At 33.0% G+C, this 144,179-nt stretch overlaps 2 protein-coding genes across 2 annotated transcripts; both read right to left on the bottom strand.

Moving 5' to 3' along the window:
• Positions 1 to 48,317: 48,317 nt before the first annotated feature.
• Positions 48,318 to 99,646, bottom strand: LOC142236017 (uncharacterized). The gene is made up of 7 exons (XM_075307268.1): positions 99,537 to 99,646; positions 95,620 to 95,708; positions 80,175 to 85,590; positions 79,833 to 80,115; positions 61,556 to 61,638; positions 58,587 to 58,803; positions 48,318 to 48,413 (listed from the first exon to the last, which is right to left on the bottom strand). The coding sequence occupies exons 1-7, from the start codon at positions 99,644 to 99,646 to the stop codon at positions 48,318 to 48,320; spliced, it is 6,294 nt and encodes a 2,097-aa protein (XP_075163383.1).
• A 1,831-nt stretch (positions 99,647 to 101,477) lies between these two features.
• LOC142236016 (uncharacterized) lies at positions 101,478 to 113,954 on the bottom strand. The gene is made up of 3 exons (XM_075307267.1): positions 111,481 to 113,954; positions 101,642 to 101,783; positions 101,478 to 101,579 (listed from the first exon to the last, which is right to left on the bottom strand). The coding sequence occupies exons 1-3, from the start codon at positions 113,952 to 113,954 to the stop codon at positions 101,478 to 101,480; spliced, it is 2,718 nt and encodes a 905-aa protein (XP_075163382.1).
• Positions 113,955 to 144,179: the final 30,225 nt, after the last annotated feature.

The raw sequence follows: 144,179 nt of genomic DNA, 5'->3' as shown, positions 1-144,179 counted from the left end.
CAACTTGTCTAGTTTATAATTCTCTTAAATTTTAGTTCATATATAACATTGTATTTTTGTTCATTTTTACAACACCATAAGATTTATATACCCCTACCAAGTTAAAAAGTCAGTATTATTTTTGTTTACTTGCTTATTTTTTTTTGGGAAACCTGATAATAAAAATTGGTCTCTTTAAAATGTCGACGACTAAACTATTTTTAAATCAATCATTCCACAGTACAGAGAAATTAAATAATTAAAGGAACAAAAAACTATTTTACTATTATGAACATTTGCATACATTAATTTAATTTATTTATTTTCATATGTAACTAAGCCTTACAAAGGCCTTATACAGTTACTTAAATCAACATTTTAAATACTACTCAAAACACTTCTCTTATTTCTAACATTAATATACTAACAATAACACAACAACAACATTAAAATTAAACTTTATTTAAGCAAAAGTACTTTATTATAAAAACTTATGATGAAAGTTCTTAATACAATGTTTTTTTGTGTGAATAAAAATTATGACCACGTGGAACAAAGAGTAGTTCATTTAAATTTATCCTTTTTTATTCATCGTAGGTAATTTTTTCAAATATCTTGCTGTAAAAAATGGAAGCAATAATATTTTTTTAATTCTTTATTTTAGCTTGTAATTTCCATATTTGGGGGTATTTTATCAAATGGTATAAGGAATTCAACTTTTCCTTGGAAAACGTATATCATACAATTTGTACCTGAAACAATTAGCGAAGTAATGAAGTATTCTATATAAACTCATAAAACTGTGTTAGGTTAGGTTAGGTGGCAGCCCGATGTATCAGGCTCACTTAGACTATTCAGTCCATTGTGATACCACATTGGTGAACTTCTCACTTATCACTGAGTGCTGCCCGATTCCATGTTAAGCTCAATGACAAGGGACCTCCTTTTTATAGCCGAGTCCGAACGGCGTTCCACATTGCAATGAAACCACTTAGAGAAGCTTTGAAACCCTCAGTAATGTCACCAGCATTACTGAGGTGGGATAATCCACCGGTGAAAAACTTTTTGGTGTTCGGTCGAAGCAGGAATTGAACTCACGACCTTGTGCATGCAAGGCAAGGATGGGCTTCAAAATAAAGTTTATGGTTAAATTTAATAGTTTTTCCGGGTTGTTATAATTCGCTACCTTAATGTACAATGATCTGGTGTAATATTGATTGATTGAATTGACTGAAAATTTGAAATAAATAAGATAAAAAATAATATTATTCATTTAGATTTCTGCTTCAATCACGAAGTTAATTGATCCAATTTCAAATTAAATTGATATTAGTATTTTTTTTTTTTTTGATTGATTTGATTTGTTTCAATAAACAAACTTGTTGATTCAATTAAATTTTTAATTTTAGATTTTTAAGAATTCAATTAAAATTTTAATTGGAAAAGTTTTGGTGATATTTTTTAGTGTGCAGTGGTCTAGCACACACAACTAGGTTTTAAGTTTATTTATATATTTTATTCCATTCTATAATCTCCGATATCGAGCTTAACTATTTTTCACCGAAAAAATATGTTGAACAACAAAGGAATTTGTGTCGTTTTCGAGCTTACACAATATATTTACTTTACATTATATATTATAAGTAAAGATCCATAAAATACGAGGACAGTTCGGAAACTTCTTAGCCTAGCACAAAAAAACGCGGTATAAACAGAAAAAAGTTAAGTGTTTTGGAAACTTCCATCTTTGTTATGAACACATGTTAAATTTTGTTTCGATCTGGCAACTCCTTCATATAGAAGCAGGTGTTCAAAAAAGACGCATCCGAAATTTTTTACAATGGAATAACTAAAAATGCGTGCTGTCATTAAATATTTACAAAAAAAGGTTTATCGGGACAAGAAATTCATAATGATATGGTTAATGTGTTAGGTGAAAGTGCTCCTTCATATGCAACAGTAAAAAATTGAAGATGAACCACGTAGTGGACGTCCAAAAACAGCAACAACAACAGAAATGGTAGCCAAAGTCCATGATATGGTATTAAATGATCGACGAATAAAAGTGCGTGAAATTGGTAATATCATGGGCATCTCAAATGATCGAGTCCATTTAATTTTGCATGAAGAACTACAGATGAAAAAGCTTTCTGCAAGATGGGTGCCGCATTTGTTAACAGTCGATCAAAAAACGCATAAGAATGAAGATTTCTCAAGATTGTTTGGATCGTTTTAAGCGAAACAAAATGGATTTTAAGCGTCGTTTCATAACTGTTGATGAGACATGGATCCACCCCTATACTCCAGAGACAAAAGAACAATCCAAACAATGGACTGAAGCTGGAGGAAGTGCCCTAAAGAAGGCAAAAACAATTCAATCGGCTGGTAAGGTTATGGCAACGGTTTTTTGGGACTTCAAAGGTATTTTATTGATTGACTATCTGCAAAAGGGTAAAACAACACAGAAAAAAATATCACCAAAATATTTCCAATTAAAAAGTTAATTGAAGTTGAAAATGTTTTCAATTAATAAATTAATTGATACAATTAACTTTTTAATCATGATAGAAACATTAAGTTAATTAAGTCAATGATTGAAAATTTTAAAATTTTTAATTAAAAAATTAATTGATACAATTAACTTTTTAATCAAATTCAGAAGACTAATTCAGTTAAAAAAAGTGCTGATTTTTTTTTTTAATTTTTAATTAAAAATGTATTTCAAACAATCATTTGTTAATCCAAATAAAAACTCTAAGTCAATTCAGAAAGTAATTAAAAATAGTTACCTTTTTTAATTAATAAATTAATTGAGTTTTGCAATCAACATCAATTAAATTTTTAATTGAATCAATTAAAAAATTAATTGAAATTTGCTGAAAAAATCAATTAATTTTTTACTCAAGAATTTTTTCTATGCCCAATTAAAACTGTGATTGATACTATCATTTTCATGATTGAACATTTCAATTAAAAAATTAATTGGATCAATTAATTTGGTGATTGAATAAGAAAAAAATTTTTGTGTGAATAAATTCAGAGTACTATTGCAACCTTTTGGATCAATTAAATGTTTCCAATTTGTTTGCACTACAAATGAGCTAAATTAAGCATAATGGAATGTGAATATATATGGAAAGAATATTGATTCCCATGGGAATTGAAAATTAAATCACCCCTTAAATAAGCTTTGCATTCGACCCAGGTGAAATGACCATCCAAACAAAAGGTCTATGTGATAACAACTGCTATAGGAACCAGTGATTCAATAAAAAGCAAACAATTAAGAAATATTCTTCCTATCAAATTGCCGACAGATATCATCAAAATACAAACTTAAGAAACGCAATCAGTCAGCTATATAAACAAACTGACCATTGCTTAGTACTTATCTGGACATTTAAATGTGCCACTGAAGAAATGAATTTGTCCATATTTGTTTTTCATAATTTTGCTTTTGGGGTACAAAAACGTGGGAATATATCCAATATTGAGGATTCATATGGAAATCTACTGTGGCTAAAGGCAAAATAAAAAATAAAATAATGTGTAATTTGAAATAGCGAATGCAACAACGACTCCATATTTCTGAATGCGCATGGACAACAAAGAAGTGCACACCAAATGTTGTCCGCATTTGGGAGGTGTTAAGGTATGAGAGGTTAATTTTAGTGTGTTAATATAGCAAACGCCTCACGACAGTTGTCCACATATGTTATGAGAGGTGTCCGGTTTTCAGAATGTCCAAGTTTGGCCCACAGTAAATACCAATGATGTTCTTTTGGAGGTATTGATCATTTACTTAGCTTACCCATGCTTTTATCAATTGATAAACAATCCAACAATTTATTAAATTTTATTTATATCTGCAGTTTTCTACAGAAGTGCCCACTCGCTACGTTGTACTTTGGTTCATTCAAATGAAAAATTACTTAAGTACTGCGTAATATTTTAAATGATTATCGAGCCACCGTTTTCCATTATTTATTATTGAAATTAATACGAATAACCCGCGAGAGTATCTAACGATTGACAAGCGTGTGATTGTGAGGCAAAATGCTACGGAACTGTTGAATCTTGAGCTGACTCACTAGCTATTGAATGCGAATGGTGAGCTTAGTTTCAATATCCATGCGTGTATGACTGATGGATCCACCACCACATATGGTCGGCATTGAACCACCATGGTTAGATGATATCCCCTGAAGAGCAATGCTATTCTTCAGTGGGTATTTGTTTATGGTGTTGATAATAAAATATCAGCAAATATTTAATTTCAGAGATTTGTGTTTATCTCTACTCTTCCACCCCCTCCCCCCACCACAACCCTTCTTCATAGATGAATAGTTGACTATTGCTCACAATAGCAAATGTTGATAGTTGTGGCAATTTTCAATATGTATTTGCCGCAATTCGGTATTTCCTTTATATATTTTTGCATGTTTGATAAAATGTTCTTATATCAAACCAAACAAAATAGTACTTAATCCAATTTTTTTTTAAATGGGACATTTTCCGTATAGACTAAAATGTACAACATGTAAATTAACAATGGCTTAGCATCCTCTAATGGGGATATTTGATTACATTACCCACATTGATCATATTCTACGCCTTAAAGACTTTATATGGGAATTATAATTTCAGTTTTTCATCCTATAAGAGATTCAAAGAGAAGAACCGATTACTTTTAATGAAACGAAAAATTGCAGTTGTTTGAAGTTAGATATACATCCAGTACCACCATCAGAAAAATGCTGCATATTTCTGTGATTGTTTACCTTGAGACAACGATGTATGCAGTGTTAAAAATTTAGTCCCATTTTTTAAATTGTTGCTTGTTTCTTGAGTATAAATATCCATCATTAACTATCGATCATTGTTGTCATTGGTTTTGCCTTTTGGAATGTAAATTGTTTTTTCAAATATCGATGGATCGATCGATAGATTTTTACAAAGCCTGAATGAATTGTCTGCTTCGTCAGTCTGTCACGAAATGAAATTCTAGGGTACGAATGATAATCCGCATCGTAAAATGTGCTGTGGTGCGTGCACCTACGCATATTTCTTTTATCGCAAATTACAGATCGCTCTGATGATGCTGTGGCTTTAGTGGTGGTGCTTTTTACGGTTCCGGCCGCAATTTTCAAAAGTCAGTAGTTTGTTAAGTTTCATGTAAATCTTGTTGCATACCTGTCTGTCCGTCTGCATGCCTGTTCCAGTTCGATCAGCCTGTCGCTGGATTTGTTCAGCGTTCTACTCTGGCGTTCTGTGTGGCTGGCAATGTTTGCTCTCTAAATGTCCAATTTGTGTTTTATGCTGTTCAGTCGATGTTGGCAATCAATCTCAATTGACTTGTGATCTTGAAATGTCAACCGAAAAGGAACAGTTGACAAAAAAGTACAAACATGTGAGTATGAATTGAGCACACTGGCTGATACAAACATGTGAGAGTTATGGAATGACGTGCTTTTTGGAATATGCAAAACAGAGGCAGTATTTGGAAAATGTCTAACAATTTTGTTGATTACTAAACGAATATTTTTGACAGGAAATTTTTCCTTTGGCTTTGCATTGAACTCTAAGCACAACCTAACAGGATGTGTTACAACGAAATTTACCAAGAAATCATGCACCATCGAATACCTTCTATTTATACAAATAGGAAGATATTAGAAATAATAATAAAATAATCATATTAGTTCCAAAGTTTAATGGCATTTGTTTTTGAGCAAAAAAAAAAAAAAAACAGAAAATACTTTATACCCATTTCGTTAAGATCGGACAATAATTTCTACCACTAGCTTGCACATAACAAATGGATAGACAGGCGGTAGTCAGAAGTGGTAAAGTGCCGCAATATTTCACTATATTTTCGTTCCGTCTTTCTCGGGAATTAAATTCTCTTTACATTATTGTATATAAAATAGTGAAAATCGATCATAGCAGTGAATATTCCATGGTAAGAATTAAAATCAGTTGTTTAAACCTATTTTCTGTGCTATCGAGCATCATTATGTTCCTACATCCATTAGGAGACGACTTCAATTGATTTTTTTTTTGTTATGCAAATCAAATAGTTAGCCAATCCACGCCGATGTAAGCGCAGTGTTCCGTTGTAGAAGTTATGAGTCAGTCCTAAACTTTTCAACAGTTTCCTCTATTAGAAATTAAGTTGTAATTGGCCGGGATCCCAGAATATTTGACATAAAGTCCCTCCACATAATTTCTATTTTCGACGCAAAAAGTTCAATTATGAAAACGCTGGAGCCACCAATGAATCTAATTTTTAGACATACACTGTTAGAAAAATATGTTTTTCATATGTTCCGATATAAACAAAATGTGTTTCGGGCACAATTTTTAAACACAATATATTTAAGTGCAAAAATGTAATGTTCCTAAACTAGCATTAAATGTTTGGGACAAATATATTAATATGTTAGAATATATTATGTTTGGGACAAGAATGTTTCATCAAAATAATAAGTGTGAATGTAAACGAAGATAACACAGCGAGAGAATCAAAAGAGAGCAATTTTTTGAAACTGTACGTTATTTCGGAAAACTGTTTTACGTGTTCATTTGTTTTGGCTATGCACTTGGCATGTGAATAAGGCTTCGCCAAATATTGGATATGCTTAAGTCTAAATTGCGTATTCGGAGTAAAGAGAATAGATATTCGGAACCAGGAGAATAGACATATAAAAAAAAACAACATGTGTTTTTGCCTTGAGAGCAGCAATTGAGCAAATTCTTTCAAGCATATAATATTTTTGAGTTCAAAATGCTTCCAAACATATAATAAACAAACATACCAATGTTTCGGCAATATCCAGTAATATATGTGCTTCCTGCAAAATATGTTTGGAACATATGTTAAAGAAGCGATTTTGAGGGATTTGAGGGTGTAATGCTGAGGAATTGTTCTAAAATTTTGCGTAAATGAACAAAGGCAAAACTTCTTGATACTCCAAGTTTTAGGTTACGTATAGGGGCAGCCCGTTATTTCAGGCTTACTTAGCTTCATTATTGAATATCTACACCCTCAAAAAAAAAATCGCTTCTCTAACATATGTTCCAAACATATTTTGCAGGAAGCACATATATTATTGGATACTGCCGAAACATTAATATGTTTGTTTTATGTGAACATATTATATGTTTGGAAGCATTTTGAGCCCAAAAATACTATATGCTTTGAAGAATTTTCCCCACAGAAGATTGTGCTCATTCCCACACACAATTTTCACTTCCACGAAATTTTTTAGTTCTTGGCACCTTTTTCTGTAATACAAATAATTTTGAAGAAATTATTCAATAAATTTTTTAAATTGTTTAAATTTTACCTTTCGCCTGGACGGAGAATCGAACCGAGGACCACACAGTTTGTAAGCCAATACACTATCCACAGGGCTACGTAGCTGTTATAGTCACCAGTAGACAATTATCGTTATAAGTTACATTTATATAGCATAGTTTGCAGATTTACAGTCAGAAAAGAACACTGCTTGATATAAACGAAATGGACTGAGCTTTTGGATAAAATATTATTTTTTATTGCAAAAATAACAATTTTGTAACAAAAAACTGATTTTGGTATAAAAGTTTGAAATTTTGGAAGGAATTCAAAAACTCTAACAAAAGAAGAACGTGGAGTCGAGTATAAACATACATAAATAATTTTATAATATACACATAAATTTATTTAGGCGTGAAAAGTTTTTTTACTAGCATTTAACACAATTTTAAATGCATTTTAAACTTATCGTGTTTTGTACTTAATTTAATTTTTACCTTTAAGGCCGGTATTAAGTTGACATTATCGCTCTAAAATGACCTTTCATTCATTTTTTATGAAGATCCCTTTGTAATTTTTGTATATTTTCCACCGTTTTGTTAATATCCTTTGCCTGAATATTTTGACTTACTTCTCGTACGTTCCGATTTCTTTTAACGAACCAAGAAAAAAATTGTGCCCATAATGTCAAAATGATAAACAAAACACATGTCCACACATACATAAAATGCTGTTCTCAAGGCGAAAACACATGCTGCTTTTTTTTCAAATGTCTATTCTCTTGGTTCCGAATGTATATTCTCTTTACTCCGAATACTCTTCTAATATTCAACTTAAATAATATTTAGACTTAAACATATCAAATTTCGGGCCTTATCATAAAACAGTTTTCCGAAACAACATACAAGCGGTTTCACAGAAATTGCTCTCTTTTGATTCTCTCGCTGTGTTATGTTTCCATCTCTATTTCTTTCTCTATTTATACTCCCTCTCTCATCTCTGTCGCAATCTGAATAAAATATCATAACATATATACGTTTACTCGAAATTTGTAAATTTATATATGTTTAAATTCACACATATTATTTTTATGAAACATTCATGCCCCAAACATAATATATTCTAACATATTAACGTATGTGTCCCAAACATTTAGTGTTAGTTGAGGAACATTACATGTTTGCACTTAAATATATTGTGCCCGACACACATTTTGTTTATATCGGAACATATGAAAAACATATTTTTATAACAGTGTAGTGTTGAAACTTTTTGCATATCCCACCTGAAACAACAAAATCGTCTTTTATCCACCAATATTTCTAGTAGTCACACATATTATGGATGCATATGTACCAATTCAATTTGTTTTCGTAATTAATCCAATTATTTACTAAAAAAGAGTCTTGTAAAACTCCATACATTTTTATGCAATGACATCAAGTGGTGTCCAATTTAAATAATTACAATTTTGTAAGCAAACCACAATAATTTTCTTAAACAAATAATATGAGATGAAAAAAAAAATGTTTCAACACGAAATAAAGGAAACAACAACAACAACTAATCAAGATTTAATGTGTTAACTCCGAAATCAATTTTGGCAAACGTAAATTTACGTAAAATGTAAATTGATAGAAAATCGTTGGAGACTCGAATAAAATCGAAATAAAACTAAAATTAAAGTCACGCTTCCATGGTGTAGAAGTTGTAAGCTTTCATTCCCGATGACTTCGGAAACTGTTTGTCTGCATGTCCCCTTGTCCAACATCAACAGCATCTCCAGGAGATCCAAATGAGTGGAGTGAAGCTATACAGCAGCAGTAGAAACCACAACAATAATTGTGCACTTGTTAAAATCGTGGCGTGGTGGTGCTACGCTATAGAAAACAATTTAAGTTGGAAAATTTAAAAAGTTGTAGCAACACAATGTAAATGTCTAAATGATTTTCATTTGTACAGGACATTTAAAACAACAGCAGCAGCAGCAGTAGCAGAGACTGTCCCATCAGCACTACAAAATAAGGAGACAACCAAATATTGCGAAACCAATCTAAGCAAACCAAATCTACAGATATACAACTTAACATACGGAGACATCGGGACATACGTACATGTGTACACATAGAAAAAAATTTCATGTTCTGAATAATTTATATATATGGTAAGCGATATTTTACACCCAATGAACACGGACGAAAGAAACGAGTTTTCCATATACTCGCAACTGAAAAGTCTTTAACGATTCCTTCACAACGAATTTTAGGATTATCCGATTAAACAATATACATTATATATGTGAAAATCAGAGTGGAGCGTAGACAAATTTGTACATACCGTCATTATAATGTCAATCTTAGGCTCACTTTGACTATTCAGTCCGTTTTGATACCACAAGTGGTATGTTCGGCTCAATGACAGCCCGAACTCCACAAAGTGATTATTCCCTCTCAGTAAGACTGTTGATGTTTCACAACTTCTCCAAGTAGTATCAACGTACTGTGAAACGACTTACGGACTTGGTATTATATATACGTTAAATATTTTCAGTGTACAAAATTGTTAGTGGTTTAGTGTTTTATTATAGTGACTTAGAAAACGTTGAACATCATGCTAGAGGAAGTTATCCAAATTAAAGCCAGAAAAAAACAAAACGGTGGCAATATTTAACACGAGCTCGGAATTACAAATGATGTCAAGTTGTATTGTATATTTAGCTATTGAAAAATTGTCGCTTCAGTTGATTGGATTTCCTGTTTAATATTTGCATAGAAATTATCTTTGAAGGCCTTTCACTTGTTCGTAAACGCTTTCGTGTGATGCTCAACGTTAAAATAAATTTTGAATGCTGCAAGGATTCTGAACTATATAAATTAGAAGATACTTTTGAGAAGTATTTGTGGGGAGAAAAGTTCTTAAATGAACATGGAATAGTTAAATGAGCTAGCACATGCAGTGGTCACCTATGAATCTGTTTTATAAGTGAAAAAATGTCACACTATGGTACAGTTTAACACTTTTTCCATTTTCTCTAAGAAAGTCGATGAACTTATTATTCTTGTATGGTGGCTGAGTGACCGACTTAAAAGTCTGAAAACCAACATGCAAACAGCTAAGATGTGATGTTGATTTAGACAAACAAACACAGAGATGAAACAATTCTCACCAAAAAAAAAAAAAAAAAACAAAATCGCCAACACCAATGGTGGTCCCCGAGATCATTTTGAGATTGGCCCATAAAGAAAACAACAAACAAATTACGGTTTGTTGGAGCACAAGGGGAAAATCTTTAAACAAAACACAAAATCTGCAACATTTGTTCACATGATGCTGGCAGATTTCACAAAAGGATTTCATAGATTCATTTCTGGGCATAGATGTACAATTGTTTTATGTTTGTAGCAAAAACGCCTTAAAAAGAGCGAATGCTGCTTCAAATGCAAATCGCTTTGTCTTAATGTTATACAATGCTATACTGCCTTCGCTGCAGCAAAGGAAACAAATGGCCCCTGCGGTCGTTGGCGGATGAACAGTGAGCGCGTCTAGATTGCAACCCATTGAGAATGGTAATGGACACATGTGCTGGTGGGAAAAAATTATTCAGCCAAAAATTATGGCAACGCCAAATAATATCAATACAATACCTTGCACAGTTGTTCTATTTAATTCCAAGTTGGCATAGAAGTAACTAAAATATACATTATATTTGCCAGCTCTTTAAGTAGTAGCCATAGTCTTAACTTTCCTATGTGGTATGATGGACTCCTCAGTCTCTTGTCTGAGACCACCGATACGGAACTTCTAATGGAGACGCGGAGATGGAATATAGCTCCACTAAATTCTTCTTTCAAAGCAATAGGGTTTGCACATCTATATAATACCAAATTTTGTTTAACATAAACTGTGCAACAGTTCATCCGAAATTGATAATCTCTCTAACACAATTTGGGAGTAACCGATTAGCTTTAACTTTCAAAGAAAGTTCTGTTTGTTTCATCATTACATAATTAGATTTTTGTGTAACTTTGCACTTTCTAAACGTATGGTTTTAATTTTTAATTTTCTCAAAAAACAACCAGCCTTATCTTTTATATAAATATAAAATACATTCACGGTTAGAAATTAAAATTTTTTCTCACCATTTATTTAGTCAGAAAAAGCTGGCTAAAGGATGGACTTTATATTGGATATTAAATAAATACCTAAAGTACAACCAAAAATTATCGCAATAGGGCATCGAAAAATATTAAAATATGTTGGAGAAACAATCAAAATTCGCATCTATAGTCTGCACAATGCCTATCGTCCTCGTCATCGTAGTTAAACAACGCGAGCTTCATCTTCGTCATCTGCATTTTCATTGAATTGCAAGACAACAATTGTGGACAGGGTATAGTAAGCAAATGCAAGTACCCAGAAAAATTTGAAATCACTGCAAAAGATCATAAAACCCACCGTATGCACTTAGTTGTAAAATCCAGGAAAATACATGAAAATCATCATAAAAGAATATTGATCGCTATCACTGAATTGCATTTATATGCATTTCTGTTGAGTTTTTACATTTTTTTAGATGAAAATATTGGTGAGGTTGTTTTTTTGTGATTGTGCACAGTGGGGTATGTTTATCCTTTAACAATAACTTCCACTTATTTTTTCGGGAGTGTATACAGTGTTTGTTTTAATGAAAATTTTAATTGCATTTGAAAATTTACCCAATTAAAAAATTAATTAATTGAATTATTCACAAAAATCAATGTATATAGAACATTCATCATACGTTTTTACAATAAAGTACTTGTGCTTACAGAAATGGGGATTTTAGTGTTTTGAAGACTTTTTTTATTGAAAAGAGTTTTGTTGTTCCTTTAATTTTCAAACATCTCCACACGGATAAAAAAGACTGTTTTTCATATGTTTGGCTATAAACATTATATGTTTGGAACATAAATTTTTAAACACAATATTTTTGAGTGCAAGCATATAATGTTCATAAACTAGCATAACATGTTTGGGATATATATGTTAATATGTTTGTAAATATAATATGCTTGGATGCAAACATATATTAATTTAGAAATAGCCTATAAACATATATGTGTTTAGTAGCTTGGAGCGCTATTTAACAGGGAGCGATATCGAATTAAGTTGGTGGTTGTTGCTTGTTATTACAAAATTAACATTTTATTTTTCCTTGGGCAATTGATCAGCTACTTCTTTGATCCTTACAAACTGTGTGGTCCGCTGTTCGAATCCCCGTCCGGCAAAAGGTAAAATTAAAATAAAAAAATCATAAAATTGAATAATTTCTTCTACAATGTTTGTATTACAGAAAAAGGTGCTAAGAACTAAAAAATCTCGTGGAAGTGAGAAAGATGTCGGGGAATATAATATTGGGCAGAAACAAAATTTTGAGCATTCAGGTCGAAAACCTATGTTGTTAGCACCTATATTACCTGTTTATTTTCATAATTCATTATGATTGTAAATATATAAATAAATAAAATTTTGAGCACAATATTGTTTGGGAGAAAGTTTTTTAAGCATATAATATTTTTGGGTGCAAAATGATTCCAAACATATTATATGTTCACATAATAACATATTGTTTTTTGGAAGACAACATTATTGAATTTGGATGCAAAAATACAAAATGTTTGGAACTTAGACTACCCAAACATATATTGTTTAGACCAATATGCTTTCAAACATATTATATATTGGAAGAGATCAAACATATAAATGTTTGGGCAATACCCAAAAATGTATATGCTTGAAGCAAAATATGTTTGGGAGTATATGTTACAGAAGCGATTTTTTGTGAGGGTGCACTTTGTGGAAAGCTACCCAAACATACTACCCAAACATATATTGTTTAGACCAACATGCTTTCAAACATATTATATATTGGAAGAGATCAAACATATAAATGTTTGGGCAATACCCAAAAATGTATATGCTTGAAGCAAAATATGTTTGGGAGTATATGTTACAGAAGCGATTTTTTGTGAGGGTGCACTTTGTGGAAAACTGTAAATAATTATAAAATTGTCGAGTTTCCCAAAAAAGGTTAAGTTGACTAAATAATGTAGACCTTTTAACTGGGTAGGATCATGGTGACGTAAAATACATTTAAAGGGTCAAATCGAGGTCAATTTTAGTTTTGTTTACAACAATGTAGCACATTTTGCAATGGAAAAGGGATCACCGTTTTTTCAGGATAGATATCGCTTAGTAGCAATCATTTTTGCTGCACTCAAAAAAAAGTTTACTTGGATCCAAAGATCTTGTCCTACCTTTAAGGATTTTGGTATTGATTCCGAGCCAAAGATGCGGGTTCTTTAAAATAAAGAAATTTTTGTGCGACCTGTCTGTCTTTAAATTTAGGACCAATAAAATTACAATTAGGAAACAGATCGCATTTATCAAATTTTCATTCTCTTTTCGCGGTTTATTAATAAATGTACTTACACCCAGAAAAAAGTGACCACTTCTTTTAGTTAAAATTAGCTCATTGTGAAGAAATTCGAACTTCGTATAGCGCCAAAGACATTTTTTATTGTTTGAACGATGTGATTTTCATAAAAATTAGGTAGAATGCAGTCCATATATTAATTAACATGTTTTTATGTACCACTATACTACAGAATGGAAAAATTTAACTGAATTGAATTCATATATGGAATGATTTTATTGAACTTTTTTCATTAATTTGGACAAATCTTACATATTTGTTGTAAACCTTTTACATCAAAATTAGTTTAAATACAATTCCGTTTTTAAATACAATTTTATTTATTTATATAGACAATTTTTTCTTCAATAGAAGACAGGTTTTATTAATATATTAAATATATTTATTAAGAATCCACAGCATCGAAATATTATTTTATTATTCCACTATTTCCAATTTGCATGTAATGTTATCAACTGTAAAACGTATTTTTTTTCTTCTTCTTGTGCCTTTCACTTTTAATAAGTTGCTGCCTAACGATTTTGTCCCCATTTGACAATTTCAATCCCTACAAATATAAAAAATATAAACCAATTTTTTCACGAATGAATGTCACCTGATGAATGAAGGGGTTGTTATTCTATTGGTGTTTTCTTTCTTTGTACGCCATCACGAACATTGATAGACTTATTGTTTGTTAGTTATGTTTAATAATTTTCAAAAAAAAAAAAAAAAGAAAATTGTTCTCACTAATTTAAAATAACACATATTTTATATATTTTATTTGTTCTTTATTATATTATTTTCCTATATTATTTTTTAACAATCTCTCCGTATACCATAACAACGCGATTCCAACTAAAAAACAACCCACGTGCAAACATATCGATTACACAGATGCCAGATATCGATTCCAGGTAGACAAAAGAGATATAGGAAAATGTCCTATTTTCTAACAAGCGTGTCTCCTTAAGTTTTAAAAGGATTGAATACTTCTTAGTAGGAATGAACTAAAATATATTTCTATACCAAGTGTTATTCGTATGTATGATAAGCTTGCTATAATAAAGGAAGTCAGGATTATCATTTTATAAGAAATTTTACTAAATTTGAGGAAACTTGGTTTTAGTACGGTTTTTGTTTATTTTTACGAATGCTTTGTTATCAGTGAATAAAATTTTCTTGTTCAGTAGTAAATTCTTATACCCAGCGGAGAAAACAGTATTAGTAAAATGAGATGCCTTATTCTAGTTAATGAACTATACCTAACTGCTTTCAGTTTAGGATTTTTGTTTACTGGAACAAGTAAATTTTATTATTTCACACAAAAATTTAACTTAATGGAAATAAAATGGCTAAACTAAATTGATGAACATTTTTTCCTTTAGTTTCGAAGACACTTTTTTCTGGGTGCACGTACAAACAAATGCCAGTTTAAAAATCCAAATAATAACAGATACTTCGAATTAAAAAATGTTTTCTTAATTCCAAAAAACAAAACTTTAAACCAAATACGCTAAATCCTCAAGATAAGTCTTACCGATTTTATCTTAAATCTAAAGTTTCAATATTTCAGTTAATTTAAGGAAAAATTCTTTAAATAAAACATCTGTTTCTTTACTTTAAGGAAAATTAGCCTTAGTTCAAAGACATGCGACTTTAACGGAGGGACGTAATTTAACAAAATTTGTGTCCTAAATTTAATGAAAAAACTATTTGAAGCAAAGATTATAAACTTTATTTTAATTAAAATTTCATTATTTTAAAGAAATTTGTCCTTAATGTTTTGTAAATTTCGCATCCTAAAATTTAGGTACCATAATCTTTAATATCACGTAAATATTTTTTTTCAGTGTGGTTACAATACATGTTCTCACACCCCTATGAACAAATATATACAAACGAATTGACATCATCGACATACATATTTTATCGCCAAGATTTTACTTTAGAATCCATTGTTCACCCCATAGTGGGCATTGTTCAACGTAACATCGACAACATCATCATCACTTTTATCGTGAACATCATAAATTCCCCTACGTTGTATGCAATTCCCCACTAAATTTTTGGAAACTATTGCAATTGGTTGGTTCAAGATGATATGACCGACGACGACAAAGTGTACCATCGCTTAAGAGACCTCTGATTATTTCATTTTGATGGTGTTGTTGCAATTGTTGTTTGTTTGTTTTTGGGATGAAGATTACCAGTGTGGATTACAATAATTTAACATCATCATAATAAAACAATCAACGCATATAGAACGACCAACTACACAAAGCCGCGTGCTAAATGCAGATGTATCTAAAATAAGGAATACTTTGAGGCTGTTGTAACTTAACAACAATACGAGGTGCCGTAAATCAGCCTAAAATGAAATAAAATTTGCACTGAAACCCTGAAGTTTCAAAAACATTCTTGTGGAGAAATGGCTCAATACTCAAGGGTCATAAATTAAACTATAACTCAAGACAAACTTGTATTCCTCTGAAATAATTGTGTTTTGCAAAAAGGGAGATATTTCAAATAGGGTGATAAATGAAACTACACTTTTCGCCGCAAACATTCTACATGATCACGGGAAAAGGCACATAGTTTATGTGGTCATATAATTAAATCATATCTTACAATTTAAAATCTTTTTCACGTCTGAGAACCATTTTCCTATATAGCTCCACAAATACATATTACATTGTCTTAAATACTCAAATTATTGGTAGGGTTTAATACTATTCTCCATTTCCGTTTTATACACTTCACTACACGCACAGAAAAAACATGTTTGGACATGGTTGCCGCATCCATTTAATGCTTATATAGAGCATGTAATTGTCGCGAAAACCATATATTTTGTCTTTGTAAAAATAATTTTCGAGCGGAGAAAAGTATATGTTGGCAATAAGCATTTTAATGGTTCCCAAATGCCGCAAACATGTTCTATTATTTACATGATAGAATTTGAGACCATTATATGGTCGGGAAAATCATGTACCTGACCATTTAATTTTTGCAGAGAGAAAAGTATTTTTATAGGTTACGTATAGACATGTCTAGAAGCATTACATGGCCATAAAGACCATGTGTATTGTTTTCGTGACCATTTAATTTTTTTGCAGCGAAAATAATTTTATAAAAACATTGAGCAGATACACACGATTTTCAATTTGCGCGTCAGTCGTGTGTTGATTGTTTCTTGGAATGGACGGAGAATACGGAATTACTGTGTTTTGTGTTAATTGATTTACTCGGAAGTGGCACGTGGTTTTATGTGAACACAAAAAAGGAAATTGTAATTGAAAAAAATGTACCTGTTTTTTGTTCTGCATTTGGACATATGGTATAATTTATTTTTATTTGCAGTTAGATGATGTCTGCATTGGTACATTTGATGGGCACGAAGTAAATTTTGAATGATTACTTATTTCTTCCCTGCGTGTATATAAATTTCGATAGATACAAACTCTACATTTTCTTCGTCAGGGTACTATTCTAAGGTAACATGGCGATATCAATCTGTCTATTGTAATTATGCTCAATATATAAGCAACTAAATTAAAATGTTACAAAAAAATAAAAATTCGGATTTTGTCTGTAAAGTGATGGAATATAGCCCCCATATATTTTTTTGATTCTCTTGCAATTTGGAAAATAGTATTTTCTTTGACCCTCAAAACATGTCCCCCAAAAATGTTAACATTGGTAGTTTTTCTGAATTTGGTTTAATTAAGGTAAAGGTATTTTAGATTTAGAAGTATATGTAACGAACGACGATAGATATTTTACATAGCTAATACACTGTTAGAAAAATATGTTTTTCATATGTTCCGATATAAACAAAATGTGTTTCGGGCACGATTTTAAACCACAATATATTTAAGTGCGAACATGTAATTTTCCTAAACTAACACTAAATGTTTGGGACATCTATGTTAATATGTTAGAATATATTATGTTTGGGGCATGAATGTTTCATAAAAATCATATGTGTGAATACAAACATATATAAATTTACAAATTTCAACTAAACATACATATGTTGTGATATTTTATTCAAAGCGACAGTGAGAGTATAGAGAGAAATAGAGATGGAAACCGGGAGAGTTGACGAAAGATATCAATATAACACAGCAAAAGAGTCAAAAGAGAACAATTTCTGTGAAACCGCTTGTATGTTGTTTCGGAAAACTGCTTTATGATAAGGCCAAAAATTTGATATGTTTAAGTCTAAATATTATTTAATTTGAATAAAGAGAATATACATTCTGAACCAAGAGAATAGACATTTGAAAAACAAACAGCTTATGTTTTCGCCTTGAGAGCAGCATTTTATGTATGTGTGGACATGTGTTTTGTTTATCATTTTGGCATTATGGGCACAATTTTTTTCTTGGTTCGTTAAAAGAAATCAGGGGTCTTCATAAAAATAACGAAAGGGCACTATACTCTTTTTAGAGTTGGGACGGTAAAATGAAATAAGGAGGAAATAGTGAAAAATTACACAGTAAAATGTAAAAAAACAAAGTTTAGTTTCTCTTTATTAAAAAGTAGTCCACGAGGAGTTGACGGACACCATCAAAAATATAAAAGCGGGCATTAAGTTCGACTTTTACAGCTAAAACAATTTAAAAAGTTTATTTTCTTCAAATGAATTATTAAAGAAAAATAAAAGGAATTTTAGAGCGATGGTGTTAAATGCTAGTAAAAAACTGTTCACTCCTAAATAAATTTATGTTTATATTATAAAATTATGTATGTGTGTTTATACTCGACTCCACGTTCTTCTTTTGTTAGTTTTTGAATTCCTTCCAAATTTTAAAGTTTTGTACAAAAACAGTTTTTTATTACAAGATTGTTATTTTTGCAATAAAAAATAATATTTTATCCAAAAATCATTCAATTTCCTTTATATCAAGCACTGTTACTGACTATAAATCTTTAATAACGCACATTTCGATGTTTCATTTAAAAAAATTAATATAGTATAAATATAAATGTGTAAAAAAAAAAAAACAAAAACTAAAAAAAATGTTCGGTCGGAGCAGGGATTGAACCCACGACCCTTTGCATGCAAGGCAGACATGCTAACCACTGCTCCACGTGGCAAACAAATGTATGTTTCTGTTAAATAATGTTATGTTTGCATGGGCTCGTGGGCGCTGCAAACTATGCTATATAAATGTAACTTAAAACGATAATTATCTACTGGTGACTATAACAGCTACGTAGCCCAGTGGATAGTGTGTTGGCTTACAAACTGTATGGTCCTCGGTTCGATTCTCCGTGCAGGCGAAAGGTAAAATTTAAAAAATTTATAAAAGTGAATAATTTCTTCAACATTATTTGTATTACAGAGAAAGGTTCCAATAACTAAAAAATTTCGTGGAAGTGAAAATTACGAGTATGTTAGGGAATGAGCACAATCGTGTTTGGGAAAAATTCTTCCAAGCATATAATATTTTTGGGCTCAAAATGCTTCCAAACATATAATATGTTCACATAAAACAAACATATTAATGTTTCGGCAGTATGCAATAATATATGTGCTTCCTGCAAAATATGTTTGGAACATATGTTAAAGAAGCGATTTTTTTTGAGGGAGTACTGATATATGAATCGGATTATTTGATTGATTTGTTAATGCAAACCATAAATCAACAACTAAAAACATAATGGATGGTTCTTGAATCCCATGTATCTTCTGTCATAGGTTCCGCATGAACCACGCAATCTGGAAAGTATTCTAGAACCGTATGGAACTGGGTTCCAATTTGTTACCTTAATCGCATCATAATGTTTTCCGCAGCAAGTGGTTGTATATGGAATGTCCGGCACCGAACTTTCAATGGTAATAGGTTAAGTTTGTAATTTAGATATCGTTTCCACTATGTAAACTCATAAATCGAAGCGTACTTAATATGTATATGAAATTTATTTCTTCAATATTAAAGCAACCATTTCCTTTCTGGTTGAGTCGTGCCTCGTCAATGAATGATTCCATTTGAAGAATGATATGACGATGTTGGGCGCCAGGATCCTTTACATTTCTTTGTTCTTTAACACGAGCTTTTAAAAACCAATTGCTGGTTTTGTGGCCGAATCATTGAGTCCGTCCATCCTAGTCTTGGAACTCCAGAGAACCAGAAGATTTGCACGTATCTGAATATCTTTATATTGCTTTATTGTTGTTAATGTTTGCAGTACGAGGTCTCCAGTTGGTTTTCTTTGCTCCCTCAATCGATTTCCTCCTGCCAAAGCTGTCGCTTTGCTTCATAGGATCTACGGCGATGAGGATAATGATGAAGATGGTTGGCGGTGATGATGCCACGTATGATGATGATACTGCCACGTTAAATTGAGAGGTCAATTGTTGTAGAGTTTGTTGTTTTTGTTTGTGTTTGGTGGCGCTGTGGCATGTGGTATTATCGCATACAAATTTGTTTGAACCAAAAAGCTTATCCTTCGCCAAGGAAAATCGAATTTCTTATTTTATTATTTTTTCAACGTGTTGTATTGTTTTTGTTGGCGTACTTGCTTGCAAACGTTCTGATGTGTAGTTAGAATGCTTGAATGAACGCCAGTCTATCTCTTTGTCTGTCCGTCTGTATGCTAGGCCTTTTTCTGTTGTGGCATCAAAATTTGTTTGTTTTTGTGCGAGCGCCAAAGTAATTGATGTGCTCGCCTGACCTGTGGGAGTTTTTAAATCACAGATTATCTTCATCAGACAATTGTTGGCTTTTGTATTCTACAGATACGCCTCTATTCCATGTGGCCACAACCACATATACATATGCACGTATGACGAACTTCCAAGGTTGTGATCCTTACGAATAAAAATGGTTGTGTTTTTTTTTTGTTTGATCTGCCAAAGGTTTTCTCTTTTAAACGCTGTTCATGATTATATGCGTGAGCGATTAAATGTTTCCTTATTGTCCCCACATGTACTACACCCGCAACAGGGACATCTGAACTCTGAAATACCATCCTCATGCGTAAATTTAATTTATTTTATATTTCATGCAGATGTTTATTCGATAATATTTAATCTCCATTGATTGTAATCTCTAAATGTATGGCATTGATTAAAGTGAGAATATAAACTTTTTCATCATTGTTAATTGTTGGTTGCTATGTATGTATATGGCTAACGAATGTACGAAATACGAAAATTTTCTATTACTAAGACACAAATTCATCAACTTCATAATGAACTTTATTCTCTTAACAGGGCTGTGGAGCCGGAGTCGGAGTCGTAAAAATTTTGCTCGACTCCGACTCCGGCTAAACCAAATTTTTTAAAACACTTCACATTTTTGTAACTAAGCAAGTTGTTACGCAAATTAGTTTCCATTGCGTTATTCATTCGATCAATGTACAGCATGATTGTAAATGAAAATCAACTTCCAATTACGGCCATTTTTTATGTTTCCTAGAATGTTAGACTAGCGGATGAGCTGGATCGATCCATTTTAATGGCCATATCAATTTATTTGAAATATTTCAAACATTCGGAATTATTTTTTTATATTTTATTTTAAGGCCATATACATATGCGGAATAGTGAGAGCAAAGGTTGTTTTTTACAGAAAATTTTGTCAAAATTTTATTTCTATAAAAAGTTTTGTCAAAATTTTATTTCTATAAAAAGTTTTGTCAAAATTTTATTTCTATAGCAATTTTTGTCAAAATTTTATTTCTAAAAAAAATTTATTCAAAATTTTATTACTATAGAAATATTTTTTTCTATAGCAAATTTAGTCAAAATTTTATTTCTATAGAAAATTGAGTCAAAATATTGTTTCTATAGAATAGTTTGCAAAAATTTATTTTCATAGAAAATTTTGCAAAATTTTGTTTGTTACACAAATTTTTTTTCAAAATTTTATTTCTATTGATAATTTTATTTCTATAAAAATTTAAGTCAAAATTTTATTTCTATAGAAAATTTTGCCAAAATTTTATAGTAATACATTTTTTTATTAGAAAATTTTGTCAAAATTTTATTTCTATAGAAAATTTTGCCAAAATTTTATAGTAATAGATTTTTTTATTAGAAAATTTGGTCAAAATTTTATTTCTATAGAAAATTTTGTCAAAATTTTATTTCTATAGAAAATTTAGTCAAAATTTTGTTTCTGTAGAATATTTTGCAGAATTTTATTTACTACGCAAAAATTTTTCTAAAATTGTATTTGATAATTTTTTCAAAATTTTATTTCGATAAGAAAAAATTGTCAAATTTTATTTGTATAGTAAATTTTTTCAAAATTGTTTTTTCTTACTGATGCTCACTGATACTCACTGCTATAAAAAATGTATTCAAAATTGTATTACTATTGAAATTTTTTTTCTATATAAAATTTAGTCAACATTTTATTTCTATAGAAAATTTAGTCAAAATTTGTTTCTATAGAATATTTTGCAAAATTTTATTTCTATAGAAAATTTTGCAAAATTTTGTTTGCTACACAATTTTTTAATTGTATTTCTATTGATAATTTTTTCAAACTTTTATTTCTATAAAAAAAAATTTGCCAAATTTTATTTCAATAAAAATTTTATTCAAAATTTTATTTCTATATATTTGGTCAAAATTTGATTTCTATAGAAAATTTTGCCAAAATTATATTTCTATAGAAAATTTAGTCAAAATTTTGTTTCTGTAGAAAATTTTGCAAAATTTTATTTCTATATAAAATTTTGCAAAATTTTATTTACTAGACAAACATTTTTCCAGAATTGTATGCTCACTGATACTCGCTAAGTCGAAAACTTGTAGAAATGACCCAAATTTTCAAATTTTTCAATGAATGAATCATAAATGCATTTTTGCGAAATTGTCTAAACAATTATAAATATTTCCCAAATATTGCCCGAGATTTTGTAGAAGTCTGATTTGAGATTTTATCAAAATGTAGATCTAAATACAAAGTTGTGCAGACTATATTATAATCGGCCCGCCCGACTTTAGACTTGCCTTGCATTTTTATTTTTTGTTAAAATTGTGTTACGTCCCATAACGTTAGATTTAAATTTTAAGTACATAGATTTTGTAGAAGTATATACAATTTTGTCTAAATCGATTCAGATTCAAATTCATGCATATGGGAGTATAAACCTTTATATAGCTCGCAACAAATTTAAAGGATTTGAGATAGTATCAATAATTTTGGTCCACAAATACATATACTGTTGGTATCTTCTCATATTATGATGGGTATTTATAACATTATTTTATTTATTAAACATTGCCCTAAATTTGAAATATAGAGTTAAATTGGCATCTAATGTGAAACTAAGACCTTTTTTTGCACACATAAATAAATACGATACTTTATATCGATCCACTTACGGTACCCCCACAATAGAACTACAAATTAATGGTTTTAAAATGAGATTAAGTTTTATTACCCGGAGTCGACTCCGAAGTCGGAGTCGAGCTGATGAAAAATGCTGGAGTCGGAGTCGAGCAAAATTGGCTCGACTCCACAGCCCTGTCTCTTAATAGAGTATAGATAATAATGTTTTTTTGGTTCAAAAAAATATTTTTGTTAAACAAGACGAGTAGACCTTAGGAAATATAATGGGAATAAAAAAATGGCTTTTCAAAATTTAGAAAAGTCGACCTTTTAAGAATTTGAATAATTCGAAGTTTCACTATATGATGAGTTCTCAGCCTAAAAAGTTCTATACCATAAATGTATCATTTGACTCGATTTTCAAAAAATCAAAAATCGACCAGTTGACTTTGAAGATTACAGAAATTTAGATAAAGACAATTTTCAAAACGTAATCGACACAGTGGTAGGTGTTTCTGTGGTGAAAATACAGTTTTCGATATCTGAATAAAACTACGACAATAAAAAGAAACAAAATATATAGGTGAGGTGTAGGGTGTTAAAATAACCGGTTGGTTTTTAGTCGGTTTATGGGAAAATCAAAATTTTTTGGAAACTGTTTTTTTATTATATTATTTTTTAACAATCCCTCCGTATACAATAATAACGCGATTTCAACTAAAAACAACAACCCAACATATCGATTACATCGATGTCAGGTATCGATTACAGGTAGATAAAAGAAATATAGGAAAATTTCCTATATTCTAACAAGTGTGTATCCTTAAGTTTTAAAAGGATTGAATACTTCTTAGTACGAAAAATATTTTTCTATGCCAAGTGTTATTCGTATGTATGATAAGCTTTCTGTAATAAAGGAAGTCAGAATTATTATTTTATAAGAAATTTTACTAAATTTGAGAAAACTTGATTTTAGTTCATATTTCGTTTATTTTTACGAATGCTTTGTTATCAGTGAATAAAATTTTCTTGTTCAGTAGTAAATTCTTATACCCAGCGGAGAAAACAGTATTAGTGAAATTCCATGCCTTATTCTAGTTAATGAACTATTCCTAACTGCTTTCAGTTTAGGATTTTTTTTTTTTACTGAAGCAAGTAAATTTTATTATTTGAAACAATGTAACTTAATGGAAATAAATTGGCTAAACTAAATTAATGAACATTTCTTCCTTTAGTTTCGAAGGCACTTTTTTCTGGCTGTAGTGAGGTGGCATCCGTTACATTATTGCAGCTGCCTGCATACTAAACCAAAATAATTTGAAATCGTACATGTACAAATACCTTATTATTACGGATAATAATTACATGTCAGAGTAGCCCATTTTATGACATATAACAGATCATGGTAGAAGACATATGGTATCATTCATGTTTTTGATTTAATAATCAATAAATTAACTAAAAGACTTATCGGATAAGCTTGTAATCTATTAACACCTACACAGACAAAAATACCACCAAAATATTTGCAAGTGATAGTTGTTTAAGGTTGGAGATGAAATCAATCAATCTAATTGATACAAATTAAAAAATAAAGTCATTTAATAAAATGATAATTGTTTGGTGTTTTTAATTAAAATACTAATTATCACAATTAATTTTTTTATTAAAAAAGTATTTCCAATTTAAAATATAAGAGTAAAATTTGCTCAGAAATAATAACATAACATAAAATTACAAGAAAATTATACATCTAAATGTGAAAAATAAATCTTTACATTGTATCAATGAAAACGTGAATTGGAAATAAAGTAAAAAAGCAAATAAATAAATGATAAATTTTGGATCAAAAGCAACCACATTTTTAATTTAGTTTCTTTTGAAGATTAATTGATAGACGCTAAGAAATCATTTAAAAAATTAATTAATTTTCTATAAATGTTTTGCTTATTATAATTACCTTTGTGATTGATACTATCATTTTTGTGATTGAAGCAATTCCAGATAAAACGTAATACTATCATTGAAACTTTTTTGGGTACAACTGAACCTGGTGACTACTTGAATAGTATTATCTGTCCTTAAGGTAAAAAATCTTTTGAGCTCTTGCCGTTTTAGGTTTGGGACAGGTTTTTGTGAAAGATAAATCTCTGTTTGAAAGGAGAAATTTATGAGACTTTCTTACTGATGCCAATACTGCTGTTGCTTATGTTCACACATAATAAGATTTATGAAAATAACTATCATTTATTATTCATAATTTTATTTCGCCCACACATGTTTTCGTGGTAATTTATTCCGTTGTTGTGCTTTCAGTGGTATATTATTGATGATGATTGGTTTATTTGGCTGTATATATACAACAGAGTGGATTTGAATATAAATACTAATAAAACATTTTTTCATGATAAAACTAATTAAAGTAGTAGAAATTCAGAATATGGGGTATGATTAAGTTAGGTTAGATATAGTGATAGCCCGTTATTTCAGGCTCACTTACACTATTCAGCCCATTCTGATACCACAGTGGTGAACTTCACTCTGAACATTCAGTTCTGATATAGTTCATAATAAATTTATCAGTTTATAATAAATTTACAGAAAAAAAAATAATTTCCGTGACCTTCTTCTTTGATAATTCAAACTATGAAATAAAAGAAAGAGGCAATTAATGTAAAATGAATAAAAAGTGTTTTTGGAGCGAATCCTAATACGCTTTCCAATCAAGTTGAAGTAATGTTGTTGAGCTCGCTTCAACACCATGGTTATGACTTCAGTTCAAAAGAAAATCTCTGATCGTTTTACATAAAAATTCGTATTATCAGTGAAGAAAACTTATTTACTATTATTATTTTTCGATATTATGTTATTGAGCATTATGCTGTATGGTTACATGAAATTTTTCTGTGTGTTTTTTCGACTTGTTCATGATCTCGAATTAAAATCTTTTGGTTCAGAATAAAATTGTACTGCCGTACTGTGTTAAGCAAACTACTTAAACATCATAATTAAGTTTAAAAATTAATTTTAAAGTGTAATATTCATTGTTGAAAATATTGTTACTAATATTACCAACCTTCAAATCAATGTCCATTAATTAAAAAGTGAATTTTAAATAAGTTTTTATTAAAATTGTGTGTTTAGCTTTTCAGTATGTATATCAGTTCTTGCAGAGTTGATTACATTGTAGTAAATTATTAACATTATAATAACAATTACATATTTTTATGCTCTGAATAATCGTATAATTATCGAACGTCATTATTTGCATTTTTGATGTAGATAGAAAGTCAGCACACTAGGGTTGTTCGTAAAAATAGTTGGTCTTCCAGGTATGAATGAATATCAAAAACGGGCTATCAATGACGATTACTTTGAATGGAATAAATGATTAAAGCATTCTATATTATTATACGTTTTTGTTTTGTGCAAATTTTATTAAAACTTGATACAATGCAACAATTGAAAAAATTAATTTTCTTTAAATTGAATTATTAAAGGAAAGTAACCTTGAAAAATGGCAGATAATGCGAACATAATACCGGCCTAATGGGCTGAACTGGTGGAAATAGATTATACTGTGGTGTCCCTAGTCTTTAGCGCATTGGCAGTCAACAATCAAGCAACTACAGATTGTCAATCTATAATATTTCTTCTTATTCTTAAAATTTCAGACTATATATATGCAAAGAAGAGAAAAACAGTAGGATGTCTATCCTAATATATGGGATCTTGTGATTGAAGCACTAAATCGTTAATTATCCACCCTTATTGGCATATCTTGGCTCAGGTTGCTCTTATGAAACACTTGTCATAGTTAACATGAAATATTGCATCCAAGAAAATTGTTTCAAAAGAGAACAACAACGGAATAATATTCACATTTTAATTGCTATCCATTGTCATTATTTTAAGTGAAATTCCTTATGGGTAGAAGCTATAACGCCACAATAGCCAAGTCTACATACATTTATCAGTGATATAATTGATATGTTTCGATTTTAATATTTTTTACACATGATCTTTATTTTGCTCGTTGAGAGCCAATAAAATTTAAGCATGTAATAAATTAAATTGGAACGTTTCAACAGCAAATCAATAGCCACAGCAACTGTGTTTCAAGAATTTGTGTTTTTTATTCCTATGAAATATTGTCAATTGGTACATGGCAAATATTTTTTTTTTATTTTTTACGAAACCATAGCCAATCGGATTTTCTCTCTTGTCCGGACAGAAGTACCTTTTAAAACCATAATCACTCTTTAAAGGCATTGTTGTACTAATTAGTACTAAATTTACCCCAAGCGAAAATTTCTTAACAAACAATTTCATTTCGCAACAAAGTAATATTTTGTTGTGTGTAATGTTTTTGTGTGATAGCAATTATAGTTTTTAATATTAGTTGCACGTTTTAATGCTATTCATTGTTTTTTTTTTATTTATTTTTTTTCTTCTTCTTAAATGTTTCTCACAACCAAAGAAGAGTATGAAAAAAAAAACAACAACAAAAAAGAAACGCAAAAAATAAGTCAAATAATAAAGCAGAGAAATAAATGCCCCCTTAGACATTCTATTTACCATACAAATCGTTACAATTGATTGTCATATTGTGGAAGACTAAATGTTTGATATAAAATAAAATTGCACTGCTATTCCATAGCAATTGAAAAAGAACGTTGACAAAAAAAAAAAACAAATACGAAACAATATGGTAAAAATAACTACGACATCGTCGTGTAGATAGATAAATCAAGGGAACCACGTATTTGACACGCTTTTTGAGTTCCATGAAAACGGCTTCCAGGCGAGCAAGAGACAAGTGCAAAAGTGCACTTCAATTGCATACAGAGCGATAGACATCACACTGTTCACATGTTCGTTCATACTCGGAGATTCCAATCGAATTCGAAACAAGGAAACAACAGTGACACCAGTGATGTGATTCAAATACAAACTATTCGATTGTTACTCAAATACAAAAAAATTCTAAAATATGCCTTTGGAAGCATTTTGAGGAATTTAATCGAAGTCGATAGACATTAATGCATGGGCTCATACAAAAGTTTTAGATAATATATGGATGTGACCTAATCCTAAACACCATTTTGAAGACTGAAAAAAATCAACAAAACAACACAGAAGAATGTACGCTAATACGCCCGAGAAAAAAACGCTCCACGTGGTGTGGGCTCCTTCTTAGAGTAAATTATAGTATACACATTGCTTTATATTGCCTCTTTATTTTTATTTTGCGAGAACAAAAAACATACATCTATATAAAAGAAAAACAAGTAAATAAAGTCTAAAGTCGGGCGGGGCCGACTATATTATACCCATCACCATTATGTAGACTAAAATTTGTGTTACCATCTCAACTCCTTCAAATTTGTTGAGAGTTGTTATCAAGGTTTATATTCCCATATAAAATATGTATATCTGAAACGATTTGGAGACAATTTGTAGTACTCCTACAAAATCGCTAGAATTAAAAATTAAATCGGCTAACACCCTGTGATGAAAGCTAGAGCAATTTTGATACAATTGTACAAAAGAACATATATGGTTTATCAGGAGATACATACGTATTCGGGATATAGGACAATTTGAGTAATATTTACAATTTTTGCTACTCAGCAGTGGCGATTTTACGTAAATGGGAGAATAATGTTGGCCTCCGTGGTCATATATGTCGGGCGAATCGGGCGAAAAATATATAAGAGCTATATCTAAATCTGAACCGATTTCAACCAAATTTGGCCCACTTAATGATACTATTAAACGTATTCCTTGTTTGAAAAATTTTAAAGAAATTAGGGCAAAACTCTGGCTTTGGAAGACATATAAGTGCAAATCGGACGAAAGATATATATGGCAGCTATATCAAAATCTGAACCGATTTGAATCAAATACTTGTTATGCAAAATTTGAAGCGCAAAACTCTGGCTTTTGAGGCCATATAGGTGCAAATCGGACCGATTTTTTTAAAAATCAATAGCGATTGTCTTTGAGTCAATGTAAAACTCTGTGTCAAATTTGAGGACGATCGGACTTAAACTGCGAGCTGTACTTTGCACACAAAATTACATATACAGACAGACGGACAGGCGGATATCGCTAAATCGACTCTGAATTTAATTCTAAGACGATCGGTATACTAAACAATGGGTCTCAGACTTTTCCTTTTTGGCGTTACATACAAATGCACAAACTTATTATACCCTGTACCACAGTAGTGGTGAAGGGTATAATAAATATATTAAACAAATAGTAGTAAAAAATACATCATCAAAATAAGTCTTAGCCTATATTTGAAGCGTTTTGATCTTAAATCTAAAGTTTCAATATTTCAGTTAATTTAAGGACAATTTCTTTAAATCAAAAATGTGTTTCTTTATTTTAAGGAAAATTAGCATTAGTTCAAGGACATGCGACTTTAACGGAGGGACGAAAATTTACAAAATTTGCGTCCTAAATTTAATGAAGAAAAAATTTGAAGGAAAGATGATAAACTTTATTTTAATTAAAATTTAATTATTTTAAAGGAATTTGTCCTTAATATTTTGTAAATTTCGTATCCTAAAATTTAGGCTGCGTGATCTTTGATATCGCGTAAATATTTTTTTCAGTGTATGTTATGCTAGTTCATACAGTAGTTGTACTCATAGTTCATCCCAAAATTGCATCCCATATCAGGCATTGACACATACCAAGTTGTGTTAGATATTCATGCAAAATAGATCCCAGCAAAAAATGGAGCACTATTTTAGCAGGATTGTAAGGGAGAGAGGAAGTACCAACTGCTTACAAAACAATCGAATTAGCGCTTCTACATAGCGCTGATATAATTGCTCATTTTAATAGGAATATTGCTCAGAAGTGCTATATAATCTTGAGTATAGAATTGTTGGCGTGAACGAAAGCAGCACTAACTTTCATGCATATATACTGCATGAATTGGTTGCAATAACGTAAACGAATGATCATAAACTAATTTGATTACTCGTTTACGTTATTGCCACCGATTCATGCAGTGTGGATGCATTGCCTACTTTTTACACCAAAAAGCGCAACTAAACTCTTACTGCTGAAGTATTTTTCGCTGGGATATTACTCTACGAGTATATGAGAAATAAATGGACAAAACGAAAACAAATTAATTAAGGAAATCTAAAGTCGGGCGATGCCCTTCACCACTTTGTGGACCAAAACTTTTGATTTCACCTCAAATTTGTTGGAAGCTATAAATACATACATATCTTTAAATCTAGTAAAAAATTGGGAAATATTTTACAAGATTATGGGCTACATCTCGCCAAGATGCATGTGTTTTATATAACTGAAGCGATTTCACCCAATCTTGGTACACTTGATGCAAAATTTGAAGCAAATCAAAATAAATCCATATCGGACGAAAGATATATGGGAGCAATATTTAAATCTGAACCGATTTTTGGCAAATTCGGCATACATAGTTAGAATGTTAATTTTACTACTTCTGCAAAATTGTACGTTAATCGGTGTAAATCGGGCGAAATATATATGTAGAGTTTGTGAACAGAACGACTTGCAATTATGGTGATATGATTGCAACTAAATTCTTCCCCTCCCGTCCACTGAATGAAAGCAATGCCAAAAAAACAACAAAAACATTTAGTGCGAATATCTAACGAGATTTTGTTTTGGGATCTGGTTTTGCAAAGAATTTATTCACAGCAGTCAAGCAGACTTTTAATGCATTAATTTGTCCTATGCTTCCACATTTCATTGCAATAGAATACTTTTTGATAGTATTGGACGATGACCGTATGAATTTAATAAAATCACAAAAAATTCAAACAAAAAGTATTTAAATTGTAGAAAAATACGTTTATGTAATTACTTTCTTAAATTTTTATATTTTACAAACATTTTAATGACAAACTGTATATATGGCAGCTATATATAAGTCTGAACCGATTTAAATCAAATTTGGCACAGTGACGAGATTATCAAATGCACTCCTTGTCCAAAATTTGAAGCAAATAAATATGAAACTCTGTGATAATATAAGTGCATATCGGGCGAATTGGACGATTTTGCAAATTTTACGATTCGGATATATGAAATTTGTAGAACCGTTGACCAGGTCGGTGATAAATATATATGGCAACTATACCTAAATCTGAACCATTTTTTTCAAAATTAACATCGATTGTCTTTAAGCCGAACCCCATGCCAAATTTGAGGAAGATCGGACTTAAAATATGGCACAGTTTTACTTTGAAGACGGAAAGCCATCGCTAAATCGACTCAAAATCTAATTATAAGACGATCGGTCTTAAAAAGATGCTTCTTGGATACAAATTTTTAGAGTAGTACATTGTAATTCTTTAAATTGGCCCTGTAAAGGCTTTGAATTGCTTAAATAAATGGAAATAAATAAATAAAAAATTCACAAACTTATTATACCCTGTACCATAGAAGTGGTAAAAAACTAGCGAAATAAACGAAAATATCATCGCCATGTTGACAATAATTCTATAACTTCTCTAGTCTCTATGTTAGGTTATCAGGCTCACTTAGACTATTCAGTCCATTGTGATACCACATTGGTCTCTAGAATTTCAAGAAGAATTTGTTGTTTTAACAGTTGGTAGCAAAAGCGTTACATTTTTGATTAACCCTAGACAGTCATTATTCGTCAAAATGACGACACGTACACACAAAAAAAAATTCACGAAAATTTTTCCAATTAAATTTTTAATTGAGTTTTAAAAAATATTCAATTAAAAATTTCATTGATTCAACAAATTTTTTAATTGAAACAAAAAATCAATCACAAAAATAATAGTATCAATTAATTTTTTAATTGGATCAATTAACTTTTTAATTGACCTTCAATTAATTTTTTAATTGATACTATCATTTCTGTGATTGAAGACATTTCAATTAAAAATTAATTGGATCAATTAATTTCGTGATTGAATCAGAAAAAAAAATTTTTTGTGTAATTTCATTTTCGATTTAAAATGCATTTTAGTCTATTGAGAAATGGTAAATTTAAGTTTGTTCGTTCGTTCATTGAACATGATATTGATAAGAACTACATAGTTGTCATCTAAGATGTTATGATCGTAATGAAAATAATTTTCAAAACAACGAATAAATACGTGCTTGATTTCCCCAACAAAATTCTATCATTTAAACAATAAAACAGGTATGACGAATTTGAGACCCTTTTCATGCGTATTTTTTCCCGGCCAGGTAACTTTTTTCGAAGGACAAAATACAGGGTGTTGGCAACAATTACATTCTCTATATAACCAATAAGTGGCTGAGGAAAACATGTCCTAAATTGATTTTTTCTGTGCGTAAAGGTAGATCATATCCAAATCGCTCCGTCCAATTGTAGATAATTCATAATTTGAAGACACTTCATTTGGTGGGGGTAATATGCATTAAATTTATCGTAGTTGGAGCTAAGTAGCAGAAGTCCAGCCAAAGGGATTTTTTGAATAATTACTGCTTATGCTTTAAAATGTTTACAAAAACACAGGCTTACCGAAAAATGCTGGACAACAAATTTTATAATGACTTCATTTTTTAACAATGTGATTAGTTAAGACTAGCTCTGATATATTACAATTCGATAAGGCAGTAGCAACAACGAATGAGATTGATTAGCCAACTTTGCCATCATCGTAGCGAGTAAAACGGTAGCTATGTTTGCGATAATCAAGTGAAACGCGAGTGGACTATAGATAAATTAATTTTATTAATTATATTAAAAGCTTTCGGGATTGGAGCATAAAGTCTCTGTCCAATATGGCAACAAGGGAAAACTGATTAATTACTTACTTAATTGGTCCCACTCTGTGCTTGTATTAATATCTGAAAAGCAAATATTTATAATACCAAGCAAAAATACATGTGTCCAAATGAAAAAAAAACAGTACGTATCTATAGAAAAGGTATAATACAAAAAATAAGGAAGCTTGCATGCAATTGTATTGTATTTCTAAATAAATATTATAAGATCAGTTGTACAACCAATAATATTGTCAGGTTGAGAGAATGAAGCCGACCCATTTTTTCGGCGGCTTAATTTTTGACTCCGGTGGCGCCGACTTGACGTTTAAGCCGTTATAAATTTGTCTATTTGTTACAATCTATTTTAAATTTCATTCAAATTTTCTGAGCTAAATTATTATAACAATTTGATAGTGATCGATTGTAGATGGCAAGTTATTTGTTTATTATTTGTTTGTTTTCTACATAACCTTTACACCCTCAAAAAAAATCGCTTCTTTAACATATGTTCCAAACATATTTTGCAGGAAGCACATATATTATTGGATACTGCCGAAACATTAATATGTTTGTTTTATGTGAACATATTATATGTTTGGAAGCATTTTGAGCCCAAAAATATTATATGCTTGGAAGAATTTTCCCCAAAGACGATTGTGCTCATACCCTAACATACTCGCAATTTTCACTTCCACGAAATATTTTAGTTCTTGGCACCTTTTTCTGTAATACAAATAATGTTGAAGAAATTATTCACTTTTATAATTTTTTTAAATTTTACCTTTCGCCTGCACGGAGAATCGAACCGAGGACCATACACACACACTATCCACTGGGCTACGTAGCTGTTATAGTCACCAGTAGATAATTATCGTTATAAGTTACATTTATATAGCATAGTTTGCAGCGCCCACGAGCCCATGCAAACATAACATTATTTAACAGAAACATACATTTGTTTGCCACGTGGAGCAGTGGTTAGCATGTCTGCCTTGCATGCAAAGGGTCGTGGGTTCAATCCCTGCTCCGACCGAACACTTTTTTTTTAATTTACACATTTATATTTATACTATATTAAATTTTTATAATGAAACTTTGAAATGTGGGTTATTAAAGATTTATAGTCAGTAACAGTGCTTGATATAAACGTAATTGACTGATTTTTGGATAAAATATTATTTTTTATTGCAAAAATAACAATTTTGTAACAAAAAACTGTTTTTGGTACAAAACTTTAAAATTTGGAAAGAATTCAAAAACTAACAAAAGAAGAACGTGGAGTCGAGTATAAACATACATAAATAATTTTATAATATAAACATAAATTTATTTAGGCGTGAACAGTTTTTTACTAGCATTGAACACCATCGCTCTAAAATGCCTCTTATTTTTCTTTAATAATTTATTTTAAAGAAAATAAACTTTTTCAATTGTTTTAGCTGCAAAACTCGAACTTAATGCCCGCTTTTATATTTGAAGGTGTCCGTCAACTCCTCGTGTACTACTTATTAATAAAGAGGAACTAAACTTTGTTTTTATAGATTTTACTGTGTAATTTTTCACTATTTCCTCCTTATTTCATTTTACTGTCCCAACTCTAAAAAGAGTATAGTACCCTTTCGTTATTTTTATGAAGACCCCTGATTTCTTTTAACGAACCAAGAAAAAAAATTGTGCCCACAGTGCCAAAATGATAAACAAAACACATGTCCACACATACATAAAATGCTGCTCTCAGGCGAAAACATATGCTGGTTGGTTTTCAAATGTCTATTCTCTTGGCTCCGAATGTCTATTCTCTTTATTCAAATTAAATAATATTTAGACTTAAGCATATCAAATTTTTGGCCTTATCAAAAAACAGTTTTCCGAAACAACATACAAGCGGTTTCACAGAAATTTTTCTCTTTTGATTCTTTCGCTTTGTAATGTTGATATCTTTCGTCAACTCTCTCGGTTTCCATCTCTATTTCTTTCTCTATACTCTCTCTATCGCTTTGAATAAAATATCACAACATATGTATGTTTAGTCGAAATTTGTAAATTTATATATGTTTGCATTCACACATATGATTTTTATGAACATTCATGCCCCAAACATAATTTATTCTAACATATTAACATAGATGTCCCAAACATTTAGTGTTAGTTTAGGAACATCACATGTTTGCACTTAAATATATTGTGTTTTAAAATTTTGCCCGAAACACATTTTGTTTATATCGGAACATATGAAAAACATATTTTTCTAACAGTGTAGATATGTCGAATACCACAAACTTAGACCTCTCCAGTCCAGACACTCTCTAGTCCGTACTATTAAGTAGTGCGGACAACTCAATTTTTCTGACACTTTTTAATAATGCTAACAAAAGGTGAATAAGAAGAAATGCCAATTTGAGTGTTGTTCATCGGATCTTATAAAGCAAAGTAAGCTACTTTCATAGAAAAACTGCTGACAAAGACAAATTTTATTTTTTAAATTTAAATTGTGAAGAGATTTAAAATGCTTTAAAAATACGCGGTGAATAATTATTAAGTTCCACCTCAGTATTGCTGGTGACACTGCAATGTGGAACGCCGTTCGGACTCGGCTATAAAAAGGAGGTCCCTTGTCATTGATCTTAACATGGGATCGTGCAGCACTCAGTGATAAGAGAGAAGTTCACCAATGTGGTATCACAATGGACTGAATAGTCTAAGTGAGCCTGATACATCGGGCTGCCAATTTACCTAACCTAACCTATTATTAAGTCATCTTTCAGTTGGCGATGACTTGAAAATTGTCATGTCAAGAAAACGGGTCTTAATACATCCAAAATCACATAGTTATATTATTTATTTATATTTTTTGTAATTGTTTCAAAAAGGTTTTTAATATAAATATGAAAGTGGTTTTGATCAAGTGTTATTTGATTTGAAAAAGTTTCATTTTATTTAAACTGGTTTCATTTAATTTGAAAGAGGATTCATTTGATTTGAAAAAGATTTAATTTGAAGTTAAAATGCAATATATATCGATCCATAGATGTTACTTCTAGAACATCTGAAATGCACAATTTTCATCCATTTGGCAACTGAAATTTGAATGTATTTAATCCACAATAGTTCCTTTAATCCCAAGAATTACCATTGTCGAATTTTCGTCCGTTTGCATGGTTACGTTAACAAGGACCCCTAATTTAATATCAATGTTGGTTTAAAAAATTCCGTTTATTCTATAGCAGTTATATTGTTTCTCAGAAGATATGCCTCATGGCTTAAAACAAAAACGGTGCCAGCAACAGTTCAAGTATGGCATCCACATTAGCTTGCTACACATACTCATAACACTTCGTTCTGCCCCAATGAAATCCATAGAGTGTTACAAATATTTATGTTAAAATGACGTTTATTATAACGAGCAGCAGTTTGCGTTTTCCTTCGGTGACATTTATGCTAGCAACACGTAGTTATTTTCGTGATTTGCGAGTCTCTCCTTTGAATATATGCCTAATTTTTTATTCGAGAGCATTTTTTCTTCTTGCGTCTTTCTCTCTTGTTGTATGGCAGGGCATTTGAATGTTGTCGCTATTTTCATGTCGGAGGACAAGAGAGACTATTTTGACATTGTGATTAGGAGGAAAAATCTGCCTGAATGGGAAAAAGGGGTAATAAATTTGTTTGCGCAAAAGCGCATTGTTAGGATTTATAAAGACAACAATTAATTGCCGTTAAATAATGATATTTATTTGCATTTATTTTTCGTACGAGCACCTATATTTCAAGATTAAATTACACCCACGCCTTATTGTAGGTAAGGTGGCATTTTGGTTATTTAAAATGTATGCAATTTATAAATAAATTCATTGAAAATACCAAAGATATTTTGGAAAAGAGGACTAGGAGGCAGAATGGAACCTGAGCGAGTACAAGTGAAGTGCGAAATAATGGAGGTCGGCTTGTTTGTGGTGCATTGTCATTGTCAATGGCTTGATGTGGGTGCGGATTGTTTTCTTTATGAAAATGAAATACTCAAAGGAACTGTAATTGGGTTATTTAATAATACAACAACAATCATATTTCCATCATGAAACAAAATTAACTCCCCTAGCTTTTTCATATCATTAAAAATATATCGATATTTTTAGCGAAATAGATCAATTTCTACGTTTTTGAGATTCCGATATTCGGAATCTCAAATAGAAGAATTTATTTTTCTTATAAAGAAAAAGATTTGCGATTCCGAATATCGGAATATACCCCGATATCTCTCAGTAATGCAAATTAGTATATTGCTCGCAAACCTTGTATTCACACAGTAGGCTGGTCCAAGTAGCCGCAAAAGTTCTTGAGATGAATCTTAAAATTTAAATTGTATGGGGTACATATCTCAAGATATCGGTGCTTTTGTTCTCACACATTTTGTGTAAAATACAATTGCGACAAATGCTGATTTATGTAAAATACTTAGAAGCTTAACGCATTAAAACTTGGTCTTAACAAACAAAAAACAACTGCAATGCCAACAACTGGAAAGTTATTTACTTAATGTGTTAAAAGAAACTATGCTTTGTCTCGCCTACTAACATATCAATGTTCGGAAGAAGCCAAATTGCCATCAACCGTCATTACCATGACCACTAGAAAAACACCATGTTTCTGTCTTAAGTCTTTCGATTCGCAAGGCCGAATTGAGTACTTCAAGAAACTGCAATTTCCATTAATTATAATTATGGGTTGCAAGAGTCATTTCAAAATTCTGTCCAATTAATTGAAGTATGACATCGCTAAGCATGAAAATTGATGAAACACTACCGCCACAGGATATAATGAAGAAAAGTTAGGTGATCCAGCAAAAATAATCTAATGAATATATCTACGAAGCAATTTTAAAAGCATTTCCTTCCAAGAATAAAATTTTTAACCTAAATAAAGACATTACTCCATCAGTTTCTAGTTTTAAGAGTCCACGAAAAAATCAAGTAGAAATTTAACAATACTCGTATATTCAGACTGAATATAATGATAGACTGAACCATATTTAAGGGTCTGTACTCCGGCCAAAGCTATCACATTTGCTTTTGGATTTTATGGCATTTTAATTTCCCCAATTCCCATTAAAAATAATTTAATTAAAAAATTATGGCTCCTTAAATGTTCACAATACAAGGCTTTTTCAAATTTTTATGTAGTTGTTGTATTCAAATTCCAATCTGAACGGGCCAACAACTAAGCAAAGAATAATGAAATAATATGTGAGAAAAACTTCCATATTGTATTAACTGTTAAAATAGTTTTTGAGATATAAACATTAAGTTTATATTTATATTTTATTTGATTTGTGAACATATCAAAATGTATATTGATCGATAGCATTAACGATATTGACAATAACACAAGCTATAAAAAGACACATAAATACTTGCTAAACAAAAAAGCTTTTGAAAAAGTCGTAGATTAACGAAATATCAGTGAGTGATTCCATTTCTACGATCACAGTAATAACAAAAATCTAGACTGTAAACTGTTTAATATACCTAAATAAAACATAAAGTTGTGCACATTAAACTTCGAGTTTTCAAAGCCCGTTTTCAAAAATTCCAAGAATCGAAATGTTCACTTTTACAAACTTCTAAAAACCAAACTTTGCAAATATAGTCGAAAGATTATAGCTAATTTTTACACAACTAGAAATAGTCTCAAAGTCATAGCTTAAAGATGTCGGAAGTACTGAAGTTTTTATGTAACAATATCGATTTTTATTTTGACTAAGGTTTATGATGACAAAGTTTTTCCAATATCAACAACAAATATCAAACAGAAGACAATTAAGGAGTATTTGTTACAATTTCATAAGCCTTACTTATATTTACCTTATGTGTTTATTTATTTGAAAATTACAATGGACTACCCCGATCCCTTAGGGTTTAGTTAAAACTTTTTGAAATCAAATACTTTTATCAGCTCCAATACATTCTTAAAGTTAAGTCCTATTATTGTATATTCACTTAATCCTAAAGCACAGTATTTGGCTAAACTTCCTGTATGCATACACAAAGCTCTTCTTAAAACAAGCATTTGTCATGGAAAAAAGTGGTCAATACTGGTTTTAAGTCATCTGAAAGGGAGAGAGAAAAATTGGAAATTGGAAATTGGAAAACTTTTTTTTGGGCATTTAACAGCCGCAAGTTGGGGGCAGCTTAAAGTCACCATCGCCATGCATTACACAACTTTTACTTTCTTCCAAGCCTGAAAAGGAGGACGGCTTACATATATTCATTGGCGTTAGTCAATTGGAATAGCCAAGAGCGTTTGGTGCACCGTTTTCTTTTCCAATACAAATTTGATCAATGATATATCGTGGTTTATAATAAATTACTAATGCTTATGGCTACGGTGGATGTATTCGCTTATATTTGGCCAAAAAATAGATCCTTAAAATATTAAGTACTTGCAGTTCGCTAGCGACCAACACTAGTCTAGTGGCTACAAACACACGAGATTTTGAAATAATAGTAATGTTTTTTTTTTGTTAAGCATATTTGAAAAAAAAAAACAGTAGCTCTGTGCCGTTTAAAAGTGTACTCATCTCAAAAACTTTGAATTGCTAATAAATCTATGACAAGCTTAAATCAAAGCTTTTGAGTTTGCAAATACAGGCAATAAATATTGATATGAGATTACCTGAAGAAAATACAACTATTGAGATTTGAGATTTCCACAAAGCGCTAATGCCCTGTTGTACTTTTTAACTGCAGTTCACGAAATTACATCCTCTCATAGAAGACAAAATGAACTAAAAGTAAAGAAAAATCATTGGCGTCAAATCATGACCATTTTAGATCATTGTTAAAATTTTGGGGAATCGTACGAAAATGTTCTTGATTCGTGTTTTAGCATTGGACTATGTGTACGGCCATTGAACTTTACATCCACAAAGAAAGAAAAATTTCATTGGGATGTGGAAAATTTCGAAAAAATAATAAAATTTAACAACTAGCAAACAATTGTGCAGTGCAGTTGCACTTTGTCAGTCAATTAGTGCTTCTTGGAGAACCCTTGAAACACTTCGAAATGTTACCTGCACTACCGAGAGCAGATAAACCACCATTGAAAAATTTGTTTACACACGGACGAAAAAGACTGGTTTTCATATGTTTGGGTGTAAAAAGTATATGTTTGGAACTCAAATTTTTAACACAATATTTTTAAGTGCAAGCATACAATGTTCATATACTAGCATAACATGTTTGGGGCATATATGTTAATATGTTACAACATATTATGTTTGGGACATAAAATGTTTGTAAATATAATATGCTTGGATGCAAATATATACTAATTTAGAAATAGCCTATAAACATATATGTGTTTAGAAAGAGAGACCTAGAGAGTATGCTCCAAGTAAAATAATGGAAGTAACCAATTGGCGCCTTAAAAATATATATACATAAAAAAATTTCATTAAGTTTTGTTTTTCTACCATTGTATGTCTAAGGTGAAACATAATATGTTTGAACAATACAAACAATATTTTGTGTGAACCAATCCCGCAAATATATATGCTTGAAGCAAAATGAGGGTGTATTCTGACGAAACTGTTGTTGTACCCATGACCCTCTCTCATGAAATTGTATCCAATGGATCTTGCTAAAAATTAAGACGAATTTAATTATATTTGATATTTCATTGTTACCACGCCCTTTAGATAATGCCTATAATCGTAAACTGAATGGATATCAATATCCAATATACCAACAACTTCCACTCCACAACGAACAATCCAACGACCAATTTTGGTAATGTTACATAAAGAAAGATATTCATAATCCGGTTCGAACAATTGGTATCTTATTTGTCATAAATTAATGTCACAAACATTATGACTCTATCAGAAGCTGCTCAATTGTGCACACATCCAAAATCCATCGCCAATATCCAAACTGGACAAGAACAAAAGTGTGTTTACTGTTTAATGGGAGTACTTGTACAGCTCTACACTACAATAGTCAACTACGATTGAGTGGATGGTGGAATATATGCGTTCATTTTAGTAAAAAAAAATGTTGTATTACTCAGTACAGAAAACTGGAAGTTGCAAAGTCCGTTGTAAAATTAATGTTAGAACTAACTTACTTTTATTGCAGTTTTGTTTTTAAATTTTTAAAATTTCCCCATCCCAAAAGAAATTATCTTCATTCCAAGTATGTCTCAAAAATGTTATGAACTAAACGTGGGTATATATTTCAATGACCATACAATTATGTTTAATGAAATACTAAAAAAAATACTAAAAATTAACTAGAGCGTAATGATATGGCGCTAATGATTTTTTTCTTTATTTTTAGTTCAGTTTTGCTTTTACCAAAAAGACGACTTTCTTAAATGTTAGATAAAGATTTAAAAGTGTTAGCAAACACTTGTTATCGGAGGAATAGTTTTGAAGAATTCTTAAAAATTTAGGTAGATTTTACAAAATTTTAAATAAACTATATTACGTAGATGTCACTCCGATTTGAAAAAAATACCAATATTTTTCAAGAAAATTGATTAGACATAATTATTTTTTTTTCACTTCTTAAAGAAAGTTTCGTAGGTTGAAGGAAATAATTGTCAAAATGCCTTTAGTACCATACGAAGTTCATCACGAATGCATTATTGGTAAAATGTAAAAATTTTAAGAAATTTTGATCTATCTTGCAGGAGACACGAATTCTTTAAATCTTTATGCTTTATTTGTGAATCATTTCCTTCTTTTTTTAGTTCATTTAACTAAAAAAAACCTAACGGAAACTTTCTCAAAACATAATAATTTCATGAACTAAAATAGAATTAAATTGAATTTAGTGTCTATAGGATTCACTTTTTTGAGTGAGTTAGCATCACAATTATTTGAGTTGAGCAACAAAGGCTCAGTGTGCTCAGGAGTTCTTGTGTAAAGCATTAAATTGTATAAAAGAATATTGATTAATTAAGGATTTTTTTTTATTTTTTTTTATACACACAAAAAATTATCACCAACATTTTTTCAATTAAACACTTAATTGAATTTGGCAACGGATTCAATTAATATGTTAATTGATTCAATTAATTATTTAATCAAATCTGAATAAAAACCAATTTAAAAAAATGATTGACATTTGTTACGTTTCCAATTAAATTATTAATTTATTCAATCAATTTGGAAATAATTTTCAATTACAAACATGATTGAAAATTTTTCCGTTTCCAATTACACATGTGATTGATCCAATTGAAATTTAATAATTTTGAGCTATGGAAAGAGCAAAAAGAGAACAAGAGAATGCGTATTTATTCAACAACGTATTGTGGGGAGATCAGTCTGTGGAAGTAACTTGTAGCGAACGGTTGGGTTTTTATTTTTCGCGTAAATTGAAATACATGATTGGCGACATTTTGTCTGCTGCGTGCGAAATGTGTGCATAAATGCATTGAACGCAACAACAAATCATAGCAAAGGGTTGAAGTAAATAAAGTGTGCAACAACAAATGACCACGTTGTAAAGGTTTGAAAAAATATAAGAATGAGATCCATCGGCGAATTTTTATACGATATAAAAATTCAAATAGACTTAGATTTAACGAAGACGAATGAAGTTTCTGACCAGACCTAGATTTTACACCCCATGTACTAAAATGGTTCCATGAATATTTTGAATAATACAGTCTTTGTTTTTGTTGTTAAATGCTTAATATATTTACTGTTAGTTTTGAATATCGTAACACACATTTGTTACATATCGCTTGATAAATCATTGCTGCAACATATTGAAGTGAAAATGGAGCATTGGTTGCATGAAACTAGATTCAGCATGTGACTAGATCCAAACGTGGACTTCATATCTTTGAAGAAAGATTTGGTCACAAAGAAAAAAATGCATTTATGAAAGACTACAGAGATACTATTAATCAATTTGCAATTTTTCAAAATTAATTCAGTAAACGGGTATTAATACTATAGCCGTTTACATGATCATTTAAAAAATTGATTCATGGAAAGCCAAAAAGTCTTCCAAAGATAAAGCATCGAGGTGGCGTTATGATAATAAAACATTTAAGTTGTTTCCCTCTAAAATTTAGTCAAATACATTAACAATCACATATCAATACTACCTTCCATAAAGGCACTGCATCGAAACACACACACACACATACACATGTACGTATATGTATGTTGTATAGACACATAAACATATCTACATATGTATAAATTACCACAAAGTGTGGCGTTAACGCAAATAAATCAATTGAATTTTTGTATCTTTGTCTGTCTGTCCGTCTGTCTGCACATGGCCCACTGTCTATAGCTCAACAATTAGTAAAGTTATTACTCAACATTTCTAGCCTCGGGGGAAATTTTCAACCTGAAATCGAAGCACAATACTTACGAAGCTAACCAAGTCCATATGGCATAGAATCAAACTATTGCAAATTTCCTTCCACTCGTCCCACACCTATCATAGCGCTTACATTTGCTATATCCCATGCAATTGGTGAATTGAGCTTGTAACATCCAATATGCCAAGACAATCGTTCGTCGACGATTACCCGTGGAAATTCCAAAAGCTCGCTTTTGACTCGCTCATATGTGGCGAATAGCGGGCGGCTGGTATTGTTTTTGTTTTTTGCCAAAAGCATAACACACTGCCCACAAATGGGCCTTTCTATGTGGACTCCATATGGCTACACGGCTGTCGTCGTCTTAGCCACGTTCATTAAAGAAAATATTATGTTAAATATTTTGACCAAAACCTCCAACGACTCACTGAAGGCGACAAAGACGAGGTGCATGCAGAAGACGTGGAAAAGCGACAGCGACGACATTCGACTTAAATTGAAAACCAAAAAAGGAGTTTTACCGGATTTTTCACAGTCATCGCATTGCAACGCCACAAACAGCACAGAAGTATTTATGAAAATATTTAATATTTTCAAAACGATACCATATTAAAAGAGAATTACACGAAACGTGATTTGAATGAAATATGTGCACTTTACCACGGCAGCATTTTTAATGGCTGGAAAACCAAACATTCGCAACCGGCAATGAAAAATTTATGCTTTTCTAATATTGAATGCGAGTTAATGTTTGTTGGCGATTATGTTTGTGGTCGAAATTGAAACTGTTATCACAGGAGCTCCATTGTAATTTGCAAACTTGAAATTAAGGTGCTATGTTCGAACAGGCCAAAGTAGGCCTCATCACGGTTCCTGAATGTTTAGCGTGATCTAAGATAATCATTCCCTAAGAAAACCTATAAGATATATTTAAGTCCTTTCACACTGAAAAAAAAGCATGCCCGGTTCCAAAGATTTTGTCTTAACTTTAAAAAATTTGGTATTGATTCCGAGTCAAAGAAGCGGAGAATACAAGTAAGGATACTTTTAAGACCCAATTCTCTTTTAAATTTGGGTTTTGTGTACTTGCTTCTACACACAAAAAAAAATTTTTTGATTTCAATCACGAAAATCGCGGATTCAATCATTTTTTTAATTGAAATGTCTTCAATCACGAAAATGATAGTATCAATCACCCATTTTGATTGAAAACCAACACGATTTTCAATTAAAAATTTAATTGACTTTTGTAACGGAATCAATTAATTGTGTGATTGAATCAATTAAAAACGTGATTGATTTTTAACATAAAATTCAATCACAGTTTTAATTGAATCAATTAAAATTTTAATCAATTTCGCGACAAAAATCAATCAACTATTTGATTCATTCAATTAAATAATTAATTGAAATTGGCTATAAATTTCAATCAAAAATTTTATATATTGCGCCCCCAAAATCATATTTAGTTTTATTTGAAATAAAAGAAAATGTGTGTTCCTTATAAAATATATTTAATATTTTATTATTTTTTGAATTATGCAATAGACAAATAAATTTGGTTCTTGTCATTTGTGTTTTGTTCTAACATAACTTTCACATACAATTACTATCAATAACAACTATAGGGTGAAAAAATAGACTATATAAATCATTATCTTCCTTATCATAATAACCATGTCAGCATGTTCCTTCTAATATGTAAATGCGCCTAGATTTCCAATAAATCAGCAGCCTGTAAGCTAAATTAGTTTTTCTGAAAGTAAACAGTATAATTCGAATTTAATTTTGTTCAATTAAAAGTTAATTTTGCTAAAACTTACCTGCATAGAATATCAAGTTAAATTCTTAGTTCCAGGTTGCAGATTTATAATCTTCTTTTGTAGTTGTAGTCTTCTAGCATAAAAAGGTGTATTAAGGAGCTCGGTAATAATTAATTAATTTTAGTTCAATTCCTTTCCAAAATTTCCACACATTGAAATCGTCTATTAAAACTTGAACCAATCAAAGACAAAAATAATGGCAAAACAATGAAATATTTGGTATTATGTTTATGGTACTTTATTATTTTCGGATATTTTTCATATTTTTAAATTCAAAAGAAAGAACTTTTTTACCATTACATAATTCAGCTCATTAGTTTATATATCAGATATACTGCTCTCTACTTGGGTTCAAATTGAAAAAGGCAGGTAAAACAAAAATACAATTTAATGCCAACGCTACTTCGCAACTTCAAGACCCAACAACAACAAGACCCAACAAACCCATACCGCTCTTGGTTTTAAGAAAACTAGGAGTGAAACAATTACAATTTTAAAAGATCAATATGGTACCCACCTTTTGATTGCTAACATATTCGTACATTCTTATATATTTGATAAAATGATGGAGTTGATTGATTGACCAATTTCACGAAATAAAATTGCTCACTAAAATAAATGAATAAAAAATATATTATTTTAGTTTGTTTAATGTAAACAGGCTTCAATAGAAAACGGTATTCACATTTCACAATGCCTTACCTTCAATAAACGTAGATTGTTTTCCATTTTTACAATACCACAAAACACAAACACAGGTAATTTCTAATGCGTTCTCGCGTTCTCTCATATATTTTTTCAAACATTTACCACGTGACCATTTGTTGTTGCACACTTTATTTATTTCAACCCTTTGCTATGATTTGTTGTTGCGTTGAAAATATTTATGCACACATTTTGGATGCAACAGACAGAATGTCCCCAATCATGTTTTTCAATTTACGCGAAAAACAAAAACCCAACCGTTCGTTACGAGTTACTTCCACAGACTGATCTCTCCATCACACATTTTTTTATAAATACCCATTCTCTTGTTCTCTTTTCGCTCTTTCGCTCTTTCCATTGCTCAAAATTATTCAATTTCAATCACAAAGGTGATTGGATCAATCACATGTGTAATTGGAAACGGAAAATTTTTCAATCACGTTTGTAATTGAAAATTATTTCCGAATTGATTAACAAATTGATTGAATCAATTAATATTTTAATTGGAAACGTAACAAATATCAATCATTTTTTTAATTGGTTTTTATTCGGATTTGATTAAATAATTAATTGAATCAATTAACATATTAATTGAATCCGTTTCCAAATTCAGTTAAATGTTTAATTGAAAAAAATTTGGTGATAATTTTTTGTGTGTAGGAAGCAAATTTTAATTTTTCGCTTTCTCAGCTTATTTTCTTCATATGCTATCAAAGTCCATTAAAAACGAGTTAAGGACAACTTTATTTTCCAAATTAAGACTCGACATCCAGTAGAAATTATGCTATGTTTCAAGTAAAGAACATCTTTAAAATAAAGTTTTGAAAAACATGTCCTAAATGTGAACGATTTTTTGCTTTATAGTCAAGACGCAAAAAGGCAACAAATTTAAAGACAAATTCATTAAATTTAAATAATTTTTCTGAATTATTAAAGTCAAGTTGACCTTAGCCCAAACATTTTTTCTTTCATGTTATGATATCCATTTTTAAGTTAAATCACTTAATTATAAGGACATTACGACTTCATTGAAAAGTTTATCGACTTTTGGACAAGGAAAAAAACTTTATATTAGAGAAATGCGTCTTCTATGCTAAGCAAAATTTGCATTCGTATTTTAAAGACATGAAATCTTTGACTTCACGACAATATTTTTTTCAGTGCAGGTTTTACTGTGAAATACACCTCCAATGTTCACTTATGCTTTTCGCATATAGCACGATACTCACAGCGGAGGAACTTGATTCTTCCATCGCTTTCGCATTGTTACAATGGAATGAACGAAAGTGTTACACTTCTTCTTCACTGATGGTCTTTCCGTCTGAATCATAGCATTATACAAAGCTAATTCTAATTCATTACGTTGTGAGGTATCCAAAGGCCAAAAGCAAAATATTGCACTAGCTCTTAGAATCGAAAACATCATTAGTTATTGTGGTTGTTCGTTTTGCAGATTCACTTAGACTAACAACAAACTCTATATCTCAGTTTAGATGGCGTTACATTTTCCTTACGTCTACCCCTACAAGATTTTCGCAAATCCATCCCATTGCACTATGGGCGAAATAGTTATTGTGGTTGTTCGTTTTGCAGATTCACTTAGACTAACAACAAACTCTATATCTCAGTTTAGATGGCGTTACATTTTCCTTACGTCTACCCCTACAAGATTTTCGCAAATCCATCCCATTGCACTATGGGCGAAATAGTTATTGTGGTTGTTCGTTTTGCAGATTCACTTAGACTAACAACAAACTCTATATCTCAGTTTAGATGGCGTTACATTTTCCTTACGTCTACCCCTACAAGATTTTCGCAAATCCATCCCATTGCACTATGGGCGAAATCACGATTTTAGCGGCAAAAAATACTTCCCACCGAGTTAGCTTCACAAAATTTGGTGAGTAGATTTGTATTTATAAAAAAATAGATTTTAGAAAAAATGGGCGGGCCACGCCCCCTTTTTAGAGTAATTGCTATAAATACCTCGAAAAATTGTGTTATTTGTTTTTGCATCATTCAGCAAAGTTGTACGTCTTGACTAGGCAAACAAAAATGCTGAATATATTAAGTCGGAAAAATTTCATGGCCCAAAACGCGAAAAATATTTGAAAAATTAAAAGTTTTCACCGATTTTTTCAGGTTTTCCTACTGTAGCTCATGAACTATTGAAAATTTTACCAAACAATCAAGTTAAGATATGTAGACTATATATTTATTAACAACTTTCTAGATCACACTAAGTTCATACGATTACCCCTTAACAATTTTTTGCAATTTTAGTTGTTTTTTTGTAATCCAAGCCTTTTACTACGTTTAGTGACTTTCCGAGTAAATTGATGTTTTTTTTGTTTTTTTTTTTTTTTTTTTTAATTATGGTATGTGTGTAGGTTCTTGTAAACAAGAAATATATGAGCCAGAGCTATCTATAGCTCAGAGATGTATATGAAGTATATCGTGCACTCTTGAATCCTTACGAACGGTACCTGCTCGATCTTTTTTCAACACTTGTTTCGGGCCTCAGATTAATTTTCTGCAAGGAAATCTATGGTAACTACTGAATCCTTGTTTCTTTGAGATAAATATACTAATATTTTGTATATTGTGGCAGACATCGGGAACCATTCCTATTTTGTGAAAAATATTTCACTATTTTTAATGCAATGACGACGAGACTTTTGAGTACCATTTTCAAATTCCGAGGAGAAAGCAATTAAGGTTGGCTGTAAATGTTTTAAAAACCAATACTAATACCAGTAAAAAATGCTAAAAGGTCCTTGCCGGATAATGCTCTTCTCTCTTTCGTGCGAGGAATGGTTTCCATGCCATTTTATTTCGGCTTTTCGAAATGAAGACCGAAAACTTTTTCTTTTAATTTTGAGTTTTTTTGCTGCCAAGTCTACGCATGCAAATGACTTATTCATATCTCAAACCGTCAGAATTCAATATGTAATTTCTATAACATAATTCGAATCATTTCTCTTATTTGCCAACAAAAACTCAAAGATTTCAAAATTTTTAAACCTGAGTGTTTCTGAAAAAAAAAAACTCTCATTCATTCATTAGCAGTCAAATGCAACTGGAGATTTCCACAAACAATCACATGTAAAAATTTCCCATGACACTTCAAAACATTTTTAGTTTTACTCCACGAAAAACGATAAAACTCTTCAAAATTTCACAAAAAAGTACACACCATCAAAATAACTACGAAATACAAACATTTAGCGAATTCTATTTTTATATAGTTAAAATACTCTCCTTGAGTATTAGAACTCATACTTACATAAATATTTTTTTATAAAAATATTTATCTAAAAACAGTTTTTAATTTTAAGAAAATTGCGCTGCTTTACTCTTATTACCACCTATTAAAAGTTTCGTCAATATTAACGGCTGTTTATGCATAAACAGGGTTGCCAACAGTAACAATTTATTTCGAGTTTCTACAATCAATATGTTAGTTAGTAAACCCCATCTAAAAAATATTAAAAATCTAAAGTTGAAAATTTTACTTTTTGCCGCTAAAATCGCGATTTCAGCCATAGTGCATTGTAACAATCTACTCACGAAAACTGTTAGCCTCATTGACATGTCATGGTTCCTCATGACAAAGCAACATCCCAGTTTAGCTAACACATCTTTCATCTCATTGATAAATTTGCTGCGTAACCTGTTTTCTCGGGATTCTGGAGGTCCCCTATCACAGCATTCATTGAAAACAGAGAAATTACCAATACCAGGGGCTAATACTTCAAAATGAGTCTAAATTAACGGCTTTCCTCATTTAAAACCTGCTCAACCCAATATAGCACTCAGCTCAAAGTCCACTCAACGCATACCTTAAAGCAAATACGTTACTGAGAAAAGATGTTGCCCTTGTGTTATACAAGTTTTACTTTAAGTTATTGCTAACCATTGCTCCACAGTGGTCAAGTAAATGTAAGTTTCTGCTAAATAAAGTTTATTTACATCGGCTCCTGGGCACCCAAAACCCCACTATATAACTGTTTGTGTAGTTTGTGCAGTGATGGCTATAGCGATAATTCTCTATTGATGACAATAACAGCTACGGAGCCCAGTGGAGGTGTGTTGGCTTGCAAACTTTATGGTGGGTTAAAATAAAAAAAAAAAAACAAGTAAGAAAAGTCTAAAGTCGGGCGGGGCCGACTATATCATACCCTGCACCACTTTGTAGATCTAAATTTTCGATACCATATCACATTCGTCAAATGTGCTGGGGGCTATATATAAAGGTTTTTCCCAAATACATACATTTAAATATCACTCGATCTGGACAGAATTTGATAGACTTTTACAAAATTTAAAAATTTACTCAAAAAATTACTCAAAATTTAAGTTGGCTAATGCACTAGGGTGGAACACAATTTTAGTCAAAATAATACCCTGTTCCACAGTGTGGCGCAGGGTATAAAAATATGGGAAACATTTAAATCTGAAGCAGTTTTAAGGAAACTTCGCAAAAGTTTATTTATGATTTATCGCTCGATATATATATATATATATATATATATATATATATATATATATATATATATATATATATATATATATATATATATATATATATATATATATATATATATATATATATATATATATATATATATATATATATATATATATATATATATATATATATAATATAAGAAGTTCTGCCAAGCCGAAATTATTTTGAAAAATGTGACTTGGAGCTTATGGGTTACTTATTGTTCTAAAGATGAAATCGTACATCAGCCTTATTTTGTGTTGTGATTACTAATTACAGCCGCCATGTAAGATTTTGTATAAAAATAAAGTATATACACTATTTTAGATATATTATAGATGCCAATTTTGTAACACAGGTTGCAATACACAAAATGTTTTCCTATATTCATTGTATTATGGTTGTTCCACTTCATAAAGTTTATACATTAACCGAAAATCAAAAACATAACGATGCATTTATTTGGATGTTAATATAGGAACTTAATTTCACATATTTCACTGAAATGAAGATCTGTCTTGTCGTTGGCAAATCTGACTTTCTTTTTAAATTTAAGTTTAAGGATGAACATTGTAGAACCGAAAATTTTAAATTATACTCGTAACTAACACGAACCTGAAAATCTTTTTTATTCCTTGACCAAAAATGTAGAAGTCATACATAAAATTATAAAAATAGAAATGTCATTGAATATATGAATCTCTACATAATATATTGTTTAAGAAATATTTGTTTTTTGCAAATATGCATTTTTTATACTTTATGTAGGGAGTGTTTACAAAATGTGCTTTTTTGACTACGTTAAATATATGGTGCGCTTGACAAATATGTTGATATTAGGTATAATGTATTGCATAGTATTGGATTAATGTGTGTCCTTTGATGTTTTGCTGAATTTTATGATAGATAAAGGTTGATGTAATAAAACTATACAAACTGAATGTTTAATTTTTATAAGCAACTAGCGTAAACCGGCCCTCTTCGCTGCGCCTTCTGAAGCGTATTTGTAGGAGCATTTTGAAAATATTTGAATTCTTTCAAACAAATTGGACTACTTGCTTTTTCGTTAATAGATAGAAATACGGCGGATATGCAGATGTAAAACAGTCCGTCTTAAAAAATGTTGGGGAGAGGGTGTCCCCTTTCCACTAAATAATGTTCTGTATTCAAGTAGTTGGACAAACTTCTATATTTCTTGTGAATTTGAAGTGTGGTTTGTCAAGGAAAGGTATCCTTCTCCTCAACATACCGGAAAATTAAGAACTATATTATAACAACAAACAAAGAATTAGTGTTTCCCGTCCCATAAATCGGAATGACCAAAAGTAGTAAAAAAATTTACCACATTAACATTTGTTAAAATGTTGGACATGAAGAACATGCCTTTCCCGAACATATACCGGAAAATGATGCACCCTCTACGTTGGCTGCTAATTTCATGTAAATTTAAGTTCTTTTTTCTAAAAAGAAGTCTGGCAGAAGCCTGTGCAAAAATCATAAAATTATATACCGAGTTTCCATTTACGGACAACCCTCTACTTTAAATTTTTAAAAATTCGGACAAATGGGAACCCTCTCCCCACCTTCACTCCACTATCACTTACCTTATATTAATTTCTCAAACTACCCAACGGTCCCTATAAATTCTATCGAAGTAAATCGACAAAGTTTATTTCACTATTCCCCTTCTCCAAAAAGATATCGAAAAATTATGTACTAATTTAAAAATCATGTATTAATTTAATCACCTGCTCCCAGGTTCCCTGTAAATTTCAAGTAGACCGGAGAAGTTTAAATTTTGCTCTGTTGTTTTAAAGGGACGTCACTTTCACCGATACAATATCGACAAACACCGAAGTGAATAGCACCCTTAAACTTCCCTGAAAATTCCAAGAAAATCTAGAAACTTTCCTTCAAGTATAGGGCAAGGTTCCCTTCCCGTCCAAATACCTAAATGATTTCATAACCTTCCCTCACTGCCTTTGTAAATTTCAAGAAAACTTGAGAATTTTTGTTTTTTTTCAGTTTTATAGGAGGTCCTCCTCCCCGACAAAATATCGAAAAGTAATGTAGCGTGGATAAACGTCCCAGAAAATTTCAAGCAAATTATAAACCCTATTTTCATAAAGCAAGGCAAGGGGCGGCCCCTCATTCGTCCAAATATCACAAAATGAGCTATCCAATATTAACTTCATAACATCTCCCCACGTCCTCTGTAAATTTCAAGTAACTTGGAAAAGTTTAATTGTTTCTCTGTATGTACTTGAGAGAAGCGGATGTCTCCCTATGCCCTTTTATTTTCCCCCGACCAAATATTAAATGTCATAAACTCACCCATTTTTTCCGTAAAATTTCAGTCGGAGGACTTTAGTTTTGTTTTCACTGTACTTTAAAAAAGTCGGGCAAAGGGGTGGTCCCCCTCCCCGACCAAATATCGCAAAATAAAGTAGCCGTTCTTTGTCTAAATGCCCCCTTCAACCTTCCCTGAAAATGTCAAGCAAATCGGATAATTTTGTTTGTTTAAAAAAAGCAAGAAGGAGGTTTCCCTCCCCGTCCACATATGAGCACATCAGGTACCCCATATTAAATTCATAATCTCACCACATGTTCTCTGTAAATCTCAGATAATTTAGAGAACTTTATTTTTTTTTTTTACTGTACTTTAAAAAAGTCCGTCAAAGGGGACCAATATATTTATCGCGACCAAATATCGATAAATAAATGTAAATTTCAAGCAAATCGGTCAACTTTGGTCCAATTTTCAAACAGCCGGACAAAGGGGAGGTCCCCCTCCGCGGCCAGGTGTCAAAAAATGAGATACCCTATTTGCACCACATGAGCACCCCCTCACGGTCTCTGAAAGTTTAAAGTAAATCGGTTCAGCCGTTTCCGAGCTTACCCGGAACAGACAAACATACTTTGAATTTTATATATATATAGATATAAAATGTAATAACATTTTGTTCTTTGCATTCTCCAATTTAATGAACTATTTTGTATGCGTGTTAGGGCGAAAAAAATCTAAAAGAAAACACATGTGTTTCATTTAATGTATAAAGTTTTTCGAATATATTATTTACAGGTACATATTTTCGTAGTCTCGGAAGGAGTGTATATTTCATTTATAATATAAAATATTTCATATATATTATGTATGCATTAATAAGCATTAAAACACTGTATTTTTTTTTTAATTTATGACAATTGTACAAGTTATGAATTTCATCCTTGGAACATTTTTCTAAACACTATGAATTGAGCCCTAAAAGTTCTTTCAATGCAGTGCTTCAAATTACTCAATATTAAAACCAGACAAGATTATTTCAGTTCTCGTCCCAGTTTTTAGAGAAATTTTCTTTACTCATTCGAAAAATCATTGTCAATAAGCTATGCCCATCTGTTGTCATAATAAATTCTCGTGAATAATCAATTTTCAATAGGTTTTTGTCTTAAGTCTTTTAGAAGCGAAATCCGTTTGCCTCATTTATCGATAACACCAAAACATGTATTGAAAATTATATGTTTCTGGCAAAGGAGGAGAATTCCATGCAAATGGCTACAGATTATGGTAGATTTACAGTGAGCTGTGAAATAAATGAACTGTGCATGTTAAGTAAGCATTAATTTTATGTTATATCCATTTGTATTGGCATTTTTCCTATTTCCTCGCTTCGCTTTAAACATTTTGATAGTTTCAAGATTTTATTTGTTACTTATATGTACACATATATTTATTTGAATTTTCAAACCATTTCGAAAAACTCAACATATTTGTGGCACATTGGCCAAAGAGAAACAAAACCATAATAATTGGCAATTAGAAATACAAGGTGTAAAGCAGTGAAACATTTTGTTTTTTTTTTTCTATTTGCAAGTAACTCTTAATGTCAAAAATCCCCTCGAGTTCTATTTTAAATTGAAATTAGTAACCAGAAAAAAAAATATTTTTGAGTTTTGAGCGAGGTCTTATTATTGCTTTGGAAAATGTGTTTTAATATTTGATTTGAGTTATTTAAATTGGAATTAGCTTAGAGGGTTTCTAGCCAAGGTCTTTTCTCAGTGGCCAAAACCAATGTTCAAAAGTACTTTTGTAAAATATGTCTACGTTTTGCAGCAAAAACCAAAGACTTCTTGATCATGATTAAATGATATTATTCGTTAGCAGTTGTTAGAGAAAAATATTTTGAGTGTTAAAAATTGACAGTCAATCACTTGGTGGGAGATATAATTGGCCTTTTAAAGGTTAAACTAATTTAAGGTTAACTTCTCAAAACTATGCACATTTGGTCCTGGCATGTGCCATGGTTAAAATTCTCAATAGTGCTATTGTTGTCTCGACCAAGCCACAGGAAGATGTCGATTAAACTTCAAAATCAAGTATCCATCATCTTCAGGGCCAAAGTCAAAAGACAGTTGATAAATACCATGCAGCAATACTTGCACGCTTTGCGACATCCTACGCATGCTATCCTGATACAACAACCCATAATCATAATCATCCCATTGTTGTTGACTCTTTTCAAAATGTTTTCAGACATCATCTCATTGCTTGTGAATTTGGATTTATTTTGGTTATTTGTTTGCCTGTTGAATTGAGTATTAAACATAAAGCCAACTGAAATGCCTAAAGTTGGCCATGTACCCTACAGAAAGCCTTATGTTTAACGATTTTAAAACCTTGTCATAGAGGTTGTTGTAAGTTTATGCATTTGTATGTAAATCCCAGAAGAACCTACACCTACATCGTATATCTTTCTACTTCAAAGTAAAACACGTACACACAAAAAAATTGTTTTCTGATTCAATCACGAAATTAATTGATCCAATTAATTTTCTAATTGAAATGTCTTCAATCACAGAAATGATGGTATCAATTAAAAAATTAATTGATACTATTAATTTTGTGATTAATTTTTGTTTCAATTAAAAAGATTTTTGATTCAATTAAATTTTTAATTGAATATTTTTTAAAAATCAATTAAAATTTTAATTGGAAAATTTTTCGTGAAATTTTTTTCTGTGTACTTTAAATCCGATCGATGCCTTACATCACAAATCCTATTGGTTTTAGAAGAATTGGGTTAAGATATAGATGTCGCTGCCATAAACATATAGCTTTCACTCATCTGTCCACAAAGCATGAAGTAATATTTTAAATAATAAAGTGTAATCGTCATGTATCAGTTAAATTGGTTTAGATAGCGGACATAGCTGCCATGCCTTGTTATAAGTAAATCTGAACCAATATTTTTTTCATTTAGTTCATAAGATCAATTAATAAGTTTATATTATTATAAATACCGTTTTTGTTGTGAAAACTTTCAAATTATAAATTCAAATTTATTTCATAGTTTCAAGTACGATAGACTCAAATTGTGTCTTAAATGTATCCTTACTTGAATTCCCCGCTTTTTTGGCTCGGACTTAATACCAAATTTAAATATTTCACAGTACGAACATTGTTTACCAAATTTTTTTGCTATTTTGCACAAATAACAATCGGCTGTCCTGCAAATCTCCATCTAATATAGAGCTATTGATTTGCTCAACCCAACCACAGAACTAAGTTGATATGTTTTTTTGTATTGTCACCGGCTTTGGCTCATGCTGGCAAATCTGATGTTAGCTTTTGCGTTTCTTTTTGTTGCTGATATCAGATATCTTAGTTCTCTGTAAGAGTGAGTAACCCTGTGCCATTCAATCATATTCTGTTTGAAGGAAGTGTACGAATCACATTGAGTGAGTGAACAACATGAAATGACTGCTGTTCTTGGTGATATCGATGTCGCCGTTGTTTGTTCTCGTATTGTGATACCTCTCACACGTGCTCAATTGCCAAGAGTATAAATCATTTTTTTATGGTATGTTTTTTTTGCAGAAGTTTCTGTCTAAGCATGACTAACAATACACACTAAAAAAAAAGCAAATTTTGGTATTGATTCCGAGCAAAAGAAGCAGAGAATACAAATAAGGATACTTTTAAATTTGGGTTTTGTGTACTTGCTTCTAGGAAGCAAGCTTTAACTTTTCGCTTTTTTAGCCTTTTTTTCTTCATATGCTATCAAAGTCCTTTAAAAACGAGTTAACGACAACATTATTTTCCAAATTAAGTTTCGACTTCCAGTAGAAATTATGCTATGTTTTAAGTAAAAACGTAAAGTGTTAAAAAACATGTCCTATATTTGAACGATTTTTTGCTTTGTATTCAAGATGCAAAAACACAACAAATTTAAAGACAATTTCATTAAATTTAAAGAATTTTTTCTAAATTTTTAAAGTCAAGTTGACCTTAGCCCCAACATTTTTTCTTTCATGTTATGATACCCATTTTTTTTGTGAAATCACTTAATTATAAGGACAATACGACTTCATTGAAAAGTTTATCGACTTTTCGACAAGGAAAAAAACTTTATATTAGAGAAATGCGTCTTCTATGCTATGCAAAAATTGTATTCGTGAGGTCAAAGATTTCATGTCTTTAAAATACATGAAATCTTTGACCTCACGATAATATTTCTTTCAGTGCACTTGAAAAATAATTATTACATTATACGTCCGTCGGTCCCTCTATATAATGTTGACAATATTGATGGTCTTATCCGATCTACATAAAAGTCTACCAAATACATTATAACACCACAGATTTCCACCTTCTCATAAGGATTAATTCCGAGCCAAAGATGGGGTTTCCTTAAATTAAGGATAATTTTTAGGGAGCTATCTAGCTTTAAATCTATGTTCTATAAAATTCAAATTGGCATAAAGATCTCATATATCGAATTGTCATATTTTTAATATATTAAGAAGTGTTTATATAAATAGATCTCAGTTAAAAATCCAAATTATAACAAATACTTCAAAATGGAAAATGTTTTCTTTATTAAAAAAATAATAATAAAAATAAAATAAAATAAACCAAAGTTGTAAAATCATAAAAAAGAGAACAGTTGTAATCTTAAATCATAATATTCAAAGTATAAAGGAAATTTTGCCTTCCTTCACAGACATAAGACTTTAACTGAGGAATGTAAATTTCCATGGTTCATGTCCTTAATTTATAAAAAGATTAAAAACTTTGTCCTTAAGATTGTGTAAATTGCATGTCCTAAAATTTAGGCTGCATGTAGTTTAGAGAAGCTTTGAAGTTGTATAAATGTCACTAGAATCACCGAGTGGAAATAAGTGATCGCTGTAAAACTTTTAGATGTTCCCCGGAAAGTGAGCCAGAATCCATGATTTTCTGTAGTAAACGTGGACATTATTATACTTTTCCATGTAGAACATTTTGTTACTAGTAAACAATTGTAGCTATTTGATGCCTTAAAAATATATGCTTATCATGAGCTGTTGCGACATATCTGTTGCGTGAGAGTGAATGATTTGGAATTTCCTAAATAATTCGAGATAGTGCTACTTCATATTAAAACCATATACAATTTACTTGCCTTTTTTGGGAAAGATTTTTTTAATTTTAAGAGTTAGAAATTTTATTATCATTTCATAAAAGTGCAGTAGTATTTCTCTAAGTGCAGTTTTTGGTCTGATCACAATCAGCATCACGCACGCGTGTTGCGTAGTTTTTTTTTATGTCCATAAGTATTTTTCCCCCATCTTTGTTGGGGGTTTATGTCGTTAGCAAATGTTATGCAGCTCACACTGTTGTATATTCCGGTACCGAAATATGGAGCAAGTGCGTTACAACTTCATTAACATAACGCAATAAATACGCAATATTTTCTTTCCATTGTTAAGATATAGCAGATAAACAAAACTGTGTTTTCTCCTTTCATACCAATATTCATCTATGACATGTGCCAGCTATGTCGTTCATTGCTAAGACAGAGCAGTTATGTTATTGCGGTGAACAAATTCTTTATTCCTTTTATATGGACATTTTTATAAGTTGAAGAATTACTCAGAGCATTTGAAATTCTTCTCAAGTTACTCATGGCCAGTTTGATTCATTTATAAACTTTTTATTTTTGATAGGCAATCAGCTGGTAAAATGGATCTTCATTTTTTGGTATTTGCGATAAAAACTAATTTGACTAGAGTTTCATATTAGGATTTTCAACTACCGGTGATTCATACAGACAACATTGTCTACACGATTGTAGTGACAATTACGTTGGAAGATATGCGTTCACTCCGGCATGTAGTATATATTATTGTTCCCTAGACGTCATGCCAAGAAAAGAGGTCACTGCCTGCGTTCTTAATATCCATCGCTTGGGATTGATCTTGCAGGCATCAAGCATGATCACTTCCAAGTGTGTGAGTTCTCAGTTTTTATTTCATTTTCATTGATGTGTTGGTGGACTTTATAATTCGAATTGAATGCTACAATTTAGCCTCAAAGTCCAAAACCACAAAAGCTAAAACTAACAGTAACAACAATGGCAAAAACTGTTGAGAGTATAAAAGGTTTGCTGATGTTAAACCATAATTTATCTTTGCGATAATGACAATGGCGCCACAGTTTCAGAACCGATATACAAACATTTCCAAACGAACGCGAATTTATTTGTACTTCTATTCGAAAATGTTTAGCCATTAGGGAACCTCCTGACCTGATACAAATGAAATTGGATGGTAAACTATAACTGAAACAAATACTATCGTAAATACACACAAAAAATGAAATATGAATTTATACATAAATGTGTACATTTTTATAAATTTATGGACTTTTCCATAAAAAATGTGTATACCTACATAATATATTGTTTTCGTGAATACTTGTTATGAAATTATGAATTTTTTAATAACATATAGGGACGGTTTCATAAAATTAATGAAACTTTACTTAATATATCAAAAATACTGGTTTTCTCTTAGCGTGAGAGAGCCACAACATAGAGTTACTCTCATGTGTATACAATACAAGCATATAATACGAGACAAAAAAACGAAACATAACGTTTTGAGGGCAACACGTGTGTTTGAGTTTTTCAGTACAGTTTGAGTCTCCATCGCGATTCCAAGGTTATTTATTGCCGTAAAAAAAATGACGAAAAAACAATATTAATTAGAAGCGCTGGTGCTTATGTTTATAAATAATATAAAATATTATAATTATTAATTATATGCGGGTTTTAATAAATGGGATCATACATTTTGACCAATTATGCAGGCATTTAGAATCAGAAATCTAAATGAAAAGTTACATGTTGTGCATGACGGTTTTATTATATATTATGTATAAGTTCATATTTTTCAATGACAAAAATATGTACACTTTATTTATAATATTAAAAATTCCATTCATATTATGTATACATTCGTAGTCAATGAAAACCTGTATTTTTATTTTATGAATTGTTTTCATATAATTTATGCATCCCGTGTTTGGAAAATTTTTGTGAATACTATTCATAAAATAAATGTATTATTTTTTGTGTGTATCATCCTAGAATTTTGTACAAAATTGTTGTTTGTATTAAACCTATCTAATAAAAAAAATAGATGTTTTGTATAAGAATAGTGGCACACGGGCTTTGCTAGGAATGAAATAAACTCTATTTATAAATTGAATGAATGATATTAAAATTAAAAAAGTTTTGAAAAATGTCCTGAGGCACCCTAAGGATTTTCAGTTAAGTTTGTATTGTTGTTTCGTTGTATATAACAACGAATATAACACCACCATCACCAACAACAGCCAACAACACATTGGACAAAACATGCACCCGCACATGCGGGCCGTACATGAAAGAAGTCATGAATGAATGCATTATTGACGGAAAGAACGAATAGACTGACGGACTGACTGACTGACTAAATTAAGCAACGAATATTATATACGAGAATGTACTTGAATTTATTGGCCAAGTTTTGGTAAAAAAAAAATATTTCTGTTCTGCTCTTGGTAGAATATTTTTTCTGTTTGCCAAGACTTGATGTCTTTTAATGGCAGTGCGGATTTTGTTTTTTGGCTTATGGGCTTTTTGTCCATTTGTTTGGACGATGGAAAAAACATAAGAAAATAAATTAAATGTTTTGAAAATAATGTCGGGTCCATAACAAATCATTGTGAAGGCCTCTAGGGTAGAGAACTTGGTAAGCATAGATTACAGCGTTAGCCATCGAGAATATCACGAAGAGATCACAAAAATGTTTGTGTAATTATTCACCATTTTTTTATTAATTTAAAAATAAATTATAACTATTTAACCCTACATCAAAGTGGCACATACCAATTCTGATGAACTTAGAAAAAAAACGATAGTGCACTGTCACTTCAATAGTTTTGACAATATTTGTAATCACAACTTTCGAAAGTAGTGTGGTACATTATAAATCAGATTTTCGGATGTAAGAAAGTATCTTATCCAAATTTTCTTTATCCATGTCATCACGGACAAAAATGTTTTGGTATACAAATATGTTTTGGTATACAAATACTATGTTTGCCACTCACATTTTTTTGTTTTGGTATAAAAATATGTTTTGGTATACAAATACTATGTTTGCAACTCACATTTTTAGCACATCAGTTTTAAGTGCACGCATATGCACACGACAAAAATTTAAACTGAACTCAAAAAAAAAGTGAACTCTCTATTTCAATAAAGCCAATTTAACTTTATTTTAGTTCATGCAATTATTATGTTTGGAGAAAATCATTAGGGTAAAGACAAAACTTTGGAGCCGGGCAAAACTTTTTTTTAGTATACAATGTGAAATGTAGAATATAATGGAACCCATATATAATATAATAATATTATCATTTTTATTAAATTATTGCAATAAGAATATAAAGTTCATTAAGAGCCAATATGAAGACGTTCTTTATATTTTTATATAAGCTTTACAGATAATTCTTAAAAAGTGGGATTACGAATTTTGAATAAATATTCGATTTTGCTTACCCTAGCTAACAACACTGTCTGGATATTAAACTGCTTCGTTAAGATTTTTGAGTTATTAATGGTGGTCTACACCATAGCCAAGCGATTAAAATGTATGTACATGAACTTCGCTGGGGCCAAACTCATCGCTGTCTTTATCTGTTATTACTCAATATGGATTTATTTTTATCTGCAACTACAACTTCTTTCGACAGCAATTAGTGTCTATCCATGATGGGTTATATTTCAACACAAGCCACTGTATTCCTCCCACACTAGCCATAAGTTCTTCTACCATTCTCACGATATGACGCATGCGCACAATTCTCGGTGTTAATGCAAATTAGACAATTTAAGCAAAAACGATGTCAAATAATAAAACATAATTAGTAACTTTGCCGTTCCATGCTGTGTTGTAGAGTGCACTTGAACATCATGTTGGTCGTATTCGATACCACACGATTCTATTGTCCCATGTCAATACTACGCATACATGCCGGCCCACTATCGCATTAGCTTTTCCAGTGTAGTAAGTTCACACTTGTTCTGCCAATGATTGTGCTCATGTAAACGCCAATACGCGCCAAACTAAAGAGGAAATCAGTTTCAGTATTTTGCAATAATCATTTGTATTAGGTGGTGTGGCAGCAGTGAAGATGACGATGGTGATGGGGGGAGTGATGTTTGTGGTGGTCGGCGGCAATTCCAACAACGGCTGTATTGTACTATTCGTAATGTAGTTGAGCAACAGCTCGAACAACGACGGAGGTTAACAAAATTTTGCAATAAACTAATTCATGTGAAAGAATCATTTTCATTTGGTCCATAAAATTGGGATAAACTTGACTTGAAAATCAATCATGCAGTTTTAATTTACTTAGTGTGAAATTGAATTGTATCACATTAGCAGAAAATATCACCCCACCCGAGAAGCGTCTTTGGATTTAGCTTAGTCATAGATCAAATATTTTTTTGCTGCTCTGAAGCTGGTGTCTAAAGCCCAATTCTGCACAGGTGTAAATGGTGTTGCTGTCGTAATTCCTCAAACTCTTCTTGTAACCATTTGTTTATATATCCGAAGTAATGTGGGACGATTCTACATCAACTGCCTGCATTGGGCCACCTAACTGTCGTCGTTAGTTATGAATTTGACTAAATTTGGTATGGACGTATGGAAGTCGTATACATTTTGAGTTTTGTTTTTACCCTGCCGTTGCGCACGTCATCAGCATCATCAGCACTAGTGTTTGTACTTAGTCTTACTATTTCAGTAAATGTTTTTACACCCACTCAAGGCAACTTCAACCAACTGTTTCCCATGTATATATGAATATGTTTGACTAAAATAAAACTGTGTTTTATGTAGTTTCGAGGGGGGTTGGGGTATGTTTTTCTTATAGCTAGAGGTCTAATTGCAATCATACCCAAAATTAATTGCCAAGCATTTAGCAATTGAGAAACCTTTTAATAAACGAACATGTAGGCCCTGAAACATATGTTTCCTATATGAATAGTAATATGAAGAGAAGAACCTTAGTCAAAATTGTGCCCTTCATTAAAACTGTGTAGAGGGATGACCAATAAGTTTAGCATCCATAAAGAGTGTTCGAACTTCCTGTCTGCTTGTTTGTTTCGTTAAGAAATTATGCAATGCATATTGGTGGTTTATAAGCGCAGTCCGAAAGAGATTCATGACAATCGACGAAGTTTGACTGTCATCCTGATCATATGTATCGAATTAGCCATGGTCGGAAAACGGTACTTCGATATGTTACAAATAGAATGAGAATATATTATACCACCCCCATCCTACGGTACAAATAGTGAATATCTTATTAAATTCAACAATACATCTTAGGTGATTCCACTTTTTATCTTCGTCCCATCATGGCCAGTATTATTTTAATTACCTCAAACATATTCATGATATAATACATAAACATTCAATATTATCCATAAGCGTTTTTCCCAATGGGGCCGATAAAATCCAATGGTTTCTTATCTGATTACAACTACGTCCCTATGTGGACAGTTAAGGCTGTCGTCCTGTACAATGGGATCTTTTTTTTTTGAGTTGCTTGTTTTTCCATCCACATATATCTAGTCATAGCCACAATTTCAATGTTTTATAAATCGAATGTCGTTCCTTCAATTTCATTTGGTTTTATTTCAACTCACTAACAATTGCTTTTAATCTAACATTAAGGCTATCAGCAGTTAAGGATCTCACAATTACTTTTAAGTTCACCATTCAAACTGGCGAAGAAAATTAAAAGAGACATGTCTTGTAAACTTGCACAAGTGAGACGGACGTTTCCACCCGCGTTCGAGCAGAATATACAACACCAACAATAGTTGCCATTTTCCTAGTTGTCTCATTATGGCAAAGAAAAAGTTTCGATTATTACAATTCAAGAGTAGTCCCAGCGTGAGTATAAAGGGCCTTTAAGTATTTTTGTATGTGATAAAAAATACTCTTACTGTTTTTAAGTATGTATACAAGGTATAATGTTCAATGACCGTACACATATGTTCAATACACGCAAAGAAAAAAAACGTTTGGAAAACGTGTACCGAAAACGTTTTTCTTTTGTTATAGTTTTTTGAAGTGCTTCGAAACCAACAACACAGTCCATTTCGTTTATATCAAACACTGTTCTTTTCTGACTTTAGGTTTTTAATAAGACACATTTTACAGTTCATAGTAAAAATTTAATATAGTAGAATGTAATGTTGAACATTTTTTCGGAATCTTCTGACCATATCGGGAATATATTTAAAAAAAAAAAAACTTTGGTCGAAGCAGGAATCGAACCCACGACCCTTGGCATGCAAGTCGGACGTAGCAACCACTGCTCCACGGTGCCCAACTAAATGTATTTTTCTGTTAAATAAACTTTGTTTAATCGGGTCGTGGGCGCCGCAAGCTATGCTATATAAATATAACTTATATGGATAATTGTCTATTGATGACAATAACGGCTACATAGCTCAGTGGATAGTGTGTTGGCTTACAAATTGCATGGTCCGCGGTTCGATTCTCCGTCCAGGCGAAAGGTAAAAAAAATCTAAAAATTTATAAAATCGTATAATTTCTTCTACATTGTTTGTATTACAGAAAAAGGTGCTAAGAAATAAAAAACTTCGTGGAAGTGAGAAAAATGTGAGGGAAAATGCAATTAGCCAGAAAAAAAATTTTTTGAGTTGGTCTTTATGAAATTGTTTTTACATCCTGGAAAAGAATAAACGTTTATCACAAAAAGTATATACTTTTCTTCCAAATACACTTCCTTTCAACGAAAAGCAAATGAGAAACGAACTTTGTTTGTCTAAAATTTCGTTTGGGAGGAAAGAATTATTTTTTTGCGTGTATGCACTAAAAGGAAGAAAAGAAAAATTAATTGACTTCAGTTAAATAGTGCCAAGTGTGAGAACATTTTCCTTGTTCTAATAATTTTTTACTTACTTTGATGACATAATGAAATGAGAAAAAAAGGTTGTATACACTGAAAAAAATATTTACGTTATATTAAAGATTAAAAATTTTAACGACGAATTTCTTTAAAATAATTAAATTTTAATTGAAATAAAGTTTATAATCTTTGCTTCAAATTTTTTTTTCGTTAAAATTTTTGTAAATTTGTGTCCCTCGTTAAAGTCTTTGAACGAAGGCTAAGTTTCCACAAAGTAAAGAAACACTTTTTTGATTTAAAGAATTGTCCTTAAATTAACTGAAATATTGAAATTTTAGATTTAAGATAAAAACGCTTCAAATATAGGCTAAGACTTATTGTAAGGATTTAGCGTCTTTGGTTTAAAGTTTTTTTTTAGAATTAAGAAAACATTTTTTACTTTGAAGTATCCGTTATAATTTGGATTTTTAAACTGGCATTGGTTTGTACGTGAGTACTTTTATTAATAAACCGCGAAAAGAGAATGAAAATTTGATAAATGAGATCTGTACCCTAATTTTAATTTTATTGGTCCTAGATTTAAAGCCAGAGAGGTCGCTAAAAAAATTCTTTATCTTCTTTGGCATCTTTGGCTCGGAATCAATACCAAAATCCTTAAACGAAGGTCAAAAACTTGGGATCCAAGTAAACTTTTTTTGAGTGTACAAATGATGGGCACAATTGTACTGAATTAGAAAATAGTTCATATTTTCCAATTGTACTGAATTAGAAAATAGTTCATATTTTCCTAATGAAAATGAAATGAGTAAAGTTTCCATAAATTGTTTCTGTTCTGAGATTCATATAGTGGTAAAGACAATTTAACAATTTTATACTCCAATGTTTTCATTCCAAATATGACATTTTCTTAACCAACACATTTTCTTGGTGCAACGTCTCCAAGTGGTTTCATCGGAATGTGAAAAGGCGCTCGGACTCGGCTATAAAAAGGAGGTTCCTTGTCATTGAGCTAAACATGGAATCGGATAAGAGAAATGCTCACCACTGTGGTATCACAATGGTCTGAATAGTCTAAGTGAGCCTAATATACCTATCATAATCTAAGGGATCAATTCTAACGGCACACACATAATTTAGAGTTGATTTGAGTCACCAAACTCAGCGAAGGAACATAATCATCTCAAAAAGAGCTCGAAAAGGCTCCGTAGCTCTAGGCTCAGCACTTTTTAAAAAAGTTCTGTTCTGTTCAGGGATCCGGAGCGGAGCGGAGCAAGCCCTTTTTTAGCCGGAGCGGGAGCGGCATTTCTAAAATCCGGAGCGGAGCGGAAGCGGTTTCCAAATGAAAAACCGCTCCGCTCCGAATAAAATATTACTTGAATGAAATGTGTAACTTTGAAATTACACTGTGTAGGTAATTTCAAATTTAGCTAGTACTTAGCGTAGTGTGAGCAAACGTTTAAAATGTACGATATGTATTTTTGTACGTACGTACATTGGGGAAAACACAACGTGTTTTTTTAGTAATTGTTTTCAAAAACGGCAAATGTCAAAATATATCTCTAGTACACGGATGAAAAAGACTGTTTTTCATATGTTTGGCTATAAACATTATATGTTTGGAACACAAATTTTTAAACACAATATTTTTGAGTGCAAGCATATAATGTTCATAAACTAGCATAACATGTTTGGGACATATATGTTAATATGTTAGAACCTATTATGTTTGGGACATAAAATGTTTGTAAATATAATATGCTTGGATGCAAACATATATTAATTTAGAAATAGCCTATAAACATATATGTGTTTAGTAGCTTGGAGCGCTATTTAACAGGGAGCGATATTGAATTAAGTTGGTGGTTGTTGCTTGTTATTACAAAATTAACATTTTATTTTTCCTTGGGCAATTGATCAGCTACTTCTTTGATCCTTACAAACTGTGTGGTCCGCTGTTCGAATCCCCGTCCGGCAAAAGGTAAAATTAAAATAAAAAAAAATCATACAATTGAATAATTTCTTCTACAATGTTTGTATTACAGAAAAAGGTGCTAAGATCTAAAAAAAAAAAACTCGTGGATGTGGGGGAATATACAATTGGGCAGGAACAAAATTTTGAGCATTCAGGTCGAAAACCTATGTTGTTAGCACCTATATTACCTGTTTATTTTCATAATTCATTATGATTGTAAATATATAAATAAATAAATAAATAAAATTTTGAGCACAATATTGTTTGGGAGATTTTTTTAAGCATATAATATTTTTGGGTGCAAAATGCTTCCAAACATATTATATGTTCACATAATAACATATTGTTTTTTGGAAGACAACATTATTGAATTTGGATGCAAAAATACAAAATGTTTGGAACTTAGACTACCCAAACATATATTGTTTAGACCAATATGCTTTCAAACATATTATATATTGGAAGAGATCAAACATATAAATGTTTGGGCAATACCCAAAAATGTATATGCTTGAAGCAAAATATGTTTGGGAGTATATGTTACAGAAGCGATTTTTTGTGAGTGTGTATGTGTTGTAAAAGTAACAACAGTACTTTCGATCAATTTCATCCCGTATTACTACAAAGATGGTTGTAATGAACGTCAAATAAATGCAATTAAACGATCTTATTTATATTTAATTTTTTAGTTTTCTACACTGAAAAAAATATTGTCGTGAAGTCAAAGATTCCATGTCCTTAGAATAAGAATGCAAATTTTGCTTAACATGGAAGACGTATTTCTCTAAAATAAAGTTTTTTTCTTGTCCAAAAGGCAATAAATTTTTGAATGAAGTTGTACTGTCCTTATAATTAAGTGATTTTACTTAAAAATGTGTATCATAACATGAAAGAGGTAAGGTCAACGTGACTTTAATAATTAAGAAAAATTCTTTAAAATTAATAAAATTGTCTTTAAATTTGTTTCCTTTTTGCATCTCAAAAAATCGTTAAAAAATAAGACATGTTTTTCAACACTTTATTTTAAAGACGGCTCGGAATTAATACCCAAACTGTTAAACTAAAGACAAATTCTTTGGAACCGGGCATGCTTTTTTTCAGTGTAAGGACATTCATATTTGCTTTACTATTGTACTATATCCTAGCATTCTCTTATTTCTGATATTAGTTCTCGAAAATTGAATTAAAATTATGGATAGTTTCAATTTTGGTTGAAAAATGTGCGCATATACATTTATTATACAATAAAGGGGAAAAAAGCGAAATTAGGTAACACGAGATCTGAGTAAGAATATTCGTAGGTATACCACGGACTGATGTCGATGGAGGTTGTTGCAAACATAAACATACACACACACATTACAAATATAACAAAACCTCTTCTCTACGTCTGTTGCAAAACAAAAAAAAACTTTCGGAGAGTAGTTACTTCTACTCTGTGTATAGACTTTCAATTCCAATCAGCGTTGCCGTTTTGGTCCGATCGGACCAAAATTGGTCCAAAAGATTTCTAATTTTTAAATTTGGTCCGATGGTCAGACCAAACAGAATTTGGTCCATTTTGGTCCATTTTCATAAATTTGGTTTCTATCACATATTAAATAGTTGATGGTGCACCGCAAAGAATATTGTCGGGAGGCCAAATACTTCACACGCTTCAAATACTAATTTTGCTTAGAATAGAAGACGTATTTCTCTGAAAAAAAGTTTTTCCTTGTCTAAAAGTCTCTAAACTTTTCAATGAAGTCTGTTTATCCTTATAGCGAAATGATTCGACATAAAAATGTGTATCCTAACATGAATGCAAATTTCGTTTTAATGAAGTCAAAATGGATTTAATATTTCTGAAAAACCCTTCAAAATTAATAAAATGTTTCAACACATTGTTTTAAAGTCATTATACCCTAAACCACATAGTTGTTAGGGTATAATAAGTTTGATCTGCCAAAAAATGTGCCTACAAGAAATATTGATTTTAGACCCCATAAAATATATACCGATCGACTAAGAATCACCTCCTGAGTCGATCTAGCGCTTGGTGTCCGTCTGTCCATCCGTCCGTCTGTCCATGTATTTGTTGTTCACAGGATTTCGGTCGCAATTATTAACCGATTTTGATGAAATTTGGTACAGGGAGTTTTTTTGGGCACAAGGACGAACGTTATTGAATTTGGAAGAAATCGGATCAAATTTAGATATAGCTCCCATATATATGTATTGCCCGATTTCGACAAATGGGGTCACGTTGCACTTTTTTACTAACCGATCGTCGTCAAATTTAGCACAAAATAATCTTCTGTATCATCCTTTAAGTCTGAAAATTTCATCGAAATCTGTTAAGATTTAGATATAGGTCCCATATATATGTATCGCCCGATTTTGCCAAATTAGTTCATAAAACCCTTATTTATCAACCGATCTTACTCAAAGTTGGCGAAATGTAATCTTCTATAGCTCTAACTAGTATATGTGCAAAAAATCATCGAAATCGGTTCAGATTTAGCTATAGCTCCCATATATGTACCGCCCGATTTTTCTAAATAAAATAAAACTCAATTGAACAAATAATACAATGTTTGTACTATAATTTTCTCGAAGAGGAGCGGAGCGGAGCGATTTTTTTTTCTCGGAGCGGAGCGGTTTTTTTTTCTCCGGAGCGAAAAAAAATGGACCGCTCCGGATCCCTGGTTCTGTTTGTCATGCTCTCGGAGCCCTACGAAGAAAGTACAGAAACGAATGAGCAGCACTGATAAATAGGTACTTTTTTAGCTAATTTAAATAAAAATCTCTTGCTGACAAAGCTCTTACATAGGTGATAGAAAAATATGTAGTAGTGTATGTGACACAAAATGGTATTGGTGATGCCATATGAAATGAAATAAATTGTAATACCTGAATTTATTTACTAATTGTGTTCGTACAAAATTTGTGTGCACCCCTTTATAAACTAAACCACATTGGTAAACCACTATCTCGAAACAAGTTATCCTCTTGAAATTAGATTCTATGTGGACTAACTTGCAATTTATGAGACAAGGATAAAAAATAAGAATATACTTCTGCATCGGCACTTTTTTTTTTTCATGCGGATGTTAGAGGTTACTTCAAATTATGTCCCAATATAGAGTCCATAATACTACCTTACCTAATCAAGTAGTTAAACTCTTTATGTAGGCGCCCCTTATCAAAAAAGAACCACCTGTATTCCGACCTTGATGGTTTCACATACTACAAAGAGAATGTTACTCAAAAATTGCATTGACATGTTGCAGCTAGTCTCCAGTTACAATGCAACCAACAAAAATGGCAAAATGGAAGATATTAATCAAAAATAAAACTCTTCAGCAACCAAGTCTATGGAAAGAAAAAATGGGGAAACCCCATTACATTTCCCCCATTACAATGGCTTGAGAATTTTTCACTATATCTACACCAACGATATGTTAGCTTCGGGGATATGAGACATACCAGCGATACTCCTCTAAGCATCCAACAAAAACTAAGACTTAGATGGGACTAAATGTGCCAATGATCCTGCTGTATTAGCTACAATACTTTAATATTTTCCTTTAAAGGAATTCTCCCATCAATGTAAGCTACTTTCAAAGTAATTCTTGATTTTTGGCCCATTTCGGTGAACTCATTGTTATAAACATTACATTATTGGCCGTCTGATTTCAAATGTTGATGATATTGAAAGGAACCTCCTCCACCTCAAAATATTGTATTTGGGAGACAAGTGCAATTAATGTGCCATGCTCTTTTTCTGGCGACATCAGTTTGCAATGGATATTGGCTGTATTGCTAAGCGGTTTAGCTTGAAAGAATTATTGTTATTTAATTAAAGATTCCAAAATGATGATAATCTCAATCACCTACCCCTCCCTCCAAGTGTTGGGTGTAGATTGCATTGCGGATGACTTTGAAAGAATTCTTAGTCCAAGATCAAATCAATGCATATGATCGATCAAAGATGTAAATGTAACTCTTAAACGCTACAGCCCACACAAACTGGCCAGAGACGCTAATTGAATCTAAGCCATTTGGAATAGTTGTGAGGTAAAGTGAACCCCCAAGTCAAGTCGATGTGGTTCACTTTGATATGTAACGGATAAATCTATGGAATATCTGCTCTCAACAATGGAAATTATTTCTGGGGCCACAATTAAATGCTCGTTCAAAACTCACAGAGCAGAAACATTGAATTATCAGCTTAATTTGTTGACTCTGGCCATTGTTTCTCAATTGGTTTCGTCGATTTTCCGGGTAATTATAAATGATCAAGTGCAACAGGCCGCAGTCGAAGCGATTTTGCCATGCGAGTGTCTTTCATTTCCCATTTGCATGTTGCGGAATGTGTTAAATTAATTAATTGTTTTTGCCGAATAAGGCTACATACCGACAGTCTGCGGAGATAATCACATAAAACATTTCAAATGAATAATTGTCTCTTTGACGCTATTCGTTTGGTCATGGAAATTTAACAGAAACTTGAAATATAACAGTTACACATTTTCCCTTTTGGTTGAAGTAAAGTTGTTATAAACACTTGACTTACCATGATGGATATCATTCGATTGATATTTGTGTCTATATAATGTCATGTGTAGTCTAAGTTCCAAACATTTTGTATTTTTGCATCCAAATTCAATAATGTTGTCTTCTAAAAAACAATATGTTATTATGTGAACATATAATATGCTTGGAAGCATTTTGCGCCTAAAAATATTATATGCTTAAAAAAAAATTCTCCCAAACAATATTGTGCTCAAAATTTTATTTATTTATATATTTATTTACAATCATAATGAATTATGAAAATAAACAGATAATATAGGTGCTAACAACATAGGTTTTCGACCTGAATGCTCAAAATTTTGTTTCTGCCTAATTGTATATTCCCCCACATCTTTCTCACTTCCAAGAGATTTTTTAGTTCTTAGCACCTTTTTCTGTAATACAAACATTGTAGAAGAAATTATTCAATTTTATGATTTTTATTTTATTTTAATTTTACCTTTTGCCGGATGGGGATTCGAACAGCGGACCACACAGTTTGTAAGGATCAAAGAAGGTTAGGTTAGGTTAGGTTATCAAAGAAGTAGCTGATCAATTGCCCAAGGAAAAATAAAATGTTAATTTTGTAATAACAAGCAACCACCAACTTAATTCAATATCGCTCCCTGTTAAATAGCGCTCCAAGCTACTAAACACATATATGTTTATAGCGCTCCAAGCTACTAAACACATATATGTTTATAGGCTATTTCTAAATTAATATATGTTTGCATCCAAGCATATTATATTTACAAACATTTTATGTCCCAAACATAATATGTTCTAACATATTAACATATATGTCCCAAACATGTTATGCTAGTTTATGAACATTATATGCTTGCACTCAAAAATATTGTGTTTAAAAATTTGTGTTCCAAACATATAATGTTTATAGCCAAACATATGAAAAACAGTCTTTTTCATCCGTGTATGCACTCTAGCAATGGGAGAGAGACAGTCTGTTCTTCCAATCGGCCATTTAATTCAAATACTACTGTTATTTTACTCTGAAATCCAAAAAATGGTTTACACCACATTTTCGGCTGGCATGGTAGTCCTCGCTTTCATTCACGTCACGTAAGCTTTTCAGCTACATCCCATTGTTTAGAATTTGCCTTGGTCTACAATAAATACACGATAGTTTCACGTTAGCACAATGAGTACACGCAGCACCTATAACTTCGAACATCTCGTGAAATTCCTACAGTTCTAACTATTTCGTGCAAATTAACTATACACTACCTTCCAATATTCTTTGTTGTTATTGCATGGTTTACCTTCGAAAAACAAGATCCTATCTGATTCAAATTTAGAGGGTAGCCGCTTTCGAGAATGTACAATACGTTCAATGCTCTTGATAAATCCACGCATGAACGAGTCTTCTTTTTTTCTTCTCGGAATTCAGCCAGTTTATTTAGCGGAAACGCTTTACTTATTTTCCAGATGTCTGCTGAGTTGAGTGAATTAGAGAAAACATTGCGGAAAGTTAATTCCAATTCTAATTGAAAGTGTTTTTAAATTCGGATGTAACAATTTGTAGTTCAAGAACTTCCATACAATACATTAATTATTTTTCAATTCAATCAATTATTATATTATATATTAGGTAAATACTATTTTTACTATTGTATAAATTATATTGTGTAGAAATCCCGATTCAAGTTCATTTTTAGAGCAAGACGGTTGCAGTTAATCTGCAAAGAACATATTCCTTGTGGTGCTGGAACAACAATATATATTTTCAAGATGCAAATGTCCCTTCATTACGCGATTGATCATTTGGTGTCCCCTTTTCAACAGGGTTGCTAGAATTGTTTCACCAAAAACCGCTAGATTTTCCCAAAAAATAGTTAAAAGTGCAAAAAAGAAAAAAAAATAGCTAAAAAAACATTAAATATTTTTGTACTAGACTTATAAGATCGTTATGGGCCTTTCTAAATAAGCGTTCATCTTTGGATGTAAACAAGACTGACTCTAACATTTGCTTGTCCAATTTGGCGCAATTTCGCTAAAACACACTTGAAAAACGCCAAATCGTCCAAACTCAATGCATGAAAATAATTAACAACAAATATTACGAACTTCTTTAAGCGATTTAAACACAAGTATTTTACAAAAGTTTAGGGTTTTGTTTATCAATTGATAAGATAATGTAAGGAAATCTCAGAAATATATAAATTGAAGAGTGAACCCACCGGAAATGTTGGCTTGTTTTAGAAAATTTATGTTAGACATGAGCTTTGTAAGGAGAAAGTCCATAATCGAAATATCCGAGAACAGCAACATTTCAATAAAAAAAACAAGTAAGGAAAGTCTAAAGTCGGGCGGGGCCGACCATATTATACCCTGCACCACTTTGTAGATCTAAATTTTCGAATGTGCGTGAAGATAAATTGTAAATTGTAAATAGCTAAGACACAAACCAGACAGATTTAGCGGCGCACCGAATGGGTTAATTGAGTTATGCTAAAGCGACCAAAAAATGGTTATATTTATTTTGACTAATTTTAACCAATAATAAATTAAATAACCGACAAATTTGATACCATAATAAAGGTCTCGGAGTGCACTTTCAGAATATAAGGTAACATGGATAAAAGACACAATAACGATTGAGATATTGCAGAAATAAAACCGCACTAATAGATCATTATTTTTTATAAATTCAGGCCACTGTGCAAAACTGCCCATGATATTTTGATACCAGGAGAAAGGGCGTGACGTGTACTTTCTGGCTATATGGTCGCTATATTCGAAACCAATCCAGAAATTTGTGTTTTATGCAATTTAAAGGAAAAATACTAACTTGGATGTATTAATATAAGGAAAAATGTCCCACTGTGCAAAACTGCCCAGGATATTTTGGTATCGCGAGAAAGGGCATGACATGTACTTTATGGATAAAAGATTTCTATACTCGAAATCAATCCAGAAAATTGTGTTTTATCCAAGTTAATAGGAAATTACGAACTATGATAGAAATATAAAGAAAACTGGCCCACTGTGCCAAACTGCCCAGGATATTTTGGTATCAGGAGAAAGGCCGTGACATGTACTTTACGGCTAAAAGGATTTTATATCCAATACCAATCCAAAAATGTGTGTTTTGTCCAATTTTATGCAAAAATGCAAACTACGTTCGAAATATAAAGAAAAATATCCCACTGTGCAAAATTGCCCAGGATATTTTGGTATCAAAAGAAAGGACGTGACGTGTACTTTCTGGCTATATGGTCGCTATATTCGAAACCAATCCAGAAATTTGTGTTTTATGCAATTTAAAGGAAAAATACTAACTTGGATGTATTAATATAAGGAAAAATGTCCCACTGTGCAAAACTGCCCAGGATATTTTGGTATCAGAAGAAAGGCGTGACGTGTACTTTTTGGCTATATGGTCGCTCTATTCGAAACCAATCCAGAAATTTGTATTTTATGCAATTTAAAGGAAGAATACTAACTTGGATGTATTAATATAAGGAAAAATGTCCCACTGTGCAAAACTGCCCAGGATATTTTGGAATCGGGAGAAAGGGCGTGACATGTACTTTATGGATAAAAGATATCTATATTCGAAATCAATCCAGAAAATTGTGTTTTATCCAAGTTAATAGGAAATTACGAACTATGAGAGAAATATAAAGAAAACTGGCCCACTGTGCCAAACTGCCCAGGATATTTTGGTATCAGGAGAAAGGGCGTGACACGTACTTTACGGCTATATGGTCGCTATATTCGAAACCAATCCAGAAATTTGTGTTTTATGCAATTTAAAGGAAACATACTAACTTGGATGTATTAATATAAGGAAAAATGTCCCACTGTGCACAACTGCCCAGGATATTTTGGTATCGGGAGAAAGGGCGTGACATGTACTTTATGGATAAAAGATTTCTATATTCGAAATCAATCCAGAAAATTGTGTTTTATCCAAGTTAATAGGAAATTACGAAATATGATAGAAATATAAAGAAAACTGGCCCACTGTGCCAAACTGCCCAGGATATTTTGGTACCAGGAGAAAGGGCGTGACATGTACTTTACGGCTAAAAGGTTTTTATATCCAATACCAATGCAGAAATGTGTGCTTTGTCCAATTTTATGCAAACATGCAAACTACGTTCGAAATATAAAGAAAAATATCCCACTGTGCAAAACTGCCCAGGATATTTTGGTATCAGAAGAAAGGACGTGACGTGTACTTTCTGTTTATATGGTCGCTATATTCGAAACCAATCCAGAAATTTGTGTTTTATGCAATTTAAAGGAAAAATACTAACTTGGATGTATTAATATAAGGAAAAATGTCCCACTGTGCAAAACTGGCCAGGATATTTTGGTATCAGAGGAAAGGGCGTGACGTGTACTTTCTGGCTATATGGTCGCTATATTCGAAACCAATCCAGAAATTTTTGTTTTATGCAATTTAAAGGAAAAATACTAACTTGGATGTATTAATATAAGGAAAAATGTCCCACTGTGCAAAACTGCCCAGGATATTTTGGAATCGGGAGAAAGGGCGTAACATGTACTTTATGGATAAAAGATTTCTATATTCGAAATCAATCCAGAAAATTGTGTTTTGTCCAAGTTAATAGGAAATTACGAACTATGATAGAAATATAAAGAAAACTGGCCCACTGTGCCAAACTGCCCAGGATATTTTGGTATCAAGAGAAAGGGCGTGACATGTACTTTATGGCTAAAAGGATTTTATATCCAATACCTATCCAAAAATGTGTGTTTTGTCCAATTTTATGCAAAAATGCAAACTACGTTCGAAATATAAAGAAAAATATCCCACTGTGCAAAACTGCCCAGGATATTTTGGTATCAGAAGAAAGGGCGTGACGTGTACTTTCTGGCTATATGGTCGCTATATTCGAAACCAATCCAGAAATGTGTGTTTTATGCAATTTAAAGGAAAAATACTAACTTGGATGTATTAATATAAGGAAAAATGTCCCACTGTGCAAAACTGCCCAGGATATTTTGGTATCAGAAGAAAGGGCGTGACATGTACTTTACGGCTATATGGTTGCTATATTCGAAACCAATCCAGAAATTTGTGTTTTATGCAATTTAAAGGAAACATACTAACTTGGATGTATTAATATAAGGAAAAATGTCCCACTGTGCAAAACTGCCCAGGATATTTTGGTATCAGGAGAAATGGCGTGACATGTTCTTTACGGCTATATGGTCGCTATATTCGAAACCAATCCAGAAATTTGTGTTTTATGCAATTTAAAGGAAACATACTAACTTGGATGTATTAATATAAGGAAAAATGTCCCACTGTGCAAAACTGCCCAGGATATTTTGGTATCGGGAGAAAGGGCGTGACATGTACTTTATGGATAAAAGATTTCTATATTCGAAATCAATCCAGAAAATTGTGTTTTATCCAAGTTAATAGGAAATTACGAACTATGATAGAAATATAAAGAAAACTGGCCCACTGTGCCAAACTGCCCAGGATATTTTGGTATCAGGAGAAAGGGCGTGACATGTACTTTACGGCTAAAAGGATTTTATATCCAATACCAATCCAAAAATGTGTGGTTTGTCCAATTTTATGCAAAAATGCAAACTACGTTCGAAATATAAAGAAAAATATCCCACTGTGCAAAACTGCCCAGGATATTTTGGTATCAGAAGAAAGGGCGTGACGTGTACTTTCTGGCTATAGGGTCGCTATATTCGAAACCAATCCAGAAATTTGTGTGTTATGCAATTTAAAGGAAAAATACTAACTTGGATGTATTAATATAAGGAAAAATGTCCCACTGTGCAAAACTGCCCAGGATATTTTGGAATCGGGAGAAAGGGCGTGACATGTACTTTATGGATAAAAGATATCTATATTCGAAATCAATCCAGAAAATTGTGTTTTATCCAAGTTAATAGGAAATTACGAACTATGATAGAAATATAAAGAAAACTGGCCCACTGTGCCAAACTGCCCAGGATATTTTGGTATCAGGAGAAAGGGCGTGACATGTACTGCCCAGGATATTTTGGTATCAGAAGAAAGGACGTGACGTGTACTTTCTGGCTATATGGTCGCTATATTCGAAACCAATCCAGAAATTTGTGTTTTATGCAATTTAAAGGAAGAATACTAACTTGGATGTATTAATATAAGGAAAAATGTCCCACTGTGCAAAACTGCCCAGGATATTTTGGAATCGGGAGAAAGGGCGTGACATGTACTTTATGGATAAAAGATATCTATATTCGAAATCAATCCAGAAAATTGTGTTTTATCCAAGTTAATAGGAAATTACGAACTATGATAGAAATATAAAGAAAACTGGCCCACTGTGCCAAACTGCCCAGGATATTTTGGTATCAGGAGAAAGGGCGTGACATGTACTTTACGGCTATATGGCCGCTATATTCGAAACCAATCCAGAAATTTGTGTTTTATGCAATTTAAAGGAAACATACTAACTTGGATGTATTAATATAAGGAAAAATATCCCACTGTGCACAACTGCCCAGGATATTTTGGTATCGGGAGAAAGGGCGTGACATGTACTTTATGGATAAAAGATTTCTATATTCGAAATCAATCCAGAAAATTGTGTTTTATCCAAGTTAATAGGAAATTACGAACTATGATAGAAATATAAAGAAAACTGGCCCACTGTGCCAAACTGCCCAGGATATTTTGGTATCAGGAGAAAGGGCGTGACATGGACTTTACGGCTAAGTGGTTTTTATATCCAATACCAATCCAGAAATGTGTGCTTTGTCCAATTTTATGCAAAAATGCAAACTACGTTCGAAATATAAAGAAAAATATCCCACTGTGCAAAACTGCCCAGGATATTTTGGTATCAGAAGAAAGGACGTGACGTGTACTTTCTGGCTATATGGTCGCTATATTCGAAACCAATCCAGAAATTTGTGTTTTATGCAATTTAAAGGAAAAATACTAACTTGGATGTATTAATATAAGGAAAAATGTCCCACTGTGCAAAACTGCCCAGGATATTTTGGTATCAGAAGAAAGGACGTGACGTGTACTTTCTGGCTATATGGTCGCTATATTCGAAACCAATCCAGAAATTTGTGTTTTATGCAATTTAAAGGAAAAATACTAACTTGGATGTATTAATATAAGGAAAAATGTCCCACTGTGCAAAACTGCCCAGGATATTTTGGTATCAGAAGAAAGGGCGTGACATGTACTTTACGGCTATATGGTCGCTATATTCGAAACCAATCCAGAAATTTGTGTTTTATGCAATTTAAAGGAAACATACTAACTTGGATGTATTAATATAAGGTGTTCGCCGATTGCGAAAAAATATGTAAATATAGAGAAAAATAAAAACACGATAGTTTAATATTTTCAATATATAACAAGAGCAGAAGGTTTTATTAAGGTGTTTTCTATTATAATTAATGGTAAACAATATTACCTATAATTTCCAACGATATGGATAAATTTGCAACCGCACCAATTGGCTTATCGATAACAAGAAAAAAACAATGACAAGAAAGATGCTCTCAACCAAGATGGCGGAAGGTGGGGGCTTTTGACAAGACAAAATAATGTTCGAATTATGACATTTCTACTCTGCCAGGGATGCACCAAAAAGTAGTATACAAAATTTTAACGATCACTATTAAACCAAATTAAACTTTCTTCTAACTTAAACATTGCCGGCCGCCTTGCAACATCAAGGTATGTTGTAATTAAACTAAACTTAAAATACAATATTAGGCTAAGTGCAGTGCAAGTGAGTTTCTTTCAGTTCATTTATAAAAAATTCAATTTATTCGTTATTTATCTTTTCAACTTCAACTTAAGACTAGATTACAAAAAAAAACTAACAAAAATAGGTACGTAAGGTCAGAAGGGGACCTGGTAGAACCCAAAAGGGGGGCTCTCGCGACAAAGTAGCGATGGGTCAAAAGGGGACCCGGTAGAACCCCAAAAAAGGGGGCTCTCGCGAATAGAGAAACAATAAAACGATGGCCAAAAGGGGGCCGTTAGAACCCAAAAGGGGGGCTCTCGCGCATTTACCCTAGCAGTTACACAACCCGGACAGAACCCAACCAAAAATTGTATAATGAACCACCGGGAGACCGGGCGACGTATACACCCTATGTGTTATGATTCGCCCATACACCTCAGGACCAAAAACGATCGCAACCCGTCCCACTCGGTAAAATTGCGGATCTGCCAAAGGTAATCCCAAAAAGGATTCCTTGATCCGTTCTGGCACGGCTTCGGCGGGGGTCAACACACGACCTAGATCGTGCACACGAGCAGTAAACGTCAGTCGCTGCTCTGGATCATAAGCGGACGATACTGTCAACCGGCAAAATTGGACCCCCTCAATATTTGTAACCGGTAGCCCTAAGTTCTCGACCATAGAGCGACAGATTTGGCTTTGGCGCGCGCAGTTGTCGATTACTGCACGGACCGGAACGGACACACCATGGGGGGACACGCGGACTACGAGGCTGGGCGCCAGAGTAACGACATTCTGCAGAGGCAGAACTCCGACGCCGCCAAAATCGGAATATGACCGTGCCACAGCAAGATCGGACGGACGATTCGTATGGCTCCCACTACGAATCCGCTGAGCAGACCTCGAGCTCCCATGTTCAATTCGAGGCGCCGCAGCGTGTAACAAAACATTGTGGTCCCCGGAGCAACTGGGGCACCTACGCCGGCTAGGACAATCCTTCGACTGGTGGGTCTGTGCTAGACATCTGTAGCAATAGCGATGTCGTACCACCATACGTATCCTCTTCTCAATCGAAAGAGAGAGGAACTTCCGACACCGCCGCAATGCGTGACGACCTCCACAAACCCTGCAAACCAATTGAGCAGGAGTTCGACCAACATCAGTAGCCCCTACTACAGCAGGCGCCACCACGGGCTCATCCACAACTACCGGAGGTGGACTCTCACTTTCTTGGGGCAATAGCTGAACCTCCGGAATGGCAGACGACGGTATCGCCATCGGCTCCTCCAACAATGCCCGTTCGACCGCCGACATATCAAGGGGGCACGCAGTATCATCATCCGATTGATCCATAATAACCTCGAAATTTTCCAAGTCGTCAGCGAAGCACGAGGTATTTTCCATGATACTGCGAGAAAATATACGAATTACAAAGAGTTCGCCGAAGTGTCGGTCAATGAGACCAACTTAGCTATAGGTCGTCTTACAACGCCATTCTCCGTACGTATATCCGCGACCCGAATGTGACCATCTACGCCCGGGTGAACCGACACGACTCGACCTAATTTCCAAGAAGTTGGTGGAAGCTGTTCATGACGAATAACGACTAGGTCATTTACCATAACATCGCGCTGAGGAAATTTCCACTTATATCTCATATGCAGATTCTTCAAATATTCCTCTTTCCAACGTACACAAAACTGTTGTGCAAGAGCCTGTACCTTACGAAACCGATTCACCAACGAAAGAGGCTGTTCGGTTATAACTGGCTCAGCAGGGGCGAGTAGAGGGGCACCTATAAGAAAATGACCTGGTGTCAAAGCGTCAAGCTCCTGCGGGTTATCCGATTGGGGACAAAGAGGCCTTGAATTCAAACAAGCCTCAATACGAGCCAACACCGTCGAAAACTCTTCAAACGTGAAACGAATATTCCCTACTTGCCTTCTGAAATGCAACTTAAAACTCTTCACCCCAGCTTCCCAAAGGCCTCCCCTATGAGGCGCACCAGTTGGGATAAATCGCCACGATAGGCCCTGGTGTGCAAACTTAGAGGACACGACATCACTGCTTCCCCTAATTACATCCCGGAAATTTCGTTCAAGCTCACGCGACGCACCGACAAAATTTGTCCCATTGTCCGAGAAAATGGTCGCAGGACAACCCCGACGAGCAACAAACCTATGAAATGCCGCAAGAAAGCCGGCAGTCGACAAGTCGGAAACCGCTTCCAAATGAATCGCCCTAGTAGCAAAACACACGAAAACGCACACATAACCTTTAGTTATGCGACAATAACGTCCGGTGAACGACTTCACCTCAAAGGGGCCTGCATAATCTACGCCAGACGTAGTAAAAGGTCTGTCGAGAACAGTTCTTTCCGGAGGAAGAGGAGCCATCACCTGACTACAAACCCGTTTCCTCTCCAAAAGACATGGTTTACACCTATGTATAACCGAACGAATAAGATTTCTCACCCGAGGTATCCAGTACTCTATACGAAGAATACGCAACATCAACATATTTCCTCCATGAATGGAAATCAAATGAACAAATTCCACCAAAAGCTTCGTGAATCGACAGCTATAGGGCAAAATTATAGGGTGCCGCTCCGAATATGAAAGAATAGGCGAGCGGCTCAAACGACCATGCATCCGCATTACACCCATCTCATCTAGGAACGGGTTCAAAGAAACAAGTGAACTGCCAGTACCTAACGAAGACCTATCCATCAAGTCCTTATATTCATTACCATAATTCATTTTTTGAGCAAGCACTATCAAGCGACTTTTAGTTGCCCTAATCTCAGACGATGATAAACTGTGATCCGCATAGCTACAATCACGCCTATGAGCGGGATGCGTCCGATAAAAGAATCTCATAACATATGAGATAACACGCAGCGCTCTATCCAGAGAAGAAAATCTATCGAGAACATCCTCGTATGAATTAACGAAAGAAGCATGTGCCTTCACAGACCGAATTTCTACGTCGGTGTCAAAAGAGGAAGTGTCACGAACCGGCCATTCCGATTGACTACACGATAGCCACTGAGGCCCATGCCACCAAAGTCGAGAGGCGGCCAAATCCGAAGGGGACACACCGCGGCTGCCAAGATCAGCAGGATTATCCTCCGACCTCACATGATACCAATTCGTACCACCGACGTTCTCCTGAATGCGACATACCCTATTCGCGACAAATGTTGTCCAAGCCGAAGGCGTTTTCTTTAACCAGGCCAGTACAATAGTCGAATCCGTCCAACAATAAATTCGACCAAAATCAATACCGATTTCTCGAATGACCGTTCTTTCGAGTTCGGACGCTAAAACAGCGACGCAAAGCTCCAAACGAGGCAAAGAAACCGATTTCAACGGAGCAACTTTCGTCTTGCACGATAGCAAATTAACGACAATCTCGCCATTTGGGGCCAAAACTCGAATATATACTACCCCCGCGTATGCCTTAACCAAGGCATCTGAAAATACGTGAAGCTCGGCCGAAGTGCACGGTGTGTAACGAATCCACCGAGGAATATTTATCGAATTGACATCCGGATAACTATCTACAAATTTTTCCCACTCGGATGCCGTTGCCGAAGGCAGTATTTCATCCCAGCCGACGCGATCAAGCCAAACCTTCTGCATGATAATCTTTGCCACAATTATCACTGGACCTAACCAACCGACAGGGTCGAATAATTTCGCGATAGCCGACAACACTTCCCGTTTAGTGTATCCACACCTTTTTGCTATAGGCTCGACCGCGAAGTAGAATGCATCCAATTGAGCATTCCATCTCACACCCAATGGTTTCGAATTGCTAGCCTCGACAAATGCCAGCAATTGAGCATCAACCAAATATTCCGGCGGTAGTGAATCTAAAATTTCTCTATAATTCGATGTCCATTTCCGCAGTTCAAATTTAGCCGTCGCAAGCGCCGCGATTAATTGATCCCGAGCCATTATCGCAGTTTCAAGGTCATGAGTTCCGGTCAAAACGTCATCAACGTACATACATTTACGTAATATATCGGCCGCGAGTGGAAACTCCTCCTCAGTGTCTTCAGATAACTGTAACAGTGTCCGTATCGCGAGATATGGTGCACAGTTTACACCGAAGGTCACCGTTTGTAGTTCATAGTCCTGGACTGTCCTTGTCGGAGAATCCCTAAAAACAATTCTCTGCAACGGAGCATGAGAAGAGTCCACTCGAATCTGCCTATACATCTGTGTAATATCGCAGTTGAACACGTATTTAAATAGTCGCCATCGCACAATAAGAAGGACTAAGTCCTGCTGCAAAGTGGGACCTACGTGAAGGATATCGTTAAGACTATTCCCGTTGGACGTTTTATTAGACGCATTAAATACGACGCGAAGTTTGGAAGTCTTCTTCTCGAGGTTAATGACAGGATGATGTGGAAGATAACACGAAAGTGTATCACTTGCAGAAATGGCGGATACTGGCCTCATGTGATCCAAATGCAAATATTCTTTAACAACACTATCAAAAACTGATTTCACGTCCGGCCTTTTCAATAATGACGATTCATTACGATAAAATTGACTCAAAGCAGTTGTTCGGGACTCACCCAAATATCCACGAGGACCGATCTCTTCCTTTAGCGGAAGTGTAACTATATATCTACCTTCCGAATCTCTGCGCGTTGTCCGAACGTAATTTTCCTCACAGAACTTATCGGAGGGGGACAAAACCCCTTTACGTGGTGTTTCCTCCAACTCCCAAAACCTTAAAAGCGTTCTATCTAAATTTTCCTCTTCATCAACCGCTATAGTCGTAGTAAATGTTTGAATTTGCGATGTAGAAATCGGACCCGTTACTAGCCAGCCGAAAACACTGTTCTGTGCTATCAATGATTGAGCCGCAATCTGCCGGCAACCTTCTAATAGTATTCTCGGGTACAAGTCAGCGCCTAGTAGAATATCGACCGGTCTCGACACGAAAAGATTCGGATCAGCTAAGCGAATATCCGGAATCTGAGACAAAACTTCCTGCGACACCGTAAAGGAAGGTAAATTCCCGGATATAGATTGGAGCACTATAGCCATAGTTTCCAACAAAACCGACGCGTTGAGTGGAGATCCGATTTTCAAATTACACATTTTACTCGATTTGGCCGAAATTGCGCTATTTACCCCCGAAATTGTAACATTAGCCGCGTGAACCGGTAGTTTCACCCGATTTCGAAAGCGTTCCGTCAGAAACGAAGATTCTGAAGCGGGGTCAATCAAAGCGCGTGCCGGATATGAAACCCCATCGTGCATGATATTAATCATCGCAGTTCCCAAAAGCACGGCCCTATTTTGCGTCGTATGAAATGCCTGGCGAGGTAGGCACGCCGACGAGGTAGAAGGTTGCGGCTGATCAACCGAAGGCATAGTTCTCGGTTGAAAACTAGCCGCTGAACTCGACAAGGTGTTGGTCGAACCCGTCGCCGAAGTCGCGCTATTAGACGGCGTAGAATCGCGATGCAATAGCGAATGATGTCTCGAATTACATTTTGCACACGAATATTGTCTTGGACAATCCTTCATCTCATGACCTTTCATTAAGCAATTCAAGCACAACCGGTTACGTTTTATCACTATGTAACGTTCCGATACCGAGAGTTTACCAAATTTAACGCAAGCCGAAAGTCTATGATTATGTTTAGGACAAATAACGCACTTAGATTCCGACGAAGCACGCGACGATTTAGAAGAAGACGCATTGGCACAATGCGCTTTTACCTTCTTTTCTTGAGAACGCTTCGAAGACGTGTCTTCCCGCAAATCATGCAAACACATCAACGTACGAACCCTTTCGGACAAAAAAGCGTCTAAATCCGCCCACGACGAAAGGGCTGATTTGTCCCTAACACTTTGCTCCCAAAGAGTCTGTGTGAGCCGCGGCAAACGTTGAAGGCAAATAAAAACGAGTATCTGGTCCCAATTATCGGTCGAAACTTCGTACGTATTCAATGCCGAAAGACAGCCATTGATTCCACGTTGAATCGATTTCAAACCCGCACTTGTCTCTACCGATACTGCCGAAATTGCAAAGAGAGACTTAAGTTGATTGTGAACTAGAACCCGCTTATTGTCGTATGCATCAACGAGGGCCTTCCACGCGAGGGCAAAACTTCGATGTGTCAGCGGAAACTTCGAGACAATTTCCCTAGCTTCGCCACTGGTCTTCCGCACAAGATGACACAAACGCTCGACGTCCGTTAATCTTGAATTGTTAACATAAACTGCTTGAAACAAATCCCGGAATGTAGGCCAGTCTAGAAAATTGCCCTCAAATACATCCGTATCGCACGGTGGCAACGCCAAATTGTGAACCATATCACAAAGTGGAGGGCCACTAACGGCCACTTCGCCCCTAAACCCGGCGTTGCCATTAGGCAGCGACTGCCCATCCCGATCAGCCGGTATCGAAGAAGTCGCGTTATTAGCAAAAATCGCTTCGGATCCTTGATTCGATTTATGAGACCCGATACTCCGTCTCGATGCTGCATCGGCCGAAGACGCAGACGAAGTGATCGATGATCTACGTGACCGACGAAACTGGCCCAATTTTCGATTTATCGCGGACAAACAATTCATATAAGCCTGATGGGACGCGTCATATTTCCCGTCCACCGATTCAATATCGCTCGTTTGCGTTGTTCCGGCACCCTGTAAACTAGCCACGCATTCCTCAAAGCAATCCTGAACCTTTGTCCACAACTTCCCCAATTCCTCACTTCGAATCTCGAGGCTATAGACGTCTAACTCCTCATCTTTCATGGCATTAAAATGGGCGTGGAATTTAATAAGAGCGTCCGAAACGCGAATAAAGCGATCAAAAGGAGATACAGACATTATAACTTTACGTTCAACTACCAAATTGAAGAATGTAACCAAATACGAAATTACAATATAGCCAAGAAGCAACGGCCAATAAAATTACCAAACTCAGACAAGGTTCCGTTCAATAAAAAATAGCAAAATACGCAAAAGTAACTCAAATTCCGACCAAAACGAAAAAACACAATTTTCACTATCAAAATAAATCAATCCGTATCAAATATCAAAACGCACTTTATCTCGAGTTATAAAGATTAATTCGAGTCCAAAACTCGCGAAAATCCGACAAAAGATCAAACGTTCCCAAAAACCGAAAATACTGAATGTAGGGTGCACAAAATATTACCCCCGAACGCTTGACACAAGAAAAATTATAATAATAATAATAATAAACAAAGGTATAAATAAATCAATAATAATAAATACCTGTCAAATAAATATTCAAAATTTACCAAATATTTCAATGATCGAATAATTTCTCTCAGTGTGAGAGCGTAAAAGTTTCAAAATATACCGAGTTTTAATTCAAGCCCCGTCCAACAGGGAAATATTCAAACCTTTGAATTCAACTTGAATTCTAATGTGGGAATTACACGTAGTGTATAGCCCCCTTAAGAATTCAAATGATGATCGATATCCGATAACACGATAGTACGAGATGTGCCCGATTAGTCACTATACTATAGCAATCGACTAAGAGCGCAACACTGATGAGAACAAAACAAAATAAAAGCTCATCCAAGTTAGTATTTTTCCTTTAAATTGCATAAAACACAAATTTCTGGATTGGTTTCGAATATAGGGACCGTATAGCCAGAAAGTACATGTCACGCCCTTTCTCCCGATACCAAAATATCCTGGGCAGTTTTGCACAGTGGGACATTTTTCCTTATATTAATACATCCAAGTTAGTATGTTTCCTTTAAATTGCATAAAACACAAATTTCTGGATTGGTTTCGAATATAGCGACCATATAGCCGTAAAGTACATGTCACGCCCTTTCTCCTGATACCAAAATATCCTGGGCAGTTTGGCACAGTGGGCCAGTTTTCTTTATATTTCTATCATAGTTCGTAATTTCCTATTAACTTGGATAAAACACAATTTTCTGGATTGATTTCGAATATAGATATCTTTTAACCCTAAAAAGTACATGTCACGCTCTTTCTCCCGATTCCAAAATATCCTGGGCAGTTTTGCACAGTGGGACATTTTTCCTTATATTAATACATCCAAGTTAGTATTTTTCCTTTAAATTGCATAACACACAAATTTCTGGACTGGTTTCGAATATAGCGACCCTATAGCCAGAAAGTACACGTCATGCCCTTTCTTCTGATACCAAAATATCCTGGGCAGTTTTGCACAGTGGGATATTTTTCTTTATATTTCGAACGTAGTTTGCATTTTTGCATAAAATTGGACAAAACACACATTTTTGGATTGGTATTGGATATAAAATCCTTTTAGCCGTAAAGTACATGTCACGCCCTTTCTCCTGATACCAAAATATCCTGGGCAGTTTTGCACAGTGGGCCAGTTTTCTTTATATTTCTATCATAGTTCGTAATTTCCTATTAACTTGGACAAAACACAATTTTCTGGATTGATTTCGAATATAGAAATCTTTTATCCATAAAGTACATGTCACGCCCTTTCTCCCGATACCAAAATATCCTGGGCAGTTTTGCACAGTGGGACATTTTTCCTTATATTAATACATCCAAGTTAGTATTTTTCCTTTAAATTGCATAAAACACAAATTTCTGGATTGGTTTCGAATATAGCGACCATATAGCCGGAAAGTACACGTCACGCCCTTTCTTTTGATACCAAAATATCCTGGGCAGTTTTGCACAGTGGGATATTTTTCTTTATATTTCGAACGTAGTTTGCATTTTTGCATAAAATTGGACAAAGCACACATTTCTGGATTGGTATTGGATATAAAAACCATTTAGCCGTAAAGTCCATGTCACGCCCTTTCTCCTGATACCAAAATATCCTGGGCAGTTTGGCACAGTGGGCCAGTTTTCTTTATATTTCTATCATAGTTCGTAATTTCCTATTAACTTGGATAAAACACAATTTTCTGGATTGATTTCGAATATAGAAATCTTTTATCCATAAGATACATGTCACGCCCTTTCTCCCGATTCCAAAATATCCTGGGCAGTTTTGCACAGTGGGACATTTTTCCTTATATTAATACATCCAAGTTAGTACTTTTCCTTAAAATTGCATAAAACACAAATTTCTGGATTGGTTTCGAATATAGCGACCATATAGCCAGAAAGTACACGTCACGCCCTTTCTTCTGATACCAAAATATCCTGGGCAGTTTTGCACAGTGGGACATTTTTCCTTATATTAATACATCCAAGTTAGTATTTTTCCTTTAAATTGCATAAAACACAAATTTCTGGATTGGTTTCGAATATAGCGACCATATAGCCAGAAAGTACACGTCACGTCCTTTCTTCTGATACCAAAATATCCTGGGCAGTTTTGCACAGTGGGATATTTTTCTTTATATTTCGAACGTAGTTTGCATTTTTGCATAAAATTGGACAAAGCATACATTTCTGGATTGGTATTGGATATAAAAACCATTTAGCCGTAAAGTACATGTCACGCCCTTTCTCCTGATACCAAAATATCCTGGGCAGTTTGGCACAGTGGGCCAGTTTTCTTTATATTTCTATCATAGTTCGTAATTTCCTATTAACTTGGATAAAACACAATTTTCTGGATTGATTTCGAATATAGAAATCTTTTATCCATAAAGTACATGTCACGCCCTTTCTCCCGATACCAAAATATCCTGGGCAGTTTTGCACAGTGGGCCAGTTTTCTTTATATTTCTATCATAGTTCGTAATTTCCTATTAACTTGGATAAAACACAATTTTCTGGATTGATTTCGAATATAGAAATCTTTTATCCATAAAGTACATGTCACGCCCTTTCTCCCGATACCAAAATATCCTGGGCAGTTTTGCACAGTGGGACATTTTTCCTTATATTAATACATCCAAGTTAGTATTTTTCCTTTAAATTGCATAAAACACAAATTTCTGGATTGGTTTCGAATATAGCGACCATATAGCCAGAAAGTACACGTCACGCCCTTTCTCCTGATACCAAAATATCATGGGCAGTTTTGCACAGTGGCCTGAATTTATAAAAAATAATGATCTATTAGTGCGGTTTATTTCTGCAATATCTCAATCGTTATTGTGTCTTTTATCCATGTGACCTTATATTCTGAAAGTGCACTCCGATACCTTTATTATGGTATCAAATTTGTCGGTTAGTTAATTTATTATTGGTTAAAATTAGTCAAAATAAATATAACCATTTTTTGGTCGCTTTAGCATAAGTCAATTAACCCATTCGGTGCGCCGCTAAATCTGTCTGGTTTGTGTCTTAGCTATTTACAATTTACAATTTATCTTCACGCACATAATTTTCGATACCATATCACATCCGTCAAATGTGTTGGGTGCTATATATAAAGGTTTGTCCCAAATACATACATTTAAATATCACTCGATCTGGACAGAATTTGATAGACTTCTACAAAATCTATAGACTTAAAATTTAAGTCGGCTAATGCACTAGGGCGGAACACACTGTTAGTAAAAAAAATATGGGAAACATTTAAATCTGAAGCAATTTAAAGAAACTTCGCAAAAGTTTATTTATGATTTATCGCTCGATAGGTTAGGTTAGGTTATGTGGCAGCCCGATGTATCAGACTCACTTAGACTATTCAGTCCATTGTGATACCACAGTGGTGAACTTCTCTCTTATCACTGAGTGCTGCCCGATTCCATGTTAAGCTCAATGGCAAGGGACCTCCTTTTTATAGCCGAGTCCGAACGGCGTTCCACATTCCAGTGAAACCACTTAGAGAAGCTTTTGAAACCCTCAGAAATGTCACCAGCATTACTGAGGTGGGATAATCCACCGCTGAAAAACTTTTTGGTGTTCGGTCGTAGCAGGAATCGAACCCACGACCTTGTGTATGCAAGGCGGGCATGCTAACCATTGCACCACGGTGGCTCGATATATATGTATTAGAAGTTTAGGAAAATTAGAGTCATTTTTACAATTTTTCGACTAAGCAGTGGCGATTTTACAAGGAAAATGTTGGTATTTTGACCATTTTTGTCCAAATAGGAAAAACATATGTATGGGAGCTATATCTGAATCTGAACCGATTTCAACCAAATTTGGCACGCATAGCAACAATGCTAATTTTACTCCCTGTGCAAAATTTCAACTAAATCGGAGTTAAAAATTGGCCTCTGTGGTCATATGAGTGTAAATCGGTCGAAAGGTATATATGGGAGATATATCTAAATCTGAACCGATTTCAACCCAATTTGGCACGCATAGCTACAATGCTAATTCTACTCCCTGTGCAAAATTTCAACTAAATCGGAGCAAAAAATTGGCCTCTATGGTTATATATGTGTAAATCGGCCGAAAGCTATATATGAGAGCTATATATAAATCTGAATCGATTTCAACCAAATTTGGCACGCATAGCTACAATGCTAATTCTACTCCCTGTGCAAAATTTCAATTAAATCGGAGTAAAAGATTGGCCACCGTGGTCATATGAGTGTAAATCGGGCGAATGATATATGTGGGAGCTATATCTAAATCTGAACCGATTTTAATAAAATTTGGAACACTTGACTACACTACTTATTGTTCTCCTAGTGCAAAATTTCAAGCAAATTGGGCTAAAACTCTGGCTTCTGGGACCGTATTAGTCCATATCGGGCGATAGATATATATGGGAGATCTAAATCTGAACCGATTTCAATAAAATTTGGCACACTTGACTATAGTACTAATTGTTCTTCTTGTGCAAAATTTTAAGAAAATTAGGGTAAAACTCAGGCTTCTGGGGCCATATAAGTCCATATCGGGCTAAATATATATATGGGAGCTATATCTAAAACTGTACCGATTTCTTCCAAAATCAATAGGGATCTATTCTGAGCCAAAACACATACTTGTGCCAAATTTTAAGTCGATTGGACTAAAACTGCGACCTAGACTTTGATTACAAAAATGTGTTCACGGACAGACGGACATCGCTATATCGACTCAAGAGCCCACCCTGAGCATTTTTGCCAAAGACACCATGTGTCTATCTCGTCTCCTTCTGGGTGTTGCAAACATATGCACTGACTTATAATATATATATTAGACCTGTCCAGATTTCCAAAGTTCACATTTTTTAATGAGCACTTACAGTTTTAGAATCTCTCAATGATTGTAATAAGAGCTATGAAAAAAGATTTTGAAAAACTTTTGCCAAAAAGTTGCTCAACGCGGTTGAAGTCAGGATTTTGGCAATTTTCGAAAATTTTAAAGGTATACGTACAAACAAAATTTTAAATAATTTATTAGTAAATATAAGAAATATCTAAAAGCGCAATCTTTGAGCTAAATGCTCAAGCAAATAATAAAAAAATCAAAACGTGAAATTTATTGAGCCGTTTGCTTGCTGTAGCCTCTGGAAATAAAAAAATGCAGAAAATTTCCGCAATTTTTTTTTTCAATGCATTATATTTAAAAAAAAAGAATTTATATACGTTTGCATATTTTTTATATATTCTTGGAAAAATAAGGTATAAAAAAAATTTAGATTAAGAATTTTTGGATGTGTCATTAGTCGCTAAAAAATTAATTTCTTTATGAAAGTCTCACTTATCCCATATTTGTTATTGTGAAATATCAGTCTATGAGCTAAAAGTCAAAGCAATAATAAGCTAGATTAAAATTTTTAAAAAGTGCGACTAAAAGTAAGATATTTAAGTGAGACTTTCATAAAGAAATTAATTTTTTAGCGACTAATGACACATCCAAAAATTCTTAATCTAAATTTTTTTATATATATTAAATATATATATAATTAATGAAAATAGCAACACCAGCATTTTTCATTAGTCCATGACCTCAAGCCAAACGAATAATCCCAAAATTGTAAAATTCCAAAGGTCAACTAACAAAACTAAACAATTTATGTTAACTTCAAAAAATTTTAAGTGCACTGGGTTACAAACGGCCATTTCAGGCCGATATAACAAAAATAAGTAAATAGTTTTCGACAAATTCAAGAATTTTTTGGATATAATAATTTTTTTTCCGCTGGTTAGAGAAAATTTCGCAGTTTGAAGGAAATAATTGGAGGTAAAAATTGCAAAAATGCCTTAACGCCATATTTTACAAATTTTAAGGAATTTTGAAATATTTTGTGAAAAATACGAATTTATTAAACCTTTATGCTTCATTTGTGCATAATCTCTAAAATAGTGTTAACTTCACGGATGAAAAAGACTGTTTTTCATATGTTTGGCTATAAACATTATATGTTTGGAACACAAATTTTTAAACACAATATTTTTGAGTGCAAGCATATAATGTTCATAAACTAGCATAACATGTTTGGGACATATATGTTAATATGTTAGAACATATTATGTTTGGGACATAAAATGTTTGTAAATATAATATGCTTGGATGCAAACATATATTAATTTAGAAATAGCCTATAAACATATATGTGTTTAGTAGCTTGGAGCGCTATTTAACAGGGAGCGATATCGAATTAAGTTGGTGGTTGTTCCTTGTTATTACAAAATTAACATTTTATTTTTCCTTGGGCAATTGATCAGCTCTTCTTTGATTCTACAATGTTTGTATTACAGAAAAAGGTGCTAAGAACTAAAAAATCTCGTGGAAGTGAGAAAGATGTGGGGGAATATACAATTGGGCAGAAACAAAATTTTGAGCATTCAGGTCGAAAACCTATGTTGTTAGCACCTATATTACTTGTTTATTTTCATAATTCATTATGATTGTAAATATATAAATAAATAAATAAAATTTTGAGCACAATATTGTTTGGGAGAATTTTTTTTAAGCATATAATATTTTTGGGTGCAAAATGCTTCCAAACATATTATATGTTCACATAATAACATGTTGTTTTTTGGAAGACAATATTATTGAATTTGGATTCAAAAATACAAAATGTTTGGAACTTAGACTACCCAAACATATATTGTTTAGACCAATATGCTTTCAAACATATTATATATTGGAAGAGATCAAACATATAAATGTTTGGGCAATACCCAAAAATATATATGCTTGAAGCAAAATATGTTTGGGAGTATATGTTACAGAAGCGATTTTTTGTGAGCGTGTTGGCTTTAGTACCCTAGAGGGTTCACTTGTTTTGATTGTAGGTGACCAAATATTTGTGTTGGTTTCCACAATATTTGAGATACATCCATTAACTTTTAAATAAAGGGGTTTCTTATTTCCCCTTAAGCTTATTACTATTAGAAAATCATATATTAAATACATTATTATATGTTTCATCGCTGTAATGAAAATGCATAAATGAATAAATATGAGTTTAACATTTGAAAAAAAAACAGATTTTATCAATTTGTGAACTTTTTTCGATTTTTTTGACACTTTTTAATAGTACATTCAAAAATTTATTACCCTAATGTTTTTTTGCACAAAGAATAATTTACGTCTAATTTTTGAACATGCAAATAACATAATAACTTGACTTGAAGCAAAATTGGCAACGCAGCTTTTCACTGAGTGAATATGGCAGTGTCTTAATGTACAATAATGCAGTCACTTACAGAAGCTTTGAAACACACTCAAATGCTATTGAAAAGGGATGGACAACCGCTAATTACGTTGCTCTCGGTGGAGGATAGAGCGTTAAAATAATTTGATCGGGATGAACAATATGCTAATTGTAAGATTTCATCAACAACTATAAGCTTCAAAGTTTACGAATATCATCGTCAAATCAATAAAAACGGTAATAATTTGAGTACTACATTTCCAACTTTTCCTACATCAGTGTCTGTACAGATATTGGCTAGAACTTCAGAAATCACATCAATCATTCATTATTCAGTCGGTTAAGAAACAATATCATGTGCATAACTCATTTTGGTTATTAAGTTTTATCTAATTGCATCTAATTCGCTTTAATATGATATTTACTTTATTGTTTTTCTTCCAAAAGTTTACATTAACGACAAAAAAAAAATCGTATCTCATATGGGAGATTTATACTCGTATTAATGGTCGCATAAATGCTGTGGGCATATGGTTTTTTTATTCAATCATTTTTTCTGTAGTTTTGTTTTTGTCGTTTATGCTAAAAGATTTACTATCTTTCCACTGTCAGTAGAGTTTTTAGTGGATGCTTTATCATGGATGCTGGCTCTCTACAACCCACTTGGGTTGTAGATTTTTCCTCCGCATTTTCATCTCGTTTTTAGCTACAGGGAAAATCTATTCCATTTTAGGCTAATGCCTACCTCCAAAATTTATTGACAGTTTTGTACAACTTTGTTGAAATTATCGTTTCAATTAGCTATGCCAATTCTACAATGAGAACCATTTGTGGGCTTTTTCTGGGCAATTACATAAGCTGCGATAGAGACGTTGAAATGTTTTCCAACTTCAATGGATTGGACTATACTTAAGCCTTTTTAGTATCGGCTACTGTCGATAGATTTTGCGGATAAATAGATATATCGGGGAGCACATGCGATATGAATTGTTTCAATGGGAGGACATTCCAGCCAGCTTGCGCATATTAAGATATTAAAATGTGTCCGTCGTCCATATGATCTCGCATATATCACAACAATGGCGGGTTGTGGTACTTCTAATTCGTTGCAGTAACTTTGTATCTGCATATCTGTGATTTTCAAAAGTAAATTCATTTGAATGAATATCTATGACCATATCCCCATTAAGCTGCATGGATTAGGTGCAGAGAACACACACACACACACCTATCGGTGCGGTGTAATAGAGCTTTCTGCTGGTGTTGTTCGCTGTTCATTTAAAATGTTTCCATGGAGCAATTGTCACTTGACACTAATTTGTACTACACACCGTTAAAAATGTTCAAAGTTAATATTTTACAAATAATTGCATTTAACAATTGCAAGTAATTAAACTCACAGGGTATTGTTGTTGAATTATGTATGCACCTGGATGTGGCGGTATGGTTAGAGGAGATAAAGTATGAACGGCGGTCTGGTAGAAGCTTATATAGATTCTACAATGGGTTTAAAATGGTTTGGTTTGCTTTTTTATTAATCCAAGAATTGGATGAAAGTTCGTTGACAGTCTGAGTATTCCAAAATGTCTCTTAGTGCTTTTATATACAGTGGTACATGCTGCTAAGGCTCACTTATAAGATAAACCTTTCTTATTATATAGAAGTTTTCTCTAGTACCCATACTAGAGTTGAACAAGTTATCACATCTGATGTACCCTACTTTTTGGTAAAAAAAATAAAACGTTTTATTTGGTTTACATCTCTCGACAAAGGTTTTTTATTTCGACTCTAGAATATGAAGTTGAAGGAAAATTTTCTTGAATCTTATTGGAAAAATAATGCTTTTTGTTGTAGCATAGAAATCGCCTTCGAGGTTACACTAGCGTCTTATCTGTGGTAAAAATCACTTGACTTAATTTGATTAAGAGAATTCGAAGGTAACATAAGTATTCAAAACCGGGTTTAGAATACAGTAAAATAAACTCTATATTACCTTTACATATTTTGAGGACTTGGTTTGATACAAAATTCCCACTAAGGTTATGCAAATATGTATTGCAATTTTGTTCTAAAGGCTAATATATACTTGTGATTCCAACATAAATTGGGAGACTAATTAATAACGATTACTTTGTCAAAAGTACTATAAAAAATATGATCTTGTTGATTGATTTTCGTGTAGCACTAATAAATTAGCAATAAACACCCAGACTCGTATATAGTCTCATACATGCAATTATCATGGGAAATTGAAGCTAATGAATATTGAGTAGAAACTAACAAAAATTCTTTGTGGCTCTATGGTTTCGTGTGTCTAATGGGCCTTTATGCATTCATCTAATGCTCAAAGTGTCATTATGGTGCAAACAACCGCATAAAATAGACTCAGCATATTTAGTTATATAAATAATGCTAATGTTACTCCTACGCATGCGCAACAATAGCTTGGCGGCAGTCATGGGTTGTCTCATAGGTTTTATGTCATTGCACTGTTGCGCGTTAGTTGATTGTCTTGAAGACAACAAAAAAAAGTTAGTTTATGTTAAGTGAAGGCTTTGAAAAATGTTTGGAAGTGTGAAAATGTTATGGTGTTGAGATGGTGTTGGTGTTAAATGACTGAAACGAGAACATAGCAGATTAAAGCATCGAGGGTTGGTAGAGTTGCCAAAGGCTAACTTCAATTTCACAAACATTCTCAGTGTCGCAGGACATTTCTTTTTGGATTTTTGCGACAAAATTGTTGTTTTCTTGCCAAAAATCAAATGGTTGTCAAAACCAGATACATAATGTGCGAGAAAATAACATGTTTGCGATAAATATGTTACATGTTCAATCTACAATAACATTTTGCTCTAAGAATTGATCATGTTCCTTCTTTGGGTGTATATTCTGAACTATAAATCGTTACTGATATGTATCGCCTATGGAAAAGATGCTAAGGCTTGAATATCGGACAAATGGATATGGACTAAATACGATAAGAAATTTGGGTATGTGAGTTTTACGTTTTCGAGGGATTTCAAATTTTTTCATAAAAACTGTTTAATTCTTGAACGCTTTAGTATTTCCTTAGGAAAATACTATAGTAAAAAAGTCGGAACTTAGGTTCCATCCAAAGGACAGTCTGCGTATATTGGCTTAAGACCAATATTGAAGATGAGCTTAGGTTCAAATACTATTGGGAGTCACACCACCGTGTAAAAGATGTGACGAGGAGCTTAGGCTCATGCCAGAGAAGGCTCAGGAGTGAAAAAATACTTACGCGGTAACCCTTACCACAAACACCAGTGTAAAAGAAAGAGGGATTTTCTTATTAACTTACATTTATTCAACAGAGGTGGAAGGAGATGAGGTGTGCTTACATCAAGTAGTAGTGAGAAAAGAAGAAAGTATGTAGGTAGGTTATGTGACAGCCCGATGTACCAGGCTCACTTAGACTATTCAGTCCATTGTGATACCACAGTGGTGAACTTCTCTCTTATCACTGAGTGCTGCAATGTATTGACATTGTTTTGTGAGCAATTCAAATCCCGGGAGAGTTTTGAAATCAAGCCCCAAACACCAGCCTTAGAGGACGATATAAAACGAAGTTAATTAAGTGTCGAACATCTTCGAAATCCTTTTTGCCAGAATTTGTCTTCAATTGTATCTTACTGGGGATGTAATTCATACATAGCCTATCACGCTGCGTTTGAAACTACCACTGAAAATAATGTACATAATTTCAGCTGATGGTAACTCTAATTGTAGCTAGCTTAAGCTTGTATAGCTTTGTATAATTGGCGCATAATTGAAATAATGTATTTTATATAACGAGATGTATGCCATTCTAGAGGTGTTCTAGAGTATGTAGTTTGTTTCTTGCGTTAGATATAATGTTATTGAGCAATATGTGAGCATGATTCATACCCGGCTAAAGTTTTGGGGATTATAGCCGCACAACTGGAGAAGCATTTACAAATAGGAAGGAGCTGTGAACTTGTTTATGTTTCGTTCAAAGTTTGTTGCTTAAGTCTTTTGTTTACACCTCGTACAGATTGCTGGTAAGTTGTTTGTGTTATTTTCTTGTCCAGCAAAATCAATGGTTTTATCAATTGCTGTAGGAGATTGGAATTCAATATAGTTTCTATCGCTTACAAATCTAAACGCAGAAAATTGAAAAATAAAACCAAATTGCAAACTTATGAACGCACAGGCAACTATCAAAAAACTTTTTTCGGGAGGTTCCAGTGTAATTCACATTAGGTTTAGTGAATTATCCGAATCTATTCTGATAATTGGTTGATAGTTTCGCTACACCTAGAGGATGCTGATTGGGAATGTGCGAGTTCCGAAACGACCGTCCAGCCATCTTTGTTCAAATTATTTGACAAAAATAGTGCTGGACTTAGATAATTGCTAGTAACACGACAATAAAAAATACCATTCTAGAGAAAATGTTGATACACCAAAAATATATCCGTTGTTAAACTAACACTAATTTTAATTTATTTTACTATTTTTTACGTTGAAAACCAGTATTTTGTCATGGTCAAATAGTACATCTGTCTTCGTCACATGGGATCGTTTTTTCTTCAATCAGTCTTATTACACCATATCTGTATTCAGTATACCCTACTCTACACAAAAAAAAAATTATCATGAGATCAAAGATTTCTTGTCCTTAATTCGAATGTCAATTTTGCTTATCTGATATAAAGTTTTCTTTCATGACGCATAGCATAGGGTCTAAATTTGAAAATTTAAGTTGTCGTTAACACGTTGTTTAAGGATTCTGATATCACACGAATAAACAAGCAACATATACGAACTAATTCACATTTGTTTCCTGGAATCGACTATGAAAAAACCAAATTTAAAAGACAATTGTATTTCAAAAATATCCCCAATGGCCAAAATCATTAGTGTAAATTCAAAATCTATGAAACCGGACAAGCCTTATGTCAGTGTAGATGTGATTGTATTTTTTTATATTCGGTTTATTTTCTTATGATGGAAGATTCCTTTAAATTCCTGTAACATTTGTAACTCACAATGCTACCCATTTTGAAAGGTTTAGAATGCAAAAAACTGTGTTGATCTCCAAGGTTCATTGGATAACGACGAAAATACTTTATTCTTGCTGTATACAAATGAAAAATATTAACAATTCATGCATCTCGTCTTTATAAAATTAATGATTTTGTTGACATTTATTGAACTGCCTGCATGATTACCACTTTGTGATAAGAACCTTGGCAAAATATCTGTAAATGAGAACCCCATTAACAAGTGGCCTTACATTAAATTGAAATTGTCTGACAACGAAGAACTGCTTTTTAATTCATAATATTACAGAGAGCTATTGATGTTATTGCCTTTTCCGCGATTGTTCGATGCAAAAGAAAACGATCTAATTAAAAATCTCAAACATCACGTTTTTTGATTTAATTTATAAAAATACTAAAATGAACGTCTCTTCGTATTGTGCATTTGCTAAATTTGTTTCGAAGTGGCATTATCTTAAAAACGGCATGGCTAAGTAACATTGCAGGGGTATTTATAATTTATTTAATACAGCAAAGTTTAACTCGATGTTATGATGATCAATTGGACTAAAGCCACCAAGAGATCACCAAGGAAGAGACCACATTGGGAAAGTCAGTAGTACCTCCGGTATGGGTGAAATAATTAATGAGAATGTAACTGATATACAATACGACTAGATTGGAATTTTATATTAACTAACCGTGCCGGTGAGTGGATGTTTCATAATATTATTTTAGCCACAAATCACTGATGGTTTTGCTACTGTGAAACGAAACGCAAAAATTGCTGCAAATCACTCAACCCTGAATTCATACAAAAACGGTCCACTTCTTAATAAAAATTATTTTAAAGACAAAAGAAAATCATTAAATTACAATAATGAAATGTTGGTGGCAAACCAATAGCCAGATAGACGGACAGAGAACTAATAGTTAGTGTTCAACGACATGTAACCTTGGCTCCTTAAAATTTAATATGAACCACTACCAAAACAGAACTACAAGATCTATGGCCACTGCTGGAGAAGCGAGACTAAGGTAAACCATTGCGGCAGTATTGCGACTGACAGATCAACAACAACATGGTTAAATGCACTAAGCAATTCCTTGTGCTAAACTATAATTTATGCCTCATCCGAACGAGAAACATACAAATCATCCAAACCAACTACAGCCGTCACCGCCACCAAAGAACCCGCCAAAGATCCCTCCTACAATAGCAGTGGACTTACCCGCTGCAATCCCCTTTTGCAACCAAGTAGATGCTTAGCTAAGCTCCTCAAATCAGCTTAACAAAGTCATGATGAATTACATGTTGGCACTGGTGTCGTTACTGTTTGATGTTTTGATAAATTGCTGCCTGGGTTTTTCTTGGTTCTCTTCGTTCTGGGCTAAAAGTTTCAGCCCAAAGGAGAAAAACATTTTGGAAAAACAAAAACGAAAACAGTCTGACAAGGTCGTCTGTTTTCAATCTCAATTCGCTTTTAATTCTGGGCTTCCAACTCCACTCAACAGAGATTAAGAGTGAAGTAGGAGCCAAGAATTTCATGCAGAAGCTATTCAGTGAAATCTAGGGCAATTTGCCAATTATTTTTCCAATACAAATTCTCCAGTTGTTGTTACATAATATACTCGTCGTTCTATGTGCCTCCTGTATTGGATATCAGTGATTTGTCTTTATGAACTCATAAAGTTTCTAGATTTTGGGAGTGATGAAAAAATTGTTTTTTTTTTTATCTGCTATTTTTGGCAATGTTATTTGCATTCACATACCAATGTGCGTTTGTTTCCTAGCACGAAATTCCTAGCAACAAAAAAATTCTAAATTATTGTTATTTTTTAATTTTTCGATTTTTTTTGATTCGTTTCATCGCTAACGAAGAGGTTTTTGTCCGAACGGCGTTACATATTACGGTGCAAAAACTTAGAGAAGTTTTGGGACCCTCTGAAATAAAAAACGTTTGGAAAACGTGTATCGAAAATATTTTTCTTTTGTTAGAGTTTTTGAATTGCTTCAAAAATTTTAAACTTTAATCACCAAACAAATTTGTTTGTTACAAAATTTTTATTTTTTCAATAAAAAAATTATTTTTGAACCAAACCAAATTTCGTTTATATCATGCAATATTCTTTTTTGACTTTAAGTCTTTAATAAGACACATTTTACAGTTTATCAATAAAAATTTAATATAGTAATGTTGAGCATCTTTCCGGAATCTTCCGAACCTATCCGGAATATTTTTTTTTTCATTTTATTCATTTATTTGCAATCTATTTTCAAAAAAAAAAAAAAAACAATGAGCAAATGTTATAACTATTTACATTGACTGTGCATTGAGTTCCAGCAAACTCGACAAAGTACTCCATATATCTTAACTAATTATTTTGTGTATGGTAAATCAAGAATATGATGTCTTTTCAGCCTCTTCGCCTCGTCAGAGTCATCAAGTAGAGTTATAGCAATTATGTTGGAATGATTACTTAGACGAGGTAAGTATCGTGAACTGTAACGTTTTTCTTCATCGTCCAACAATGGAATTCCAAGATCTCTGTGTAGAGTATTGGTGTTCACAAACCAGGGAGCATCGGTCATTAACCTTAAATGCCATAAGTCCATATCAGTTTCAGAATTGCTTTATACAGCATTATTTTGTTTTCAATTGATAATTTTGAACGTTTTCCCAATAGCCAATACATTTTCTTTAGCTATAATCCAAATGCTTCCTTTTGGCAACGACATGATCTCTCCAGTTAAGCTTTTTATCAAATATTTGACACTGTCTGCTTTGGGAGTAATGCTCCTGTTTAAAAACAAATGTCTACTATCATCCAACCTAAGAGTAAATGTGACATGAGTATATTTTTCAGCATTCGACATAATATTCCACTTCATACACCAGTCATAGATACGGTTCAGTTCACCTTGAACTAGAGCAGTTGCACTCCTGAATTCATTCTGCCAAACTCAGAAGAAGTTTCATTGAAGCATACAAAAAAGTTAATCTCATCAAGATACGATTTAAGATTTAAATAAAACGGAGCTGGTAGTGATCGTTTTAGTTTAAATAGTAAGCCCTGATGCCAAACCCGATCAAAAGCTTGTTTCATATCCAAAAATACAGCAGCACAGTATAACTTCTTCAACTCGGTGGCATTGCTCTGGAGTTCCATGATGGTTCCGAAATCCAAATTGATGTTCAGGAATTAAGTCTAATTTTTTAGAATAGGTGTTAATCGCTTTTTAAAAAGTTGTTCAAATAATTTGGAGAATATAGGCAACAGACTGATCGGCCAGTAAGAAGATATTTCCTGATTGATTTTCGCATATTTCCATTGTGCGGGATAGTGACTCGTCCTTAGGATAGAGTTAAAAATTGTTGTTAGGAATACAATTCCTTTAAGAGGGTAGAACTTTACGACATCCGCCTTAATACCATCATACCCACGCTTCAAGCTTTTTATTTCCTGATTAACTTCTCTTGTAGTAAATGATTTAATGGGCAAGTCCATTTGACATGGAGTATCGAGAAAATTTGTAATATTTGCATTGTCAGCATCTCTGGAAAATGAGAAAGGGGAGAATGTTTGCTCAAGATGTTTTTTCCATGCATCAACTTTTTTTAGGATGTGCGATATGTTTCGTTGCTTTCCAGAGATTATAATCACTATTTTCTGAGGGACTTAAATTTTGCAAGAAAAAGTCCATTGAATGTTGCTTCTCTTTTTGCATTTTCAGTTTTAGCTGATTCGAAACCCGATTGAGGTTTGTTCTATCACTGGGACATCTGGTATTTGTCCATATTTTTTCGCAGTTTTCTCTTCTCTTTGATAAGCTGTCTTAATTCAAGTGAAATGCTGGAAATAGAGGTGTTATTTTCCATTCTCTGTGGAGTGGATACACTTGACGCAGAATATAAGACATTTGTTAAGGTTTCTATGGCATCCTCTATGTCTTTACCAGTTTTCAGTGGAATATTCAAATTTATATTTGAATTAAAATATCTATCAAAAACTTCTTTATTAGTCCTCTTGGTAATAAGCCTGGTACATTTACTATTTTTAGACAGCAAACGTGAATATACTCGGACTGTGATCCGAACTTAGGTCGTCTGAATCTTCTATATTTAAATTATTTTGAGATATGCCATTATACACTGCAAAGTCCAGAAAATCAGGTATTTTACATGGGTCTGAAGGCCAATGAGTATGACTTCCAGTGGATAGAGTTTTAAGGTGCTAAGAACTAAAAAAACCTCGTGAAAGTGAGAAAGATGTGAGGGAAAATGCAATTAGCCAGATTGTTTTTTGAGTTAGTCCTTATGATTTTTTTTTACATCCTTGATACATAAACGTTAATCACAAAAAATATATACTTTTCTTCCGAATAAACTTCTTTATAGGGAAAAGCAAATGAGAAACGATCTTTGCTTGTCTAAAATTTCGTTTGGGAAGAAAGAATTATTTTTTTGCGTGCAGCATTACTGAGAGAGAATGATCCACCGTCGGTGTTCCTCTTGAACCCATGATCCTTTGTATGCAAGGTGGACAATCTTACCTAGTTTTAACTTAGAACCAGCAGGAAAGAAAGTGGCACAAAGATTTGCTGGGTTAATAATTACACACAACGAAAAAATGCTTTCCTCCGGAACGAAATTATAGACTAACGAAGTTTCCCTTTGTTACACACAGAGAAGGAATATGATCATTTTTGCTACAAAAATGTTCCACATTCACCATCCAAAAATAACATTTTGCTCTTAAAACATGTTGAGGTGATCGTATTCCTTCTCTGCGTGTATGAAGTATGGTTAGGTTAGGTATAGTGGCAGCCCGATATTTCAGGCTCACTTAGACTATTCAGTCCATTGTGATACCACAGTGGGGAACTTCTCTCTTATCACTGAGTGCTGCCCGATTCTATGTTAAGCTCAATGACAAGGGACCTCCTTTTCATAGCCGAGTCCGAACGACGTTCCACATTGCAGTGAAACCACTTAGAGCAACATTGAAAAAAACTTTTTGGTGTTTGGTCGAAACTGGGTTTGAACCCACGACCCTGTGTATGCAAGGCGGGCATGCTAACCATTGCACCACGGTGGCTCCCGTATGAAGTATTGTCTTTAAGTACAAAGAAATACGAATCGATGATAATTGTTTCTCATGAAAGAAAACTGTTCTTCCAGTGTTCTTACAGGTTTTTAATTATTTTTAATGTGACTGGGAGAGGTAGCTTCTCTGTTTCATATATCTTAAATTCAGCTACTTCGTTTTCATTATGCAATCACAAATTAAATTTGTTTCTATAGTGAGTAACGTGTATAGCATTTTCTTAATTTGAAATGCTATCGCGCCTTTAAAGCTTCCCCTATGTGACTGATTTGGTGTTATGTTTTGCCATTGTTATTGTTGTTGGTGTGCTATAGCTTCCACAAGTATTATACAACTCACGACAATGACAATTCACGCAAGGACCTTTCATGACCCATCACCATGTTCGGTGTTTGTTGTACTCCAAAGTATTTTGTCATCTCTATTTTAACATAAAATGTGGACACATTCACTTGCACACTCATACATAGACACCCTGGCACTAGCACAAAAATCTTTCGATCTCTCACCCTCATTGATTTTGAAATTTCTATTTTTCCATGGATGATGGCGATGATGCTGTTTTGTTTATTTTGATTCAACTGAAATATATTATCTTTTTCTCTCATTGTATCTCTTAAACATTTACATAATTACTAATAATTATCATATTTTCATGCCAAAATTAGTTGCAGTTATTGTGTTTGACTTGGTCCTCACAACCCTCCATCGTTTAGATGAAGGAAAATTGCATTTGTGATTTCATAGGTTTTGCGGTCTTTGTGGCCAAGTAAAACTGTTTTCTGTTGAACAGAAAAATGTATTTAAAATTAATTTAAATATTTTGTTAAGCTATTAATTTGTTCGGCTCTTTTGGTTTTGGTCTCTTTGTCTGCAGTTGAATTATATATTTTTTGAGAGGAAAAAAACAATCGCCTGGGCAAAATCGTGACAATTTATAAATTAATGATTGTGAATTATGTTTAAGTAGAAAAAATGAGTGCAATGTATTACGATTGTGTTGTGGTGGATTTAATTATGTGAAAAGAGGTAGTATTAAAATTGATTTTGAAATTAGAATTTATGTCATTGTATGTGAGATATATAAAAATGAGATTACATAGATAATGACTTCAATGATGCCAAGTACCGAAGGACAAAAAGCACCCAAAAATATATTATAAATTCTAACAGACCAGTTTCCACCATAAAAACCACTCCAGCCAGCTAAAATTCAATGTACTACTAAAAAAAAACTTCCAAAGATGTATTTTTAATTTTATCTATCCAAGTGTACAGCTTTATAATTGTTAATGCTTATTTTACTTTCATTCAATCCATTTTGCTCATTAATGACTTTCAAATTTCAAAATATGTGACATTAAACTCGAATAATAACACTAGTTTACACTGAAAATTTGCATTTGATGAGAGGTGACTTTTTTATGTATTTTCATCTGCTGAATTCTAAAATGAAAGTTAAAAATTTATGTATGGAACAGTTTTTGAGATATCCCATTATGTTTAGTTTTTCGTCCTTTTTCACTAGCCAAATCTTATATCCTTGTTTGTATTTAAATGCAAGGTATTGAGATGGCGAACAAATGTGTACAATTGGATCTGTGATAAGTTAAGTGGTTCAAAATATAACGATGAATATAGGCGCATTTTCAAAGAAATTCTTGTTTTACAGTGACTCTGTGCTGCCGAAAAAGTATAAACCTTTGGAGAAACGTCTGGAAAGTGAATAAATCCGATGTCAAATCATATAAATATGAGCCACTCACCCCCACACAAATGCATTTTTATGTAGCCGAGGGGCCTTTTTGTGTGGGTGAGTGGTTCATAGTTATATGATTTGACATCGGATTTATCCGTTTCCAATTAAACAATTAATTGATTCATTTTTAATTGAAGTTCAACAATTTTGAGTGCTGAAGAAAAACATCGGATGGACAGGTCAGTCTGAGGAAGGAAATAGTAACGACTTGTTTGTTGTTCGCGTCAGCAACCAAAGATGATTGCTGACATTGTGTCTGCTACGTTTTTTGAACGCAATAAAAATTATAATAAACCAAAAATTTTCAAATAAATAGAGTGTACAACAACACATGCCCCACTGTGAAGGACACAAACAATTATTTTATATGCACTCAAAAAAAAAGTGAACCCTATATTTCACTAAAGCAGATTTAATTATATTTTAGTTCATGGAATTATTACGTTTTAATAAAGTTTCCATGACTTCAATAATTTTTTGCATACGTTAGTTAAATTATCTAAAATAGAGGAAAAAATTATACACAAATAAAGCATAAAGATTAACTAAATTCGGGTCTCCCACAAAACAGTTCAGAATTTCTTAAAATTTGTAAATTTTACCAGTAATGAGCCCATCATGAACTTTGTATGGTACTAAAGATATTTTTGCAATTTTTAACTCCAAGTTTTTCCTACAAACTTTGAAATTATCTTTAACAAGTGAAAAAATGAATTATGTCTAATAAATTTTCTTTAATTTGTGGAAAATTATTTACTTAGTTTTGTGAAATCGGCGTGACATCTGCGTTTCTAATACAGTTTAGTTAAAATTTTCTAAAATTAATATATTTTTTCTAAAACTAACTAAAATTTTCTTTCCTGGTGGGTTCACTGTTCTTTCAGTGTGGTATTTTAGAAAGGAAACAAGTTTGAAGTGTACTTTATTTAAGGCTACAGTGTTTGGGTGAATATATAAAAACCCTTTGAAACTTGTTTATTATAAAATGATTACTGTTTTCTATTGGAAATGTATACAAAACTGATAACAAAATTCACTTTTTCCAATTCGTAGCTTTTTGTCAATGTGCTCCATCATTGCATTTGCATGCGAAATGTTTCCTTTCTGATTCAGTTTAAGGAATGGTGATTATTTGTACTGATATCTTTTGGCAGCCATAATTCATCACGCCGTGGGATCTAGCAAGATGAGACAAAGTCAGGACACTGAGAATGAAAAGTCCTGACTTTGTCGCAGTACAATAGGACACCGGGACATATCAATAAGCTGGCTGCAATTTCTTTACCTAGCCTAGTGAATGTATGTAAAGGGTGATTCTTTTGAGGTTAGGATTTTCATGCATTAGTATTTGACAGATCACGTGGGATTTCAGACATGGTGTCAAAGAGAAAGATGCTCAGTATGCTTTGGCATTTCATCATGAATAGACTTACTAACGAGCAACGCTTGCAAATCATTGAATTTTATTACCAAAATCAGTGTTCGGTTCGAAATGTGTTTATCGACAAATTTTGTTCAGCGATGAGGCTCATTTCTGGTTGAATGGCTACGTAAATAAGCAAAATTGCCGCATTTGGAGTGAAGAGCAACCAGAAGCCGTTCAAGAACTGTCCATGCATCCCGAAAAATGCACTGTTTGGTGTGGTTTGTACGCTGGTGGAATCATTGGACCGTATTTTTTCAAAGATGCTGTTGGACGCAACGTTACGGTGAATGGCGATCGCTATCGTTCGATGCTAACAAACTTTTTGTTGCCAAAAATGGAAGAACTGAACTTGGTTGACATGTGGTTTCAACAAGATGGCGCTACATGCCACACAGCTCGCGATTCTATGGCCATTTTGAGGGAAAACTTCGGAGAACAATTCATCTCAAGAAATGGACCGGTAAGTTGGCCACCAAGATCATGCGATTTGACGCCTTTAGACTATTTTTTGTGGGGCTACGTCAAGTCTAAAGTCTACAGAAATAAGCCAGCAACTATTCCAGCTTTGGAAGACAACATTTCCGAAGAAATTCGGGCTATTCCGGCCGAAATGCTCGAAAAAGTTGCCCAAAATTGGACTTTCCGAATGGACCACCTAAGACGCAGCCGCGGTCAACATTTAAATGAAATTATCTTCAAAAAGTAAATGTCATGGACCAATCTAACGTTTCAAATAAAGAACCGATGAGATTTTGCAAATTTTATGCGTTTTTTTTTAAAAAAAAGTTATCAAGCTCTTAACAAATCACCCTTTATTTCGTATATCCAGTGCGGAGGGATGGTATAAACTTTGACACTTGCTTCGTCACTTCAACATCAACGATTTTCATATAATAATTCATAGAGATTTTTCAATTTGCAAATGCAAGGTGATACCGTCACACTTGTATGTGAGAATATGGTACAAAATTTGCTTGCATTTATCCACATGTCGTTTTCGTCGCTGGTATTGTTCGACAAAATAATGTTGCATTTGGTTGTCGTCATTAACTTTAACATGACATGTCGCATGTTACACATTAGCTTACTCTCATGAGCCGAATACAAGAACATGGGGTGCTGGGACAGTTGCCGAGGGATCCCGTTGGCTGTTGTTTTCCCCTCTGAATGTTGTTCGAATCTCGTGCACAATTTTTCTATCTGTCCCGAGCCATAGCTGAATCTCATATATTAAAATGTTGTGGCGATGATGTTATCTCGAAAGGTATACGTGTGTTCAAATGCCGCCACAGATAAGACCAGATACCCCTAATAGAGCTCTCTAATCGAGCAATCTATGTTTGAAACAATGCGACGACGATACGATACGTACTACGGCCATGTACTAAAAGCACTAAATGGTAGGCAACAGCACATGTGCACCAGCTCTCTAAGGGGCAATGAATTCACACCGATCGCAAGATGGTCGGATGGACCGACCTTCCACCCCTTGCATTAGTCTCCCAAAAGATGTGAAACGGCCATCATGTGTTGCGGTTTTCACGAGTATTAATATAATTTGTAAACAAATTAATAGTTTGGCCTAAAGACACTTTAATATTGTGTTTTGGGGTCTTTTTGTTGGTCTGGGGCTTTTAAATCGCTACTTTGTTTCGGAGAGCCAACATTACTTGCAACAAAGTTTAGACAAATGTTGGACAAATTAAAAACAAATTAAACATCATTTTTAAACATCGGCAAATCGTCTGTCGGCGCATGAAGAAAAAAATAGGCATGTGGCAACATTATGGCGAATGTTTGGGATTTATGAAAATTTGTGGTTTTGTGCTGATGTGTCTGAACAATTTTGACCAATTTCATTCTTTTCCATCCATCAAACGGTGTAAAAATTTGATCATAAATTTGCAGGCAATACATTGCCTCCAAAGTTGGCGGGGGCAATTTGAACATTGTTTGGCAGTAACGTTTGAGTGTCCAGTGGCCCACAATGGACACCGACACGACTTGACAACGACATCCATATCCATCTGCACCCGGTTGTCGTACGTGTGTTGGTCTCTAACAAGATTTTTTCCTCGGTCTGAGAAAGGAACCTCTCTCCCCCATCTAGACAGTCGAATACTCCTTCGCAGCAGGAGCATTGGCTGCAACATCAGAGCTATCGGAAAGTACCAAAATCGTGACCAATTTGGTTTATTTACACGTAGCGTACATGAATCTTTAAACTGTATTTGTTTGCTTCATTGCTTGTCTTTTATTTGGGGAATATGTATGGCTAAAGTATGACCAATACGGTCAGTTATAGTTGCATACCTCTTATTTCGACGACCGCAAAAAAAAAATGGAAATCATTGCGACTGGCCGCTTACTACTTCTGAGCAAGAAACTAAGTCTCCATATCAAAAAGACAAAAATAAAACTGCAAACGAATGATTGTTGAAATTTGAGCAGCAGCACTTAATTGAAATGGACAGTGAAGCTTAAATTTTATTTCTTAAATTGTCTATAAAACATGAATGCGAACAGTTTAATTATAGATTAAACGGTGTATTGTTAAGCATTTTTTCTCTTCTTTTCAAAATTTAATCAATTAAAAAGGTGGGTATGACATTGTAACAAAGAAAACAGCAAGAGGGATTAGGTTAAGAAGACTAGCTGGTTTTTGTTACAGACACATTGAGACTAACACGTCCATTGTAATGCAGCAGTTGGTAAATATTCTCTTATTAAGGAATAATAACATTTTGATTGAATATTAAGAGCATGCAAATTTGTCATTGAGGTTTGTTATGATGATCGTCATCAGCAGCATTAATGAATCAATGCTATCATTGACATTGCATGGACAAAATTACAAATAATTTAAATACAAAATTTTTTGTATACAAACTCCCGAAGGGCAAAAAGCTAAAATTCCATGTACTACTACTAAAAAAACAAAAAAAAACTTCCAAAGATGGATTATAGAACTTGTGGGTATTGATTTACTTTAAGGACTAGAGATGGTCTTATGAACCTCTATCCACATGTACATCTTATTCTTATTTTATTTTACACTCAATAATTTTTATCAGTAATGACTTCAAATTTCAAAATTGATTTTTTTTTCAGAGGAGAAACTAAATGTTTCAACATTAAATTTGGAACTATTAATATTTGCAGGTAGTCTGTTTCTTATTTCAGCTATGAGGGCTTCTTTGAATTTAATATTAACGTTTTAAATGCCATCTGTTTCAAGTTCAGAAATTATGCAATGATGCCGCTCCAGCATGAAATAAATGTACAATAATTTGTTTTTCCATTTCTAACTAGAAATATTTTTTGGTAATACTTTTGGTGGCCAAGTTCAAAGATGAACTCTCTGTCGTTCTTCCGACTTGTTTTCTTGCACATTTTGGTCCAATTTTTCTCAAATTTATTATCTGGCACCCCAATACACGCAGAGAAGAAACATGATTGTCACAATCATATTCGAAGAGCAAAATAATATGATAGGAGCTGTTTTTGCGGCGACCATGTAACATTTTAACCTGCAATCATGTTGGCTCAGTGAACATGGTTCTAAGAAAAATATAATTGTCCTCATCTAAAATGTTATTATATTGATGAAAAGAATTTTGCTTGAATGAAAAGACAATGGTCACGATTTAAAATGTTATGGTATTCATTAAAAATGTTTTTCTTCTAGTTAAAAGAACATGGCCACAACCTAAAATGTTTTGATCTTTATGAAAAAACTTTTTTCATCGTCGAAAAAAAGACGCCACTTGAGAAAAGAAACACACAAAATTAACTTTATTTGTTTGTTTTTATTTATTTATAAACTAATTCATTGTTTATTTGTATTTATAATGCCGTTCAAGCAAACATCATATATTTTTACACACTCTATTTTATTTCAATTTCAACAATAAGTAATTATTCCATATTTACATCGGGCCCATCAAATGTACAAACGCAGACATCATGTAACTGCAAATAAAAATAAATGATCCATATAGCAAAATGCAGAACAAATAACAGGTACATTTTTCAATTACACTTCCCTTTTTGTATTCACATAAAACCACGTGCCACTTCTGAATAAATAAATTAACACAAAACACAGTAAATCCGTATTCTCTGTCCATTCCAAGAAACAATCAACACACGACTGACGCGCAAAATGAAAATCGTGTGTACCTGCTCAATGTTTTTTATAAAATTCCTTTCGCTGCAAAAAAAGTTAAAAATTAAATGGTCACGAAAAAATGTAAATGGTCTTTATGGCCATGTAATGGTTCTAGACATGTCTATACTTAACCTATAAAAATACTATTTTCCCTGTAAAAAAGTCAAAAAATTTAATGGTCAGGTAAATGATTTTCCCGACCATTTAATGGTCTTAAATTTTATTTATTTTAATTATTTTATTTATTTATTCGTATTTTGGTGATCCTTAGTACAACAAGATTAAATCTTATATATGACAGCACTAAGGTTTAAGTCGATTAACAATTTATGTTAGGTTTTTGGATACAAAAATAAAAAAAAAATAAAGGGAACTATATAAATGGATTTTAATACATTTAACATTAATTATGAACATTAATTGTATTTAATAGTTTATATGAATGACAATAAAAATGGTTGCGATTTTAAATGCTACAAATATACACATTAATCAAGATTGTATAATAATAAGATTATTCTAAATGTGATTTTAATTCTTTTTTAAAAATCAATGCGTTGCTTATTAATTGAATTGTTGTAGGGAGATTGTTCCAGAGACGGATCGCATATATCAGAAATTGCTGCTCAGATCTGGAATATTTGTATCTTAATTGGATGATTTTTCTTCCTCGATTTGATCGAGCGAACTTTAACCTCTTGAATATATAAGGGGGCTCGCCACTATAAATAATTTTTTGCAGAAAAAGTAAACATCTGAATTTAATCAAGTTTTCGAAACTCATGTTGAACAGCTGGTAGGAAAACGACGATATGTGATCATAACGTTTCTTATTGAAGACATAACGGGCAATATTGTTGTAGGCTACAAGTAGCTTTTGTTTATCATCACAACTGCAATTTGCAAATATTTCAATTCCATATAAAAGAGTTGGTACAAGATACGTTTTCGCCAAAAGCATTCTGATTTGTATCGGTGTAGATAATTGTACAGCCCACAAATTCCTTAACATTCCATATGTTTTAGCGATATTTTGTTGTAAGTGGTTGGTCCAAGTTAGCGAATTATTGAATATAACTCCAAGGTTTGTAGCTGTTTGTACAATGTCGATATTGGTGTTATTTATGGTAATTTGATATTGTGAATGGTTGATGAATTTGTTTTTGGAAATTAACAGACATTTAGATTTTTTTGGATTTAGTTTAAGGTCATTGTTATAAGCCCAACTATTGATTCTGTCCAGATCATCATTTAGTTTAGATATGCAGCACGGAAGATCGTCAAGATTTGCACTTGTATAAACTTGAACGTCATCAGCATAAAGGTGAATATTGCAGTGGTGAAGGACAAGTGGCAAGTCATTAACATAAATACAGAATAGTAGCGGCCCGAGTATTGAACCTTGTGGAACACCTTTGTAAATACTAAGTATATTCGAGTTTTCTGAGTTGTGACAAACTGATTGTGTTCTACCGCTCAAATAAGACGAGACAAGTCTACATGCTGATTGAGAAAAATTAAATCTTCGTTGCAGCTTTTGAACTAGAATAGAGTGGTTTACTGTATCAAATGCTTTGCTATGGTCGAGGAGTACGAGTATTGATACCAAATTTTGATCCATCTTCGATCTTAAATATTCGACGACATCAGTAAGTACAGTAGCACAGCTTCTCATAGGTCTAAAGCCTGATTGCCGTTCAGTCAACAGTTTTTTTGATATTATATATGTATTTATTTGTTCATACATTAACCGCTCTAAGACTTTCGACAGATACGGCAATATGGCAATTGGACGAAATTCTTTGTTTGGTTTAGGTAGAGGTATTATCTTTGTGTATTTCCAAGTATTGGGAAAAATCGACTTTGTCAGAACTGTGTTGAAAATGTGTGTGAAATATGGCAGGCATATTGGTAATAATAACTTTAAAAATTTTGGGTTCAGTTCATCCATACCTACAGCGTTCGATTTAATAGATAGGAAGCTTTTCCGAACATCATATTGATCTACGCACTTGAAGGTGAACTCTTCAAACGAGAGATCTCCACAAGAGGGAAGACATTCACATGCAGAATTATTATTTTGATTGCCGAACGCAGTTTGGTTAGCAAAAATCTCATTTAGATCATTAATATCAATATTAATAGGTGTGGTACTTTTCCGCCCAATTCCAATGTTTCGAATTGTCATCCATTTTGCTCCGCTATCAACTGCATCATTAAATTTTCTTTGATAATAAGAAGATTTTGCGATATTTATTGCTTTTGTAACTTCACGTCTGGCAAGTTTAAAATGGTCATAAAGTTGTGTAGTTTTATAGCGTTTCCATCTTTTGTATTTATTATCTCTATCACGTATCAACTTCTTAATTTCATGATTAAACCACGGCTGCTGAGTAGGTTTAGTCCTTAAAACTTTTTTAGGCACACAGGCATCAAACAATATTGTTATTTTACCTTGCATAAAATTTACTTGATCTTCAACTGCTTCGTAGTAATAAACCTCGTTCCAGTTTATATTGTTAGCTATGTCATTCAGTAGATTATAGTTAATTCTGCGGAAGTCTCTGAATTCGAATACTTTGCTCTCTTTGAAAACGGTTACATCATAAGTCAAAAATAGCAAATCATGTTTGGAGAAGGATGATGCAGAAAGTTGATCATATAGTAGAACTTTTTCACAATTGTTAACAAATATTAAATCAAGTAAGGTATTCCCCGAATTCGAGAAATGCGTAGGTATAATTGTGTTTACTGAGTACAAGTCAAGAGTATTCATAGATTCATTGAGTCTCTTTTCTACCAAAATGTTGCTGTTGAAATCACCTGCGATTATAACATCATTGTAGAGCAATGTAAGATTTTCCAGAGTATCAATCAGATTATTAAAAGGTATAGTTCGATGCGGCCTATAAACTGTGCCGACAAGTAATTTCGTATTATCTGCAGTACAAACTTCTAAGAAGATGAACTCTATTTGGCTTCCACTATCTGATTTTAGTTTCATACAACTATTCAGTTCGTTGCGCACGTACATACACACTCCACCAGCATGAGAATCTCTATCTGAACGAAATAGTCTATAACCTTGTAGATTATAAATGCCATCAACAATTTCAGGTTGAAACCACGTCTCAGAGACACATATGATATCAATATTTGATGATATAAAGATTTGCCGGAACTCGTCTAATTTATTTTGTAGACTTTGTGCATTGATATGGACTATAGTTAATCCTGGTTTCTGCTTTGTTAACACACGTACCATATTGAAAAGACCGTCTTTGGAACTGTAGCAATTATTAAATGTCAGTGATGTATTTAGAGAAGCAACGCATTTTTGGTTGTATTAGACATGTTATTATATTATTATTTTTTGTTGAATATTTTATTCTGGTTATTTGATTCGGTTGTAATAAATAGAATAATCGCAATTTATAAAGAAGAATTAGGGCAAAACATATAATTATTTTTGTAATTACTATTACATTAAAATTTGGTTTTGATAAATTTAAATCGTAGATTTTAACGAAAAAACTGTTCAAGCTGTTCCTGGGAATCAATACGTACACCTCTGTCGTTGTCTGAAAGTTTCACATATACGAGCCCGCGTACTGTGAATGCAGCTGTCAATTTTTTAAGTTTTTTGTATTTAAGTGCGGATTGAAATATTTTATAATTTTCTTTACTTAAATCTTCATTGACAAAAAATTCTATCATTTAAATGATAGAACATGTTTGCGGTATTTGAGAACCATTCAAATGCTTATTGCCACCATACATTTTTCTCCGATCGAAAACTATTTTTACAAAGACAAAATACATGGTTTTGGCGGCTCTAGATAAGCATTGAATGAATGCGGCAACCATGTCCAAACATGGTTTTTGTGTGCGTGTAGCTTCATAAAAATATATACCAAAGCTGGTTCACATATATCCATATTTTGATCTAGAATTGGCCCTTGTTATCTGATAAGGCCGGTGTTTCAAGTCAGTTTAAGGATCGGTAACATTTTGGATACAGTTCCCGTAGTAACAGTAAACTTTGAAGTCCATTCATATATATCAGAATTGACTAAATAGAGGATAAAGGGTGATACGGTCAAAATTTGGTCAATATAAACTTGACGTATTTCTTTCAATTTTGCATTTAAAAAACCTGAACACCCCTCATTTTGAAGGTGTGTGTGTAGAATGTTGCTCCTATTTTGATTTTGGAATTCACTCTTCAGTTGTCAAAATGCCGTCCAAGCAAGAAGAGCAGCGTATCAAAATTTTGCTCTCGCATCGCGAAAATCCGAGCTACTCGCACGCAAAGCTGGCAAAATCGCTAAAAGTTGCCAAATCAACCGTTACAAATGTAATTAAAGTGTTTGGGGAATGTTTGTCGACAGCCAGGAAGTCTGGATCGGGGGGAAATGGAAACCCGGAAGCCGCCGAGACGACAAAGAGAGTTGCCGGTAGATTCAAGCGAAACCCTAACCTCTCTCTCCGAGATGCCGCAAATAAGCTGGGTGTATCGTCTACAACCGTGCATCGAGCCAAAAAACGAGCCGGACTATCGACTTACAAGAAGGTAGTGACTCCAAATGGCGATGATAAACAAAATACGACGGCCAAAGCGCGATCCCGGAGGCTGTACACGACGATGCTGACGAAGTTTGACTGCGTGGTAATGGACGACGAAACCTACGTCAAAGCCGACTACAAGCAGCTTCCGGGACAGGAGTTTTATACGGCAAAAGGACGGGGAAAGGTAGCAGATATTTTCAAGCACATAAAACTGTCAAAGTTCGCAAACAAATATCTGGTTTGGCAAGCCATCTGTACGTGTGGCTTGAAAAGCAGCATTTTCATAGCTTCCGGGACTGTCAACCAAGAAATTTACGTGAAAGAGTGTTTGAATAAACATCTGCTGCCTTTCCTGAAGAAACATCTTGCCATTATGGTAAAAAGGCAATGGAGTGGTACGCCGCCAACAACGTGCAGGTGGTTCCCAAGGACAAGAACCCTCCCAACACGCCAGAGCTCCGCCCAATTGAGAAATACTGGGCTATTGTCAAGCGGAACCTAAAGAAGACCAAAAAACTGCTAAGGACGAGCAGCAGTTCAAGGCAAACTGGCTTTCTGCGGCGAAGAAGGTGGACAAGGTGGCTGTACAAAATCTGATGGCAGGTGTCAAGCCTGAGGCCCGGCAATTCGGATTTGGAAAAGCGAAAGCCTAACTGAATATTTTTCCTGAATTTTATACTAATTGAACTTGAAAAAGAAATTTAATTTGATTTTTGAAATAAACGATTTCACCGATTTACACGCGTTTTCCCTTGACCAAATTTTGACCGTATCATAAACATACCCGATATTGCTTTCTTCCTAAATGTTATTGACTACCAATTAATAGAATATTAGAGTAACATTTAAGCCGCTCGAAATCGAAACGAAAGAGGTTATTATATTTTCTAAGAGCAGAAGTTATCACAGAAAATCGCTTTAAAATTACATTGGGAAACCAAAATAGGAAATTCTATTCTCTATTGGAACATATGCCTACTTCCTTTATCTATGTGAAAAAATATTGACAAATATGTTTCGCTTCAACCAGATTTTAGATTACAAGCTGAATTTTCTTTCATATGCAAGATATAATACCATTTGTCGTTTCCAGTACTGTTCAAGTTTTCGAACAAATTTATATCGATCATGAATATCCAGTTTAATTTCATCCCTAGGAAATTGTTTTAGTTCTAATAATATTTGTTACCTATGTACTGTGTCTTCTGGTCTCTGGCTCTGGCCCCTATCAATGCATTGATAAGTGCCTTTTCATGTGTCTGTCTGTCTATTGCACAATCTCTTTAAATGTTATTAGACACTTAACATGTGCTTAAATATTTTTCTTACGAATTTAATTTCAATTTCATTCAACTTGTTACTCGTCACAAATTAAAAGAAGCAACAGCCACAGAGACATCAGTACGAACATAAACAAAAACCAAACAAAAAAAATGCATGCAATCAATTCCAATATTGCCAAAAGCATTGTAGGGATGACGTTCGCAATAAAGTTAGAAAACTGCTAAAAATGGTGAAATTGTGTCATTTTGGTTTCAACTCCAAGCTTTATGTCGAATATGTTGTACAGTACACCCAAAATATTAATTTCTTTTCTCGGCAACGAAAATTTAGTGCAATGAAGTTCTCTTTTGTTGTTTAAGTTGTTTTTTTTTTATGGTGTTTCTTCCATGCCAAATAAAGTTCAATGAGGACGGGTACCATACATAAAGATTGTTTTGCCTTTAAAGTGACAACTTTAACAAGAAAAGTTTATTGCTATAAAATTTGGTTTGATACCACAGGTAATTCTGATTACGGCAGGTGAATCAATTATAAGTGCTTCGTGCGGTCATATGTTGAAATATAATATTCTTGAACAAGGATTTATAACGAATGACTAACAACTGTGATTACTTTGATTATGTCTTTTATAAAATTAATATAAAAAGAAAGTTATTGTTCATAAGAAAAAATATAGTATTCATAAAAAAAAAATTTTTTCATAAAAATCTTTTTAATAAAAGTTTTATTTTGGATAAAAAAGAAAAAACTAGTTTCCTGATCTTAATCCTTTAAATTAAAATAAAATTAACACAAATTAAAAACAAATCCTTTTGTACTTTCAAAAGGTATTACATATATCAAAAGGTGGGACATACTCTCAAAATAAAGTTTACTTAGATCCAAAAATGTTGACCTTTCTTTAAGGATTTCGGTATTGAATCCGAACGAAAGATGCGGCTTCTTTAAAATAAGGACATTTTTAGCGACCTATCTGGCTATATAAATTAAAATTGGGATATAGATCTCATTTATCGAATTTTCTTTATATTTTCACGATATATTAATAATGCTATTCACATACAAACAAATGCCAGTTTACAAACTCAAATTATAACGGATACTTCAAAGTAAATAATATTTTATTAATGCCAAAACAACTTTAACTAAAGATTCTTATTTTAAACCACAAGCTTCAATATATCAGTTATTTTCGGGACGATTTCTTTAAATCAAAACTGTGTTTCTTTACTTTAAGGAAAATTTGCCTTAGTTCAAAGATATGCGACTTTAACGAAGGGACGCAAATTTTCAAAATTTATATCCTAAATTTAATGGAAAAAAATTTTTGAAGCGAATATTATAAACTTTCATTGAAATCAAATTTCATTATTTTAATTTAAAATTTCATTATTTTTTTTTTTTTTTTTTGATAGTGTGTAAATTGTGCATCCTCAAATTGTGGTTGCTAGTCTTTAATACCACGTACGTATTTTTTTTCAACGCACTGTTACATCACTCATTGATTAGCAAACTTTAGTTTGTTATCATCGGACACATTTCATTTCATCGGACCATTTTATCGTCATCGGACCATAGAATCTTAAACGAAAATGATTTTGTAGCTCTGCTGTTGGTCCTTTTTGCACTTCTTCCAATTCCTGTTATAGTATTTCACTTCACATTAGAAAACATTAATAGAAATGCATTATAGTGATGCCGTTGAAAATGAACATTCAATAATTGCCATTTCGTACCAAAACTTTTTATAGTTAGGAAATATATTTGAAATGGAATTGGGTCATCTAGCGTGATTGTCAAATTGTTCTTCTATATTTTTTTCTTTTAAAGGTTTTTCTTATACAATAACTTTTTTCCAACCAAACAGGCATGGAGTTTTGTTAATCTTTTTGATTTGAGATGTGCTTTTATCCCGTACATACCGGATCTATGGGTCATTTTTCTATATCTGAGAGATTTACAATGCGTGGTATTTTATAAAACCTTGCCTTTCCACATGCCTTTCATTCAAATGATTATGGGTCCAATCCCAGTTTCGACAGAACAGAAAAAAGTTTTTCAGTGGGGGATTTCCCCTCTCAGTAATGCTGGCGACATTTCGGAGTATTTTAAAACTTCTCTATGTTTAAAATACTTTCCATGAAATGCCGTTCGCACTCGGCTATAAAAGGAAGCTAAACATGGAATCGGGCAGCACTCAGTGTCAGTGTGTTCGTCCACAAAAATCTCCAATTTAAATTAAAATTCCCCAAAAAAATCCCCAAAAAATTCTTGTCAGGATTTTTGAAAAATAGTGAAAGAATGCTCTGCTATATAAATTGAAAAAATGTGCAATTTTTGTTATGCCTGTTTACGAGTTATAATAACCCAGCAAAAAATTTTGGAAGTTCTTCCAAAGACACAACTTTAAAAGCACTTCCAGAAGATGCACTCCCAATGATGTTCTTTATTTAAATTACGCAGGAAGTTATTTTAATTAATTTTTTTATAACTTGTTTATTTCATACTTTTTATGGGTAATGTTAACTTTTCAAATAGGTTAAAAACAGAGAAAGAATTCATAAATCGTACAAATTATTTAAATTTTGTCGAAAAAAAAAATGCTAAATCCAATCTAAAAAATTGCGAATTTTTGAAAATATTTGAAGTAAAACGTTTCCGACAAGCGTTAAAATCCATTAAAAATTAAAAAAAAAATTATAAAAATTATATTTTTGACAAAATATCACAGAATTTTTTTAATTTACATCCAAAACATTGAATTCGTATCACGTCTAAAGAAATGATGCAAATTCAGTGCAACGGCTGTAGAATTGAAGGACTTTTGTCCTATGACAAGCCCATGTTAAGTTCATTGCTTCTGCGTCAATTTTGCACCACTTCCGGATTCAAAAAGAACATTTTCATTACTTTTTTGGCGACGCTTTTTTTGCTGGGAAGATAAGGATTTGAAAACACAAAACAGGAGACGGGTAATCAAAATATCATCCGATACACCGAGTTTTTCGTCTTCTAAATGCTCAAGAGATAAAACTGGGAGATGACGGGGCAATACTGCGACCCCAGTCCTTACGAAATAATGCCACAATAGTAGAATAATTTCTTAGGTAATCAGAGTAAATTGTAAAGAGAAGGAAATTTTTTTTATATTTTGAAGATTCGTTCTACTTCTTTAAGCATGTAGAAGAAATGAATTTCATATATACATAACTCTAAACATGATTTATGATATTGGACAGGTTTCGAAAATTCCCCATAAAACTCCCCCAATTTCCCACCAAATCCCCAAGTTTCCAACTCAAAAATTTCGTCCTCATCCACGAAAAAAAAATCCCGATTTGGGGAAAAATCCACAATACTAAGAAGTTCAAATCTGTACCGCAGTACCACCATACTGAACCTTTCTGATTTGAAATCTCTGAATCTGACCCAAGAGACGCAGACAGATTGTTTGCCATCGAAAATTCCCCATAAAACTCCCCCAATTTCCCACCAAATCCCCAAGTTTCCAACTCAAAAATTTCGTCCTCATCCACGAAAAAAAAATCCCGATTTGGGGAAAAATCCACAATACTAAGGAGTTCAAATCTGTACCGCAGTACCACCATTCTGAACCTTCTTAGAACCTTTCTGATTTGAAATCTCTGAATCTGACCCAAGAGACGCAGACAGATTGTTTGCCATACAGCCATGTTAGCAGATTTAGCACCATCAATTACATGGCTTAAATTTTTTTTGCTAAGCTATGTGTTTAATCGTGGCATCGAATCGCTATTAACATTGGCGTTGTTTGCCATCAAATTAATTGCGGTGCAATACGATTTTAAATTAACTGGTGTCGATGATGTCCCCACAAATACATGCACACACTAAACTACCTTAATCAAATGTTACCTGCAACAGCAACGAAAGACGAATGCTTGGGCATCAATGCATCAGCATCCTACGCTCAAATGGCAGGCGCATTAAATACAGCATACAAAGCTTAATCTTCAAGTTAATACGCGTATTACATGCTTGTTGGAGCGACAATGATCGCTGATGTTAAATTTGCCGATGCTGGAAGTGCAATACAATTGGAAACAGACGAGTAGCCACCCACGCACAGGGCAACATAGACAGACGAATTACTGTAAGTTTGTACTACTCAGTCAGAGTTGGATGAGGCATACAACAGGCGAAATCAATCTTCCCCGTGAAGAAGGACATGGGGTCTGTATTGTAGTAGTCTCAATATGTGTTCATTATATTGTGGAGTATTTTATTCCTATAGTCTTTGTTTACTACGTATGTTGCATGTTACTGTTACTAAGGTCAACCAAACGAATTCCATTTTGTGGAAAATTATGAACAAAAAAGTTCGATACACCTGGTAAAAATGTGACTTCGTTATATGAAAAAAAAATTTTTTGATAATTTTTTGTTATAGACTTAACGAAAAATGTCTTTGTAATGATGACGAGGTATCATTGTAGTAAAGACTTTCGTCGTTTCATAGTTTTCATTGTAGAAATGGTTTAGAAGAAAAAAAAAACATATTCAAAGAATCGAAAAATTTTCAAATTCGGTACAAATGTTCATTATATTTACGAAGTTCTTTTGTTGACTTCATTTTAATGACAAGTTTCGTTAATATAACGAGGATTTTGCCACCAGAAAGGATTTGACCACCTGGACTGAATTATCAAGTTATTCAGAAAAAATGGGCTGCTGTTATAGCCTAACCTAAGCCATCCTTAACATGATTTATAGTGGAGTCGTGTATATAGCCAATGACAATAGGTTAGGTTAGGTTAGGTTAGGTTATGTGGCAGCCCGATGAATCAGGCTCACTTAGACTATTCAGTCCATTGTGATACCACAGTTGCCAATGACAATATACTGGATTGGAGTACTTGGAAAGTGAAAATGTCTCTACAAAATTTCTTTTTTGGAAAGCTCTGAATAATTCTCCATCAAAAAAGTCGCCTCTGTAACATATATTCGCAACACATATTCAATTGATGAAACAAAAAATTGTTTGTACAGTGTAAACATATTATGTTTTATCCTAAGCATATCTTTGTTTATGTTAATTCCAGTTTCTAAACATTTGCTTGTTTGCAGCAAAATATATTAAATATAATTGTTGTTGTTTTTTTTTTGATTTCAGCTTAAAACCATACATTGACTAAACTACAAGTGTAGCTTAACCAACAGAGGAAAAGAATGTTTGTCAAATTTATTTGGGCAAAGCCCTATAGACTGCAAGATGGTTGGATGGACGCACGTTTCGGAATTACCACATTCCTCATCAGCATCCTCTACTTGCAGCATATTAAATATAATTGTGTTAGCATAATAAACAATGTAATGTCCCAAACATAATATGTTCTAACATATTAATATATATTTGCTAAAAAATGTATACTAGTTTATGTACATTATATACATGCAATTCAAATAACTATTAAAACTATTTCTTTCTTTTTACAAAGGATTTTCATTGTTTTACGAAAAGAACAATACAATAAATAGGATGCCATATCCTAGTGGTCAGAAAATTTTGGTACCATTTTTCATCACATAACCCTTTTCTGGGTTTAGGGTTTTCGATGGCATTTATCTACAGGATAAACTCGCAATAAGTTATTTGTGCACGAGATGATGTTGTGGGTAGACGATGACAAGCATCACGCAACTATCTTAATGGGGATATCCTTACCTTCGTTGGCAAGTTTTATCAAAAATTTATGAAGAAGAATGATCGCAAATAAAATTCAAATCTCTTGATAAAAAGATAAGGAAAGCGGTGAAAATATATGTGGTACGCAAATACCGAAAACATTGCAGTCAACTCCCACAAAATCATTTTCGACGGGACTTCCTAATGCTGCCACACGACAAAGACAATTGAAACATATATTCGTAGCCGCCATTATTATTGCGAGTTGTGCCGTAAATCGAAAGAGTGGCGTTGCGATGGTGACCACCTCAAAGTTTTATCACATTATCATATTTTTTTGTCGATGGCCGATGCCGATGGGTCTGCCAATGCCGATCATGATTATGACATGAGGTGGCTAGAGTCCTATGGTCATGGACTACACCGTTAAAAAAAGAGAAAAAAGATTTGGTTGCTGGTTTGGTATTCTTTGTCTCTTCTTCTTTTTTTTGTTTTGATTGTATGGCGCAATTGTGTTGGGATTTTATTTCTGTGGTCCATGGATGCTGATTGTTATCGCACTTGTTGCCTAGTATTTCTTGGCCACACTTTGTTGTGGCCAAAAGTAGCAAAAGTCAAAACCCATAAACAAAGCTACAGTTATGGTCACAGCCATAAAAGATGCAGATGCTCTTAAAGGTGCCCTGGCGACAATTGTTGCAACTGTTGCAATGGTTTGACTTTTCTTTCCTTTTTGTTAAGAGGGACGGTTTTCTTTTAAGAAAATATTTTATTTGCATATTGCACTCAATGACTTTGTTTTGAAAGTACTATCGATAGGATAAATATTTCAACAACAATTGCATAAACCAGTACTTATGATGTATTAGGAATGTAAAGAAATTCATATTTTTTAAACCACTAATTTTAAGAGAATGAGAGGTATTAGCACATACTTTAAGGGGATTAAGAATTCACACGTAGAAAAGGAAAAGGTTCGTTATCCAAATTTAGATAACATTTTTAAGAGCAATTTTTTTAGATAACATTTTTAAGAGCAATTTTTTTTTTTTGAGAATCATAACGACGATTACCTCCAACCAATTCTATTTATAAAAAGCGTAAAGAAAACGTCCTTTCTATGCCAAATGGAAATAATAATTTTTTGATGTAAGAAAGTAAGACTATGTAGGGTGCATACACTGCCATTCACGAGTGAAAATAATTGTCGCAAGATAGTATTTCAAATACATTTCTTCTCTCAAAAAATATTTTGGCTTCTTCAGGCTACTGATTGTGAAAGTTTCTTACAGTTAGTGACTTTTTCTGGTTGTTTGGCTGTTAAAATTTGTAGATGGGTTGTCTTGCATCACAGTTGTATTTTTCGAATGATCTTTGCATAAAATATCACCTGAAGGTTAAACTCCTTTTTGGTGGCCAATTGTTTTTGTTGTTGTTGTCAACCATAAAGGCATCCAAACGGAGCACAATAGACTGTTGGACTTGTTTTGTAACTGCCAAACACTGTATGAAGATGTTATTTGTTACATTTTAATTTTCTACATAACACACATTGCAACAAGCGAGTTTATTACATTTCTATTGGGCAAGAAATTGATGTGGTGTGAGTTTTAAGGGATGGAATTTCATAGCTTCTTATTCAAGGAAAAATTCTATTGAAAGTTTGAATCGAGTAGACGTCGTACATGGTATTTGTAATTGAAACTCCATTAAAAAATCACAAATAAATAAAAATATATTATCCAAAACACTGGAGCCGATTTACAATAACCAAGTTAGTTTAAGAAAAATATCCACTCAGCTGTATTGTCACATGTGGCAGATATAATAATCTTGTGGTGTGATTTTAAAGTAGACTGACATTGACATTTTCTTGCTTTAAAATCACTTAAAAGCTTTTAAAAACACTAATAGAGCACATTCATAGGACCACGATATGTGAACTTTGAGAAACTATTCCGATCTATGTTCATAAACATGTATCTCAGCCAGCAGCCTATCGGCATACATGTATCGTTGTAATCACTGGAACGCCAATGAGCGGTACCCGCAGCCGTTGCAATTAAATGATGCAGCCGGTAGTGGACCATGTTCGAGCGGATAATAATGATATTGTAGACGTTAAGTTATGAACCATAACAACAATAAGCAATCGGAAAACGCACCGCATCAATGGGAAATGGAGGAGCACTTAGACCTCTATGTAGACCAGAAGCATTAAGGAGCATTTTTATTTTCGAATTGCCGGTTTTCATATTGGATTGCTCTGTGTTGCATTAACGAACACACGCTTCTCACCTTTATAAGGTCAGCTGCGGCAATAGAGTAACACAAATGGCAGCAATGTAACCACTGGCAGTAGCCACCAGGGCAGTGATAATAACAACAACAATAACAGCGAAATAATACCGCCACCACATAACCAGCATGCTGTTGAATCTCGTATCGCCAACAGGAGCAATTGGGCAACACAAACATTTTGCTATGTGGCATTACAACAACCATTTGGTGGCCCTGTTGACTATTGCTCTTGCTCCGCAGTGTTGTTGATATTGGCGCACTACTACAGTTGGCTACTTTAGTTACTTGCTTGCCATCACTATGGAAGACTTACCCCATATCAACTCCTTTGTATGTTAGGGAGTAGGAAATTGCTGCACGTTGAAGATTAGCTCTTTGCGTCAGTGAATATTCGACCATCATCTAAACATTGTTGCACGTAAAACAATGAGCACAACCATACTCAGTACCACACATAGCTCCAGCAGTCACAGTGGGAGAGGATATTTCTAAATAGAAACTGAATTTCATCTAGCTCTTGATGCGATGCATTTTCTCAGGATAGAATGACAGAGGTCTCATGCATAAAGGCTGTTGAATCTTAACGCATTTAACTATCTAAAATTTCGTTAGATGCGTATATGTGTTTATGACCTCCAAAAACATCAATGAAAATTTCTACAACCCATTTTTCTTCTTGCTTTGGTTGATGAAAATTAGTTAAATTTTCCCCAAATAACATGAACTCAACTAAAGACATGAACTCAGAATGAGAAGAACAGTTTACAAAATAGTTCATAACCAACTAAAATGAAGAAAAAAAATTACCGGAATTCGTTTAGAAGACTTTTTTTTAAATTTCAACTCTAAATTTTACATGGAAATATATTCAATAATTCTTCCCAATCCTGATTAAAATTATTAACTCATTTGAACCAATAAGCCACTGGCAAAATATTTTGTAGTTGCAAAGAGGTTTCATTGATAGTAGGTTTGCGTTTTTTTTTTTTGACTGTATGGAAGGTTGTGTAGTCCAATGCACCAAAGAGTTGTTTATTTTATGATATCATGTATAGTCATCTCCCCTGCACATATTTAAAAAATTAAATATTGGGAGAACATAGTAAATTAAGGGTCCTTATTTTTCGACTTGGAGCCCCAGTTGGTAGACCTTTTTTTACAACTCAAGAATTCAGCAAAAAAGGCATACGCCAAAAAAAGCAATGAACATATTCTTTTTGGATTCGAAAGTAGTGCAAAAATGGGTCAGCAACAGTTAATTTTAAATGGGCTTATGACTATAAAAAAGGTCTTAAAAGTAATGATTTAGGAAGAACTTCCTATTTGTTTGCAGCCCCACACTTTTTGGAAAGCTGCGAAGTTTACTTTCCTCTTACCAGAGTTTTTTAATGTAGGCTATTTCGGAACTGTGATGTGTTGTTATAGCCTCGCTTCGACTTCCATACAACAGGTGGTGAACTTTTCTCATATCGTCAGCAAACAAAAAAAAGTATTGGCCAATACTCTTCTTGCAGACGAAGGACCTAACACATTATATTTCAAACCACTTAGATTAGGTTTGAAACACTCAAAAAATGTTGGTGCTGTATTAACACAACTGGAACAGTTCATTTGTAATCTTCACGGAAAAAAGTATAGCCCTTATACAGATATAGACTCTCCTTACTAGATTCAAATAAGATTTTGTTCTGTTAAGACAATATTTACTTTTTTTATCAAAAGATAATAACCATCGACTGTGTCGCTATGATATTCCTGTTTTTGTTGTTTGGGGGATTTGGTGTTGAATTTGATGTTGCTGCTGGATTATATGTTCATACACCATGTACCCTAGTCACCTTCCATGGGTTTTGTGTTGGCGTCTTTCGTACTACATTGACGCTTTGCAGGAGCGAATAGCAAAAATCTCTGATGTTTTCATCACAACGCCCGCATTTTTAGCGACTACAATACAACGCCGATCATAGGCTCAAAACATAGAAAAATTGCAGTGGCAAGCACTTTAAACGATCATGAAGTAAACGTTCATTGAAAGCTGAAACGAAGGAAAGCTCCCATGTGAATGAACATACAATTAGGATTTGAGTTAAAGTGTCACTTAAACGTGTTTTTAAAGATTGTGATTCATGCATGATTAAACAAAAAAAAAAAAAATAAAAATGAGTTTCCCACCTCCATAGCCTTCCGGCGTCGCAGTTCAGTATCGTCAAACTGTCTCTGTAAGCAAAATAGTTTGATGATCTATATAATGGTGTTACATAGGATTATAATGCATGGAATAATTTTAAAAAGGAAGTATTTTATTAACTTTATTAACTTTTAAGTGAGTATTTCACTTTTAAGTGAAATGAGAATGTGTGTAAGGTTGGGTGGTGCAAACTATTAAAGAAGGAGATTTTTCTGATATTTGTGGATTTTTTACTATCTTCTACGAAAATCTTCCTTCTCATAAAAGCAAAATTTAACTCAAACAAAGAAAAAATCACCAGCAATTCACTACCTTATTAACCACGCTATAGGTTATTCTTACTATATTTGAGAATTGTTGGAAAAACTTCTGCTTTATTTAGCATTATAGGGTCATTGAAATGTATTCATGTTAATGTCTCAAAAACATACATAAAAAATAAAGAAAATTTCATTTGGGGAAAATTTTCTTAAAAAGAAAAATTAAAACCAACCCAAAATTAATTTTTTGCTATAAACATAAGTTAAATTTAGCCTCAGACTTCTTTCTCTGTATGCAGGTTTCGATTAAAATACTAATTTTTTCTATAACATCAATCCGATAATTGACGCAGAATAGTCTTCTGAACAAAGTCTTGTTTATTATGAAATAACAAAGATAGTAACTGCTGAGAGGATATTTCTAAATAGAAACTGAATTTCATCTAGCTCTTGATGCGATGCATTTCCTCAGGATAGAATGACAGAGGTCTCATGCATAAAGGCTGTTGAATCTAAACCCATTTAACTAACTAAAATTTCGTTAGCTGCGTATATGTGTTTATGACCTCCAAAAATATCAATGAAAATTTCTACATCCCATTTACAAAATTTAAAAAAATTTACATGGAAATACGGAATATTCTGGAAGACTTGAAAAATATTGCCTATATTCAATAATTCTTCCCAATCCTGATTAAAATTATTAACTCATTTGAACCAATAAGCAGCTGGCAAAATATTTTGTAGTTGCGAAGAGGTTTCATTGATAGTAGGTTTGTGTTTTTTTTTTTGACTATATGAAAAAAGAAACATTAAAACCAACCCAAAATTAATTTTTTGCAATAGACATAAGTTAAATTTAGCCTCAGACTTCTTTCTCTGTATGCAGGTTTCGATTAAAATACTCATTTTTTTTATAACATCAATCCGATAATTGATGCAGAATAGTCTCCTGAACAAAGTCTTGTTTATTATGAAATAACAAAGATAGTAACTGCTGGTTTAATTTTGATGAGTTTGAACTCCATTCAATAATTCCTGACATGGCAATTGTTTCAAATAAACCGTACGGATGAAGCCAGAATAACTGTAATAAAAAAGTCTTGATTTTTCCAATATCCCGGAATTTAATTAAAAATTTTTATATCCCATGGCAAATTATCATGATTTAATGGTTTTATTTCACTTTCTTTCCTTAAAAATTGGTTCAAATGAATTCAATCAGATATGCAAATTTTTTAGGGGTTTGTAAGAAATAACCATGAATTCAATGTGTTTGGAAGCATTGGCATGTACATGCTTGATTTTTAGCTTCGAAAAAACCCCAAATATTTTAATTCATTGATACACGAAGGAAAAAGACTATTTTTTATACGTTTGGATGTAAAAATTATATGTTTGGAACTCAAATTTTTTAACACAAGCATATAATGTTCATAAACTAGCATAACAAACAACATATATGTTAATATGTTAGAACATATTATGTTTGGGACATAAAATGTTAGATGCGAACATATTTTAATTTGGAAGTAGCTTATAAACATATATGTGTTTAGAAAGAGAGACCTAGAGAGTATGCTGCAAGTAAAATGGAAGTAACCAATTGGCGTTTTAAAAATATATCCACACAAAGAAAATTTAATTAAAATTTTTTACTACCAGTGTATGCCCTAAGGTGAAACATAATATGTTTGAACAATACAAACAATATTTTGTTTGGACCAATCCTGAAAATATATATGCTTGAAGCAAAATGTGTTTGGGGTATATGTTACAGAAGCGATTTTTTTGAGGGTGTAGGAGAAATCGGAAATTAAATATTTTTTACTCAACAAATTTCGTCGAGTAAAAGGATTTTAATTATATGCGTGTTTTTTTTTTTTTTGTTTGAGATTTTCCTTTGTACCAACAAGCAAAACAAAAGACTTAAGAAAAAACTTGCTTTCATATACTAAATACATAGCTGTTATGTTCCTGAAGAAAATTTTATTTAATTTAAAATTTTGCATATATTTGGCAGACTCAATAGATGAAAGCTGGTCATTTGGATTTCTTGTCATCCATCGTTTGAATAATAGAAGCAGTGAGTTGTACGTATTCAATTGGCCTGTTGGCTGACTCATGCTTAAGCAATTTAAATGGTGCCATAGTGGTAAATAAATATTTCAAGGTTTTGTCTTATAACCTTTTCGCTGTTCTTACTGCTGCCTATGGCGAGCCTTGTTCGCTTTTGTTGGTTTATGCTTTTCTAGGCTGTTTTCAATGGTCGGAGTTCGGTTTAAAGTTGAGTTTTTTTTCTCAAATTGTATCTATTTTGATTGTTGGTGTATGACTGAAATCCCTCGACCCCTTGGTGTTTGATGTCGATTTCACAGTTGTTGTTGTTATTGTTATTGGTCTTGTTGGTTGTGGTTTAACGAACTTGTCCTTAATGTGTCACCGAACGGTAACTGATGTATTTTTAAATATTCTCCACAAAAAAGACAAAAGTTTTCTGTTTTATAATCAATGATCATGAATTCAAAGAAAACCATGCCAGAGAGTGAACAACAGCAGCTGCCTGGCAGCCTACGCAGTTTATGGCTAAACACTACTGGAGTATGAGCGATATACCCCTGTGTGTCCGTCACATAGTCACAGTGGCAGGCGAAGTCATCAATGGTTAATTCTGTAAACGGCAGCAGTCATCGCTCTGAACAATACCTGGATCGCTCTCGGTACTTCAAACTACCAACTACAATTTTCAAGTAGTCGTAACAGTCATTTTGGTTTTGGCAAACAATGTTATGTAAATATTGATTTGCATTGTTTCGATCGATGTTGTTGTATTCTAGGAGATAAGTAACAATGAAAACACCAAAACTCTAAGCAAATCATGTCACAAATGTCTCTGTTTTCATTCTTTAAAGAAGCAAACAAAACAAAATTCATATCTAATCGGCAAATGATCATCGATATTAATTTTGAATCATGTAGTACAATTACAATTTTTTTTTTAAATATTCTAATTAACATTTTGAACTGTTTTATACCCATTTAATTGTAACTACTTCCGATTTGTAGGAGCGTCACACAGTGGTTTGGAAACTAAAAAAACTCATACACATAAATTAATATGAATTAAAAAAGGAATTTATAAATCGCCTTTATGATGATAAGAAGGGAAACCCAAAAAATAAAAAGTCAGCCAGAAATTATATATCAACTATTAAACAAAACTACGTTAATAATAGTACAGTAATACCTCGATTTAGGCCGTGATTGGTTCCGGAATTTGACGGTGTTAATCGAAACGACGTAAACCGAATTAAAAGTTGCTCATACATACTCCTAAGTCCGCTGTGTCCGAGAACCAAAACTATAATGTAATCATGATAGAAAAGCTACACACACATATAAATAAATCAAATGCTAAACGTGTACAGAGTTAAAAACTGGGACTCCCCTGTTTATACTTTTCTGGCGGAAAAGGTCCATTGTAAAATACAATTTTTTTTTGAAAATTTTGCATTTTCGCGTCGATATTTTTTATCATTTTTTATAACTTATCAATTATACACAATTATTCGTCATCGTAATACCTTTCATTTAAGTACCAACAACGATATAATCGAACATTTCTAACTCGAGGCATAATTTGATTAGTGAGAAAAGAGCGAAAAACGAAAAATAACGGGATATCACAAAAAAATTTTTAATTTTTTTCGAATTCAGCAGATCAAAATACACAAGAAAAGTTGTCTCTCATGAAGTGTACATGATTTTTTTGTTTGTAAACTAGTGTAATTTTCTTAAAATGTTTTTAAGATGAATTTAGTAGAGGCATATCTGAAAATTTTATAGTTTCCAGATTAATATTTACCATAAAACCCAATGGTATTATACCGTCGCATTAAAGATTACGCAACCTAAATGTTAGGAGGCGCATGAATGAAATGAAATTTTAATTCAAAGAACGTTTATAACCGTGCTTCTAAAGTTTTTTAATTTAAAAAATTTAGGATAAAAATTTTGGAAACTAGCGTCTTCGTGAAAGTCGTATCTCTTCGAACTAAGGAAAATTCATCTTAAAATAAAAAAAAAATATATTTTTAAAAAATGCGTCCTTAAATTAACTGAAATATTGAATCTTTAGATTTAAGATGAAAGCAATTCAAGTATAAAATATATTTTGAGGGTTTTGTATCTTTGGTTTAAAGTCTTTTGGAATTAAGAAAACCTTTTTTACTCATATATAATTTGGATTTTTAATCAGGCATTTGATTGTAAGTGAAAGGCTTTATTATTTAATATATCGCAAAAAGAGAATGGAAATTCCATAAATGAGATCTGTATCATAATTTTAATTTAGTGGTCCTAGACTTAATGTTACATACGTCCCTACAAAATGTATTTATTTCAAAGAAGCCGGAATCAATACCAAAATCCGTAAGAGAAAGTCAAAATATTTGGATTCAAGTAAACTGGATGGCTGACGGAAAATAATTTAGTTGTAGCCGCTTGCTTTGGGTGTTACAGCACAAAGATGACCCCAAGGACACATGTAAGGTTATAAAGCAATGGATTGCTGATGAAAAATTGGCTTGACTGACCAGCCGAGTCACTCCATTTAAATCCCATTGAAAACCTTTTGGAACTTGTAAAACGACACATTTTTATTATTTTTTTTTCGAACTTTTTGGAACTTGTAAAACGACACATTTTTATTATTATTTTTTTTTTCGAAAAGCCTCTTTGATCTCTATATGAGCCTGAACCAAAGTATATCATCGACCAATGCCAAGAAGATGCGCACAAGTGGTTAACATTTATTGCAAATGTTTTGAACAGAGTAAAATTCTCATTTCCAATTATACCATTTTCATAAATTATCAAAAATTCTTTGTGTTAATTTCCTTTCTCCCTAAAAAAATCTACAAAACTGAATTAATAATCGAGAACATTTCAATAAAGCTTTTTTTATTTTAATTATAATTACGGTTTATTTTCGATAGGCGATGCGGTTGCAATTATCCCGAATGGATAGATGAACTGATGTATTGATCTTGGTTACACGTCTTTCCTTTCCATTGGGGAAACTTCGCCTCTGGTATCTAAATTACCAACAACTGAACATAACTTCAACTAATTGTGGTCATATTAATCACTTGATCTTGAAATGCAATTCTACAGAATTTCTTTAGATTTTTTGTATTAGGATTTGTTAATCTTTTTCTATCAGATCTTATTAATACAGAACTTTATTAACCCATAAATCAAAATGATACTACTCTGGTGATTTGCATAATGGTTCATATTCTTGTGAATTTGTTCTCAATAAAAAATACTACTCCTCTTGCTATAGTATTCGAAGAGTTGTCGTTTTTGTTGTTTTAGCCTCATATATATTCATTTATGTCTTTACTAGACAACAACAAGATGTTAAATATGTTTTATATAAAATTAATTTTATTGCGCTGCAACCGCTAGGATTGTTTACTATGGTTTATTCTGCTGTTGCTGTTTTTTCTTCTTTTCAAATTCAAATTGACTTCAAATGTGCTACACGCAAATTTGTCTCGTTTCCCACGATCAACGTTTAGACATACACTAATGTTGATTTTAGATAAAATACTTGTGTAAAATTACAAACTTACATCCACACCGACTCAATCGTATTTAACACAGCGAAAGAATCAGCTAGCTAGGCATCCAACTATTCAGCCAGCCATTCATCCATCCATCCAACTATCCACCCGTTCATTGGTTTGTATACATACTTGGTTTGTGATATAACTTCGTATATGAAACACAAAGTGGTCAATCAATATCTATAATGTCCAAAGTAGTTTGGGCTTCATTGCTGCTTCTGTCCATTGCGATGGTGTCCATGGTGTTGGGGTATTCGTTTCATAGAGGTACTTAGTGGCTTGGAAATAATCATAAGGTATTAAATTTTGTACGAGACCGAAATCTAAATAAATACATATTTTTGGCATGAAATTAGACGTAAATTATCAATAACGATTTCAATGTACAGCGTAACAAAATTAGCATAAAATGGAAATCAGTATTGAAATCAAAAGACTTAAGACACAAGCGTAACACATTTTTATCTTTTCATGACGAAAACCCCGTCTTAAGAAAAGATCTTAAATTACATTTATGGCAGTAGCAGACATTTCAACGAAATCTCATTCCTATCAAGAAGAATAGAACAATATTATAGAAAGTTGATGATATTAGAGTATAATGACTTTTAGATGAATGCTTGAAATGCTTTGAAATAAAAGTAAATAAATAACGCATTTCTTATTGAATCAAGTTTTTTCAGTTATACTTCGTTGCCTCTCAATAATTTTGGTGACATTTTGGAGTTTCTAAACATTAGATCCACATACGCAAGGAAAGAAATTTTCTATCTCAGAGCAAAATAAAGAACTTTTATGGTTGACATCGTTTTCAGGAGATCTCACTCAAAAAATGTATCTAAATTAAGGGCGTTTTCGTTTCGCAAAAAATATGTTGCCTTGGTGTTGCACTACTTTTTCCATCATTATATTTTCGCCCAAATGATAGTGCCAATCCAAAGTTATTGGATTGGCACTATCATATTTTGCAATCAATTTCGAGAATGTTGCACCTTTTTCCCCAATCGAAATCGCCATAACATTCAGACTTATTATAAATATATTAAAAATGTTTTAATCAAAAGGAATTTGAATTATTGTGAATTATAAAAATATATTTAAAGTTGTAAAACACATCGAAAATAATAAATACTCAAATTTTATTGCTAATTATGTTATTGTATGTATGTAGGTTGCTTGGTCGGCTTAAAGACCTACAATATTTCTATTGGCCTTTAAATCTCAAACAGTATGCATATTTGATTTTTTTATTCCCAAATTTTGTTTGCTACGTGACATAATTTATCATTTATCGAGAAATTGTGATGAAAACTCTTGCTGTTCCTCTAGCCCACAATGCTAAAGGTGCACAATATTTACTCCCGTATTTGGTGTCCACTCATTTCTGTGCTCGTCGCCAAACCCCATCTTTTAAACATACTCCAATCGAGGAGAGGATTTGCAAATGAACGGAGAGCATCTCCAAAAGAAGAACCGTCCAATTTTATTATTTGTACGCAAAATAATACTTTGTGTGGAAAAAGTTTCACTTAAAATTAAACTTCTTATGCTTAAAAATAAAGACAAAGCAATATCAAAATTATAACAAAAAACCCAGCAAAAATAACATCGCCACAAAAGTCGTGAAGATGTTATTTTTGGATCCGGAAGTGATGCCAAATTGACGCAGAAACGATGAATTTAACATGGGCTTGTCATAGGACAGATGTCCACCATTTCACCAGCCGATGCACTGATTTTGCATCACTTCTTAAGGTGTGAGGCGAATCCAGTGTTTTGGATGTGAATTAAGAATTTTGCATTATCGCATTAATAATTTTTAAATTTTTTTTATGATTTTGAATGCATTCTAACGATTGTCTGGAACGTTTGACATCAAATATTTTCAAAACCTCGTCATTTTTCTAGAATGGAATTAACATTTTTATCGGTAAAATTTAAACATTTTATATCATTTTATTATTTCTTCATCTGATTTTAACCTAAATATTTGAAACAAAACAAAAATAATTTTCTCATTAAAAATATGAAAAAAGCGAGTTATAAAAAATTTGACTGAAATGAACTGCCTGTACAGTTAAAATAAAGAACATCTTTGGGAGGACATTTTTGGAAGTTCTTTTAAAGTTGTGCCTTGAGAAGAACTTCCACTGCTGGGAAACGTACAAATTTGAGTTATTCTTTAAATACTTCCTTCAAAATGTTAAACAAAAAATCGATCCTATTGTACAGTTAAATTTTTTCCAAATCTTCTACATAAAATTTTGCAACACACACAAAATTTTTTTTCTGATTCAAACATCAGAATCAATGATTGATTTTTGTTTCAATTAAAAAAAATGTTGAATTAATTAAATTTTTAGTTGAATATTTTTTAAAACTCAATTAAGATTTTAATTGGAAAAATTTTCGTTAAATTTGTTTCTGTGCAGTCATAGTTAACTCTGGAGCTAAATCCAAAATTAATGCGATAATCAACAACCTTTTATATTTGTATAGTATGTTACTGTATTTAGTTTTGACTACGAAATCTCAAAATGTCAATATATGTAGTATTGGCGGCATTGAAATATATAGCAAGATATGAAACGACGTGTACCATAATCTCTTCAGGGCTTAAAATAAACATAGAATCCAACATTTAAGGCAAATCGGATGGAAGTTGCCAATGGACACATGACCACCACAATTACGTGATGGATGCCACATAACTCTAAGTTCCAAATTTCAGACAATGCGTGTTACAGTTTACACTCTTATGCGATCAACAATAAAATCGCAATATCGTTTGATATAGGTCTACAATGCTTTGTGGTCTAAAGTCACTCCAAAATTTCAGGCAAATGTGATGAAAATTGCACCTTTGATATGCTTCATTAAAAGACATAAAGTAAATCTCCATTATTGATAGTTGAAGCATACTTACACACAAACCTCCATTTCTATAACGCTCCATTCTATATTGGAGTCACAAATTCATTAACTCTTGTGGATTTCTGCATACTCATCAGTTCCTTTTATTGGACAAACTACTAATTCCAATTTTTAGACCATGTTGGTAAATTCGATCTTCATTTATTATAGAAGAAAAATAGAATAATTTAATTTTCATAAAATCTTATCCGTTTATATTCATTCTGACAATATTACCTCATGTGTGTCACATTCGTGTTTATCCGCCTAAAAACATGAGACCACAGTCACATTGATTTGCTTCATCTATATTTGTTTCAAAGCCAGTATCAGATATCACAACTGTGTTACTATTGCACTAACTAACTGATCACTTTGTAGTAATCTAATTGAATATACAGGGAAGCACGTCCATACTAAACCCAATCAAGTCTGATAGGCGTCATATCAGTTTCGCTTATCTCCCCGATCAAAACATGTTCAAATATCAAAATTCAAAACTCATGTTCGTATTCACTCCATATATTTTTCGTGTTGACTTAATTCAGAAAACAGTGTTAATTATTCCCCTGTTTTAGAAGAAAAAATACAAACGCCGGGTTGTGTGTTTGCAGCATGGCAATGTAGCTATTTGCTTTGTGACACGTTCCCCACGAAACCATCTAAAATGGACCAAAACAGTAAAGTTCCCTCAACAATGTGACTTTGTTTTGGTTCCTTTTTTCATTTTAAACTACTCTGGGTTAATGGAAACAATAGGATGGAAAGAAACTTTCAGAGAAATACAAAACTCACCAGCCAAAATAACTTGAAGCCAGAAATGAAGTTATTATGACATAAAGGCACGCATCGGATTGTTAAGATTTTAGATTGGCATCTAAACGTGTAGCACACAAAAGCAGCAATAAGACCCAACATGCAGCAACATGAAGCGGGCGGATGGACATACTGCCACATCAAGCACCATTTGATGGACAGACCTGTAGACAGAGAATCAAGCATGTGAACTAAGCAGGAAAACAAGCGCAAATAGACACGCGTACTTGTCCGTGTTCGAATCGTTGAATGGATGTTTGTCCGAGGAGTGGATTTTTTCTGCAAACTTCTTCAATATCTGCACATGGACGCAAAGCTGGACTTCTTCCAGTTACAGGTGAATAGTCATACAGTTGGCAGGTAGTTTGGGTTATTATTTCCTTGACTACTTCGCTGCTGTCTATGGAAGACATGATCACAGCGACTCTGACACTCAGTCATTGCAGGAGACACTCACCTACTAAGTGGGCAACCAACTAGGGGCACAAGTATGTAACTAAATAAATATTAGAGGCAAATACATTTCTATTCATAGACTAAGTGAACAGCTCTTTTTCAAACATTTGACGTTTTCAAGTTAATAAAGCATGTATTGCATCCATAATGGGGCAATCGGAGAATGATGGAAGTGGTAGTAGTTTTTTATTTTTTTTATTTAATTTTCTTTATTTAATTTTATTACTTTTAAAGAAATTATCTTTCCATATTTTTTTCTTTTCTTTCTGCATATAAATTGGATTTGGTATCAGTCGCACAAAATCTTCCAAAATATACCCCCATGTTCCATTATTCGAAATAAAAACTAAAAGTTAATAAAAAACTTCTATTTTAAAGGATTTTAAAAATAATTCTTCCCCCAAACGAAATTTTAGTTTGGATATACCAATTGAGAAAATCTGTATGCTTCATTTTTGTATAATTTTCCCTCTTTTTAACGTACATAACAATTTATTAAAGTCGAGAAAACTTTCTCAAAACTTAACAATTCCATGAACTAAATGTCATATGAACTTAGTGTCATATGGGTTCACACTTTTTTGAGTGTACATTTTCATACCAAAAATTTATAAAATTTAATGAAAAATGCTGCCGCAGTTACCAAAATTAACAAAAACAACGGAACAATTTTAACAAGTCGATATCTCAACATTAGAGATTTTATATAACAATGTTTCTTTTTAAATTTAATAAAAAATGCAGCAATTTCTACCAAAAATTTCCAAAGTACCCATTTTCCTACAAACAATATTTTATTCAAATTGATTTGATATTTTTCTGAAAGAATGTAATTGATATTGATGCTACACGCAAAAACTAATTCATTCCTCCCAAAGGAAATTTAAGCAAACAAAAATCATTTCCGATTTTGTTTTTGCTATAAGAAAGTTTGATTAGAAGAACACACTGAAAAAAAAGTAAGGAAAGTCTAAAGTCGGGCGGGCCCGACTATATTATACCCTGCACCACTTTGTACATCTAAATTTTCGATACCATATCACATCCGTCAAATGTATTGGGGGCTATATATAAAGGTTTGTCCCAAATACATACATTTAAATATCACTCGGTCTGGACAGAATTTGATAGACTTCTACAAAATCTATAGACTCAAATTTAAGTCGGCTAATGCACTAGGGTGGAACACGATGTTAGTAAAAAAATATGGGAAACATTTAAATCTGAAGCAATTTTAAGGAAACTTTGCAAAAGTTTATTTATGATTTATCGCTCGATATATATGTATAAGAAGCTTAGGAAAATTAGAGTCACTTTTTACAACTTTTCGACTAAGCAGTGGCGATTTTACAAGGAAAATATTGGTATTTTGACCATTTTTGTCGAAATCAGAAAAAACATATATATGAGAGCTATATCTAAATCTGAACCGATTTAAACCAAATTTGGCACGCATAGCCACTGTGGTCATATGAGTGTAAATCGGGCGAACGATATATATGGGAGCTATATCTAAATCTGAACCGATTTCAATAAAATTTGGCACACTTGACTACACTACACTGAAAAAAATATTGTCGTGAGGTCAAAGATTTCATGTCTTTAAAATACGAATGCAAATTTAGCTTAGCATAGAAGACGCATTTCTCCAATATAAAGTTTTTTTTTTGTCCAAAAGTCGATAAACTTTTCAATGAAGTCGTATTGTCCTTATAATTAAGTGATTTCACTTAAAAATGGGTATCATAACATGAAAGAAAAAATGTTTGGTTGAAGGTCAACTTGACTTTAATAGTTCAGAAAAATTCTTTAAATTTAATGAAATTTTCTTTAAATTTGTTGTCTTTTTGCATCTTGACCAGCGTTGCCGTTTTGGTCCGATCGGACCAAAATTGGTCCAAAAGATTTCTAATTTTTAAATTTGGTCTGATGGTCGGACCAAACGAAATTAGGCCCATTTTGGTCCATTTCAATCATAACAAAATTTTCTATAGAAATAAAATTTTAACAAAATTTTCCATAGAAATAAAATTTTGAAAAAATTGTCTATAGAAATAACATTTTGACAAAATTTTCTATAGAAACGAAATTTTAACAAAATTTTCTATAGAAATAATATTTTAACAAAATTTTCTATAAAAATAAAATTTTGGTAATTATTTTTGGCTCGAGTGGCAACCATGATTATGAACCGATATGGACCAATTTTTGTGTGATTGGGGATTGGCTATATATAACTACAGATCGATATGGACAAATTTTGATATGGTTGCTAGCGACCATACACTAACACCATGTTCCACATTTGAACCGGATCGGATGAATTTTGCTTCTCTAAGAGGCTCCGGAGGTCAAATCTGGAGAACGGTTTATATGGGGGCTATATATAATTATGGACCGATATGGACCAATTCTGGCACGGTTCTTATAGACCATATACTAATACCATGTTCCAAATTTCAACCGGATCGGATGAAATTTGATTCTCTTAGTGGCTCCGCAAGCCAAATCTGGGGATCGGTTTATATAGGGGCTATATATAATTATGAACCGATGTGGAGCAATTTTTGGGTGGATGTTAGAGACCATATACTAACACCACGTGCCACTTTTGAACCAGATCGGATGAATTTTGCTCCTCCAAGAGGCTCCGGAGGTCAAATCTGGAGTAGGCTCTATATGGGGGCTATATATAATTATGGACCAATTCTGGCACGGTTGTTAGAGATCATATACTAACACCATGTTCTAAATTTTAACCGGATCGGATGAAATTTGCTTCTCTTAGAGGCTCCGCAAGTCAAATCTTGGGATCGGTTTATATGGGGCTATATATATAATTATGAACCGATGTGGACCAATTTTTGATTGAGTGTTAGAGACCATATACCAACATCATGTACCAAATTTCGGATGAAATTTGTTTTTCTTTGAGCCTCCGCAAGCCAAATCTGGGGATTGGTTTATATGTGGGCTATATATAATTATGGACCGATGTGGACCAATTTTTGCATGGTTGTTAGAGGCTATATACCAACACCATGTACCAAATTTCAGTCAGATCGGATGAAATATGCTTCTCTTAGAGGCTCCGCAAGCCAAATTTGAGGGTCCGTTTATATGGGGGCTATACGTAAAAGTGTACCGATATGGCCCATTTGCAATACCATCCGACCTACATCAATAACAACTACGTGTGCCAAGTTTCAAGTCGATAGCTTGTTTCGTTCGGAAGTTGATTTCAACAGACGGACGGACGGACGGACATGCTTAGATCGACTCAGAATTTCACCACGACCCAGAATATATATATACTTTATGGGGTCTTAGAGCAATATTTCGATGTGTTACAAACGGAATGACAAAATATATGGTGGAGGGTATAAAAATAAATAATGAACTATGTTGTGAGAAACACGAATTTAGTAAATCTTAATGCTTAACTTGTGTATATTTTGTCCTGTTTTTATTTAATTTAACTAATGTTAAATTGGCTTTAGTGAAATAGAGAGTTTACTTTTTTTTGAGTGTAGCTCGGAATCAATACCAAAATCATTAGCGTAAAGACAAAATCTTTGGAGCCGTGAAAGCTTTTTTTCAGTGTGGAATTAGATACCATTTCAACCATAGAAAATCCATTAAAAATTCGCGTTGATGTCAACTAAAATTGACTTTAAAATTCACCCTTTTGAAGTTGAAAAGTCGATTTGATGTCAACCACTAAATCATATCAGTCCTTTCTCATTTACTATACTTTTTTAATAAAAGCACTATGTATGTCACAACAATAAAATAGATTTTAAGCATGTTTCTTCAAAATTGAAAATTTGGTCCGCTGGAGGGAATTTTGGTCCGATTTTGGAAAAATTTTGGTCCAAAATAAAATTTCGTAGTGGCAACGCTGATCTTGACTACAAAGCAAAAAATCGTGCAAATATAGGACATGTTTTTCAACACTTTATTTTAAAGACGTTTCTTAATTAAAACATAACATAATTTCTACTGGAAGTCGAGACTTAATATGGAAAATAAAGTTGTCGTTAACACGTTTTTAAAGAACTTTGATATAATATGAAGAAAAGAAGCTGAAAAGCGAAAATTTAAAATTTGATTCCTAGAAGCAAGTACACAAATCCCAAATTGGAAAGAGAATTGTGTCTTAAAAGTATCCTTACTTTTATTCTCCGCTTCTTTGGAATCAATACCAAAATTTTTAAAGTAAAGACAAAATCTTTGGAACCGGGTATGCTTTTTTTCAGTGTACTAATTGTACTCTTAGTGCAAAATTTCAACCAAATTGGGGTAAAACTCTGGCTTCTGGGACCGTATTAGTCCATATCGGGCGAAAGGTATATATGGGAGCTATATCTAAATCTGAACCGATTTCTTCTAAAATCAATAGGGTTCTATTCTGAGCCAAAACACGTACTTGTGCCAAATTTGAAGTCGAATGGACTAAAACTGGGACCTAGACTTTTATTACAAAAATGTGTTCACGGACAGACGGACATCGCTATATCGACTCAAGAGCCCACCCTGAGCATATTTGCCAAAGACACCATGTGTCTATGTCGTCTCCTTCTGGGTGTTGCAAACATATGCACTAACTTATAATACCCTGTTCCACAGTGTGGCGCAGGGTATAATAGGTTGGCTGATAAGTCCCCGGTCTAACAAAGAAAAACAAATTTTTTTGCCAAAATTCGTTTTTATTATTCACCATAGTTTCCTTCAAGAGCAACACAACGATTATAACGACCTTCCAATTTTTTGATACCATTTTGGTAGTACTCCTTCGGTTTTGCCTCAAAATAGGCCTCAGTTTCGGCGATCACCTCTTCATTGCAGCCAATTTTTTCCCTGCGAGCATCCTTTTGAGGTCTGAGAACACGAAAAAGTCGCTGGGGGCCAGATCTGGGTGGGGAAGCAATTCGAAGCCCAATTCATGAATTTTTGCCATCGTTCTCAATGACTTGTGGCACGGTGCGTTGTCTTGGTGGAACAACACTTTTTTCTTCTTCATATGGGGCCGTTTTGCCGCGATTTCGACATTCAAACGCTCCAATAACGCCATATAATAGTCACTGTTGATGGTTTTTCCCTTCTCAAGATAATCGATAAAAATTGTTCCATGCGCATCCCAAAAAACAGAGGCCATTACTTTGCCAGCGGACTTTTGAGTCTGTCCACGCTTCGGAGACAATTCACCGGTCGCTGTCCACTCAGCCGACTGTCGATTGGATTCAGGAGTGTAGTGATGGAGCCATGTTTCACCATTGTCACATACCGACGGGAAAACTCGGGTGTATTACGAGTTAACAGCTGCAAACACCGCTCAGAATCATCAACACGTTGTTGTTTTTGGTCAAATGTGAGCTCGCGCGGCACCCATTTTGCACAGAGCTTCCGCATATCCAAATATTGATGAAAGATATGACCAACACGTTCCTTTGGTATCTTTAAGGCATCTGCTATCTCGATCAACTTCATTTTACGGACATTCAAAATCATTTTGTGGATTGTTTTGATGTTTTCGTCGGTAACCACCTCTTTCGGGCGTCCACTGCGTTCACCGTCCTCCGTGCTCATTTCACCACGCTTGAATTTTGCATACCAATCAATTATTTCAATTGTTCAATTGACTTCCCTAGGACAGAGTCCGGAAACTCATTATGAAGCCAAGTTTTTGCTTCCACCGTATTTTTTCCCTTCAGAAAACAGTATTTTATCAAAACACGAAATTCCTTTTTTTCCATTTTTTCACAATAACAAAAGTTGCTTCACAAAAGACGCTCTATCTCACAAACTAATTGACTTACAGACGTCAAATTTTGACACGAATCATTTGAAGGTTGGTACTATATAAAAATAATATGCATTTAATACTAGTGACGCCATCTTGTAATATGCATTTTTAATACCAAGACAAACCTCTAAGAAAAATCGATAAAACTCTCACATATTTCAGTGGTAAAATATTTCTAAATTTATTAATTAAGTCCAAAGTAATGTTAAAAAAATGTGTATAAATATTAATATTTTTATAAATATTTTCCTAATGAAAAAATTAGTAAATGATAATCTCTTCTGCATACTTTGCATTTCATGAAATAATTTGTCCTTTAAGCATTTTTTTCGGTGGCAACCCTACAAAGTTGCTCGATTTTAAATGTCAACAGTTGTGGTCATATGCTTGACAAAATATGAGACACTCTCTTTTACTTCGAAGCTGGCTTGACATCAATTGACAAGACCAACAGCGAGATTTTACTTCCTTCTTCTATTTTTTCATCTCATCGCGAACGGATCAAAATTTATTAAATAAGTTTGTTAAAGAAATAAACTTTAAATTTTCGAAGAAATCGCTATATAAATATTGAAATAATATCTCTAAAATTCGACTACATCACTGAAAAAGGTAAACTCGAAAAATATTTTTCTGCACGTGATAGTGAATTTAATAAAAAATTAATTAAAATTACAGAGATCAATGCCGAATAAAAATTGTGAGAGTGTAATTATATATATAGAAGTCCAACAGCGATTTTCACAAATAAATTGTAACGTGATTGCCCACAATTGTCTGAAAAAATAAATTAAATAGTCATTGGCTGCAATTGCTGCACAAAAGAATATCGAATAATTTTGTTTGGAAGCATTGCGAATTAAAAAACAGCCCATTTGGATTACTCCACTTCTCCAAGTTTCCCGCATCGAAAAGAGGCTCCAGTTGTCCAACTTCTCAGCAACAAAGAACTCGGAGCGAGGAGAGTGGAATCCACCTTTTTGTCCATTTCTGAGGCAGAACGCAGAAAATCCAACGAGAGATTCAACAACAACATGCAGTAACCAATAGGTTTTTTCTCTCTATACCATTTTAATTCTACATGTGCTGCTCGAAAAATTCCATTTAACAAAAATGATCAAATTATACATCAAAATTAAATTAACATTCCCTTTGGAATCTATATTTTAATAAGCCTATATTATGCTAAATTTTCAAAGTTAAATTTCGTATAAATCTCAGAAATATTCGCCTAATGAACTTTCTCCCATTATGAGAGTAACCTAAGAAAATGCAAAAATTACTGAAAGTTTAATTAAATCCCAATTACAATTCTAAATTATGTATACAATTATGCCTAGTCAAATTCTAATCTAATTAAAGCTAAATTCTTATTGCAATAATGCTAAATTTATAATATTAAATTCCACATAAATTCTTACGTCTTTGCATTTTTTCCGTATTTCGAGAGAAACCCAAAAAAAAATGTTAAAATAACTTAAGAGAACATTTTCTTAATTCCTAGCTTAATTTCAATCCAAATGTTTACTCATTTTGAGAGAATTTGTATTTAAAAACGTTCTTCTTATTTCAAATTTAATTTCACTTTTATGTCACCAA

Source organism: Haematobia irritans, chromosome 4, assembly GCF_050003625.1.
Source record: "Haematobia irritans isolate KBUSLIRL chromosome 4, ASM5000362v1, whole genome shotgun sequence".
In the NCBI taxonomy this organism is placed as follows: Eukaryota; Metazoa; Arthropoda; class Insecta; order Diptera; family Muscidae; genus Haematobia; species Haematobia irritans.
This window is presented reverse-complemented; position numbering and strand designations above follow the sequence as displayed.

What these genes read in the sequence shown, in the direction of transcription:
- LOC142236017 (XM_075307268.1), bottom strand. Translation starts at nt 99,646, where the DNA reads ATGTTTTTCTCCTTTGGGCTGAAACTTTTAGCCCAGAACGAAGAGAAC. An exon ending in GTAAGACGACCTATAGCTAA is followed by an intron (nt 80,116 to 80,174) that starts GTTGGTCTCATT and finishes ATTTTCTCGCAG; the next exon opens with TATCATGGAAAATACCTCGT. An exon ending in CTGCTCAATTGGTTTGCAGG is followed by an intron (nt 61,639 to 79,832) that starts GTTTGTGGAGGT and finishes TTTCCTCTTTAG; the next exon opens with TTTGGCGCGTATTGGCGTTT.
- LOC142236016 (XM_075307267.1), bottom strand. Translation starts at nt 113,954, where the DNA reads ATGGTACGTGTGTTAACAAAGCAGAAACCAGGATTAACTATAGTCCAT. An exon ending in TCGTCGTTTTCCTACCAGCT is followed by an intron (nt 101,784 to 111,480) that starts GTTCAACATGAG and finishes CTCATTTTCCAG; the next exon opens with AGATGCTGACAATGCAAATA. An exon ending in ATGGTATTAAGGCGGATGTC is followed by an intron (nt 101,580 to 101,641) that starts GTAAAGTTCTAC and finishes CTCTATCCTAAG; the next exon opens with GACGAGTCACTATCCCGCAC.